General features: G+C 35.0%; 17 protein-coding genes, 1 non-coding gene and 1 pseudogene across 22 annotated transcripts; 10 read left to right on the forward strand and 9 right to left on the reverse strand.

Annotated features, from left to right (window-relative positions):
* Positions 1-22259: 22259 nt before the first annotated feature.
* LOC110738423 (jasmonate-induced protein homolog) lies at positions 22260-24735 on the forward strand. The gene is made up of 3 exons (XM_021918832.1): positions 22260-22326; positions 22691-23137; positions 24042-24735. The coding sequence occupies exons 2-3, from the start codon at positions 22697-22699 to the stop codon at positions 24234-24236; spliced, it is 636 nt and encodes a 211-aa protein (XP_021774524.1). The 5' UTR covers positions 22260-22326; positions 22691-22696; the 3' UTR covers positions 24237-24735.
* A 439-nt stretch (positions 24736-25174) lies between these two features.
* LOC110738432 (jasmonate-induced protein homolog) lies at positions 25175-27122 on the forward strand. Its single transcript, XM_021918844.1, has 3 exons — positions 25175-25238; positions 25960-26367; positions 26652-27122. Exons 2-3 carry the CDS (start codon positions 25978-25980, stop codon positions 26847-26849), a joined length of 588 nt encoding a protein of 195 aa, XP_021774536.1. The 5' UTR covers positions 25175-25238; positions 25960-25977; the 3' UTR covers positions 26850-27122.
* A 5949-nt stretch (positions 27123-33071) lies between these two features.
* Positions 33072-37424, forward strand: LOC110738441 (SEC1 family transport protein SLY1-like). 2 transcript variants are annotated; one of them, XR_002514618.1, is made up of 3 exons: positions 33072-33302; positions 33433-36692; positions 36808-37424. XR_002514618.1 is itself a non-coding variant. In XM_021918853.1 (2 exons), exons 1-2 carry the CDS (start codon positions 33272-33274, stop codon positions 35238-35240), a joined length of 1839 nt encoding a protein of 612 aa, XP_021774545.1. In that variant the 5' UTR covers positions 33072-33271; the 3' UTR covers positions 35241-37424. The 2 variants fall into 2 exon arrangements, 1 of the variants encoding a protein (XP_021774545.1); XM_021918853.1 differs by having other exon boundaries at positions 33433-37424.
* Positions 37425-37940: 516 nt separating this feature from the next.
* LOC110738453 (isocitrate dehydrogenase [NAD] regulatory subunit 1, mitochondrial-like) lies at positions 37941-42591 on the forward strand. Its single transcript, XM_021918864.1, has 4 exons — positions 37941-38687; positions 41006-41245; positions 41418-41496; positions 41993-42591. The coding sequence occupies exons 1-4, from the start codon at positions 38193-38195 to the stop codon at positions 42265-42267; spliced, it is 1089 nt and encodes a 362-aa protein (XP_021774556.1). The 5' UTR covers positions 37941-38192; the 3' UTR covers positions 42268-42591.
* A 383-nt stretch (positions 42592-42974) lies between these two features.
* Positions 42975-43047, reverse strand: TRNAV-UAC. The gene has a single exon. It is a non-coding gene; the product is annotated as a tRNA-Val (tRNA).
* Positions 43048-43510: 463 nt separating this feature from the next.
* Positions 43511-44173, forward strand: LOC110737602 (cytochrome P450 87A3-like). Its single transcript, XM_021917939.1, has one exon. It carries the CDS (start codon positions 43569-43571, stop codon positions 44163-44165), a length of 597 nt encoding a protein of 198 aa, XP_021773631.1. The 5' UTR covers positions 43511-43568; the 3' UTR covers positions 44166-44173.
* A 31-nt stretch (positions 44174-44204) lies between these two features.
* Positions 44205-46145, forward strand: LOC110737593 (cytochrome P450 87A3-like). Its single transcript, XM_021917932.1, has 7 exons — positions 44205-44366; positions 44479-44727; positions 44810-44899; positions 45009-45087; positions 45281-45387; positions 45498-45625; positions 45704-46145. Exons 1-7 carry the CDS (start codon positions 44205-44207, stop codon positions 45792-45794), a joined length of 906 nt encoding a protein of 301 aa, XP_021773624.1. The 3' UTR covers positions 45795-46145.
* A 220-nt stretch (positions 46146-46365) lies between these two features.
* LOC110736878 (probable flavin-containing monooxygenase 1) lies at positions 46366-47032 on the forward strand. Its single transcript, XM_021917211.1, has 3 exons — positions 46366-46374; positions 46419-46615; positions 46696-47032. Exons 1-3 carry the CDS (start codon positions 46366-46368, stop codon positions 47030-47032), a joined length of 543 nt encoding a protein of 180 aa, XP_021772903.1.
* A 3372-nt stretch (positions 47033-50404) lies between these two features.
* LOC110738473 (probable flavin-containing monooxygenase 1) lies at positions 50405-53862 on the forward strand. The gene is made up of 5 exons (XM_021918884.1): positions 50405-50950; positions 51926-52163; positions 52371-52546; positions 52812-53179; positions 53334-53862. Exons 1-5 carry the CDS (start codon positions 50513-50515, stop codon positions 53668-53670), a joined length of 1557 nt encoding a protein of 518 aa, XP_021774576.1. The 5' UTR covers positions 50405-50512; the 3' UTR covers positions 53671-53862.
* A 132-nt stretch (positions 53863-53994) lies between these two features.
* On the reverse strand, positions 53995-57505 carry LOC110738464 (probable cation transporter HKT6). Its single transcript, XM_021918874.1, has 3 exons — positions 56319-57505; positions 55024-55272; positions 53995-54360 (listed from the first exon to the last, which is right to left on the reverse strand). Exons 1-3 carry the CDS (start codon positions 57431-57433, stop codon positions 54159-54161), a joined length of 1566 nt encoding a protein of 521 aa, XP_021774566.1. The 5' UTR covers positions 57434-57505; the 3' UTR covers positions 53995-54158.
* A 6647-nt stretch (positions 57506-64152) lies between these two features.
* Positions 64153-67432, reverse strand: LOC110738481 (sodium transporter HKT1-like). Its single transcript, XM_021918897.1, has 3 exons — positions 66036-67432; positions 65377-65616; positions 64153-64392 (listed from the first exon to the last, which is right to left on the reverse strand). The coding sequence occupies exons 1-3, from the start codon at positions 67187-67189 to the stop codon at positions 64194-64196; spliced, it is 1593 nt and encodes a 530-aa protein (XP_021774589.1). The 5' UTR covers positions 67190-67432; the 3' UTR covers positions 64153-64193.
* A 10951-nt stretch (positions 67433-78383) lies between these two features.
* LOC110738491 (protein DETOXIFICATION 45, chloroplastic-like) lies at positions 78384-84540 on the reverse strand. The gene is made up of 15 exons (XM_021918905.1): positions 84162-84540; positions 82803-83212; positions 81949-82091; positions 81684-81812; positions 81450-81589; positions 81156-81291; positions 80868-80964; positions 80671-80771; positions 80308-80471; positions 79858-79929; positions 79619-79735; positions 79432-79527; positions 79242-79363; positions 78909-78966; positions 78384-78697 (listed from the first exon to the last, which is right to left on the reverse strand). The coding sequence occupies exons 2-15, from the start codon at positions 83168-83170 to the stop codon at positions 78686-78688; spliced, it is 1755 nt and encodes a 584-aa protein (XP_021774597.1). The 5' UTR covers positions 83171-83212; positions 84162-84540; the 3' UTR covers positions 78384-78685.
* A 509-nt stretch (positions 84541-85049) lies between these two features.
* On the reverse strand, positions 85050-90189 carry LOC110738514 (annotated as a pseudogene).
* A 364-nt stretch (positions 90190-90553) lies between these two features.
* Positions 90554-99453, reverse strand: LOC110738499 (glycerol-3-phosphate acyltransferase 3-like). 3 transcript variants are annotated; one of them, XM_021918917.1, is made up of 14 exons: positions 99134-99453; positions 98312-98491; positions 98140-98197; positions 97648-97766; positions 96823-96922; positions 95613-95708; positions 95429-95525; positions 94938-95025; positions 94769-94865; positions 94547-94632; positions 93906-94025; positions 93721-93819; positions 92837-92919; positions 90554-90999 (listed from the first exon to the last, which is right to left on the reverse strand). In XM_021918917.1, the coding sequence occupies exons 2-13, from the start codon at positions 98437-98439 to the stop codon at positions 92871-92873; spliced, it is 1137 nt and encodes a 378-aa protein (XP_021774609.1). In that variant the 5' UTR covers positions 98440-98491; positions 99134-99453; the 3' UTR covers positions 90554-90999; positions 92837-92870. The 3 variants fall into 3 exon arrangements, with proteins under 3 accessions (XP_021774609.1, XP_021774613.1, XP_021774605.1); XM_021918921.1 differs by having other exon boundaries at positions 90557-90973; XM_021918913.1 differs by lacking the exon at positions 90554-90999 and having other exon boundaries at positions 92571-92919; positions 99134-99452.
* Positions 99454-104770: 5317 nt separating this feature from the next.
* On the forward strand, positions 104771-110303 carry LOC110738524 (uncharacterized protein At1g04910-like). The gene is made up of 10 exons (XM_021918933.1): positions 104771-105537; positions 105614-105643; positions 105743-105833; positions 106042-106118; positions 107372-107460; positions 107583-107766; positions 108084-108265; positions 108717-108819; positions 108904-109235; positions 109352-110303. Exons 1-10 carry the CDS (start codon positions 105226-105228, stop codon positions 109818-109820), a joined length of 1869 nt encoding a protein of 622 aa, XP_021774625.1. The 5' UTR covers positions 104771-105225; the 3' UTR covers positions 109821-110303.
* Positions 110304-110945: 642 nt separating this feature from the next.
* LOC110738533 (uncharacterized protein ycf39-like) lies at positions 110946-115083 on the forward strand. The gene is made up of 8 exons (XM_021918940.1): positions 110946-111223; positions 112011-112246; positions 112485-112583; positions 113011-113205; positions 113651-113743; positions 113844-113939; positions 114248-114388; positions 114717-115083. Exons 1-8 carry the CDS (start codon positions 111079-111081, stop codon positions 114891-114893), a joined length of 1182 nt encoding a protein of 393 aa, XP_021774632.1. The 5' UTR covers positions 110946-111078; the 3' UTR covers positions 114894-115083.
* Positions 115084-115380: 297 nt separating this feature from the next.
* LOC110738556 (proline--tRNA ligase, cytoplasmic-like) lies at positions 115381-117062 on the reverse strand. The gene is made up of 2 exons (XM_021918959.1): positions 116297-117062; positions 115381-115992 (listed from the first exon to the last, which is right to left on the reverse strand). The coding sequence occupies exons 1-2, from the start codon at positions 116468-116470 to the stop codon at positions 115666-115668; spliced, it is 501 nt and encodes a 166-aa protein (XP_021774651.1). The 5' UTR covers positions 116471-117062; the 3' UTR covers positions 115381-115665.
* Positions 117063-127254: 10192 nt separating this feature from the next.
* On the reverse strand, positions 127255-132437 carry LOC110738546 (proline--tRNA ligase, cytoplasmic-like). Of its 2 annotated transcripts, XR_002514633.1 has the most exons (7): positions 132237-132437; positions 131983-132050; positions 131807-131895; positions 131617-131709; positions 130531-130647; positions 129530-129596; positions 128302-128424 (listed from the first exon to the last, which is right to left on the reverse strand). XR_002514633.1 is itself a non-coding variant. In XM_021918949.1 (5 exons), exons 1-5 carry the CDS (start codon positions 130478-130480, stop codon positions 127334-127336), a joined length of 903 nt encoding a protein of 300 aa, XP_021774641.1. In that variant the 5' UTR covers positions 130481-130629; the 3' UTR covers positions 127255-127333. The 2 variants fall into 2 exon arrangements, 1 of the variants encoding a protein (XP_021774641.1); XM_021918949.1 differs by lacking the exons at positions 131617-131709; positions 131807-131895; positions 131983-132050; positions 132237-132437 and adding exons at positions 127255-127651; positions 128003-128155 and having other exon boundaries at positions 130239-130629.
* An 8317-nt stretch (positions 132438-140754) lies between these two features.
* On the reverse strand, positions 140755-141585 carry LOC110736886 (protein ALP1-like). The gene has a single exon (XM_021917224.1). The coding sequence runs from the start codon at positions 141583-141585 to the stop codon at positions 140755-140757; it is 831 nt and encodes a 276-aa protein (XP_021772916.1).
* Between the last annotated feature and the right edge of the window lie 222 nt (positions 141586-141807).

A 141807-nucleotide genomic window follows, 5' to 3' on the forward strand; every position in this document is an offset into this window, starting at 1 on the left:
ATCATAAAATGAACTTACGATTTTATGTAACGACGAGCACTTATATTCCACTATTAGAAAAATAAGAGAGTACAAGTATCATTTAAGGTTTATAATACAATATGACTCTCTCTATATTACTCTCTAAACAGTATTACAATGTACAAGGAGTTGTAGTATGTAGGAAGTCTTATGTACGGTATGGCTTCTTGTGTTGTTTGTTTTCAATTATTGAATCCCTATTTATAAGTGTAGATAGAGTTTGAAAGAAATGGCCGGAATATTCTAGAAATTCCTCCATCATCATTCTTGTATTATTCTAGAAAATTTACGAACCATGTATTATATTCTAGCTAATAGTTTCCAATATCAATAATGAACTACAACATTCAAGTAGGATATTATTCTAGAGATTCCGAAAGCATATAGAATATGCCAATATTCCACCAAATTAATGGGCTTATAAAATTTGGGCCATACCCAACAAAGAAGAAAAACTTTACAAATTAATAGAGTAATAAACTCCGCAATCCACGATCATGCATTTTACAAATACTTATAACAAATTAACAATTGTTATGAAATATTTGTGGATATCCATTATCCTCCTTTGTATCATTGCGGAACAATCTAGATCTAGGGTTTATATTCTTATCCATTCAAACCCTAATATATTGTATTTATATATACCCCATTATATAGAATAGAAATGCACTGATATATTCTCTATCAATCTCTCTTATATTTCTCTCTATTTTATAATACGTTATCAGCACCATACCTCTAATTTAAGCGAGTTTGAATAAACCTAACCACAAAAAGGTACGCATATACTATTTTTAATCAATAATGTATATACCTGTTTTATCAATTTGATTTAACATCATATTCATAGGGCAATAGATTTGACCATTCTTTATTTTAAGATTTAATTTGATATCGGTTTCATTAATATGATGGTTTTACTCTCTTATTTTGATACTGTAATTCATCATTTAAATTTTTACATCATATAATTAAGTTGTAAGGGTGCCGGAATATGCAAACCTTTTGTTTGTTCTATTTAGTTCTATTACTTTGAGTTGTTTTACGTAAAATTAATCTTTGGTTTGTTTGAATTCACATTCATCTTAGAATTACAGGATACTTTAATTTAATATAATGGGTTTTATGGTAAATTATTAGTGTTGCTTAAATTGTATTATTTGGTATGCATTTGCTTCTCGACGTCAATTCACATATATATGAAGTTTGTATTTGATTAACATGTTTAATTATTTAATCAACTCTAAAGATACGAAAAGATAGGCAGTAGAAGGTTTTTTTTTTTTTTTATTATTATTATTATTTAATGTGCATAGCAATATTTATACAAGCTAAAGGCAAAACAAGATCCCTAACCCTACGGCAAGTAGGATAGGAAATATGCCTATCTTAATATAGATATCATATATATCATAAAATCAAATATATACTCCCATTATTTATCCTAATATCAACTGTTTATTAGATATGAGGATGAGCATGTACACGGATTCTAGTAGGCGTAGCTATTATGTTGTGTGACTTGTAGATTGTTGTAATTATCAATTGGTAATGAGTAGCTTGGAATTTTATAATAGAATAATAGTGTCATTAGACATATGAATAATAATCCATGATTGGTTGTTTCAACAATTTATCTCTACTGTACTCTTAATTATAATTGCATTACTCTTTGTGAACAAGAAATTGAGGTAATATATATTCGGTTACCTTATAATTGATTTTTTTTTTTATCACCGTTAGGCTTATACTTCGTATATATTAGATTATAAGCTATCAAGCCCCTTGATCTATTTTAGTGTTGAACATACATTAGTAGTATGTGACCTATGTGTTTAGCTTCTCTATTATTTGGTTGATTGGAAAATTGATTCTGGCTATATTGGTTATTATTTTTCCTAATGTTTTGTGGCTTATAGTGATTAAATGTAATTCGAGTGCAATGTTACATATTAAAGTTTATATCTGCATGATTGTTTTATAATATATAAATATATGGGGAAGTCGGATCTTAATTGATGATTTCAATCGTATGTTTTATTGATTTAAATTTATAATATCACACATATTTTAGCTACAGTATTTTGAGGAGTGTAGACATTAATTAATTATATCAAGTTATTATATTATATTAATCTTTTTGGTAGTATATACTAAAGAAATAAAAGGTATTATCAAATTATATCTTTATAAGAGTCATAATTACATATGGCTTACACATATGGAGCTGTTTTTGAAGTGATCAATTTGCAAATTATATCTTCTGCACTAGTAAAGGTATGTCCAATATAATTACGGATTTAATAGTAATGCCAAATAATTATTTCCTATAATTTATAATAAATTTGAGTTTGATAAATGATAACATATATTGCTTTAAAGTGCTAAATGGTACGACTCTCAATTTATTGTACCTTATTGTATTAATACATTATTTGTATTGTGTATGGTATGCATACATACATTTTTTTTAATGTGTCAAATCTCGATTAACTTGACATTGAAAGCGAATTTAGAATTATGAATCAATGTTAATTTTGTTTACTTATGTTTCCAAAGATTAGTGTTAATTTGGCTAGTATAGTTGAGTGGATCGAATAAGGTATGTTTTGATTAAAGCTCGAACTGATTATGTCATGTCTTATTTTTACCTTCTCTTTCTGAAAAATGTAGATGGGTTGGTATATATTCTCGTACATATGACTTGAAGTTCCTTAATTAATTAAATATATAGCAAAAAGTGTGTTATGAGTTCAAGTAATTAAACATGACATTGTGAGAAACTATACATAATCTACGTTTTATTATGCCCATAAATATAAGAGGTTTTGTTTTTTTTTTTAAGATGAATGTAATTGGGCATGAGAAACATGATAAGTGTTCTATAAGTATAATTTTATATAAGCATGTTTTTGCTAAAAGGAACATGTTACTTGATACATGACATTGCCAAAAGAATTTATGGCTTAAAAGTTGCAAGGATTTTAAAAGGTTGTTGGATTGATTCATTCCATACCCCCCATATGCAAGGATTAGGGGGAGATTGTATGTAACCCTTGCATATAAATAATAAAATATATTGATGGTCAGTTTGATACATACAATAACTTAAATATCAACGATTTATTTAATAAAAGTGACCACATGTTCATTAAATATTTTGAAATGATACCATCTTGAAGATGGATATAAACAAATGACATTTATCATATACTTTTTGTAAATGCTCTAATTTAAAATTGATGTCCTAAGAGTACAACATCAGCATGATAAATCAATAGGTTCTAAAGATAATTAAGTATCTTTGAAAAGGAAAGGAGTCACTATTGACAATGACAAATTTGAGGAAGTGGTAAATATCATTACATTTCTAGAAGAAATCACTTTTAGTAAAATTAATATGTTTCATGATTATATAAAAGACTCCAGAAGAGTATGAAATATCTAACAAGATTAACATGTATCAAGTTTATAGTTTAAACTCCAGTAGAGTATGAGTAATTATTGGATAAAATATTAATTGATTGTCTTGCCAATTGTATAAAGAAACACATGTTTGTGTTCTAAAATCACATCACATTCATGGCCATGCATATAGTAAGTTTAATAAAGTGATCACTAGTGTTGAAAACTGACTAGAGTTCAAATTTAGAGAAGTAATTGGATGTGATAATTAAATTAGGTCATCCGGGTTTAATAATAATTACCCGTAATGGAAACCTGAAGTTTCTTTTGATAATGTGCTGACGCTTTCTCAATGTTAAATATATAAAATGAATTGAATGGCAAGACGTAATATTGAGATTGAGTTATATTTGGATTGTAAGTTATAATAATTTGTATTGATGAAAATTTTAAGATTTAATATGATTTGATTCTTTTTATATATAATGGCTGATAAAGGAGTAATGGCTGACCAGAAGTTCACCAAAATAACTTATATATTATTGTCAACTATCAAGTGTTCAGAAGCTCACCAAATACACTATTTAAGTCTTTAACGATCCAGAAGATCATCACCTACTAGAATTACGAGCAAGTGATTTATGCTTGTATAACAATTCTTTTGATTGGGGCTATTATATGTCAGCACATATTAAATTGGAGAAGAAAGAAAAACGTACAACTGTACAACATATGTCTCCCCATTGACATTGATCTCCAGAAGAGAAAATATTATTGAAAATTTAATAATAAATACACATGAAATATAAAGATAATGAATAAATGATTCTTCATCGAAATTGTTCTCCAGAAGAGATAAATTTTGATTGTGATCCTCCCAATGAAATGAATTTTAATGCAAATTTATATACTAAGTTGGTATAAAATTAGACGCCCCTATAAAAGAGATATATTACCAACTTAGGGGGAGAAGAAATAGCAAAAGTTGGGAAAATCAAAATAAATAAATAAATAAATAAAGAATATATATGATCCCTATAATGGTAGTTTGAAAAGTTATATATATGCCAACTTTTGTACATATATTATCAAGATATATTGCACATTTATGATTTGATTTGTATTCAGTTATGACTCATGTTGCATAGCGTTGAAGATACATTTTGGTCATTTTAATTATGTGTATACATTGAGATAAAATTTTGCCAATTGTACTTGAATCACTACACCTAAAGTGTAGGTTGTATATGATCGGTTCCAAAATAAAGATATGTTTAATATATATGATATTTGGCAAGATAGTGCAGTTGACACTAATAGTGTAATAGTATATAAATACCATAGTGTATGAAATACCCTAAAAGTGGTATAGATATCTGAATTATTATAATAGATGGCCTATGATGTAAGAAAAATTATGATGGTACCAATGAGAAATGTATTCAGATATCATAGTAAAATAGCATGCAGAATGTAAGTTAAAGGAATTTTATGATACCGGTACATAATGGAACCGATGAATAATATGCATATGCATAATGGAATGGACTAATAAGTAAGGGATCTGAAATATATGTACATTTTGATGTCGACATAATGATAATGATCATAAGTTTATCATGGACCCAACGTCCAATGAAATATGGATTTTTAAATCCACATTGTACAGTATCTTGCATCATTTTGGGTATTATATTCATGTGCATGTGAGTCATAGGTTAATTGTTTATTGCATATGTAGGAAGTTAGATGCATTAGTCATTGTATAATTTGTTTAATATGTTATCATGTTTTATATATCTCATATTGCATGGATTAATTTCTTACAATGGTTGTGGTGTATGTGAATGTTCATTCAAAGTATAGTAAGACATATTTACAAATTTGATGAAAAATTAAAAAGAGATATTTATATTCCAATGGGCTTATAATTGTAATGAAATTATTGATGACACTTATTTAATAACATGTTATGAATCATGTAAAAGGAGTTCCTGAAGAACTTACATACGACGTATTAAATGCCCAACCCTACAATTTTTATGTCTTAAATATTGCGATTGTTATCAAACTCTTGAAAAGTCTATGTGATTACATTATTGACATCTCAACCTGAAATTTGAGCATATAAGAGTTAGTAAGATTTACTATTTGTATTTACAAGAGAGCTATCATGTCAATCATGAAAAATCTAAATAATATCAATGGAATACTTATGCGCCAGAAGGTTTCTCATGGTCCAGAATCATGATTAGCGTACATAATTACATATGTTATATTATAATTCATATGAGATTGAAGAATGACATTTATAATATCAAGTTTTGTCATCAAATTATTATTAATGAATGTTAAATCAAATAATGATCACCAATATTTATTATTAACGACTTCCAGAAGAATTCATAACCGCATGAGTTTAACCTTTTTAATCAACTATTAAATAGAGATTTGGAATGGTGATATTAGAGATAAACACATATATGGTGAAATGAAGACACTTCACATGTTCACGTGAAGACTTGAAGAATTGAAGATGCAACTTCAGCTTAGGAGAGTCGAAGATCAACAAGTGATATTTTACCAACTTATTAGAAGATATCCAACATATTGGATTCATTGTTGCGACACTAGAAGATCTCAAGTTATGTATTCATAAGGGGGAGAAAATACGCGCTGCACTCTTTTTCCCTTGACCATGGTTTTGTCCCAAATTGGGTTTTCCTGGTAAGGTTTTTAATGAGGCAGCATCTCGAGCGTATTACGAAGAATGATGTACTCTTTTTCCTTCACTATGATTTTATCCCACAGGGTTTTTCGTAGTAAGGTTTTAATGAGACACAATTTTCGATAATGGACATCCAAGGGGAGTGTTATGAAATATTTGTGGATATCCATTATCCTCCTTTGTATCATTGCGGAACAATCTAGATCTAGGGTTTATATTCTTATCCATTCAAACCCTAATATATTGTATTTATATATACCCCATTATATAGAATAGAAATGCACTGATATATTCTCTATCAATCTCTCTTATATTTCTCTCTATTTTATAATAACAATTACATATCAGTTTTTGTTTAAGATAATTATCTTACTCAGCCCAATTGCAATGGATAATGACTTTAACAATTTATTATATTGACTTGCAATAATGTAATACTTTTTGATAAGTTGTCTACTCGTCTATACTATAGACTGTAGACCTTCACCAAATACGTACGCACGCAAAATTCTATATGACAAATTAAATTTGAGAAGCAACATATACTATCTATTATGAATCTGTTTTTCAATTCTCTTTTCTAATCTAATGTTTTAAATTAAAAGAGCCAAATACCCTTTTTGTGAAGTCTATAAAACACCCGCATACTCCGTTTATAATTGTCCATCAACAAATTAAAAAAAAATCACATTGATAAATCAAGTTCAATTCAAGTATTTTGCGTTGTCAAGGTAATTTTTTTATACGAGTATAATTTTTTTCATTTTGTTCATCCTTTGTTTTTTTTTGTTGTTGTTGTACTTTATATTGTTTCATCCATTCTTTTCCTAAGGAAAAATGTTAGAGTCAAGTGATAATTTACATGAGATGAACGAGGAGTCATCAAAAGCGATTTTAAACGAGTTGAAGGTGCTAGGAGAGAAGTGGTGTGTTTCTCAGGATATCGCGAATCAATCCATTGCCAAAGATAATGATGGCCAAAACATTATTGCAACTACGCTTTTAATAGGTGTTTCGGGTGAAAACAATGGGACCTTGCCGAAGGTCCGATGATGTGGTGAAGACTAGATTCGATCCAAGAAATGTTGGGCCGAAGGTTTCCTGCACAGTAAACACACGTAAACTAGCCTCGGGGGTGTTGCCGAGGAAGACCCCTCCGATGCTAAAGTCAGTACAGTGTGTAGAAAGAGAACACTATGCAAGAGAATTAATTGCTTGAGGCTTTGCTTGAATGAATGTACTAATGTAATATTGATGGCTTTTATACCTCTTCATACATGGAGAAGTTGGGCTTTAGCCCAATTGGCTTGCCTTGAGGACTGATCTTTGACTTTAGCACAATTGGAGAGATGAACCTTGACCTTGGGCTTTTAATTGGATCATTTAATGCCTAAGCCCAATTGGACTAAATTGGACCCAAACAACTTTCCCCCCAGACCCGATTTGGAAGGATGACGGGTCGGGTTTGATTTAATCAGAAAAGGAGGGAAGTGAATGATTTAATTAATCCAAAAATTTGAATTTAAACCGTAATTAATGAGATAACAACGGTTAAGGCGGATGATTGTGGAAGTTGGACGGATAATGGGCAGTTTAATCGCAAGGTCGTGTGTTTAACGGCTACTTAGTGGGGTATTTAAGAGAAATTGAAACGCGGACTCCCCGTATTCCCATTTTTGGAGATATAATCAGAGGCGCGTCATCTCTCCTCACTTATTCACCAACACAAACCCAGAATTCTCGAGAGAACCCAAGAACCCGCATCAAAACTTCGCAAATTCCCCGAGCATTAAGCTTAGAAAATGAGACTTGCCACTACCAATTCGTAAATCGGCAACTTTCGCTTCAGATTAAGGTAAATTCCTTTGATTTTAGTTTATTTTTCTTCGAATTCGAACTCCTTCCCTTTTTTTTCGACTTTTTTCTTCGAAATTATCAATGGCAAGAGGAGTTAGGGGTAGAGCCCGTGCTCCAAGAAGAGCAAGGCCAATTCCCGATCCCAGGAACAGGATTGGGACCTGGAATGGACGAAGAGCAGAGTCTGACCCTGCTGAAGGGATCAGGGCGACTCCAATTTCCTCGGCTCCTCCTCAGAGAGCGGAGGGGCCGAGCGCTTCTGGGCGGGACGATGAAGTTCCCGCTGTCCTTTGGGATATCCTCCCCGGGTTTTCAGAGTGGGAGGATGCCGAAGTAGCTTCGGCCATGATAAAGAACCGCCCCTACTCATGGTGGGTGGAGAATGCCGAACAGTATCGGTTTGCCGAACAAATTGAGTTGCATTACGGCATCCTTGAAGCTGATGGGTATTGGTGCCGAATGCCCGTGGCATCCGATAGAATCCACCGTCCACCCCCGGGGTATGTGGGGGTGTACACAAGACAACTTCAGTATGGGCTGAGGTTCCCTTTGGACGTATTCGTCCGAGACTTGCTGATCCATTACAATATTTCCCTATGTCAGCTAACTCCCACTAGCATCCGAAGGGTGATGACATACTTATGGGTCTGCAAGTTCTTCAGGTATGTGCCGAACCTGCACTGCTTCAAAAAGCTTCATCGGCTAGTGCCAAATATTCAAAGTGGGCACGGAAGTCATGGTTCTGGGTGGTACCGAATTGAGTCTCGGCCCCAGTATCTAACCATGTGGCCGAACGACTCTTCAGACAAGGACTGGAGAGGTCAATGGATTTGGGTTAGGGCACCCACGGACCCGGGCCACCCTTGCGTCTTCAGCGCTCCCCGGTACCTTGCTGAGCCTGATCCCGACATGGGAAGTTTAGGTCCCCCCGCAGATAACGGCTCAGATCCAAACCTTAATCAACAAAATATCTTCGGCAAGCTGCCGAACCGGGGGGGGGGGCAGCGGCCGAATGCAGCATATCCCGGAGACTTGGCTCCCCGATACGCATTATGTTTTCCAAGAGAACATGCTAGCAGCTGTCGGCCTCAGCCGAAAGTTTAAGGATGGTAAGCTTCTTCGGATGGGGCCGAGGCTTTTAAATTATCTCTTTTTCTCCTCTCACTTCGCTTTTTTATGCTGTGCCAACCTAACTGAACTGACCTTTCCCCTTTTCTTTTTCAGAGCGGGACGAGACCAACGTCGGCATTAACTACGCTCGTCTTGGCGTCAACCGAGAACGAGTTGTAACTGATCGGGCCCCCTCTATCACTGAACCGAGGCATAGGGAAGTTCATCTAAACTCTTCCCACTTCCAAATTGAGGTTGTTGCTCTGTATCAGAGGCAGAAGCCTTGGTGGAAGAAGAGAGATCCCTGGTTTCAGCTGCTGGACGTAGAAGCTGAAGCTGCCCGTACGGCCGAAGAGGTTGCACGGGTTATTGAAGCTTGTGAAGGAGGAGAAGGGTCCTCCAGGGCTGCTGAAGAAGAAGCTGCAGCTAGGGCAGCTGAAGAAGACGAGGCTTTGCTGAAGACCTCGGTGAGCTTTCAGACTTAACTTTGTCTGTTTCTGTGTTTTTTTTTTTTTTTTGTACTCACATTCTTCCTCTCCCCTGTCTTTTACAGTCTGAAGAGAGTAACAGACACAGAGAAGGGAAAGCCCCTGTTCGTCCCGAAGACCAGATACAAGAAGAGTCTTCAGACTCAGACATGGACGAGCAGCCGCTTCAGAAAAGGCGTCGAAGAATGGCCATCATCGGCCCGCATGACTTTCAGCGGAGGCCGATGACCATCGGCGTTGAAATAAGGGAACCCGAGGAAGGCAATGGATCGCCGAGGGTTCCCCGGCCACCACCTCAATCACCTCCAAAGACCCCTCCGCCAACTCCTGAGATGGAGGTGGATCAGAAAACTCCCAAATCTAAGGGAGGGGTCCAAGAAGAAGTTCAGGAGAGTGCTGCTGAGCAAAAGAATGAGGATGCCGTGATGCCCAGTGCTGAGGGTTTCACGGCAGACATTGCAAGAGAGGTTGAGGCTTTCGTCCTCACCCCTGAAGAAGAGGAGGTCATAATAATTGACTCTTCTGAGAAGGAGGATGCTGAGCCATCCAAAGTTAAAGAAGCTTCGTCGTCATTCTTTCCTTCCTTCCAGACTCTGCAATCTGGAGAAATGGGTTTCTCGGCCCCCCGAATTCCAATCCCAGATCACATCTGGGACCTCATATGGGGTCAGAACCGAGAAGGTGCTGCAGCCTACTTCGGCGATTTTGCTGGCACGTCCGAAGTAGATAGGGCAAGAATCTGGTCGCTGAAGGCCACTGCTGGGATGGGCGAATCCAGCAGATCAGTTCCTGACCCAGCCAGGTCTAACCAACTGCTGATGATGCAGGTGATTTTCCTTGCCTTTATCTCTAAAATTCAGCTCTATTTTTTATTTTAACTTGTACTCCTGTTTTTAGTTCGTGCACAATCAGACTCTCACTGTAGAGCTGATAGATACCTTACAAGATAGGGTAGACGCTCCTGAGCACGACAAAAAGGTAGCCGAAGAGGAGTTAAAGCTTGCTAAGCTGAAGCAAGCAACAGCTGAAGAGAAGCAGCAGAAGGGTGAGGAATACGAGAAAAAAGCTGCTGAAGCCTTCAAAACCTTCTGCGACGCTATGGAGAAGGAAGTTTTTCCCCCACTGATGGAAGGGGAAAAATTCCTCCAAGAGCACATGGGAGTGGACATCTCCAAATTCAAGGCTACCATTGAGAGCCGAATCCAGGAAGGAGCTGCTGCACAAGCTGAAGTGCAGCAACGGCTAGAAGCTCTTGAAGCCAGCCGAATGGCTGCTGAAGAGATGCTCCAAGCCAGGGATGTCCAACTCTCAGAGGCTGCTGCTGCTGCTGAAGCTCAGAGAGCTAAGCTCCAAGAAGCTGAGGATCAGCTGATGGCCAAAAAGGAAGAAGTGGCCCAGGCCCATACAGAGGTTTCCCAAGTTCAGCAGCAGCTGAATGAGCTAAAAGGTTCCTCCTTCAAGCTCGCCGATGAGCTGAAGAAATCCAAGGGAGACTTGGAGGAGACCCAGAAGAAGTTGGCTGATGCTGAGGCTCTACTCAAAGTCCGTGTCTATACCCAGGAAGAATATGAAATGGGTTTCAGAAACGGGTTCAGACTGGTCCAAATGTGCTGAATGGGTCCAGAATCCCGAAGACCCTCATATGAAGTATGCAACTCCAGTCGAAGCTGAAATCCTTAAGGCTGAGGAAGCCGAAGAAGAAGCTGAGAGAATGGAGTTGGAGGCTGAACAGAGGGAAAGGGAGGCTCGGCAGAGTGCAAAGCCTGCTTCTTCTGCTGCTGGGGCTGAGACCACCATGGGGCTCAACGATGCTGACCAGTCTGATCCTCGGGCTGAAGCATAGGAACTCGGGCAGTCGTCTTTAGAATCTTGCGGTTCATCATGCGCTCAACTTTAGACTTGCCGCTTTCTGAATTTTTTTGCCTTGTTTGTTTTTTGCTTCAGCTTGCCTTGTCGTACAAAACAGTTTATTTTTTTGCTTCTGTACGTATTTCGGCAGCTGTTATTTTCCGCTTGTGGGCGGCTACCGATACAGTTTATTTGAACTTGTAGCTCAATTTCTGAGCATAAATTATTAATTTGATGTTCTTTTCTTCAGCTGCTTTGCTTTTGAGTGCTTTACTGTTTCTTCAATTCTGGTGAACATAAACTTGCACTGGTAGTGCTTCTTGCCCCCTCAGAAATTGAAGTATGGCTTCAGCTGAATAAACAATTTCTTTATTTCTTAAAAATGGGTATTCGAAACACAGGGCCAACTGAAGGCAATGCTTCGGATAATGGCTTTCTGGGATACAAGGCTCAGTTAAGGCAATATCCCAGAATTGTCCACAGACTCATGTCTTTGGAGAACAAGTCTTACTAAAGTTTGACTTCAGCTGAAAGACCAGTGTTCTTTAAAAAGACGAGTTTTGTCAGCAATCTGAAACCCAGTTACCCGAAGGCGAAGGTTTCAGACGAGGCTGAATAAACAAATTCCAACTGTCGCTGTTATCCTTGATTTTCTGTCTATCATTGAAAAATGGATATCCGAAACACAGGGCCAAATGAAGGCAATGTTTCGGATAATGGCTTTCTGGGATACAAGGCTCAGTTAAGGCAATATCCCAGAATTGTCCATGGACTCATGTCTTTGGAGAACAAATCTTACTAAAGCTTGACTTCAGCTGAAAGACTAGTGTTCTTTAAAAAGACGAGTTTTGTCAGCAATCTGAAATCCAGTTACCCGAAGGCGAAGGTTTCTGACGAGGCTGAATAAAAAACCCTTAAAGAGTAGATAGAACCAAGAAAACTTTGAAAGGATAAAAAGTTGCAAACATTTATATAAATGGTGGCTCCAAGGCCTTTCATTAGTTCAAAATGTACTTACAAAGAATGTCCTGCCCCGAAGGGTTTACACATGATATTTTTTCAGTACATCAGCGTTCCAGTGATTTTTCAACTCAGTTCCATCCAACTGCCGAAGTCGGTATGTCCCTGGCTGAAGCTCATCACAGATTTCATAAGGCCCTTCCCATGCAGCTGAGAGTTTCCCATGGATTCGGCCTTTCTGAACTGCAGCAGCATTCCGAAGGACAAGGTCTCCAATTTTAAGAGGCCTTGCATGGACCCTTCGGTTATAAAATTTGCTGATTCTCTGCTTATAAGCGGTCATTCTGTCTCGGGCTGAGTTTCTTACTTAGTCGAGGAAATCGAGAGATTCCCTCATCAGTCGCTCATTCTCAGCCGAGAAGTGGTGCACTCGTAGGCTCTCAGAGCCAATTTCCACTGGAAGAACGGCTTCGGCACCATACACCAGTTCAAAAGGTGAATAGCCCGTTGCCTCTTTTTCAGTTGTCCGAAGGGACCAAAGGGTTCCAGGGAGCTCCTCCAGCCACTTGGACTTTTGATCTTCCACCCTCTTCTTGAGGGCATTTAGGATCTGTTTATTTGCGGCTTCGGCTTGTCCGTTACTTTGCGGGTGGCATACCGCTGAATATGCCAGTTTGATGCCGAACTGATCTGTATACCGCTTCAACGGTAAGTTATCAAATTGCCTCCCATGATCGAAGGCAAATACTCTCGGGATGCCAAAACGAGTAATGATATTCTGCCAGATAAATTTTCTGACAGTTTGCTCTGTAATGTTCGAAGCTGCTTCGGCCTCGATCCATTTACTGAAGTAGTCAACACCAACTATCAACCATTTTTTCTGGTACACAGCCTCTGGAAATGGTCCTAGTATATCCAGTCCCCATTGGGCAAACGGGAGTGGATTAAGGATCGGCTAAAGATCCCTTGCTGGCTGGTGGATAACTGGAGCGTATTTTTGACATTTTTCGCATTTCCGGACCAGCTCCTTAGCATCTGCGATCATGGTGGGCCAATAATATCCAACCCTTAATGCCTTGTGGGCTAAGGTCCTTCCCCCAATGTGGTTCCCACAGATGCCGAGGTGAATCTCCCGTAGGATATAATCTGCATCTGTTGGTCCCACGCATTTCAGCAATGGGGCTGAGAAGGACTTTTTCAGAAGTTCCCCCCTGAAGACAATGAACCTTGAGCTGGTTCTCTTCATCTTGGAGGCCAAAGCTTTATCTTCGGGAGTTTCTCCCCGAAGCTTGAAAGCTAGGATGGGGTCCATCCAACTAGGCTCTGGGTCAGCGCAGCACACTTCAGGTGCTTCGTCGACACTTCTCTCTCGACGCACTTCTACATATACAGATCTGTTCAGCTCGGTAAGAGTTGAACTGGCAAGTTTGGAGAGTGCATCGGCTTGAGTATTCTGACCCCTTGGGATCAGCTGAACCTCAAAAGTTTTCAGCTCTGCAATGACTGACTTGGTCTTGGCAAGATAAGCTATCATGGAGGGCTCTTTGGCCTCATAGCTGCCGCTAATCTGATATGCAACTAGCTGAGAGTCTGTTTTCAGGCAGACATGATCGGCTTCCAGGGAGATGCACAATTCTAGGCCGGCGATTGCTGCCTCATATTCGGCTTCGTTGTTCGAGGCCTTAAAAGAAAATTTTAGTGCATACTCAAAGGATTTGCCTTCGGGAGAAGTTATCACTACTCCTGCCCCCGAACCGTTTTCGGTGGAAGATCCATCCGTAAACACGGTCCAAACTTTCTTTTCATTGTCTAGCGCTTCTTGGTATGAGCATTCGGCCAAGAAATCCGCTAGAGCTTGAGCCTTAATGGCAGCCCTCGGACGGTAGCTGATGCTGAATTCGGTGAGCTCAAAAGCCCACTTGGCTAGCCTACCAGATTTTTCAACCTTGCCGAGAACTTTTTCCAACGGCTGATCAGTTAAGACCACTATCTGATGGCAATCAAAATAGGGCCTCAGCTTCCGAGCAGCTACTACTACCGCGAAAGCGACTTTCTCGAGTAGAGGGTAGCGAGTCTCGGCATCCGTCAGTGTATGACTGACAAAGTAGATCGGTTGCTGACTTTTACTTTCTTCCTTCAGCAGTACTGCACTGATGGTGGCTGGGCTAACGGCCACATACAGGTATAAATTTTCTCCTTCTGCTGGGCTAGCCAGCGTTGGGAGTTAAGCCAGATGCTCCCGAAGCTGCTTAAAGGCGTCTTTTTGCTCTTCCTCCCAAACGAGCTCTTTTGTTTTCGGGAGTTTCAGGACTTTGAAGAAAGGTAACACCTTATCCGAAGCTCTGGAAATGAACCTCGAGAGGGCTGCCATTCTTCCGGTGAGCCGCTGAACATCCCGCTTTGTTTTCGGCTCAGGAAGGTCGAGCGCTGCTTTGACTTTGGAGGGATTGGCATCAATCCCCCTTTTGCTGACTATGAACCCAAGGAATTTCCCTGACTTCACGCCGAAGACACACTTCTTTGGATTCAGCTTCATTTGATGCTTTCTTAAGGTGGCGAAAGTTTCAGCCAGGTCCTTAACATGGTCCTCAGGTTTTTTTGCTTTTGACGATCGAATCGTCGACATAGACTTCCATGTTTCGGCCCTTTTGATCGGCAAAAACTTGATCCACCAGCCTTTGATAGGTTGCCCCCGCATTTTTCAATCCGAAGGGCATCATTTTGTAATTGTACACCCCAGCGTTCATGACGAATGCTGTCTTTGCTCGATCGTCGGGGTGCATGAAGATCTGATGATACCCCGAGAATGCGTCCATGAAACTAAGCAAGGCATGTCCACTTGTCAAATCGACTAGCTGATCGATCCTCGGCAAGGGATAGAAATCCTTCGGACAAGCCTTATTTAGGTCCGTGAAGTCAACGCACATCCTCCAGGTACCATTGGCCTTCTGAACCATCACCACATTTGCCAGCCATTCTGGATATTGGCAAGGTTCGATGAAGCCTGCCTCCAGCAATTTTTTGACCTCGGCTGCGATGTCTCGGTTCTTATTAGCGGAGTAATTCCGCTTCTTTTGCTTAATTGGTCGACATGTTGGGTCAACATTAAGCTTATGGGAGATGAGGTATGGACTTATCCCGGGCATATCAGCTGCCGAGAAAGCAAACACATCTCTGTTGTCCCGAAGGAGCTGAATAAGTTCACAACGGGTGTTCGGATCAAGGCCTATCCCGATTGTTACACATTTCTCAACGTCTCCTTCGGCCAACTCAACTGTTTCAGTCTGTTGGTCCATGTCCATTGCTGATGGACTGGACTCTTCATAATCTGGCCTGCTGCCTATGTCAGCAGGTGTCCCAGTCTTTTTGTTCTTCGGCTGGCTCTCTGAGTCTTGCTGTTCAGCTGAAGAGCTAACCTTTTCCCTTTCGGGCCCTTTACCTCTGGGTTCAGATCCTTGGGCCGAAGCACTTAGGCCTTTCGGCTTTTTTGTGCTTGGCTCTCTTTCTTTTTCTTTCTCCTCCTCATCCTTGTCATCTGGGCGACTACTGGATGACTTGAGGTAGTTGCACCTTCGGGCGTCCTTTTGGTTGCCCTGTATCCTTTCGGGGAAGCCGGCGTCTGAGACGTAAATCATCAGCTGATGATAAGTTGAGACGACCCCTTGGATCTCATGAATTATGGGTCTCCCCAAAATCACGTTGTACACTGAAGGAGCGTCAATGACCAAAAATTCAATCATGACGTTCCTGGCTGCCTCATCGCAGCCGATGGTGATAGGAAGTGTCACCTTCCCATCTGGATAAGTTGAAGCCCCGTTGAACCCGGATACCGGGTAGGGTACCGGCGTAAGGTGCTTGGGCTTCAGCTTGATTTGATTGTAGGCCTTTCAGAACAAAATGTTTGCTCCGTTGCCACCGTCAACAAGGACCTTACTGACGTCGTGGTTGGCCACCGTGGCGATGATCACCAACGGATCCTCGTGAGGGAACGTTATCCCCCGGCAGTCGGCGGCTGTGAACGTCATGTTCGGCACCGGCGATTGGGGAGACTGAATGTCAGCGTTGTTCACATGGTGAGTCAAATCCCTAAGGTGTCGCTTGTGCTCCCTCCGAGAGCATATTCCTCTCGAGATAACATTGATCGGAGAGAATTTCCCCTCCGGCTTTTTACTGTTCTTCCGGGGGAAATCGAGGTCTTGCCGAGGGTCCTTTGCTGACTTCTCGGACTGTTTTTTCTCGCGGTGATCCGCAATGTATTTTTTCAAGTATCCCTTCCGGACCATGTCCTCTATCTGGTCCTTCAGTTGGATACACTCCTCAGTGTTGTGTCCCAGAGACTCGTGGAACTCGCACCACTGATTTTTATTTTTTCGCTGGTACCACTCTGGGAGTGGTCTCGGCTTTCGGTAACTCTGCTCCTCCTTCGTCACGCTGTAAATTTTGGCGCGTGGAAGAGAGAGCGGAGTGTAGGACTCGTATCTGCCTGTGTATGAGGCAGATTTTTCCTTCTTTGGGTCGTTGGCCGAAGATTGCTCCGAGGCCTTTGACTTTCCCTTTGCCTTATGGCCTTGGCCTTCAGACAAGGGTATTTGTCTTTGTTTCCCTCCCCCGAATTGAGGTTGGGTTTTCGCTTTGTTCCATTCTTCGGCTCGGATGAACTTATCCGAGGCATTCAGAGCTTCCTCCAAGGTCTGCGGGGTATGCATGACCATGAAGTCTAGGAACTTCCCGGGCTGAAGGCCATTCTGTATTGCAAAAACGGCTAGCCCTTGGTCCAGCTGAGAGACGCTGGATGACTCGTTACTGAAACGGGTCAGATAGTCTCGGAGGCCTTCGGTTTCCCCCTGTTGCAGACTCATGAGTTCTGCAGTAGTCTTCTCTCGGCGGTTTGCTGTGGAAAACTTGCTCCTAAACTTGGAGGACAGATCATCCCACCCTGTTATGGAGCCTTGCTTTACTCCCTTGGAGATCCACGCTTGCGCGACCCCTTTGAGAGTGGTTGGGAAATATTTGCACCAAGTCGCTTCGGATCTGGGGCAAAGATGCATATGAGTCTCATACGAGGCCACGTGGTCCTTCGGATCCGAGGTCCCGTCATATGTGATGTGCGACGGTATTTTAACCGTGGGCACGTGCTCTTCCAGTATCCATTGCTCGAATGGCGAACTGGCGGGTAGCATAACGGCCTTGCCCTTGTTCCGGGCCGAAGGGACCGCGCTCCGCCCTCTTAGAGAGGTAGGAGTGGTTTTCGTCCCTGGCTGGGAAGTCTGGGCCTCGGCCGCAGGGAACGAGAGGCGACTGCGCACGCTCGGTTCCTAGCCGCCGAGTCGGTCGAGGACGCTTCGGCGAACAATCTCAGGTCGTTCTCGGTGAGTAGATTCTGGCCGAGAAGCTGAGCTGCTGCTCTTATGCGTTTCTGGTCGGGAGGATGAGGATCCTTTTAAAAATTTAGGGTCCTTTTTCCTCTCTTTTTCATTTTTCCAGATATCCTCTTCCCACTCTTCCAGTTCCCGGAAGGAAGGAAGCTTCCCACCATCATGGTCTAGCTTCCTCCGGTGATGCCGGGTATGCGGAGGAGTTCGATCACGAGGTGGTGGCATATTTTGTGCCCTCATCGCCTCCATGAGCACTGCCAGCGCTCTTGCCACCTCCTCCGAGCTGGGCCCCGTCAAAGGGGTCCTCGGCCGAGTATGGGAATGAGGGCGCACAGTCGATGGTTGGCTTTGGGGCACTGAATGTGTCCTATGATCGGACTCACCCCTGCTAGACCGAGAGTGACTCGGCCTATGATGAGAGTTATGAATTACAGGAGAAAGGGAATCCTCCCTGTATGATCCTCCCCCCGAGCTGGCACCCTTGGGAGAGTTCCGGTCCGGCGAGGGTGATGGTGTAGGGGTTTTAGGCTTTTCGCCCGCTCCTTGACGGAGGCCTTTGCTCTTGCGGTTCTTAGCCATTGCTACTAAGATAATTGCAAGATGATCTTGGTTAGAAATTTGGCTTAAAGATTTTTGAAAGTCTTCCCCACAGACGGCGCCAAATTGTTTCGGGTGAAAACAATGGGACCTTGCCGAAGGTCCGATGATGTGGTGAAGACTAGATTCGATCCAAGAAATGTTGGGCCGAAGGTTTCCTGCACAGTAAACACACGTAAACTAGCCTCGGGGGTGTTGCCGAGGAAGGCCCCTCCGATGCTAAAGTCAGTACAGTGTGTAGAAAGAGAACACTATGCAAGAGAATTAATTGCTTGAGGCTTTGCTTGAATGAATGTACTAATGTAATATTGATGGCTTTTATACCTCTTCATACATGGAGAAGTTGGGCTTTAGCCTAATTGGCTTGCCTTGAGGACTGATCTTTGACTTTAGCACAATTGGAGAGATGAACCTTGACCTTGGGCTTTTAATTGGATCATTTAATGCCTAAGCCCAATTGGACTAAATTGGACCCAAACAATAGGTACCTTGAAAAATCTGACACAGGAACCCTTGCAATTATTTGATCACAAATTATGGGCAGGACACATTATCAGACTCTATCCAAATCCTCTTACGCATAGTGTTGTTGGTCATTTTGCACACTCAAACGCCATATTAAAAGAAATCGAAGCAGCAGTGGTGTATACGGGCAAGAATTGCCACGGTGATCTTTGCGGCCGGCTCCTTGCTTGGTCAGATTGCAACGGTAAATTGAAGGTATGTAGGATTTTTTTTTTGGTGAAGTGGTAGGTAGATTTTGAAGTACTTTTTTTTTTTTTGTTTTGGAAACCATATATCTAAGTGCATTGATGATTATAAGCTTCCTTTCAATAAAAAAAAAACATTGATTATAAGCTAATAGGATGTTTCTACAGTGGTCATATGAAATATGACTACCTTATTATTTTAATGATAAACAATATGAGCGATTCATTTTTTCACACTACGAATTGGACACAATTAATATTCTAATTTCAACAATGCAAATATAATTTTTGAAAATTTTAATCCAACATAAAATAAATATTTTTCTAAAAACTATAAAATAAGTGTAAAAATTACATAAATAAAACTAAAAATTTGATAAATTAAAAAAATACTGATAATAATAATTTATAGCAAAAATAGATTAATATATATAATTACTTGGATAAAAATACGTTAATTATGAACTATATAATCATCAAAATATTATAGTAGTCATATTTCAAACGACCACTATAGAATTTTTATAAGCTAATATATATACTTCATTTCTTTTTTGCCTTGTTGCAATGCTTTGACTTTTAATAGATGATTCCTTTTTTTTGGTAACTAAAGCTATATTTAGTTCACCTTATTGTATTTAGGAATTGGAAATTTTGATAATTACCACCATTTATTGTTGCCAAAATTGAAAATACCACCTTAAGGTTTTTTTTTTTTTTTTTTTGAATTTTACCACCTACTTTTTTCCAAAAGTTTTGAAAATCCCACCACTTTGTGAGATGAGTCATTGTAGGACCCACAATTTCGTTTTCCCTCGATTTCCCCTGTTCTTCTACTCTCCTCTTTCAATTTCATCTATGAAATTTGATATTACAAAAATTTTGGAAATTAGGTTATAATTTCTACAATCTAACCTAAAACGAAGTGAGTTGATAAGATTAATTAGGGTTTAGGTAATTAATTCGGGATTTTTGCTAAATTGGACAAATTTGGGAGTTATAATTTCTACAATCTTAGTTTTTTTTTTTTTTTTTAATTCTTGTTTTTTATTTCTCGAGGCCTAGCCTCTTGTTGGCACCCAAAAAAAAAAAAAAAAAAACTACGAAGTATTTTACTCCGTATATTAAATCTTATTGTATTAATGTTATAACTTTTTTTAATGGTAATAAGTTATAACCCGGGGCAGGTTTATGCGGAATGTGGGCGTGAAACCAAATTCAAGAACATCGACTGGGAACAGATCAAAATGAAGTTGCATGACAGTGACTCGAAGACAGCCAATATCCATGATAAGGAGACTGGAACCACACTGGTTGCTAAATTAAATGGCTTCGGTGGCACCGATTATCTTTCTGCTTTCTTTTTCTTTCATTATTAAACTTGTATAATAAATGGAGTTCTGTTTAAAATGTCTTGTATCATTTATATGTGAGTGTTCTTGATATATATTTCAATATTTTATGGGAGGGTTACTCAATGGTATACTATTGTTTTTTTTTTTTTTTTTTTTTTTTTCATTTCAAATCTTCATTTGAGCAAATTTGTCAAATCAATAAAAAGTTTACCTTTGGGTGCTTGTGCTTACCCTTTTGTGCACTTGAATACATGTAAGAATATTTACACTTCTTTCGTTTTTTGTTACTTATTACAATATGTATTTATTAGACTTGAAATATTTAGTGAGAATATTTACACTGGTTTGTTGAGAAAAACCACCTTTTTAGGTTTTTTTTATTTATTAAATCACCTTTTAAGTACCTAAATTTTTTATTGCATCACCCCTATTTCAAATCTAACAGATTGCATCTCAATTATCCATTTCCAAATCATTAACCATAGCAAAACCTTCCCTTCCATCTCAGCCATCACTTCAATTACCTCAATTTAGGGTTTGAGAATAAACAAATATTACAATTTAATATTTTTTAGCAAAATTAGGTTTGGTTTTTATAGAGCTTTACTCAATTTAGTCATGCATTTATATAGAGGGAAGGGTCAAATGTTTTTTGTAGTGAAAAAAAAAATTACATGATTTAGGAGCAAAAGACACAAGTTGTGGGCCCCTTTGACATCTCAGTTAAATTTTTCGTCAAAATTTGAAATAGGGGTGGTGCAATCAAGAATTTTGGTACTTAAAAGGCGGTTTAGTAAATAAAAAAACATAAAAGGTGTTTTTTTTTTTTTAAAAAAAGGTGGTTTGTACCAATTTATATATATATATATATATATATATATATATATATATATATATATATATATATAAAGATTTTTTTGTCTTTTAAGTCTCATCTACTAGTACTCTGTAATACTTATTGACTTTGTATTTTTGAAGTCATAAACATTACACAACAAACAATGACGTGAAATATAGGTAGTTTTACTTAGAAAGCAAATACTTGAATGATTTGTTTCGACTTAAAAACGTTGAAATCGTTTTAAATTACTACGGCGTAGAATTTTCATTAGCCTAGTGGGACTTATTATTCATTTTAAAATCCTCTTATATAGTTATTTGTGGTTCGGATTGATTAGGATCTAAATGGCTATGTTTGACCTTGTATTCATTTGAAAATCCACTAAAAAGTCAAAATGGCATCGTCTTATTTTATATGAACGGATGAACGTACTTTGGATAATAAATACGGAGTATACATTAATATAAGACATGTTCACATTTACTTAATTTCAGTTTAGTTCAGTTCAGCTCTAATTAGTTCAGCTTAATTCAGTTCAGCTCCAATCAGTTCAGTTCAGCTTCTAATTTTCCTCTCTCATAAAATTTCATTTCAGCTCAGTTTAGTTCGGTACAGCTCCAATCAGTTCAGTTGAGTTCAGTTAATATGAACAGACTCATAGTATATTGCAATTTGATGTTACAAAAAGAAAAATACTACTCCGTATGAGATACATTTATAATCATTTTAAAGTAATCAAACCACCCCCACCCCTCTTTTTTATTGTAAGATAATGATATTGAATTGACTATTGTCATAACAATGACTATTATTTAATTAGCTGCAATGTATACGTTAGTTGTAATAAAAAAAAATTCAAATTAATAAACTAATACGTCTGTAAAACCTTCGCGAAATACGTATGCAAATGTTATGAACAAAGTCTATAAAACCTACATAATAGGGTATTGTAAATGTACATCAACATCATTTTATTACTTTAGCTTGCAATAATCCTTGAGGAGCATACACGATTACACTCTATCAAGGTGCTTTCTTCCTTTTGTCTTTCTATGGTTTGTTATTTTATACGTAGTACAAGATTTATATTTCTTCATTTAGTTATCGTATAATATAATTATGTACTACATCGTAGTAACTACAATTTGGGTATACGTATATTAAATCCATAATAGCTTTTACATGTAAATTATATACTTCAATTCATCAACGAAATATATTGCTTCTCCAAATTCTTCTTACAATGTACTACGTGTTTAATTTTTCACGATTTATTATATAGAATTGTACATTGATTACAATTGTTGTCCTAATGGTTATTGAATGTTTTTCGATAAAAAGATGTATGTTTACCTCTATAACTAACTTGGTAAATATGAACGTATGCATAAGAAAAAAATGGCATCAACAACAACCCAATCTGAGGAGGAAGTGAGTGTCGAATTGAGCAGCCAAGAGAACGCGGTTATAGATGAGATGATCAAGGACGCGAAGAACTCGTGTCTCTCGGAGGAAATAGTAAACAAGTGTCGTGCCATGATTGTTGAAAATGGAGAACAAAACACGACCGTGGTTGGTGGCATATCTCCAGTGATCGCGTTAGGAGGCACCTTAAAGAATCAGACAAGAGGAACCTTAACCGTTCTTGATTCGAAGCTATGGGCAGGGATCATTGTGAAAAAATATCCAGATCCTCTAGATAGAATTGGCCTATTTGCGCAAGGTTGCGCATGGTTTAAGGGAATTAAGGCGGCAGTGGTGTATACCGGCGAAAATAGTGCTGGTGTTGAATGTGGTTGGCTTCTTGCTTGGGCTGACTCTAAGACCAAGGGAAGGAGGGTAAGTTCACAATAATTATCATTATTACAAAATTTCAAATGATCAATTCTTGTTTTATTAATGTATGAAGGAAATTTTGATAATTACCACCTTCTGTTATGTCCATTTTAACAATTACCACCTTCTATTTTTCTTTTTGAAAATTACCACCTTCTATTTTCAAAAACATGAAAGTTATCACCTTCTTGCCTCCCAACTACAACGTGACATCATTTTGGGCTCATTCTTTCCCTTTCCTCCCTATTTCTCTCCCATTTCTCTTCCATAACCCGATTCTTACCTTCTCATTCACTTATTTTCCCCCAAAAATTAAGAAACTCTTCAATTCACTCCTCCAAATCAAAATTGACGGAAAATTATTGGTGGTTTGGGGGAAAAAAAGTGAAAGGGGAGATGAGAATCCAAATAGGAATAAGAAATGTGAGGGAAATAGGGAGGGAATGGAAAGAATTTGCCCAAAATGACGTCACGTGCTAATTGGGGGGCAAGAAGGTGGTAACTTTTGATGTTTTTGAAAATAGAAGGTGGTAATTTTCAAAAAAAAAAATTGAAGGTGGTAATTGCTAAAATAGACATAACAGAAGGTGGTAATTGTCAAAATTTTCATGTATGAATGACAGAAACCAAAACCGGCTTTGATTTTCTAAAGTTACTGATAACCAATCTTTGAAGCTGCAAACATCAGCTTAATCTTTTGATTGAGATGGTCACCATTTAACAATTACCACCATTGTTTTTTTTTTCGTCGAGATTAGTGTACTGTACAAATTAAATAAAGTAAAAGTTTAGTTAAATCAATAAATTAGACTGATGACCAAATTGCAAAAATTTAAATCAAAATTGATGAGGTGAATTGAACATAGCCTAACATGTACGTATGTATCTGTTTGTATAAATGGGACAGATTTACGCCAAGTGTGGCCGTAAAAGCGAATTCGAGTGTATCGATTGGGAACATATTAAAGAAAAATTGAAGAAAGCTTTTCCAGTAGTTAGGGCTCATGACAGCTCCACTGGAACCTCAGTGTATGGTACAATAATTGGCGTGGAGTCAGCAGTATCAACTGAAGATGCAGTTCTTGGAGTTTTCACTGGTTAAATTCACAAGTTCTTTGCTATGAACAACATAATATGCCGTTGATCCGGACAATACTGCTTATTACCCTGTTATTTCACTGTTTATGTTATTATTTATTTTATGTGTCAGAGTTATGAGGGGTATTCTTATGTTACGTTCCTTGTAAAAAAATGTAAGCGTCGTCTATCGTATCTACCTTGTATTTGTTGGTTTCTATACTCTTAATCAAATAAAAAATGCCCCCCTTGAGTTTTTCCTACATGATGCTCTTTGTAGTGTTTACTCATAATTATGAGTTACTCGATCTAATCTGTATGTTGCTAAAATAAGGTTATAAATAGATAAAAATTTGATTTGATCTGATTTTCAAAATAAAGCTTCTTATTTCATAATTATACCAATTATATTATCCCAAAAAAAAGATGATCTATAGACAAATTATGGAACAAAAAATAATAATTGAACACTAAGTGGAGTCGGGTTTCAAAAAAAAAAAAAGTGGAGTCGAACCTACAGGAGCTATTGTAAGCCCAATTACCACTAAGCCACCAAAATTATAACAACAAATATATGAAATTATTTAGATATATATACATACTAAAATTAGAATGATTTGTTAAGGTTGAAGTCTTTTAAAATTAATTGTTCTTAATCTGTATAGAAAAATGAATAGTCTAATGGATCCGGCTGGCACAAATACAATCGTGAACATATGATCAAATATTTCATGGGTATATTAATCATATAAGACTCAGCAAAATGGCCATTCTAGGGTTTTATTTATATTTGGTCGGTCATTTTTTCAAGTCATTTCTGTCCAATTAAATCTGTTTCGATTATAAGCTAATAACTATTAAAAATCATCTTAATGAGACTTGTTTTATTTTATTTGTTTGTCAACTTTTTTTTAATGTTTCATGAGGCCTATAAATACCATTAGTTAGGGTCTTGGTATGTGCATCAACAACAATTACAACATCTTGTTAGTTTGCAATCTTTTACGCATTATAATACTCTTTTGAGGTAATTTCTTCCTCTAATCTTTTTATTGTGTTCTTTTATACGAAGTATATTGGTTAGTAGTCTAGCTAAGTAGCTAGTAGATTGAATTCACTGGAATGATTGCCATATCAAAAGGGTGTATTAAAGCCGTAGTTTAGCTTTTACCATAACTTCAACAAATTATTTTTTTTCTCCAAATTCTCCCTCATCCTTTTTTTTTCTTTTCATTTTGTCGATAAGTTTTTGACAAAGATTTTTATGATTGAATACGATACAAATTAAACACTAGAAGTCTAGAATTAAACTAAGAATGAAGATTGATCTACAATCTACATGTCTTAATATTCTTAATTGTATTTTAATGTTTTAGGGATCGTTATTTATTATATTGGCATATTGATCATAGTTACAAGTCTTTATTGTTTCAAAGTCTAGCTTAAAATGTTAGTGTGAGTATTGAACATTTCATATAAGTTTTTGAAGATTTTGACTTTTGAAATTAATTAAAAAAAATAGTTTTTGGCCTAGACATTTCATACAAGTTTTTGTAAAAATAATCATAGAAATACAAGTTTTTGGATATGTATATCAAATTTTGGGTTGATGGTTTCACGGTGAAACAGATCGACTCTCCTAATTCTGTGTGCAATGGAAGTATATATGTTAATTAAAAGTTTATCCTTGCTTGCTGTGATTGATATTAACTTCCGGACTATATAAATGCATGATATACACATTCAAGGTACATAAGAAAAAATAAATGGCATCAAGCACGACCCATGTCGAGTTGAGCAGCCTACAGAAAGCGGAGTTGGATGAGATGATCAAGGAAGCCGAGCCCATATTAGCTGAGTATAAAGTTCAACATGTGACCGAGGTTGGTGGCGCAGTATTGCCTCTGATCGTGTTAGAAGGCTACTTAAGGGCCGTAACACTAAGACCCTTGACCCTTTTTGATTCCAAGCTATGGGCTGGAAAAATTGTCAAAGACTATCCAAATCCTCTTGATGGTTCAATTAGTACCTTTGCACAAATTTCCGTAAAGGATGATGGGATTATGTCAGCGGTTGTTTATACCGGCAAGAACATTGCTGGCGTTGAATGTGGATGGCTTCTAGCTTGGGCCGACTCTAAGGCTAATGGAAAGAGGGTAAGTACACAAACATTCAGTTTTTGATTTAGACTATATATCTATTTCAATTTATAACTTATTTCAAATCAGATCACATCATATAAGAAAATAAACTAAAGAAAAATTTGTCTAGAATTACCCTAAAGATAGAGTCATTTGTAAACAACTACCCATTTTTTTTTTATTTGTTTAGAACTATCCACAAGTTAAAAAAACATTTGGGTAGCACTACCCATTAACATTTTGCGTCCAATTAAATGGAGATAAATCAAATGTTTTTTTTTGGTATGTAAATGGGGCAGCTTTACGCGGAGTGTGGTGTCATAAGCAAATTCAATTGCATCGACTGGGAACGTATTGAAGAAAAACTGATTAACTCAGGGCTATTGGCAATTATTGTTATTGACGGCGAAACTGGAACTTCGGTGTATGCTAAACTGACTGGCGTGGACTTTCCGATGCAGACTCAAGACCAGCTTGCTGCAATCTTCAGTGGCTAAACAAGTTCCCTACAATGATCATCATAATATGCAGTTGATCCGGACTGTGGATCACTCTACTTGTTACTTTGTTACATTCTAATGTATTTATTCGTATGATTTTATTCACTAATGTGCTACTGTCTAGTTACGAGGGGCATTTTTATTGTTCTTATCTCATGTCCTTCTTGTAAGAAAATGCAAGCGTCTGCCGTCTATCTACATTGTGTCATTCCTTGGTTTCTATAACCTTGCTAAAATGCTAAATAAAAAAGCCCCCTCTCTTTGTTTCTTTGTTTTTTGGTTATGTAGTGTGGTGTGGTGTGGTGTGTTGTTTTGTTTTGTTTTTCCTTCTCTTTTCTCTTTGTTCTTGGCTTTGCCTCATATTCTCCTCGTTTTAGAATACTTGCTCTATTTCTTCATGCGTTGAGTTTTAGGATAAATTGGAGAAACAAATAAAATAGGGAGGTAGTGGGGTAAGTTGTCAAAACTTTCGGTCTGAGGTATAAAGCTGTTTACTGAAACAGTTTCAACCTTAACCGAGGAAAGTTCGAAAAGCTAAGGAACATTGATATTTGATATTGTAGCAATTGCAAAACTATCCTAGATAATGTATGGAGTATTTTATATTTATTGACTTAGAAAGTTTGAAGTCATATTATTTTGTGGAACATTTCATCATATCGAACGTGACGTTGTGTGACGTTACAAGATAATGGGTGGCTGACACAATCGTGCAACGTTATGCTCCGTAGTAAGCTTCTAAAATACACCTACACCATTAGAAAGTCTACAAGTATAACCTACGAACAAGTTGAATAAAGTGTTATGATGATGTGTCAAGTTATAATTGGTTAATTTTTTATTTATTTTTAAAAGGCTAAATGTACTATACATGTATATGTGCTTGTAAATACATGTATTTTTATAAAGAATACATCATTATAATTTTTTTTTTAAGAAAATCATTTCAAAAAATTAAAATATAATTAAAATTTTGAAATCAAACTTAAAAAAAAAAAATAAAAAAAAAATAAAAAAACAGTTTGCAGACCAAATATTCAGTGTTCTTCATCATCGTTAATGGCCTAATGGGCATTTTTTTTTTATCATTCTGCTGGGCAATTAGGGTGCATCAATTAGGTTGCAGGTTCTGGCGACTCTTCCATCGCACGTAGATCCGGCGAAGGTTCAAGGCGGCGGCTCAAGGTTCTGACGAATTTGCAAGCGGTTTTAGGCGTATGTGGGTGCCTTTTTGGTGCTTTTTTAAGGGTCTTTCTGGGTGGATTTCTTGAATAGTTTTGGGGTGTGTTTCTGGTGCGATTTTCAGGCGACAAACATAGGCATTCTGGCATGGCAGTTCTTGGACTTTTTGGCACCGATTTTAAGATAGGTTTTGGTCAATTTCAAGGAGGTTTCAGGCGACTTTCTTGGGAAGGAAATGGTCAGTTTTCCGGCGATATTCAGGCAATACTTCTGACAGTCATTCTTATTCTCCGGCAGCATATCCATGATCCTGATTTTTAATTATAAGTATATTTTCGAAAATTTATTAATGTTATGATATAGAATCTCATAATTTATGAAATGATTGATGAACGATGATGAATGATGATGATGAATGATGAACGATGAACGATATTAGAACAATGATGAACGATGATGAATAATTTTGACGTATATGAAGGAATTTAATTTTATGATTTCTAAATTATAATTATAATTTCGAATATTAATTTTTATTATAAAAACTAGATTTTCAAAATTTATAATTATGTAATTCTAAAAAAAATTACAAGTATTAAAAAGAATACAAAAAAAAAATACAATTTTAATACATTATAGACATTAAAAATAATTCAAAATGAAAATAAAAATACAAAATATAGGCCAATCAGATTTTTCCACATCATCAAGTTGTGGTGTCATTTTTAAAGAATGACATTGTAGAATTTTTACATTATATATGAGAGACTTATCCTTGATTTTCTTTTTTTTTTTCAAATCTTGGAAATTGTTTCTTTATTTGAAGTCTTTTAAAAATAGTCTTTCTTAATCTGCATAGAAATATTAATAGCCTAATAGATCCGGCTGGCACCAATACAATCGTGAACGTTTGTTTGTTTTTTTTTTTTTTTTTGAAGAAGAAATACAATCGTGAACGTACGTAGTGACTTAGTGATCTTATTGATCTAAAGATACATTTACATGAAATAGACAATTTTACATACTACCTCCGTTAATTGTTATCTGCAACTTTGGGGGTATTATTTGAGAGATGTAAAATATTCCAAAGTTGCAGATAACAATTAACAGAGGTATTCTTCTGTATGTAGGAAATTTGAGGATACCAAATACGGGTGTTTTCAAATACTGGAGATAGTAATTCTATTCTCACAATTAATTGTAAGGTAATTTATGCTCTCAATTCTTTAACTACCCTTAACTACGAGGTTGTAGCTAGGATCATTCTTCACTAGACTAGTAGGAGTAACTTAGCTTGGCGGTGGGGGATCCCCATACCCTTATACCAACTTTCAACAGATATTACTCGGTAACCCAAATCGAGTTGACATGTGAGAGGTTCTAATCTAATATACTACCTTCTCATTAACTTTACAAGCTAAGAAACACTAATAATGCTTCTGTTTTTTGGAAACTCTATTGGATAGACACTTTTCATCTCATTGTTTTTAGGAAACTCTACTGGATAGAAAATTGTGAAGGAATCTATAATTGGTGAATGGTCATGAATATTATAGATTTATGTAGTAATTTAAAGAGCATTCTACCTCCATACATCACCTATATAAATAGTGGTGTTGGACATCAATTGAGAACATGTATCCACTTACATATCTCTATGAGTGTCTTCCATTCATATGATGATCGAAGTTTCTATATGAGGGTTTCTATAATGAGAGTTTCCTTGTACAACTTGTGTGTCCATTTTTTTACTACTTATTTTTCCCGTATCTTTCTCCTAATAATTTTCATAATTCACTACATCTTTATAATTTGCTATCGCGGTGCGAACTCGCATGTTGCTTTTCTATTAAATTTTTTCCCGCTTAAAAGTTTTGATGATGTCAATTTTTTTTGTGATTTTTCATAAGAATCTAAGTATAATCTTTCAACACTTTTATTCTACAAATTTGGAATACAACTCTTCAATTTGATTTTCAACTATCTATTTTTAATTTTCTAATTTGTCTTTGCATTAGCTCTATTTTGAGTTTGGGATTATGCATTGCGATATTGAATGATAATGTTCAAATATAATTTATTTTTAGTGATACGTAATTTATTACGTTACTTTAGCTTCGTATTAATTGAGTTTCTTTGACCAAATTTGTACAATTTCCAGTAGGTGTTGATATTAATTATTCCTTCAAAATAAAAGTTAGGAATTAATGGATATTAGGTTGTTAGTACTTTAGTGCCTTATTAATCTCTTTTTTAGGAGTATTATTAGAAATCAATTTATTTGGTGGAGTAAATCATGGCTCATGTTTATCCACTAAGTACTAGCATTATTTATTTTTTTAGTTTAAATTTGTTATTGTAGGGCAAGAGGCATCTATGTATCTCATGATTGAATGAAGTATGCAAGTATCAGTATTATATTTACTTTTTATTCCAACAATAGGATGATTGATAGTTATGAAATTTTGACTTAGTATTTTGATTTTGCATAGTCTTTACGGCTCCTGCATCAAAGGGTTTTGGTTATTCATCAATTTGGATGTTGTGTTAATTAATTTAAAGTTGGCTACATAGAAAGCATTATTGAATGTATTATTAGGATACCATTAACTACATAGACTTATGATTTTATCTATCAATTTATTATAGATGTTTAATCATTTAACAAGAAATTAAAGCTATTTATTTATACATACTTATGAAATATGAGTATAAAAATATTGTGTTAGGATTTTCACCTTCATGAACTTATACAGTAACAAATTTGAAAAGATTATTTGTATTTGTAGTTCTATACTGAATTTTTTTTTGTTAAAACCGTGCATCGCACGGGCGCACGGGACTAATCTAGTAATATAGTATGATTAAGTTTTTACGTTTGAGTTATATTTGTAACATATTTGAATCTATAGGTTTTCAATTTCTTCTTGAACTGTTTGGTCGAAACAATAAAAATAAAGTGAAATCCCTAATCTTTAAATAAATTAAATTGATAAAACCCCTCTGTTCAATTATAATCATAAACAATTCGATATTAAAAAATCAACAAATTGATTAATTGATACTAATAAAATCTAAGGTAAACTTTAATTAGACATGCGAACAAACATAATGTTCTTCTGGCATGGTGTCTCTTCCTATATACTGCCATTCTCCTTATCTTTTCCGTCGGGAGACTTGCGATTCGAGACCGGGAGACCATCATCCAAAGCATTGCCAACACCATAATGTCCATCACCAATCAATTCTTATTGTTTATTAATCTTCCTTAACATGAATTCACTATCTTGGAAAAATCCATAATCGCCCTTCGGAAACCTCTCAGAAAATTACAGTTCTTGCATTAATTTTTCATCAATGGATAGCGTTACTCTCTCTCTTTCTCTCACGGGTTGAAATTCATCATTCAAGATTCTCAGAAAGTCGAAGTATGGCTTGATTTTGTCTCTATTATTGTATAATTTGTTTATAAAACGGTTGACCCTCCCCAGTATTTGAAGAAGATATAAGAAACTTAGAAATGGATGACAAAGTAGAAACTCCTATTACAGAGGAGAGATTTCGACAATGATTCTTGTAAAGATGGAAATAAATGATCGTATTAGAGTATAAGGGAGAGAATTGATTTTATATGAAATACAAATGAGAGAATTGATTTGTATTGGAATTAAAGGGTGTCTGAAAGAGAGAAATTTTGAAAGATGCTATGTTTTTGAAAGATGATCTGTTTTTGAAAGAGTTTATAAACCTATTTGTTTTTTTTATTTGTAATTTTTGTCATTTCATGCTTGTCCACACAACAATAATAATCATAATTATAAAATTTTTAGGAAACCTAGCTAGTAAGATTAATATAACAACATACAAGAAAATATTGATTAATACATAGTATAAGTATAAAACGAAAGATTTCTCAAGACATTTTAGAGCACCACATAAGAAAATGGTAGATTGTAGTCAATGGAAAAAGAGATTTGAGAATTTTTTTAGAATTAAAAATCAGCGAAATAAAGAATTAAATTTCACAATTTATTCTATTCAATTTGTTATATTGTGCAGCAGGGGTTATTCGAGTTTCTTGGTTTGGGGTTACTCGAATTGCCGGAGTTGTTTGAGTTCCTCGGTCAGGGGTTACTCGAGTTGTCAGGGTTACTTTAGTTTTTCAGTCAGGGGTCACTCGAGTTGTCGGGGTTACTAAGAGATAATGTTACTAAAAAAAAGATAAAGGATCCGACTAGATCTCAACCATTGAGAAAAGTTACGAAGTATAAGGGTATGAGACTAAGAGCATGTTCATATTTATTGAACTGAGATGAACTAAACTGAGTGGAGATGAACTGAACTGAATTGAGCTGAAATGAATATTTTATGAGAGAAGAAAATTAAGAACTGAACTGAACTGATTGGAGCTGAATTAAACTGAACTGAATTGAAAATTAAGCTGAAATGAATAGGCCCTAAGAGATCCATCCTTAAATTATTGTATATAACCATCTTAAAGTTAGAACTTGGAAATTTTGTATAGAACTACCCTAGAGATAGGGTCATTTGTAAACAACTACCAATTTCTTTTTTAAAATTTGTTCAGAACTACACGCAAGTTTGGAAACGTTTTGTTAGCACTACCCACTAACGTTTTTCGTCCAATTAAAATGTTATTTTGGCCAAAATTTTCACTTTTATCAATTACAATGGTCAATTAATGCTAAAATTAGCAAAAACCCCTAAATAATACTAAACTCATGGATTCTAATTAAAAATGCTAATTAGGTTAATTAAGGTAAATTAAAACCTTTATACAAATTGAGAGAGTTAATTGGATGACAAAGATGAAAAAGTGGGCTCCGATAATGTCTTAATTGGACGGAAAATGTTAATGGGTAATGCTATCCAAATGTTTTCAAACTTATGGATAGTTCTAAACAAATAAAAAAAAAATAGATAGTTGTTCACAAATAATCCTATATTTAGAGTAATTCTACACAAAATTTCCTTAAAACTTAAAAAGGTTTTTTTAACTAGAAAATGAACACTAATTTGGTCGATAATTCATTTCCATGGTTGAATCAAACGCCTTGCAAGTATAGGGGTATAAGGAGTTTTGGCGGTGACATTCCTGTATCTGAAATAAAATCCTCTTTACCTCTCTAATCTCATCAACCAACCAAACACACCTTCATCATCTTAATCCGCCATTTCTACAACCTTCAAATCTCCATCTTCCCCAAATCGCAACAATGTCTCTCAATCTTCGCCAGAAACAAACAGGTCTATAAATCCCCCTTCTTACAAATCAAAACCCTAAAAACTCATTTTCCAACTTCAATTTCATTTCAATTCAATCTGATTTCTACTAACCATCTTCAAATCTTAATCGAATTTTGTGTTTATTTTGCAGAATGTATAATCAGAATGTTGAATCTGAATCAACCAGTGAATTCATCAACAGGAATGGCAAACGAAGAAGTATACAAGATCTTGATCTACGACAAATCTTCTCAAGATATTCTCTCTCCTCTAATCCATGTCAAAGACTTACGTAAGCATGGCGTCACTCTCTTCTTCCTCATCGACAAACCTCGGAAACCTATCCCCGATGTTCCCGCCGTTTACTTCATCCGCCCAACTCCGGCCAACATTCAACGCGTCGTTTCGGATGCTGCTGTACCTCTATACGATACGTTTCATCTCAACTTCTCGTCTTCGATTCCTCGGCCTTTGTTGGAGGATCTAGCTTCTGGGCTTCTCAAATCAAACGACGCCGTTTCTAGGGTTTCTAAGGTACATGATCAGTATTTGGATTTTGTTACTTTAGAGGATAACCTGTTTTCGCTTGCTTATAGTAATTGTTATGTGCAATTGAATGATCCTAAAGCTGAACAAAGAGAAATTGAGGAAATTATTGAGAAAGTTGTTGATGGGTTGTTCTGTGTTTTGGCTACATTGTCTGTGGTGCCGATTATTCGGTGTCCGCAAGGCGGGGCTGCTGAAATGGTGGCGTCTGCCTTAGATCAGAGGCTTAGGGACCATTTGTTGGCTAAGAATAATTTGTTTAGTGAAGGTGGGAACTTTGCCTCGTCGTTTCAGAGGCCGGTTTTGTGTTTATTTGATAGGAATTTTGAGTTGGCTATGGGGATTCAGCATGATTTTAGGTATAAACCGCTTGTTCATGATGTGCTTGGATTGAGGCTTAATAGGGTGAGTGTGCAAGGAGAGAAGGGAGGGAATAAGTCGTTTGAGCTAGATGGGTCGGATCCGTTTTGGGTGGCAAATGGAGGGTTGGAGTTTCCGGAGGTGGCAGTTGAGATTGAGACTCAGTTGACAAAGTATAAGAAGGATGTGGATGATGTGAATAGGAGGACTGGTGGCACTAGTGGGGCGGAGTTTGATGGGACGGATTTGATTGGGAACACAAAGCATTTGATGAGTGCTGTTAACTCGCTGCCTGAGTTGACAGAGAGGAAGCAAGTGATTGATAAGCACACTAATATTGCAACCGTGTTGTTGGGTGAGATTAAGGAGAGGTCCCTCGATTCTTATGCCAAAAAAGAGTATGATATGATGGTTAGGGGTAGTATTGATATGAATGAGTTGATGGGTGTGTTTAAAGGGAAGGGTTCCAAGATGGATAAGCTCCGTTTTGCTATCATGTATCTTATTTCTTTGGAGACTGTTCCACAATCTGAAGCAGAAATGGTGGAAACGGCACTCAGAGAAGCTGAGGTTGATACTAGTGCATTTCAGTATGTAAAAAAGATAAAGTCATTGAATGTTCCTTTGACTTCTGCTAGTGCGGCAAGCAGAGGTAACATAGTAGACTGGGCTGGAAATCTTTTGGCTGCTGGTATGAAGAATCTTTTGGCAGGTGATCGGCAGCTGGCATTGGCAAGGATAGTTGAAGCTTTGATGGAAGGGCGACCTAACCCAGAGGTTGACTCCTATGTGATGTTTGATCCTCGAGCTCCTAAGTCTAGTTCTGGTAGCCATCTTAGAGGACCATTTAAGGAGGCTATTGTGTTTATGATTGGGGGAGGGAATTACGTGGAACATGCAAGCCTACAAGAGCTTGTGTCCCGTCAGCAGCCAGCCAAGCATATTATATACGGAACTACAGAAATTCTCACTGGGGCAGAGTTTGTTGATCAACTTGCCTTACTTGGAAAGAAGATGGGATTGGGAGTTAATCCTGTGCCTTCAGCTCATTGATAAGTGTGAGGAGTTCATTTGCTCTTCTGGAAATTGGCGGACTTGTTTGGCATCTATTATATATAGAACAACAGAAATTCTCACTGGGGCAGAGTTTGTTGATCAACTTGCCTTACTTGGAAAGAAGATGGGATTGGGAGCTAATCCTGTGCCTTCAGCTCATTGATAAGTGTGAGGAATACATTTGCTCTTCTGAAAATTGGCGGACTTGGTTGGCATCTATTCCCATCCTTTGTGCAGGGAAGTCAAACTAAGCTAGAATACTTTTGATTTCTGAAGCATCAGTCATAATTGAATACAGTGATATTTTGAAGATGTATCGAAATAGTTATATAGTTTGCAAAAGTGAGTAAATTTTTGCTCCTGAATACTTTTCAAGTTTTCATATTTAATCTCTTTTGATGTATATGTGTGCTGAACATGTCATTGTTTTTTCTTCTAGCATCTTTTTATAATATTCATGTATTCTTTACATTTGGAATTCGTCTTGATTCAAGTAATCTTCAGTAAACGACTTCTAGCTTTTAAGGTGATTGTTATTTTATTTTTGAACTTGTTAATATTTGCAACTTTATGAAGTTCTGTTGGGATATTCTGCATGTTTTTGTTTTCATGTTATATCTTATATGGTGTTACAGCTGCATTCTTGCAACCTTTGTTGTGATGTTTTTGTGTGTACATCTACAAAAGAGTGTTTTCGTGGTCTTGCTGCCAGTAATGTTGCATCTGTTATTTTTCTTTTTAGATTGTAGATCTGAATGTACATCAGTCCATGCTTCTTTGACCGAGCATCTTACTTAGTAGAGGCTTCTTATGACTTTGGACCCCTTTTGGCTGTAATTTTGGTGACAGCTTCGATTCAGGTTTTAGAGTTCTATGATAATTGTTGAAGGCTTTACTTAGGTTAGTATCCATCATTTCTGCTGTCAATACTTTGAGTGTTGCAGCAGAAACAAATTAGCAGGAAAATGTGAGTTTGAGGCTTAATTGAAAGGTAAAGCCTTTTCATATAGGTATGTAGTAGTTTGATTTTCTGCAGGAGACGTAGTTTTCTCATCTCTGTATGTTCTGTTATAATGCTGATGCTTAGTTAAATGTATGCACTTGCAAAGTTGCAAGCATGTTATTACTGTTGATCAGGGTTATGCTGTTGTTTACCTGTTGGCGAGGGTAGTCAGGGCTTTCTCCTATCTAATAAGCTCCGAAAGATTAAGGCGGTTTTCCTCCCAAAATATACAACTGCTTCTAGGTGGTAACAGGTAGATAGGCAGAGCTACTATCTGCTTAACATCTCTCTGCAGTGAAGTGATAGTATAGATGCCTCTAAAACTGGTACTGCACAAGAAGCTATGTAGATAACAGTTCGTGAAGCAAGCCGGGCTCTCACAGAGCAAGAAGTAAGACAAATTCTTGCAGTCCTTGAAAATGCTGCTAGGGAAGAAATTGTGAAAAGTCAGTGTTCTTTCACTTTTTAAACAATGTATTTATAGAAAGGCAGACGTGATTTTTAAGTTTTAGTTTTTCTGTTGCATAGATCTCCTTGTCATGATATCTTTGATTTGTGCAGAAATACGATATTTTATTTGAGGGGAATGCTAAGCAAGCTAAGGGAGCTTTTACCTTTAATCAAAGGTTCATAGAGCAAAGGAACAGCTGGAGATTCTACGTTTATATTTTCAGTTTTAGCTTGAGCTTGAATCAAGTTACAGAGTATGAATTAATGGTTTGAGTCAAGCTTTCATTTCCAACTAGAACAAGGCTCGAGGTCGAGTTTTAATTGGAATTGAAGTGAACTTAGCTTAGAATTTAAATCATTGCTTATATTAATCCCTTTTGGAAATTGTTATGTGAATATGAAAGTTAAATCTTGTTCCTTATACATGAATTATTGATATTGTAGATTTTACACTTGGAGTAAGTACCATTTTCCCTTCTTGTAAAAAAAAAAGGGTACCATTTTCCTTTTGTTATGAAGTATCTATTGTACTATGCAATTTCTTGAGATACCTAGCTGGCATGGAAAGTTTTGATATTGAATTGGATGAGGAACAATGATGATTCTTCGATTAGCCCATCATCGAAGGATTGGTTGCTAATTAAGACTCTACAAAGAACTGGAAAAACAAGGGATCAGCTTACCCAGAAGGAAATAGGAAGTACAAAGAAAGGAAGGAAAAAAAAAAACGCAAAGGAAAAGGGGAAGGACTGGTAAAGATTGTTATAGAATGTACGAGCTCAACTTTGTGAAGGATCGGATTACGATTGATAATCAATTTATTTATGATTTGGAAGAGATGTATGATGTATGACGTATGACGTTTGAGAATAATTGCTGAATTGTTAATCCTCTAAATTTAGTTTCATTATTTTCAAATTAAAAGAAATTTTGATTTAAAGACACCGAAAATTCCCCCAAATGCTAGAAAACCTTCTCCTCCTTTGGCCCTCTCTTTACTTTGGTACACTTTGTTTCCTTTGAACAAAATTAAACACAAACCTTTGTCCCTTTAATTTGTTAAACATTTTTTCCTTCAAACAAAATAAAACATAAAATCTTTGAATAAAAATGACGCAAAATATAAAAACCTAAGTTTTGCCAACTCTTATTTCATCAACAAATAATCTATAGACTATAATTCCCAACCAAAAGAATACAGTTTTACCAATCATATTTTTAATTGAGTCAAGTTACACTTTTGGTCAGCTCTTTAAAAACAAACTGAATATGAATTGGACCGGGCCGGGTTTGGTAAGACCCAACCCTTAACCAACATGAAGAGCCCTCATTTCATTTGAATGTGACCTCATTTCATTTCAGAATAAATAAAATTCTGTGACCTCTATCTCTCTCCTTTTTCCAGCTCTTCACACATACATATTCTCCTTTTTCTCTGTAATTCTCCGACAAAAACTCCATTAAAATTCAATCAAAAAAACTCAAACCCAGAAAAAATGTCTCGAAGACAATCCCTCCAAATCCTTAAAAAATTCATACCCTCCAGTACCCGATCCGTAACCTACATGCCCCGACCCGGCGACGGTTCAACCCGAAAAGTGACCCTAATTCCGGGCGACGGAATCGGACCTTTGGTTACGGGCGCAGTCGAACAAGTTATGGATGCAATGCACGCGCCAATCGTGTTCGACAAGTACGAGGTTCATGGTGATATGAAGAAGATTCCAGAAGGTGTTCTTGAATCAATTCGAGAGAATAAGGTTTGTATCAAAGGTGGGTTGATGACACCTGTCGGTGGTGGGGTTAGTTCGTTGAATGTTCATCTGAGAAAGGAGCTTGATCTTTACGCTTCATTGGTTCATTGTTTTAATGTCAAAGGTATTCAAACTAGACATGATAATGTTGATATTGTTGTTATTAGAGAGAATTCTGAAGGGGAGTATGCTGGTTTAGAGCATGAGGTTGTTCCTGGTGTTGTTGAGAGTCTCAAGGTAAAATTGGATTATTTTTGTTTAATTACTGCTATTATTATTATTTTAATTTAATGTGTGGAATTATTGTTAGTTTGTCAGATTAATATTCTTTTATGCATAATTTTATGATAAGTGTATTATAAATTTATAATGCTTTGTACTTTCACATAGATTGATAGTTTACAATTATCATGCTTAATGAATTACTGTATTATTTATGATTAATGTATTATAATGGTTTGTACTTGTACATAGATTGAGGATTTATAATTGTTATGCTTTATGCATTATTTATAATTGTATTGATAAAGTATAAAACTCTTGCTACTACATTGCCCTTGTAAATCTATGTTCATTTTTTGTTTGGTGATTTACTTTCATATATCTCATTTTCATTGTAACAATTCATGTATTAGTAACAGCAATTAATGATTTGTTGTGTTTGTAAAAATAGTGTCTCTTAAGGTTGTTAATTAAGAATTACAGAGAAGGTAATTGAGGGAGATTTATGATCAGGGATGATGAGATTAAACCTATTGTGGAGGATTGATTATACTGGATTCATCATACCATTAATTTTACTAATACGGTTACACAAGTGCCACTTGGCTCGAGGAATGCCTTTAGTTGGGAAAGTGGGGGTGGGTTAGGGGGTTAAGAGTTTAGCGTAACTTCTGTATATGCATTAAGCCATTGGGAATTTGGAATGACATGATAATATTTTAAGAAAGAAGGATGAGTTGGAAGCGAGACTATTGATTTTCCCCTGTGAATTTTGGAGAATGACATGATGGTTATGTGCCTGATTCGAGGTGTGCAAGACTGGAATTCAGTTACTGTTAAAAGATATGTTGGTTTCTGTAGTGACTAATGGTATCTTGGAAATGATATGTATGCCCATCAGTGACTTATGGTCTGACTTTTGACTATTTTTGAAGGTATGCTATGGATATATAGATGCTAATATGTCTATTAGGAGGAAGAAGGATCATATTCTTTTTATTACTCCTTTTTTAGGGATGTTAGACCAAATTTCTTTTGTTTTCTTTATTTTCTTTGTAACATTTCTATGTCCTACTGTGGCTTTGAGGTTTTGAAACTAGTTTCTGTTTTGTTGGTAAACCAACAACATGGTGCAATGATAACCATCTTGTGTTGTCAGTGTAAGTTAGCTAGTATGTACTATCAACCATAAACCCCCCCTGCCCCCAATTCATACTGTATTTTTTGAAAGAAACCGTCCAACTGAAAGCACTTGAAATCTAATAGGTGTTGACTGTTAAATGAGGGGAGTGCCGGACGGTTAATGTGGTTTTCTTCTGGTATTCTTTGCAAATCTCCTTGTTCTGTTCCATCATTGGAGCTATACTACACTCAAGTGTACCTTAATACTTCTACAGTGTCATTACTTGAGCCATTCGTTATGTTACGAGTACAGCATGGCTCTTATTCGACCCATTACTGACAATGCAATGAGTATGCTACTGTTGTTTAATTTTGCCTTGATGCTAACTAGGGCTTGTATATATGTCTAGATTTAATGATTATGAGATTTCTGTGTGGTTTTTAATGACATAAAAGCTAAAGCCAAAAGCTTTACCCGAATGAATGTATTCACCTATCTAAGTCTGGAGTATGTGGCCATTGTGGTAGCTAAGGAGCAATGCTCTTATAACTGGTAAAGATGGTCTCCAATACCAGTCGACATATTTCTTTGCTAGGCCATGGGGGTAGTAATGCGTGTTTTGGGTATATCTGGGGCTTAGTTTGGGACTTTGGGTCCTTTGGATGTGGATTCTAGTAATGCCTAGCGAAGAGAGAGGATAGTTCCAAGAGAGACTTTGGAGCTTGAGGTGGGCTCTTGAGTTTGCTGAGATCAAGTTTAGAGTTGGTTGATGTGGTGTGGGAAAGGTTGGTATTTGAAGAATTCTTTTTCAAATTTTGGGTCATTAGTTGTCTCTCTGTAGCCTTTACAATACAGTTGTTGAAAGAATTCAAAAGGCCTTAAAGTAAAACTTCAAAGGAAACACAAAGGAACATACATGAATGCTCGGTGTCTTGTATCTGTACATCAAACTATTCTTCTAGAGCTCTATATCAATTTGGTTTATGTTGGCCTCTTTTTATATTATCTCTTGCTATCTTTGTATGTGCTTCTAAATGTCTGCAGATCTATCTCATCTTTGCAATGTGAAGTCATTTGTATTGCCCTGTAAGGGCTGTCAGGAAAAAAAAAAAAAAAGAACTCATTTCTTTTGCAATTGACATTATGCTACTAGTTCTGTTTGAAACGCATAGTCATTGTGTTGCTGATAGTTGGCTTTCTATTGTACTAGGTGATAACAAAGTTCTGCTCTGAACGCATTGCAAAGTATGCATTTGAATATGCTTACTTGAACAACAGAAAGAAAGTGACTGCTGTGCATAAAGCCAACATCATGAAACTTGCAGACGGGCTTTTCTTAGAATCTTGCCGGGAGATTGCAGCACAGTACCCTACCATTGAGTATAATGAGATCATTGTGGACAACTGCTGCATGCAGCTTGTGTCGAGGCCTGAGCAATTTGATGTGATGGTATATATCCTAATTCCTATTTCTTCTCTTCCTCGTGACTATATCCTTTAATATCATGTAATATACCCTGACTACTCATATAGTCACATTTTCATATGCTTTTGTGAAAATAGACAGTGGCAATCTGATAATACATTTTCTGATGAGGTCTGTTGTGTTTTACATTTGACAGGTTACGCCAAACTTATATGGTAATCTCGTGTCTAATGTTGCTGCTGGTATTGCTGGAGGAACTGGGGTCATGCCAGGAGGTATTGTCCTTTAACCTTTGCAACCTCACTATTTTTCAGTTTCCTTTTGTTCATTAAATTTGCGTGTCATAAGAACTCTTAACTTTATATTGGTCTGTGCCATATCCGAAGTATATGCTTTTGGTCCTGTTTTCTTTAACTTAAAAACACCTCACTAAAAATAAGTTTGAATCTTAATTATATTGAAATCAGCTTTAACGAGTGAAGCTAATTGCTCATGACAAAACATGAATGGATCAGCCCCAAAAATAAAAATAAAAATAAAAATGTAGAAACCAGTATAATAGAGGGCAGGGCTTTTGTTACGGTTGCTGCATATGATCATATCCCACATTGGGTATCTATCCTTTGTATGTTGGAACTTTGAACATTTAACATAGTTACTGTAGTGTAAACCTTTATTTGAGTGGAATTATTGATCTTAGATTAAAGCATACTCATTGATATAGAAGCCTTTCCAAAATTTTGAGCATCTAATAAGCTGGATGAACTTTAGGTAACGTCGGTCCTGAGCATGCTGTATTCGAGCAAGGTGCTTCAGCTGGAAATGTAGGGAAGATAGAATTGGTGGAGCAAAAGAAGGCAAATCCTGTTGCTCTGCTTCTCTCTTCAGCCATGATGTTGAGGCACCTTCAGTTCCCTTCATTTGCAGATCGATTAGAGACTGCCGTGCAGCATGTAATTGAAGAGGGAAAGTACAGAACCAAGGATCTTGGTGGTAATAGTACTACTCAACAAGTTGTTGATGCCGTTTTAGCCAATCTGGATTGATGATATCTACTGACATGTCCTTACCATACTGCACATTGTTTCGGTCGTTTCTTTGCAACATAACAAGTGATTATTTTGGGGGAGATAATTCTCTCCTTGGCAGAGTTTCCCTTTTTGAAACTTTTTTGGGTATGGGAAATTTTTTTTTCAACTTTCCTTTATCAGCTACTAGTTTTGCATTCTTTTAGAATTGAGGATTCATTATACCAAATCTTTGTTATGATTACACTGAAACTACTTCAGTAATAAATTTTAATTCAGTGTTTATTTTAAAGATCAACAGCAAAAACTAAAGGGTATCAGGCTAGAACTCTTTTTCCTCAATAGATATGACATTGGTTATGAATCTTATGTTGAATTAATTAATATGTTGTCATCATATATCATCAATATTTTGGGATTGTAACGTGATGAATCGACCTTTTAAATGATATACAGTATTATCAACCCGTTATCGTAAACCTTAACAAACCAGGCAATATTACAAATTTACAATGTGGCATGCTACGAGTACAAAATACAAATTAAGAATAACAACTAAGAACGTTTAATGACCAGAATAATTTGAGAGTAAAAAGGAGTCTACTACTTCTGGTCCAAATTACTCGTAACTTTGGGGTATTATTTGTTCAAAGTTATAAGTAATTTGGACTGGGGATAGTAAAAGAAATGATGTTAAAAAAAAAAAAAAAAATTGTGTAAAATAGTGTTGCTGCCCAGGATCGAACTGGGGACCTTTAGTGTGTAAGACTAACGTGATAACCACTACACCACAGCAACCCTTTTGTTAAATTTGTGCAAACAATTTTCATGACCTCAAAATGTTAATATGCATTTAATTTATAATTAGAATCTCCAAGTCAATAATCTACCGTCAACTCCTTGATTTTATTTTATTTTGTGTTGTATATTTTATAATTGGAAACCTTTCTGCTATACTTGAGCATGACAATCCAAGCTAGCACAATGTTGACTATTCTTGATCACATAATAAATCTGATCTTATTACATAATGTCATAAAATCTATAGCTCTTACATTAACCAAGATCTGTCTGATCATCTTAATCTGTTTCATATTCATGTGTCATTTGATTTTGATAAATCGTATTTTGCTACAAATCTTCCAAGAATCCACTAATTTATCTTGGGTAATGATCATGTTCTTGTTCAAATCTCTAAAAACTATATAAGGGGGGGTTCTCTTATGATCATATAATTCATCAAAAAAACTAATTACATACATTAAGCTGCTAATAGCCTAATAATTCAAGCATTTTCTAGGAAAAGTGTTACAATAAAAATGTGGCCAACTATGAGTTTATATGTTGCAACAATAGTAGCAATATGTTTTATTTTCTTGGTATTAAAAAGGAGGAATTCAAGAGAAAAACAATTTGTTCTACCTCCAGGGTCTAAAGGCTTCCCTCTTATAGGAGAAACCCTTCAACTCCTTGTCCCTACTTACTCCCTAGACCTTCCCTCGTTCATTCGAACCAGAATTCTAAGGTATGGGCCTATATTCCAAACGCGACTTGTTGGAAGGCCGGTTGTGATGTCTGCTGATCCAGGCTTCAACCGGTACATTGTGCAACAAGAAGGGAAGTCAGTTGAAATGTGGTACTTAGACACATTCTCTAAGTTATTTGCACAAGATGGCGAAGCTAGGACTACTGCTGCTGGCCTAGTGCATAAATACCTTAGAAACCTTACTTTGAGCCATTTTGGCTCTGAAAGCCTTAGGGTAAATTTGCTCCCTCACCTTGAAAGTTTGGTTCGAAACACTTTACTTGGATGGTCGTCTAAGGATACCATTGATGTCAAAGAATCCGCGTTAACTGTACAATTCTTCCCTTTTTTTTTTAATCTTTTGTGTGCTAACTTACATAAGCATATATGATTTACTTTGGACTGATTAAATTGTTTTGGTTTATCTTTTATGCGAATGAAGATGAGTATAGAGTTTGTAGCAAAACAATTATTTGGGTATGTTTCTGACAAGAGCAAGGAGAAAATAGGGGAGAAATTTGGTAATATTTCACAAGGCCTTTTCTCTTTACCATTGAACATTCCTGGCACTACTTACCATAGCTGCTTAAAGGTATCCCAATCACGCGATTTTGCTACTTAGGCCATGTTCTCTTCACCTAATTTTTACTGAACTAACATTTTTACTGTTGTTCTGAAATGTTGTATGTACATACTCTGATCAGAGCCAAAGAGAAGTAATGGATATGATGAGGACCGCTCTAAAGGAGAGGCTCGCTGCACCTGAGTCATATCGAGGGGATTTCCTAGATCATGCTCTGAAAGACCTCAGCACCGAGAAGTTCTTGAGCGAGGAATTTATACTACAGATTATGTTTGGGCTCCTCTTTGCTAGCTCTGAATCTACCTCCATGACATTAACTTTAGTCCTCAAATTCTTGTCAGAAAATCCTCATGTCCTGAAAGAAATAGAGGTTTGTTTAGTTCAGATGTCATCTATAAAGTTCGAATTCTTTTCTTATGCTTTCCTAATTACGAGTAATTTTCCTTAAACAGGCTGAGCATGAGAAAATCATCATGAACAGAGAAAGCCCTGATTCTCCCCTGACTTGGGCTGAAGTGAAATCAATGACTTTCACTCTTCAAGTAAATTATACTATACTCTTATATATGCATAATTAGTCCTCTTAAAAGACCATAAAATAAAGGGTGTTATAAAATGTCATGTTTAATTTATTGTATACTTCGGATGCAGGTGATTAATGAATCTTTGAGACTTGGAAATGTTTCTCTTGGAGTACTCAGGAGAACATTGAAAGATATCGAAATAAATGGTACACATATTAGCATTTCATATTATATATTTGCGCTACTTCCTTCACAATTTTAGAGTTGATCATGAGTCAAGTCGCGGGGATCATAAAGTGGCAGCTCAAATGCTCAATTCATTATAAACTTATGATCACAATATGTAAAACCTTCCAAATTAGTGCAATAAACTCAACATGTACATTAATTACTTTGCAGGATATACTATTCCAGCAGGATGGACTGTTATGTTGGTGACTTCTGCATGTCAATATAATTCTGACATATACAAAGATCCACTTACCTTTAATCCTTGGCGCTGGAAGGTTAGTTGCCTATAAATTTACTAATTTTATTTCTAAGTACATAATAATTATCATAAGCTGATCAAACATTAATTACTCGAGTTTATCTTGTAATCATGTGTTAATAACAGGAAATGCAGCCTGATGTTATAGCAAAAAATTTTATGCCATTCGGAGGAGGAACAAGGCAATGTGCAGGAGCAGAATTTGCTAAAGTCTTAATGACTATTTTTCTTCATAACCTTGTCACTAATTACAGGTAATTTGATCTTTAATAGATTGTTTTTTCTTCTTTTCGTTTTTGGTGGACTTATCTTCGGGGGCTTTGTATGAACAGATGGGAGAGGATCAAAGGTGGAGAAATCGTTCGAACTCCCATTTTAGGATTCCAAAATTCTCTTCATGTTAAGTTAACTAAGAAGAATTAAGCTTAAGAAGATCAAAGCCTTAGTTATTTTGTTCCGAATACTCTGTAACTGATACAAGAAATGTTGTTTTCTTTGTTGGAGATTGTTTTGATATAGTTGTTAATTTGTACTTCTACTTCAATGCAAAAATTGTTTTCCTCCTATTCATCTTACTCTCAACAAAGTACTCTTGTTGACTATTAAATGAGGGCTGCCCAGTTTATCTCTTTTGATTGACGGAGTTTGTAAATCTTGTGTGACAAGTCAGCATTTGAGATTAGTCAGCTCAGGAAAAGTACACATAGGCCAACGGAAACGACCACGTTGGCTAGCAACATGTAGGATAATTTTATAATTTGACCAATGTATCAAATCAGCTCGTGTTCAGGTAGAAATCGTATATTATATTATGTTACTTTGTATATTAGAGATGGTTAACTCTATCCTTATTGACAAATAAATATGATGTAAAAGTAACTAATCAATGTGTTTTTATCACATACAAGAAAATGATAATTGATTGGTTTAATTTGATATATAAAAATCTATAATAAGAAGTGATGTTACAAATTGTATGGTTTAATTTATATTAATGACGCAGGTGATTGAAGTAGATTTTGTGATATTGTGTGTGGGACGATTCAGCGATCCCCTGCCTTTAGCTTCTTTGAAAAGGGTGTTGAACTCGACGATAGTATTAAATCGACGGAGCCTATTACGAGTGACTTGGTTATTTTTGCTACGGGATACAAGGGTGATCAAAAGCTCAAAGACATTTTTGCTTCTTCCGAATTTAAGGATTACATGTTTGGCTCCTCCAATAAAACGCTTTCATTATACAGGTTCGTTATCTTAAGCTACATACATTAGTTTATTGAAGCTTATAATGTACTTGGTACTTATTTACGTTGTGAACTTGTAGGGAATGTATCCATCCACGGATTCCACAACTTGGAGTGATTGGATTTTCTGAGAGCTTAGCAAACTTGTACACTTCAGAAATAAGATGTCGTTGGTTATTCGAGCTACTCGATGGCAAATTCAAATTGCCAAGTATTGAAGAAATGGAGAAAGATGTTATAGAATGGGAGAAATTTATGAAGAGGTACTCAGGCAAGTATTATAGAGGATCTTGCCTTGGAGCTTTGCATATTTATTACAATGATCAGCTTTGCATTGACATGGGCTTCAACCCAAAGAGAAAGGACGGATATTGGGCTGAGTTGTTCGAGCCATACGGCCCAATGGACTATGCTTAAATTATTTTACCGTGTTAATTAGAAGGCATATATATGTTGTATTCTATGTATTATGGTAAGCTAATGTAATGTATTTGCTTATTTAAAGCCTATTTAAAGTCCATCCATATTATGCATGTACGTATTTTATTCTTATATACGTAATTATGATGATTGTGAACAAGAAGGCGTGTTTCTTCCTTGCTCTTATTTCAAGGGAGATACATATATATGGTATGGAGGAGAATACAAAGGGGAAAATTATGATATGATGGACATAAGGAACTTATGATGAATTGAAGAGATTCTTACACATAAATTAAACAGGATCTTAATAAATAGTGTAATAAGAACTACTTCGTATAAATATTTTGTTGCAACCTCATTAGAAGTGTTTTTTTTTTTAAATATAAAAAATAAAATAAAAGGTACTGGAGTAGTAATGAATTTTTATTGAACAAAGAATAATATAAAGTACAAATGTACAAAACAAACACCCTAGGGAGGGATTTACCTTCTAGGAATGCCTTCCCAATACCTGGGGTTTAGAAAAAGCATTTCATGTTTAACAAAACATAACAATTAGTTTAAAGCTAATAAAATCAAATTGCATTCTACTGAATATATCTTCTAAACCTAATTTTAGGAATTCTTGAATCAAATTATGGAATTAGGTCTTCGCATCAAAATTATTCATCCTTTTGAAACTTAAAAGTGAAAAAGATGTTGAAATAACGTGATAACTGATTCTAGTTGTAGTGAGTACTGATTATTTGAATGTGACTTTTATTTGTACGTACAAACAGAGATGGGGAATAAGCAAATTCGTGGAGAATGATATAAAGAAAAAGCAACCTATCAAGAAATATGACATGGTACCCGATCATAGCTTCTTACAAGCGATGAATTCTTGTTCAGTTGTTACAACCCCAGAAGGATTTTATGACAATGTTGAGAAAGGAAGCATTATTTTGAAAAGATCTCCAACTTTTACATTTCACAAAGAAGGTGTTTTACTTTGTGATGGTAGTGTTAAACCTACCAAATCTATTAAAAGTGACTTGGTTATTTTTGCTACTGGATTTAAAGGGGATCAAAAGCTTAGAGATATCTTTGCATCTATCAAATTTCAGAAATACTTTACCAACCCTATTAATGAGACAGTTGTTCCATTATAGCGGTTAGTAATCATTTTACTAGTTTCTTAAATTTATTTGTAATGAGTCAAACTTCTTCCGTTTCTTTTTAAGAATCAGATGTGACATATTGGTTTATGTTGTCATGCTCGTGTAGGGAATGCATCCATCCCCAAATTCCACAACTTGCGGTGCTAGGATTTTCGGAGAGCTTTGCAAACTTGTACACTTCAGAAATAAGCTGTCGTTGGTTATTTGAACTACTTGATGGAAAATTTAAATTGCCAAATATTCAAGAAATGGAGAAAGAACTTTCAATATTTAACAAGTCCATGAAATTGTACTCTTCCAAGTACTACGGAAGGCCATGCATTGGAGCGTTACATATTTGGTACAATGATCTGCTTTGCAAGGACATGGGCTTAAACCCAAACCGAAAGAAAGGGTTTTGGGCCGAGTTATTTGAGCCATATGGCCCAATGGACTATGCTTAACTTTTATGACGTTTTCCAATGATTCATAAGATGTATGCCTTACTTTTATAAGTTTTCTTCTTATGAATTTTTCCCCTTTCTTGCGTTGAAGTGAGAATAATGTAATGGTTGATATCCTAATTGCAATTTTTATGTGAATTTTAACGATGTAGCCACCACGTGTATAACACGCACTGATAAGTATGGTACATGTAAACATATTAGTCCATTCACACCTTCATACATGGACAACATGGTGCATATGCCAATTGTTGGTTGCTTGTGCACTATAATGTAGGGTGCAAAAGGCCTAACGTAGGTACAATCATGTATACTTGCACCTTCCATGAATGCTGTACCCAACATACAAAATCAACAATGAGAATCCGCACACATCGCATGCTTCTTATTATAACTTTAAATGTCCCCTTTTGGAAATTCATCATATCATATTCTCTAGCTAAAGACGCGGATTGTTGATTGGCTCCAAATTATAAAATAAATAGATAAGACAATCTACATATAATATAATCAATAAATCATCTTCTATATTCTATATAGCCGACTAATTACTATAAATCGTAATATATAAAAATATGAGACAATCTTTAAATAATAAAGGGAGTAACGATTTAGAGATTAGAGAAAGACGTGCATTTGTGTTCTTTATAAACAATTGTATAATTAAAATTAATGGAAGCATGTGAGACGTGGACTTTCTTATTTTATCGGCATCGTTGTGCGGCAGTACTGGCAACAGCTTCCAATTTTGTTTTATTATATCAATCAAAGCTTCCAATTTCCAATAACTAACTTAACAATGATATCATAATTGGGATCAGAATTATGTGCCTCATCATAACATAACAGATCATATATATAATTCAACTTTAAGGCATGGAAAAAGGAGACTAGTAATAATACAATAAATATATGTATTTGTCAAACATACCTGAAAAATAGGTACCAGTAATACAATGAAAGCTTTGATGATAAACTATTAAAGTAGTCTTGCTCAATTTGATCATACATTATCTTAATTACATACGAAGAAGTACATATAAGTAAGCAAGGAGTAATTAATTATGTTTGGTTGTGTAAATCTTCTTAGTTTGGAGACATCTCAGCCACTCATTCATATTTGTGAGAATGAAATCATGATGAGAAAAAGAAAAAATGTTAAAACTTGACGTATAAATCCTGTAACAAAGGGAATACGCACACCTAAAAAACTTAGGTAGCAAAAGTACAATTCAGTTATCACTGCATTTGAAAATTATTTTCATTTCATAAGATAAAACTAAGGGTAGTTATATGTACTATACTACTATGTAGACAATTAGTTAAAGGGATGTATGTATATAAACATTCTATTCCATAATAATACACTTTCTATTAAATTCATAGCGAACATAATTACATGTCGATCTGTGTAATCAGTAATTAATTAAACTCCATAATTTCAATGTAACTTCTTATACATAGCATTGAACTGAGACCTACTATGTCCGGTCATTTAATTTGCTCATTCAATTAACAAATGAGTAAAATTATTAATACTCATTTGTTGATTAAGTAAACAAATGACTTTGGATGTATGATACATTCGGGTGTATACAACAATTTCTACATGAACAAGGTTGCACATCCACAAGTCGACAAGTGCATAATCAGGTAGACATATACGGATAAGAAACAACCCGGTCCGCAATATATTAATTCTGGTAATAGAGGATATAGGTAATACTAATTAATACAGAGTAGTACGTATCAATTTCCTTTTTAAAAAAACACAAATCTGTTTTGGACTTTTGGAGATATTTCGCGCAACATTTGAAGAGAATCCCTATAAATAAGGGGTAAGAAATTGAGAAAAAATAAACTACTAAACAATGGAAAGGAAAGTAGGCATAATTGGAGCAGGCATAAGTGGGCTTTTAGCATGCAAATATGCACTTGCTAAAGGTTACCACCCCTTAGTTTTTGAGTCAAGAAACACAATTGGTGGTGTTTGGACTCAAACTGTAGAAACTACTAAACTTCAAACTCCTAAACCACTTTATCAGTTCACTGATTTTGCTTGGCCTTCTTCAGTTGAAACTGTGTTTCCTGATCAAAATCAAGTTTTTGATTATCTTCAATCTTATGCTAATCACTTTGATTTGCTTAAGCACATCAAATTTAATACAAAAGTTGTGAGTATTAAGTATGAAGGTCCATCTGATGAAGAGATCCAATCTTGGGCTCTTTGGGGTGGTAATAATGATCCATTTGGTAATTTGGGTAAATGGGTTGTCACCACCCAACATCTTCTCAATCAAACTATTGAGGTATTATTTACTTTCTTCTTTTAGGTTTTTTTTTTAATTTTTTTTTATTTATACTTGTATATATATATATATATATATATATATTTTTTTTCTATTTTCAAAGTAATGGCACTTTTTTCTCCTTTTTATCATATTTTTTGTCTCCCACTTTCAACATTAGTAGCATTTTTTTTTATTTAGGCAATCAACATTGAGACAATACAAGTTCATCTACTTTATAAACAAAATATATTTATCAAATAGCAAAATTGTAAATAAATTAACTTTTTTTTTGTTATATATAGGTCCACAACTGTTAATTTATCTACAAAAATATTATGCTGACTGGACAAAATTATAGATTTAGTTACGATTTTGACAACTGAATAGGTATACATATATAGAGAAATGATGATAATAGAAGGAATTTTCTTTGTCACAAAAAAAATGAATGAGATAACAAGTAATAATTGATAAGAAGTTTAAGGATGAACATAAAGGGTAGGGTGGAAGACTAAGGACAAACGAGAAAGTATGTTACACTATACACAAATTAAAAGAAAGGACACAAGGACAAGACAATTACGGAGTGTTTTTTCTTTTCGGTGCAACAAAATGATGTTATTAATTAGTCGGTATCTTTTATAAGTTTTTGATAATGTTGTTGCTGAATGCATCAACAACATAATGGTATTGCCGTATAGGTATGGTAAGTAATAAACGAGTCAAGAGTGTGGATATAATTGATAACCTAATGAAGGATTTCCAATGTCGTTGTCTCATTACGATCTAGCGGTGTTAAATCAATTATCAAATTTGGAACTATCTTCGCATTTCATTACTATTGAAGTATTGAGTACCAAAGCAACATAATTTTATCAACAACCAAAAGAATTTAATTACCTCTTTGTCAAAAATAAAGTAAAAATCTATGTGAATGACAATTGAAAATTTATGTGCTAATGTTCACTAATTAGAATTAATGATATGGCACAGGTTATGCAAGTAGATTTTGTGATATTGTGTTTAGGACGATTTAGTGATTTACCAAACATACCAGAGTTCCCTTCAGACAAAGGTCCTGAGGTATTTGATGGCAAGGTTATGCATTCTATGGATTACTCTGCTTTGGATTACCAATCTGCTAGAAATTTGATCAAAGGAAAGCAAGTTACTGTGGTTGGCTTCCAAAAATCAGCACTTGACATTGCTATGGAATGTTCTGTTGCCAATGGTAAGAGCTACACCACATATAATGATATAATTAGCATTATTGGTTGTTATAGGGTGGCAAAAATTATGTAACGCTTTGTACGTTTCATATTTGTACCAATCTTTCGAGCACACTAGCTACTTAGCTAGTTGGATCATTCATCTTACCTAGTAATTAATTTAATCAAGGGATGTACATTTTTATATGTTTGTATGATGTTGAATGCAGGAGTGGAGAAACCGTGTACGGTGATTTGTAGAACTCCGCATTGGAATGTACCGGACTACTTCCCATGGGGATTTCCTCTTGCGTATTTGTATTTGAATCGCTTTTCTGAACTCTTGGTTCATAAGCCTGGTGAAGGCCTTCTACTTAGCCTCCTAGCCTCTCTACTTCTACCATTGGTACTATATTTCCCCTTTTATATCGACTATTGGTCAAGTTTATTGCACGTTCAGCATCTATTCTCTTCATCTTATTTTAACAAAATTATGTACTTTTTGTCAAGCATTTTCTGTTTTTTAGGGATTGAAATTGATTATACGTAAGTTTATTATATGTTATAGAGAACATAGCTTAAGAGGGCATGATTAAGCTACTTTGAAAATTAATTTATGAATTATTACTCCATACTTCATACTAACATTTATAATTGTTCAAAAATAACAGAGATGGTCTATTAGCAAATTTGTGGAGAGTGACATAAAAAAGAAGCATCGACTAAAGAAATTCGACATGGTACCAGATCATAGCTTCTTACAAGAGATGAACTCGTGTTTGATTTCGACTGTCCCAGAAGGATTTTATGATAATGCTGAGAAAGGAAGCATTGTATTGAAAAGATCTCAAACTTTTAGCTTTTGCAAAGATGGTGTTTTACTTGATAATCATGCTAAAACAAAGGAACCTATTAAATGTGACTTGGTTATTCTTGCTACTGGATACAAGGGTGATCAAAAACTCAAAGACATTTTTTCGTCTCCCAAATTTCAGGATTACATTATTGGCTCTTCCAATAAAACTGTTCCATTATACAGGTTCGCATCTTATTATTTTTTGGCTCCTAATGACATTCCATATTACGTCGCTAACCTGTATAAACGTGTTATTTTATGTTTTTTTTTTTTTTTAAAAGTAAATCTATTTAAATATCATTAACTTATACATGTTTATTATACGATTTATATGTAGGGAATGTATCCATCCACGGATTCCACAACTTGCAGTGATTGGCTTTTCGGAGAGCATTGCAAACTTGTACACTTCAGAGTTGAGATGTAAATGGCTATTTGAACTACTTGATAGCAAATTCAAACTACCAAACATTCAAAAGATGGAAAAAGATGTGTTGGAATGGGACAAGTTCAAGAAGAGGTCCTCAGGCAAATACTATAGAAGATCATGCATTGGAGCATTGCATATTTGGTACAATGATCAACTTTGCAAGGATATGGGCTTGAACCCGAAGAGGAAGAAGGGGGCTTGGGCCGAAATGTTTGAGCCTTATGGCCCAAATGACTATGCTTAATTGCTTAACATCTTTGCTTCTTCTTTTTCTGCTTTCTTTCTCTTGTGTGACAACAATAATGTAATACGGAGTAATGTAATTTCATTTGCGTTCACATATTCCATTAAGTTCATTTCTGTAATATTTATCGCATATGTATACTTAAATGTACTTGTGAAAACATAAACTCAAGAAATTTTGTATTATAGGGCATATACGTTTGCAAATAACGACTAACTAATTTTTCGAATTGATTCTCACGCATTAAGAAACTTTACAAAATTTAACTCGTATTATTGTTCACATGCTCTGGTTTAATCGAATTGATTTGCATGGTAAGTACGATTTTTTTTTTTTTTTTTCTTATTCTTTCATTCATATATACAAATATACAATTCCATGTTATACCAAAGTCTTTCAAAGTGCCAAATAACAACACTCACAACACTACTATAATTTTTTTTAACACTTACGGAATTTTGAAAAATGAAGGAAACGGAATTAGAAATTTAGAAGGTAAGTTTCCATGCATTTCCTGAATTGAAGTGAAATCTCTTAAGCCTTCCAAAAAGCATGACAAAAATTAGAAGAAACTTTCCCTTCCAACTCCAACGCCCTACAAAACCATAATAACTGTCCTTGCAATTGCTAAAATTATCAAGTCTTCGTTTACAACTGTAGCCCATTGAGAATCCCACGTTTCCATATGCACTGCAAAATAAATATCAATCATTAATATTTTACCAAGTATACATTTTTTTTTGGTGTTAGAGCCATGAGAACCGATCCTAAGATCTTAATATGATTATATGTTGGATACAAAAACAAATACGGAGTACAAGATCTTCTTCTTTTTTTTTTTTTTTTTTTTTGTTGGTGTTTAGAGAGCCACAAAGGCGGGTGATGAGAATCAATCCTAGGATCACTTGGGACCGGGAGGGGAGCTCTAACCACTTGAGCAGTTGAGCTATCCCTCACTCTCGGAGTACAAGATCTTTGTCGTTTAACCACAATGGTAAATTATTACTACTTCGTACTAAACACTTCATCAACTACTCATATATTAATTGACACAAACAAATGGTCAAAAAAATAGCTAACTACTGATTTTATCAAACATCCTAGCTTAGTAAACAATTGGCGATGACAATCATAACTTACTTAAACTATCATTGTATATACAATAGAAACAACTAATAAAACAATAGATGAGAATAAAAATAATGTAAATATGAAGTACTCGTATTATATTCATGTTCGATGATGGGTGATGGAAGAATATTTGATGCTACTTGGTAGATTAAATTAGAAGAGAAAAGAATAATAAAATGATAAAATTAAAATAAGAATAAGAACAAAATGAAATTGTAATACCTTACAACTTCGACAATAATGTTGAAGACGGTGAAATTAAGAGGATCTTGCTTCAAACTTGATTGTTCAGTGATGCAAATAAGCATGACAAAGATAGCAAGATAAGAGAGTGGTGAGAATGTGAGATTCTTAAGGATGTTACTCTCTTGCTTTTGCTTTTTGCTACTCTTGGACTGCCTATTCTCAGCCAATAATGTTGATTCTTTGTCGTAGCCAATCGGTACGAATATGGTGGTCGATGGAAGGTACCTACGAATTTATGCATCATGTAACCTTGTCATAAATTAACTCGCGCATATATAATTTCGTATTACTTTCATTTCTAATCGTGGTACATATACACATAATGTAAAAAAATTACAATAATAAATTATATGGAGTATGTAGATATCACACGGTCACGTGTTCTCAAGTTTTACGTACACAACTTTACTTATTAGTATCTCATACTCATAGCCCGTGAAATAAACAAGGCCATGCCTAGATTACTTCTTTTAGCGCACGTTAAACTTTACAGATTTACTACATGTATGTATGTTACGTACTATATTAGCTTAGCCAAATTTATCCGGTTTTGTTTTCCCTAAGATGCATGAATGATTGGCATTTTGGCAAGGCATATATGCAATAATTGGTCGGTAAACAGTACACTATCTTTGAAGAAGATACGATATGAATGGTCCTCCTAATTGACAGATAGTGTGAAAGATTGAAAGTGTATATATATGTATAGTATGTTGGTTCATTATAGGTTATTGAGTGGCTGTTTCTAATCAATCCATGAACTAACTTGTCTTGTATAACCACTTATTCCACTAGAACATGCAATCATGTGCCAATCAACATCCAATATATATAACATACGGAGTACATGTACTTATACCCTATACTTTATTTTGATTTACACCAACAATAACATAACAATCCTTTCTCACAATCATAGTAACATAACAAATCGTATACAAGCATATATAATTTTTTTACGAGTTACTGTATTATTTTTGTTTTTAAAAGAGAAAATTGAATTTCAAATTCCTTTTATGTACAATCTTAGTAACATAACAATCCTTTCTTAACGAGGAAGGAGTCCCTCCATCTCCCCGGCTCCCCCCACCCCATGTGATGGGAATTCGATTCCTCATAGCCCCTCCATTTCTGTAATAGGGTGAGCGACCCTCCCCGTAGTTTACCATTTAAAAAAAAAAAAAAAAAATATCTTCCTTAGCATAGCAATCACAAGATTGGACCACAGTACAAACAAAGATACATGAGAAAGAAATAAAGAAAGAACTTACATCATAACCACAAAGAGAGCCAGAGTAGCTGGTTGAAGAAGAGATACATCAACAATTGACTCTCCACTATGTCTTGAATTAACAGTTTGAAAGAGTGAACCAACAATTTTTGTATACCAATTTTGCCCTTGAAAAACCAAAGAATTCCACTCCAATGTTGTAAACACCAAAAATTGGATCATAACAAGCCCAATTGCTGTAAAACTCAAAAGAAAAGCTTTGAAGCTTGAAATCAAATTCCCATAACCTAAATCATCATGATTTCTTAACATGTAATTGTATTCTTCTTTTCCTGTAAATTTCTCAAGAACCCAAATTACTACCCTTAAACAAGAAGGGTACAATTTATTCCCCATCAAAATTTGTGGTATTAGGATTAGAAGTAAACCCGAGTTTTTGTTAAAGGGCATCATGTTTTCGTTTATAGGGATGAATCCACAATTTGCAAATGTGGATACTATAACGAATATAGAAAATAGGTGAGAATCGATTTTTTTTATTACATGGACATTATTTGCACTTGAGATAATGTTCATATACAAGGATACAGAAATGTACCCTAGTATATGTGACACTAAAATGTACCCTAAAACTACATGATTAAGTACCCTTAGAGTTTTGGACTTGATACCTTCACCTTCAGAGGTAGGGTTAGGGTTTAAGGCATGGTTTCGCGCTCTTCTCTTATGCTTTAGCCTTCGTATTTGAAGGCCAAGGAGGGATAGGAAGACCTCACCCCCGGAAAACATTAATATTACTAGTACTATTAGTTGTGTACTCGTAAAATCTTCCATTTCAACCGTAGACATACTAGAAATCGTCGTTGCCGACACCGAGGTGAAGATGAGGTCGAGGTCGAGGTCATGGTGAGGGTTTGAAGCTAATGAAGAGCTCTGTTTCGTGCCCTTTAAGGAAATATAGCCAAGAAAAGAGATGGTGATGTAGTAAAATAAATGGTGCCAATATGGGTTTATTTGAAAGAGTAAGTACTCAAAACCATGACTTATATAAGGTTTAATGTTTTTGTGGAAAAAACTAATTATTTGATCCAGTATTTCATGCTGGATAACTAAATATTTTTCCATCATTTCTTGGAGATGGTGATGAAGTTGCATACTTAATTGGATTATTTTAATTTGTGAGATATATGATATGATTATTTAATGAAGTATGTATATATGAGCTAATAGGTTGAAATATACAAAATCCACATACTTTATATTGTAGTATGTTGTAGTCAAGGAATTATTCATGTCCACATAATTAAATTAAGAAGCATAAAGCTAAATAACTTGTAAAAGGGTGCTGGGACAGGATATATATGTATTATTTGGTGTATATTAGCGCGTGGGAAATATATGATCGCATGATCGAATCTATATATATCTATAGATGGATATCAAGTAGTAATTGGGATACTTTGACTTTGAGTAAAAAATGTGTCACATATAGAGCTGTTAAAAGTTGACCCGATTCGAAATACCGACTTAAATCCAATTATTAACCGACTCATCTCAACCCGGAAAAATGGAGACCTGACCCGACCTGAAACCAACCCTAAACCTGAGTTGACCCGAGTATGTGAGACCCGAACCCGAACATGAACTGACTTGGAGATGACCTGACCCGAATGTAACCCGTAAATTATTGACCTAAACCGAACCCAACTTGAACCGAAATTAACCCAAACCCGTTTTAACCCGTCAAAACCCGAATTTAACTCGACTTGTTAGGAACCCGTTCCTATCTCAACCCGAATTTAACCCAAATTGTTACAAACCCGACCTGAAATCAACCCGACTTGTTATTGACCTGACCCAAATTCAACCCAACTTGTTATTAACCCAACCCGAATTTTACCAGACCTATTACTAACCCGACCCAAAAATTCAACCCGATCTGTTACTAACTCGACTCAAAATCAACACGACTTGTTATTGACTCCACCCAAAAATTCAACCCGATCTATTACTAACTCGAATCAAAATCAACATGACTTGTTATTGACTCCACCCAAAAAATCAACCCGATCTGTTATTAACTCGACTCAAAATCAACATGACTTGTTATTGACTCCACCCAAAAATTCAACCCGATCTGTTACTAACTCGACTCGAAATCAACACGACTTGTTATTGACCCGACCTAAATTCAACCCAAATTGTTCCTGACCCGATTTCAAATCACCTTAAATGTAATTTAGACCACCTTATTATTGTTGATCAAAGCATTTTGTCTAGGGAGACCAAGTCGGTCTTGGCCAGCAAAAGAAAGGAGCATCATCGTCAAATTTAAGAGTTAAATATAATATGTATTTGTCGTATGGTCAAAGAAGATAATTATCTTCCTAAATTATAAACTATAATTTCCTAGTATATTGACATATATATTGAAAAAATTAACTTGATAAAAATGATAATTATCTATTTAAAGTTAGTTGAACCCGAATATGACCTGACTTGAAAATTACCCGACCTGATTGTAACCTGCAAATTATTGACTTGAACATAACCTGACTTAACTCCGAGAATGACCCGACTTAGAAATGACTCAACTTGATTATAACCCGCAAATTATTGAATTAAACCGAACCCGACTTGAAAATGACCCGACCTGATTATAACCCACAAATTATTGACTTGAACCGAATTGAACTTGACTCAAACCTGAGAATGACCCGACCTAATTCTAACCCGCAAAATATTGACTTGAACAGAACCCGAATCAAACCCGAGAATTACTGTAGACACCCATTTGTGTCTCCCCAAAATCAAACCTAGTGATGAGTACCTTTCACGTCGAATCATAATCGAATGAAACGAAAGTGTGAAAAGGTCTAGTGTTGCGGAAAGTTTTTGTTTCTTTTCTCTTCTTTCTGTTTTTGAAAACTTTATTTTAAGAAAACAGCCAATCCAATTTGGTTGGTCCATGATATGGGTCCAATAGTAGTGTGGTTGGATGGGGCTTGCAAAGACCTTTCCAACGATATATTATAAGCCCAATTCCGATGAATATTGAGGAAGTTATGACCAATTTACCAAACTGGGCCCGGTTTGAGCTTTATGTACGGCCCAATGATCTAGGGGAGGGCCTAATATGATTTATCATTCCTAATGTAATTAGGAATGGTTTTAGTCTTCTAGAATCTTCTAGAAGATTCTTTTCATTCCTAATTCAATTAGCATTGATAAGTTGACTTTGTTGACTTTTCAGAGTTTTAATCAAAATCAAATAGCATTTTCGAAGAAATTATATTATTTTATCCTCCAATACGGTAAACTTATCGGATTTTCGAAAACGCGTTAAAATCAAGACTGTCGTCCAACCTCAGGCCTTGGCGCCAGGAACCAGGCTTGGCGCCAGACGCTAGCCATTAGCGCCTAGCGCTAGCCATTGGTGCCTGGCGCCAGCTAGCCAGGGTTGGCGCCAACCTCGTTTTGCGTGCGTCAGACTCTGTTTTGTTAAATTATCTTTTTTGGCTGATTTTCTCTATAAATATCGTATCAAAAATTCCGTTTTGATTCACCTACAATCATTCATCATCTACATCTATCATTCACCAATTCTCCTCATTCACAAGTATTAGCATTCTTTAAAACATTCATCAATTCTTTCTTACTTTGTTTTCATACAAAATTCCGCATTCACAAGATCAGGAAACACCTAGCCATATTCGAAGTTGCCTTCGCTCTAGACGTGAAAGGTTTAGTTTCTGAGGGTTTGGTCCCAAATCTCTCTTTCAATTATTTAATTTAATTGTTTGTTTATTGTTTTCCTTGAAGTTACTAACGTGTGTATTTTGTTATTAGAAAAAGGTACGAAGCATCAAAGTAAGTACTTTAATGGTTTTAATTGATGTTATGATGTAGAAATCATGTTTACATTGTTATCATGATATTCCTAGTATCATGTCTAGGGTATTTTTAATATTAAATATGATTGTTATGATGCTTCCTATGTTCTTCCTAATATTTATTCATGTTAGTATCATGTTAGGGTTAAAGATTTGATTTTTAATGTTTAGTGACATGCTAGGGTTTGTTATTAATCTTGTTACTATCATGCCTAGGATCTTGCTATTATTATGTTTTAACATTAACATGAACATGATTATGATTATAATTGTTATAATTTATGATGATTATGAATATTATTATTATTATTTTTATGATGATTATGATTTTTATTATCATGATATTATTATTATGTTGCTTGATTATATTTATATTTATTGCTTGATCACGCCTTTTATTGCATGTTTAAAGGGAATTGGTACTTGTAATCACGCTTAATAAGATATTTAATAATCTTGTTAGGGTTAATTTGATTATAATTCAAGTGATCGCCAATAATAGATTTATTTGTGCATTAAATTCAACCAACATAGATAAACAGGTTTAGGGTTAATCCTACTGATTGTATGTTAATCAGAAAGCGCACATGAATACGATCAGAATAAAGTAGAGGCCTATTATTAGGGCAGGTTCAATCTCTTTTAGGTTGGATTTGTACCTTCATCCCCGGACCCTTATTTGGTTCAAGACCTTATGGAGTTGACGATCTCTTGGATCGTTAAGGGGTGTAACCTCACCTCGTGAACGGTTTATAAGTTCCTTAAAAACTTATTGGCGACTCTTTTGCTCTATCTTCTTCCCTTTTGGACGCCACCGTACTTTAGTGTATGATCACAGTGGGGTTCAAGCTAGTGGGATTAAGGCTTGAAATTATTCCCTACAATTACCCTAGCCCGTTTTAACCCATGAAAACCCGAATTAAACCCGACTTATTGTCCACCCAACCCGAATCTAACCCGACTTAAACCTGACCCAAACCCGATAAGAAGGATGACCCGACTTAAGCATAACCCAACCCAAACCCAACCTGCATAGGTTATGGAATTAATCCGAATTGACCCGATTCGAGTTGAACCGACCCACTATTATCGATCCAAACCCGACCCGTTTATCCGAATTAACAACTCTACTCGAAACCTCCAAAATTTCTCAAAAAGCGTAGTTAATAGCCTTCAATTTTGGATTTTTTTGACTTTTTTTCACCTGGAAATTAAAATTGCCGAAATGTTTACCATGACCCCTAATACCCTCCGAGAGTCCAATTAGCTGGGTGGAACCATCCAATTTGCCTATAAATGACCAATTCACCGGTTTACAACTTGCACCGATTTCATTAACTCAAGCTTACCACGAACATTTATGACAATATATAATGATAATATATGGATCCAAACTGCATTATATGACCCGGAGATGTATCCCCTAAAATCTCAATGCTTTTCGATACCGAACCCTGAAACATTCAAAAAAATTTAAAAAGTGTAGATATTAGCCTTCAATTTTGAAATTTTTGACTTTTTTTTCGCCCAAAAATAAAAATTGCCGAAATGTTTACCATGATCCCTAATACCCTTTGGGAGTCCCATTGGGTGGGTGGAAGCATCCAATTTGCCTTTAAACAACCAGTTTACCATTTTACAACTTGCATCGATTTCATTTACAAACCTACCACGAACAATTCTGACAACAAATAATGATCATATATGGTTCCAAACAGCATTATATGACCTCGAGATGTATCCCCTAAATTTTCCAAACTTTTTGACGTCGGGCCACGAAACCTCCAAAATTTCTCAAAAAGCGTGGATATTAGTCTTCAATTTTGGAATTTTTTGACTTTTTTTCGCCCGGAAATAAAAATTGCCGAAATGTTTACCATGGTTCCTAATACCCTCCGGAAGTCCAATTGGGTTGGTGGAACCATCCAGTTTGCCTTTAAACAACCAATTTATAACTACCGGTTTACAACTTGCACGGATTTCATTAACTCAAGCCTACTACGAACATTTATGACAACATATAATGACAATATATGGTTCAAAACGGCATTATATGACCCCGAGATGTATCTCCTAATATATTAATACTTTTCTACACCGGGTCCCAAAACTTCCAAAATTTCTCAAAAAGCGTGGATATTAGCCTTCAATTTTGAAGTTTTTTGATTTTTTTTCGCCCGAAAATAAAAATTGCCGAAATGTTTACCATGGTCCCTAATACCCTCTGGGAGTCCAGTTGGGTGGGTGGAACCATCCAATTTGCCTTTAAATGACCGATTTACCGGTTTACAACTTGCACCGATTTCATTAATTCAAGCCTACCACGAACTTTTATGACAACAAATAATAATCATATATGGTTCTAAACGGCATTATATGACCCCGAGATGTATCCCATAGAATTTCAAGACTTTTCGACAACGAACCCCGAAACCTCCAAAATTTCTCTAAAGCGTGGATATTAGTCTTCAATTTTGGAATTTTTGACCTTTTTTTGCCCAGAAATAAAAGTTGCCAAAATTTTTATCATGGTCCCTAATACCCTCCGGGAATCCAATTGGGTGTGTGGAACCATTCAATTTGCATATAAACGACCAATTTACCGGTTTACAACTTGCACTGATTTACCGGTTTACAATGGCCACTTTAATTAACTTGACAGAACCCGACTTGAATCGAAATTGACCCAAACCTGTTTTAACCCGTCAAAACCCAAATTTAACCCGACTTGTTACTAACCCGACCTGAATTCAACCCGACCTGTTCTTAACTCGACCCGAATTTAACCCAACCTGTTATAAACCCGACCCGAAATCAACACAACTTGTTATGGACCTGACCTAAATTCAACCCCACTTGTTATTGACCCGACCCAAATTTCACCATACCTATTACTTATCCAACACTGCACAAAAATTCAACCCGATCTGTTACTAACCCAACTCGAAATTAACACGACTTGTTATTGACCCGACCTAAATTCAACTCAAATTGTTCCTGACCCGATTTCAAGTCACCTTAAATGCAATTTAGACCACTTTATTATCGTTGATCAAAGCATTTTGTCTTGATAGACCAAATCGGTCCACGCCAACAAAAGAAAGGAGCATCATCCTCAAATTTAAGAGTTAAATATAGTATATATTTGTTGTATGGTCAAAGGAGATAATTATCTTCTTAAATTATAGACTATAGTTCCCTAGTATATTGCCATATATATTATAGTCAAAGGAAATAATTAGCTTGATAAAAATGATAATTATCTATTTATAGTTAGTTGAACCCAAATATGACCTGTCTTGGAAATGACCCGACCTGATTGTAACCTGTAAAATGTTGGCTTGACATAACCCGAATTGAATCCGAGAATGACCCGACTTGGAAATGTCACAACCTGATTATAACTCGCAAATTATTGACTTGAACTGAACCCAACTTGAACCCGAGAATGACCCGACCTGATTATAATCCGCAAATTATTGACTTGAACTGAATCCAAATCAAACCCGAGAATGACCCGACCTGATTCTAAACCGCAAATTATTGACTTGAACCGAACCCGAGAATTACCCTAACCCGTTTTAACCCGTGAAAACCCGAATAAAACCCAACCTATTGTTCACATGACCCGAATGTAACCCGACCTGTTATTAACCCGACCTAAACCCGACTCAAACCCGATAAGAAATATGACCCGACGTGACCCGACTCAAGCATGACAACCCAAATCGACCCGCATAGGTTATGGAATTAAGCTGAATTGACCTGACCCGTTTACCTGATGAATTGACAGCTATAGTCACATATTTAGAAACAGGAGTATTTTTCTTATACTATGCAACTAATGCAAGACATGCATTTTTTATTGTTAAGTTGTTTAGTGTAATTTTCCATGGTCATAAAGCCTATAGACGACTATAGTCTATTGAAGTCCAATTTGATAATTAAGCAATACGTGGTACTCCATATACTAGTTATATATATTTGTATATAGATAATTTATTATGAGTCGTATATGAAAATCAAAGCATTTTCCAAGCTTTTCCACCATGCATGTTAAATTTCTTGAGTCGTCCAAAAAACATGACAATGATAAGAACACATTTTCCAGCATTACTCCATCGCCCTGAAAATCCATACAATTTGTCCTCGCAAGTTTGGTCAGTGGTTAACCGCCGTTTACAACTGTAGCCCATTGAGAAACCCACATTTCCATAGGCACTGCAATAAATAAATATTTAGCATGTTTTAGAAGTATAAAATAGAAGTATGTGTTACATATATACTTGTATACATTTCACTTGGATTTTATTAAACTGAAACTATTTACTATTTTAAAGTTTAAACTACATATCACAAACATCCTTTGATTTACTAATTGAAACATATTACTATAGATATGTAATTTTATACAGTAATTTAAATAATAGTGAATTGGTGCAAGAAGGATAATGTCAAGTGTACATATTAAAAGATGGGTACGCTTAAGAAAAAAAAATGATTTTTTTTTTAAAAAAAAACTTTTGGTGCAACAAAAATTGAATAAAATATAGCAAGAGATAATGTTTGGAAAAGGAGTAATTATCTAGGGCAAAAGATGTGTCTAAAGTAAGATAAACAAAATTAATTAAAAGGGTTTTAAATAAATTAAAAAAAAAAAAGAATTACGCAGTACATACGTCAAAGTGATGCACTAATTGAAAAACTAGGAAAAACTATATATATGTACTCTTACTTTGTAAACCGTACTTCTTGTATTTGAAGTTGGGTAATTGATTTAGCCACACCAAAAATTAATTTTGACACACTTATTGGTCATTATGATATCACGATTTTCAGTGATATTTTTACATAGGGGTTGTCAAAATTAATATTTAATGTGCTTAAATCATTTTCCTTAAAGATATTGTCCTTATTGCAATTAAAAGAAAGTTTAGAATAAACAATAGAAGTACGGAATAATATATTTGGTCTCCAAGCTTCCATGACCCCATTTAGATTTATGTGGCCATATTTGGATCAAAAAGCTTCATCATAATGCATGGCTACTAAAGTAAGATTGATGTAGAGTGTTCCTTCGAATATTATATTCCGTACTTGAAATGTTTTGCTTAGGAACATTTTATATCTTAAGATTTAAACAAATTATTGTAATGAAAATTATAGAAAATGAAAATGAAACAATATAATAATCTGATTAATTACCTTATGATTTCGAAGACAATGTTAAGAACACTGAAGTTGAGAGGGTCTTCCTTCATACTTTTCCTTTCAGTTATGCATACTAACATTATAAAGATGGACAAATACGATAGTTGGGATAATAGCATATTCTCTATTATCCTCTTCTTTTCATTCTGTTTTTTCATAATTATATTATTTTCTGGTACTTCTTCTTGATGCTCATTGCTGATTGGAAGAAATGATGTGTATGCTGGAAGATACCTTTAAATTTCAAGCAAAACATTGGACATGCACGCGTTATATAAACATAAAATTAAACTTTATATAAATAAGCAATTAAAGAGTTTATTATAAGAACAAATCTCTAATTATTTTTTTGATTTTACTCTTTAACATACATGAAAGTAAAACTAATAGTAAAATTAATAGCTAGACAACAACTTAGTACGTACTCAAATACTCAATTACTTAATTTAAACCTAAATTTTGTAGGCAAACCATGATCAAATGAATCAACGTGAAAATTATGAGGCTAATATTTATTAAGTTAATGAGTTAACAAACTTTAATTGGTTCGAAGATGATTAGTTCATTCCTAATATAAGCAAATTCCAACCATAATTAATTAATTAACATGATTCATTAAAAGAAAGTGTAACAAGAAGAGAGAAAGGACTCACATCATGATGATGAATAAAACCAAGACAGCAGAAGAAATTAGGGAGAGATCAACAATAAATTCTCCACTATGTCTTGAATTGGCCGTTTGAAATATAGTTCCTACAAACTTCTCGTACGAGTTCATTCCCTCCATAACTCCCGAGTTCCATTCCATACCAGAAAATACCGCGATTTGTAACACCCAAAACCCTATAGTAGTGGCACCAAGAAACCATGTCTTTTTACTAGACATTAGATGGTCATAACCCATCTCTTGATAATTGTGTAACATGTAATAAAACTCTTTTCTCTTAGTAAACCTCTCTAAAACCCATATTACAAGCCTTAAGAACACGGGGTACAACGAGTTTCCTAGGAAAAGATAAGGGATGATAATCCAAAGGAGGCCGGGATTTTGCCTAAAGATCATCATATTCTCATTTGTAGGAACAAAACCACAACTCGAAAAAGTTGAAACAATGACAAAGAAGGAGAAAGTATGTAGGATAAGTCCTTTATTCTTAAGAACATCATTTGCACTAGGAGTTAGGATCATGTACATGGTAACTAAAGTTGATCCAATTGTAAGTAAACTACTCATGTATCCTAAGACAACATACCCTAATAACTTAATAGAGTAGTAATAATTAAAGCTTGAATAGCTCTTATTATTATTATTACTAGTACTCGAAAATTGGTTGATTATGCCTAATTCTATAGATTGATCTATTCCTTTTGAATTATCTATCTTTGTGCTTTCGTAGGAAGAAAATTTGAACCTTTTTAATTGGAGACTAAGCATAGAGGTGAATACTTCACCTCCTAGGAGCATTAAAATTGTCATGACTATGAGCTGATAGTTAGAGAATACTTCCATCTCAACTGCTGACATACTAGAAACTGTTGATGCTGAAACCGCGGTGTAAAATAGATCAAGGCTAGTAAGCTGATCAACATCAGTCCTCGGCTTTGAGACCTTCAAAGCCATGAAACCGATCAATGAAACAACGAGGAAATAACAAAGATGAAGCCAAAATGGTTTGGCATGAGAGACGATGTAGTTAAACATGAAAATTTTCATGGTAGATAGTAGGGAAATGAAGGATATTTTTTTATGATAATATTCTATACAAAGTTGCTTAAATTTGTTGCCTAAGGAAGAAAAGTAATTCATTAAGAAACGACTACTCTTAATTTTTTTTTTTCACTCTTTTGCTCTCTAAATGAAGCACAAGAAGATGGTACGTACGTGATAAGAGGGGCAAATGCACGTCTATATAGCGCGCACGAAAAAAGTGCTAAGCTCAAGCAATAGCACAGAATTGAAATTTATTCCATTAATTACAAGTGCAATTGGCTGACAATCAAATACTTGTGATTGCTAACATTTGGTTACGTAAAAAGTAAAGATTGAGACTTCCATTATTTCCAAGCTACTTGCATTTCCTAGGGTACACTCGGACTAGTAATGGCCTAGCTAACTAAGCACTAAACTAACCAACAACATAAAGCAATACATGAACTTTAATTTAACTTAACAAGACACACCGGCCAGTAGGCCATGCTACGTATCTACCTGTTGAAGTGTAACATCCTCAAACAACACATGTAGTAGTGAACTAAACACTTTATACAGTTTTGAAGCTGCTACTCCTACTACCATATGATTTTAATGGATCGAAGTCTCTTTAGTCTTGTAAAGTGAATCTCTCTCGATATGTATGTGGCTCAAATTTGTATTTAACATGGTATTAAAGTCAATTGATTTTGGAGTGGAGCTCTCTTTGACCTGTGAAGTGGACTCCCTTTTAATGTGTTCGGCCAAGGCATGTATTTAACACTACAGTCTACGGGTGGTCAGCTATATGGATATTTAACCAATATCATTTTATATAATCGGTAATGACTTAAATAACCAGCGAAAGCATTTCAAGACAACCATACAACCAAATACAAAGTAATTAACACCAAGTAAAACTTCACATTTTTACACGCATCATTACATTTCACAAAACAAGAAACAAGAAAAAATAACCTAAAATACAGAGAAAACGATAACATAAAAAAAAATAAAAAATAAAAACTCACCTAATTAATTAGCAGTCAACTTACCCAATAGAGTAGAATCTACTCCATATTAAGAGTACTGTATTTTTGTAGGAAGGAAGAATGGAACATTAATAAATAATTAAATAGCCCAATAAATATAAGTAGATATTACATTAATATAATACAGATTAATTAATTAATATCTATTTAAGGTAAGGTGCATAATATTGTCCTCATTTCACAGTGCGTGGATGTCCATGTTGATCCCTAAGGCTACCACCTACCAATTCAATTAGAACTACCCTAGCCACTAAAAGAGAGAGATTACATGTAATTACATTAATTAAGTCCTAACTTTAATATCAACTTATAAAAGAAAGCAATATTATGTAATTATGCGCAAATTAAACAACTTAAATCTTGGTTTAGTTGGTTACAAATAAAGAACCCTAGCCACTAAGTTGTGCATACTAGTACATTTGCCACTTATTTATTGGTCATGTTCTTGTGTAAGTGTTAGTTGTTGAAATGGGACAGTGAAGGGTCTGCTGAATGTGGGAAATGGCGTTCAACTTTTAGTACCACTCATCTCGTTGTGTTTCGATATTTTTATTAATTTTTTCCATACTCTTAAGATGAAGTTTATTTTCTTTAAATGACACGTATTGTAAGAAGTATCGAGAGGATGTTAAAAATGAAATGAGGATTGCGACGTCTATACTAAATTAGCTTTATATGCGCACGGTTAGGGGACCAACTCAACCAAAAGCTTAAGCTGATACCCAGGAATATGTTTTATTCAAACCCGTGACCTTTATGTCACGCTGGCTCCATGTTAAAGGACCAACTTAACCAAAAGCTTAAGCTGATGGTTGATGCCTAAGAATATGTTTTATACTCCATCACACAACAACACACATGGGTGATTATATATCTATAGAATTTTATTACGTAATGATGTCAAATACTAAAATAAAAGGAACAATGAACAATAAGTGATATTAATAAAGAGAGACTAATGTGTATGTTACTCCATATAAATCAAATTTACATAATGATTTTAAAGAGATAACTAGTGATATGTAAGTTTTCATGTCTTATAATCTTATCATCACAAACTAGTCATAGAAGCTATTATTACTATTTTAAGGTTTGAAGGGATAAGCACATGAAATATCATATCAAAAATGGCATCCTATATCACTCAATTAGGAATAATCATCAAAATTATTCAAACTTCTACTGATTTTAGATATTGGTGTCCCACTGTCACGTGAATTTGACAAATAATTGCAGGAAAATAGAAATAGTTCTCGCACCAATTTAATTGTAGTTTTATCTATCTAATTAATGTTAATCAATCCTCTATTCTATTCAAAAATAATGATATATTGTTAGTCAATCCTTTATTTATAATATTTTATATAAAGAAAAGTGTGTACTCATTGTTAAAGTTGTAACAAAGTAGACCCGACCCGAAATACCGACTCAAACCCGATTATTAACCGACCCATCATCTGAACCTGAAAAAATGGTGACCAAAACCTGACCTGATCCGACCTGAAATCAACCCTAGAACCGAGTTAACCCAAGTATGTGAGACTCGAACCCAAATATGATATGACCTGGAGATGACCCGACCCTAATTTAAACCGTAAATTATTGACCTGAACCAAATCCTACTTGAACCGAAATTAACCCAAACCCATTTTAACACGTCAAAACTCGAATTTAATACGACTTGTTGCTAACCTGACCTGAATTCAACCTGACCCGTTCCTAACCCGACCCGAATTTAACCCAACCAGTTACAAACCCGACTTGAAATCAACCCGAATTGTTATTGACCTGACACAAATACAACCCGACTTGTTATAGACCCGACCCGAATTTTACCATACTTATTACTTACCCAACCCAAAAATTCAACCCGATCTGTTACTAACTCGAATCAAAATTAACACGACTTGTTATTGACCCAACCTAAATTCAACCCAAATTGTTCCTGACCTGATTTCAAATCACCTTAAATGCAATTTAGACCACCTTATTATTGTTGATCAAAACATTTTGTCTAGGGAGACCAATTCAAGTCAGTCCAGGCCAGCAAAAGAAAGGGGCATCATCCTCAAATTTAAGAGTTAAATATAATATATATCTGTTGTATGGTCAAAGGAAATACTTATCTTCCTAAATTATAGACTATAGTTCCCTAGTATATTGTCATATATATTATAGTCAAAGGAAATAATTAGCTTGATAAAAATGATAATTATCTATTTATAATTAATTGAACCCAAATATGACCTAAATTGAAAATGACCCGACTTGATTGTAACCTGCAAATAATAGACTTGAACATAACCCGACTTGAATCCGAGAATGACCCGACTTGGAAATGACCTAACCTGATTATAACCCGTAAATTATTGACTTGAAACCGAACCCGACTTGAACACGAGATGACCCGACTTGAAAATGACCTGACCTGATTATAACTTGCAAATTATTGACTTGAACCGAACCCAACTCAAACTCGATAATGACCCGACCTGATTCTAACCCGCAAATTATTGACTTGAACCGAACCCGACTCGAACCCGAGAATTACCCTAACCCGTTTTAACCCGTGAAAACCCGAATTGAACCCAACCTATTGTTCACCCGATCCAAATGTAACCCGACCTGTAATTAACCCGACCTAAACCCGACCCAAACCCGATAAGAAGTATGACCCAACTCAAGCATGACAAAACCCAAACCCACCCACATAGGTTATGGAATAAATCCGAATTGACCCGACCCGAGTTGACCCGACCCACTCTTACCGACCCAAACCCGATTCGTTTACCCGAATTGTTAGCTCTACCCGAAACCTACAAAGTTTCTCAAAAAGCGTGTATATTAGCCTTCAATTTTGGAATATTTCGACTTTTTTTCACCCGAAAATAAAAATTGTCGAAAAGTTTACCATGGTCCCAAATAACCTTCGGGAGTCCAATTGGCTAGGTGGAACAATCCAATTTGTCTTTAAACGACCAATTTACCGGTTTACAACTTGCACTGATTTCATTAACTCAAATCTACCACGAACATTTATGACAACATATAAGGATCATATATGGTTCTAAACGACATTATATGACCCCGGGATGTATCCCTTAAAATCTCAATATTTTTCGATACCGGGCTCTGAAACATTCGAAATTTCTCAAAAAGCGTGGATATTAGCCTTCAATTTTGGAATTTTTTAACTTATTTTCGCCCGGATTTAAAAATTGCCGAAATGTTTATCATGGTCCCTAATACCCACCGGGAGTCCAATTGGCTAGGTGGAACTATCCAATTTGCCTTTAAACGACCAATTTACAAGTTTACAACTTGCGTCGATTTCATTAACTCGAGACTACCACGAACATTTATGACAACATATAATGATCATATATGGCTCCAAACGGCATAATTTGACCCTGAGATATATACCCTAAAATCTCAATGCTTTTCGACACTGGGCCCTGAAACATTCGAAATTTCTCAAAAATGCGTGGATAATAGCCTTCATTTTTGGAATTTTTTGACTTTTTTTGCCCGGAAATAAAAATTGCCGAATTTTTTACCATGGTCCCTAATACCCTCTGGAAGGCCGATTGGGTGGGTGTATCCATCAAATTTTCCTTTAAACGACCAATTTACCGGTTCAAACCTTTCAATGATTTCATTAAATCAAGCCTACCACGAACATTTATGTCAACATATAATAATTATAAATGGTCCAAACGACATTATATGTCCCCAAGATGTATTCCTTAAAATTTCAAAGGTTTTCAAAATCGGCCTTGAAACCTCCAAAATTTCTTAAAAAGCATGGATTGCAGAAATATTTACATGGTCCTTAATACCCTTCGTTAGTCCAATTGGGTGGGTGGAACAATCCAATTTGCCTTTAAACGGCTAATTTAATTTTCCAGTTTACAACTTGCACCGATTTCAAAAAATCATTCCTTAAAATCTTAGGACTTTGTGACACCAGGCCCCGAAACTTCCAAAATTTCTCAAAAAACGTGAATATTAGCCTTCAATTTTGGAAATTTTTGACTTTTTTTTTTGCTCAAAACCAAAAATTGCAGAATGTTTACAAGGTCTGGTAGTCCAATTAAGTGGGTGGAACCATCCGATTTGCCTTTAAATAGTCGATTCACCGGAAACTTGCACCGATTTTATTTACTCAAGCCTACCACGAACATTTATGACAACAAATAATGATCATATATGGTTCCAAACGACGTTATATGACCCTGAGATGTATTCCCTAGAATCTCAAGACTTTTCAATACCGGGCCCCGAAACCTCCAAAATTTATCAAAAAGCGTGGATATTAGCCTTTATTTTTGGAATTTTTAGACTATTTTCGCCCGGAATAATAATTTCCGATATGTTTACTATGGTTTTTAATTCCCTTCGAGAGTCCAATTGGGTGGGTGAAACCATCCAATTTGCCTTAAAACGGCCTATTTCCTAATTCATAACTTGCACCGATTTCATCAAATCAAGCCTACCATGAACATTTATGACAACAAATAATGATCATATATGATTCCAAACGGAATTATATGACTCCAAGATGTACCCCAAAGAATTTCAAGACTTTTCAGCAACAGGCCGCGAAACCTCCACAATTTCTCAAAAAGCGTGGACATTAGCCTTTAATTTTTGAATTTTTCGACTTTTTTTTTTGCCCGGAAATAAAAATTGTTGAAGTGTTTACCATGGTCCATAATACCCTTTGGGAGTCCAATTGGTTGGATGGAACCATTCAATTTGTCTTTAAACGACCAATTTGTCGATTTACAACTTGCACCGATTTCAATAATTCAACTCTACCAATAACATTTATGACAACATATATTGATCAGATATGGTTCCAAACAGCATTATATGACCCCCGAGATGTATCTCCTAAAATCTAAAGCTTTTTCGACACCGGGTTCCGAAACCTCAAAAATTTCTCAAAAAGCGTAGATATTAGCCTTCAATTTTAAGATTTTTTGACTTTTTTCGCATGGAAATAAAAATTGCCGAAATGTTATACATGGTCCCTAATACCCTCTGGGAGTCCAATTGGAAGGGTGAAACCATCCAATTCGCTTTTAAACGACCAATTTACCAGTTTATAACTTGCATCGATTTCATTAATTCAAGCCTATGACGAACATCTATGACAACAAATAATGATCATATATGGTTCCAAACGGAATTATATGACTCCGAGATGTATCCCAAATAATTTCAAGACTTTTCGACAACGGGCCGCGAAACCTTCAAAATTTCTCAAAAAGCGTGGATAATTAGCCTTTAATTTTTGAATTTTGTGACTTTTTTTTCGCCTGGAAATAAAAATTGTTGAAATGTTTACCATGGTCCGTAATACCCACTGGGAGTCCAATTGGTTGGATGTAACAATTCAATTTGTCTTTAAACGACCAATTAGTCGATTTACAACTTGCACCGATTTCAATAATTCAAGCCTGCCAATAACATTTATGGCAATATATAATGATCAGATATGTTTCCAAACGGCATTATATGACCCCCGAGATATATCTCCTAAAATCTCAAGCTTTTTCGACACCGGGTCCCGAAACCTCCAAAATTTCTCAAAAAGCGTGGATATTAGCCTTCAATTTTGGGATTTTTTGACTTTTTTTCGCACGGAATAAAAATTGCCGAAATGTTTAACATGGTCCCTAATACCCTCTGAGAGTCCAATTGGAAGGGTGAAACCATCCAATTCGCTTTTAAACGACCAATTTACCAGTTTATAACTTGCATCGGTTTCATTAATTCAAGCCTATAACGAACATCTATGACAACAACTAATGATCATATATGGTTCCAAACGGAATTATATGACTCCGAGATGTATCCCAAATAATTTCAAGACTTTTCGGCAACGGGCCGCGAAACCTTCAAAATTTCTCAAAAAGCGTGGATATTAGCCTTTAATTTTTGAATTTTGTGACTTTATTTCGCCCGGAAATAAAAATTGTTGAAATGTTTACCATGGTCCGTAATACCCACTGGGAGTCCAATTGGTTGGATGTAATAATTCAATTTGTCTTTAAACGACCAATTTGTCGATTTACAACTTGCACCGATTTCAATAATTCAAGCCTGCCAATAACATTTATGACAATATATAATGATCAGATATGTTTCCAAACGGCATTATATGACCCCCGAGATGTATCTCCTAAAATCTCATACTTTTTCGACACCGGGTCCCGAAACCTCCAAAATTTCTCAAAAAGCGTGGATATTAGCCTTCAATTTTGGGATTTTTTGACTTTTGTTCGCACGGAATAAAAATTGCCGAAATGTTTAACATGGTCCCTAATACCCTCTGGGGGTCCAATTGGAAGGGTGAAACTATCCAATTCGCTTTTAAACGACCAATTTACCAGTTTATAACTTGCATTGATTTCATTAATTCATGCCTATGACGAACATTTATGACAACAATAAATGATCATATATGGTTCCAAACGGAATTATATGACTCCGAGATGTATCCTAAAGAATTACAAGACTTTTCGGCAACGGGCCGCGAAACCTCTAAAATTTCTCAAAAAGCATGGATATTAGCCTTTAATTTTTGAATTTTTTTACTTTATTTTCGCCCGGAAATAAAAAGTGTTGAAATGTTTACCATGGTCCGTAATACCCTCTGGGAGTCCAATTGGTTGGATGGAACCATTCAATTTGCCTTTAAACGACCAATTTGTCGATTTACAACTTGCACCGATTTCAATAATTCAAGCCTACCAATAACATTTATGACAACATATAATGATCAGATATGGTTCCAAACGGCATTATATAACCCCCGAGATGTATCTCCTAAAATCTCAAGCTTTTTCGACATCGGGTCCCGAAACCTCCAAAATTTCTCAAAAAGCGTGGATATTAGCCTTCAATTTTGGGATTTTTTGACTTTTGTTCGCACGGAATAAAAATTGCCGAAATGTTTAACATGGTCCCTAATACCCTCTGGGGGTCCAATTGGAAGGGTGAAACTATCCAATTCGCTTTTAAACGACCAATTTACCAGTTTATAACTTGCATCGATTTCATTAATTCAAGCCTATGACAACAAATAATGATCATATATGGTTCCAAACGGAATTATATGACTCCGAGATGTATCCCAAACAATGTCAAGACTTTTTTGCAACGGGCCGCGAAACCTTCAAAATTTCTCAAAAAGCGTGGATAATTAGCCTTTAATTTTTGAATTTTGTGACTTTTTTTTCGCCTGGAAATAAAAATTGTTGAAATGTTTACCATGGTCCGTAATACCCACTGGGAGTCCAATTGGTTGGATGTAACAATTCAATTTGTCTTTAAACGACCAATTAGTCGATTTACAACTTGCACCGATTTCAATAATTCAAGCCTACCAATAACATTTATGACAACATATAATGATCAGATATGGTTTCAAACGGCATTATATGACCCCTGAGATGTATCTCCTAAAATCTCAAGCTTTTTCGACAGCGGGTCCCGAAACCTCCAAAATTTCTCAAAAAGCGTGGATATTAGCCTTCAATTTTGGGATTTTTTGACTTTTTTTCGCACGGAAATAAAAATTGCTGAAATGTTTAACATGGTCCCTAATATCCTCTGGGAGTCCAATTGGAAGGGTGAAACCATCCAATTTGCTTTTTAAACGACCAATTTACCAGTTTATAATTTGCATCGATTTCATTAATTCAAGCCTATGACGAAGATTTATGACAACAAATAATGATCATATATGGTTCCAAACGGAATTATATGACTCCGAGATGTATCCCAAAGAATTTCAAGACTTTTCTGAAACGTGCCGCGAAACCTCCAAAATTTCTCAAAAACGTGGATATTAGCCTTTAATTTTTGAATTTTTTGACTTTTTTTTCGTCCGGAAACAAAAATTGTTGAAATGTTTACCATGGTCCGTAATACACTCCGAGAGTCCAATTGGGTGTGTGGAACCATCCAATTTGCTTTTAAACGGCCAATTTACCGGTTTACAACTTGCACCGATTTATCGTTTTACAACGACCAATTTAATTAACTTGCACCGAACCCGACTTGAATTGAAATTGATCCAAACCCTTGTTAACCCGTCAAAACCCGAATTTAACCCGACTTGTTAATAATTTGACCTGATTTCAACCCGACCCGTTCCTAACCTGGCCCGAATTTAACCTAACCTGTTAGAAACCCGACCCGAAATCAATCCGACTTGTTATTGACCTGACCCAAATTCAACCCGACTTGTTATTGACCCGACCCGAATTTTACCAGACCTATTACTTACCCGACCCAAAAATTCAACATAATCTGTTACTAACCGACTCGAAATTAACACGATTTTTTATTGACCCGACCTAAATTCAACCCAAATTGTTCCTGACTTGGTTTCAAATCACCTTAAATGCAATTTAGACCACCTTATTATTGATGATCAAAGCATTGTGTCTAGGGAGACGAAGTCGGTCCATGCCAGCAAAAGATAGGAGTATCATCCTCACATTTAAGAGTTAAATATAGTATATATTTGTTGTATGGTCAAAGAAGTTAATTATTTTCCTAAATATAGACTATACTTCCGTATTACATTGTCATATATATTATAGTTAAAGGAAATAATTAGCTTGATAAAAATGATAATTATTTATTTATAATTAGTTGAACCCGAACATGACCTGTCTTGGAAAATACCCGACCTGATTATAACCTACAAATTATTGGCTTGAACATAACCCAACTTGAATCCGAGAATGACCCGACTTGGAAATAACCCAACCTGATTATAACCCGCAAATTATTGACTTGAATCGAACTTGACTTGAACTCGAAAATGACCCGACTTGAAAGTGACCCGACCTAATTATAATCCGAAAATTATTGCCTTGAACCAAACCCGACTCAAACCTGAGAATGACCCGACCTGATTCTAACCTGTAGATTATTGACTTGAACCGAACCCGACTCGAACCCGAGAATTACCTTAACCCGTGAAAACTTGAATTAAACCCGACCTATTGTTCACCCGACCCAAATGTAACCCGACCTGTTATTAACCCGACCCAAACCTCGATAAGAGGTATGACCGGACGTGACCCGACCCAAGTATGACCCACCCCTAACCCGACCCGCATAGTTTATGAAATTAATCGAATTGACCTTACCCGAGTTGAACCGACCCACTTATACCCGACCTAAACCCGACCCGTTTAGCTGAATGGACGGCTGTATTAATTGTAATTAACATTCATTTTTACAAGTGTGTTGGACTTCTAAATATGCAATTACCAATTATGTGTAAAACATGTGAATTGGTAGGCTAGGTGGCTTTTAGGAGTGTTGCAGCTCAAGTTGCATGATGCATTTAGTCCCTGTTTTGCATTTTAACTATTGTGTGTTTAATTGTCGTATTCTTAATCTCAATTATAATTGCCGTTCTAAGAACCCTATTGCAAGTATGGATTAATCTATATGAAAGATCAATTTTACGCGGTATTATTATCAATCTTATCAAAATATGAAAGATCATCCTAAAATCACATGGACATCAAATTCAACCAAATACTCCGCACTTTCAAAAATAACCCTAACCAACCACAAGTACTTGTGTAAGATAACGACCCAATGTAGTACAATACGCGGAGCACTTAATTAAACAATTAGTTACTCCGACTTGATTAATTCTTAATCCCACAAAAACATAAAAACAAAATTCAAACTGTAGAAGAAAAACAATGGTGTACAGTCAAGCTGAACCAAGTTTTTTTTTAAAAAAAAATGCTCAAATAAGATCAATTATATTACCAACTGACAAAATTTAAAATACAAAGTAAATGACAATTAGTGGACTAGGATATGTATACATGTATTAGAATAGATATCAAGATATGCAAATGTCTTCCTCCTTTGTCTGTTAGTTTAGTGGAACTTTTTTTATCAATATTAAGTGGGAAAACATAGGCTAATCAAAATCACAACATATAATGCTATTCCAAAGATAATTTATACAAGTATCATCATTCCATAACTTGAGCTAAAAAGGAACACTTAGCTTTTGAAAAAAAAAAAAAAACAACAACAACAACAACAATGGCCCATAATTGACCCAAATTTTTAAGCACAATGTAGTACTGAATCTTAAAAATAGGCATTATGCAAGAAAAGAGCTTGACGCATAACTGAATGACTTACAAATGCCATTATGCTCGCTGTCAAGCTTACCGAAAACAAAGGATAACAGGCGCAGGGAAAAAAAACGCATAGATTAGACATTTGTAGATGTCTGGAGCAACAATCTACTGAGAACATGAAACTAACTAATCCTTTCTGAATGTAACAAAAATTCAAGTTTGTTATTACAGTGTAGCACATTATCAAAACTTTGCACTGCTATAATTGCCTGTAAGTTTACTAATTTGTAATGCCTTTTATCTATCCACGTACTAAAACCAATTTACGGAAAGGACTGTACAGTAATTACCTAAGGAAAATTTTGAAGAGTCGAATGTTTGTATCACTCGGGTCATTTTTGCCAACTGTTTCAGTCAAGTTAATTAATGCCCTGAAATAATGCAGGCAACAATTAGGTAAATTGGTATCTAAATACGGATTAATGGGAAGTAATAAGAGTTGCTGTCAAAATTACAGCAATACACAACACACCTAATATTGTTTATCAAAAAAGCAGAAAACACGGCTACCAACTTGGGCCCGTGTGAGCAAAATTAAGACTATAAGATCAAAAGATAATATGACAGTGATCAACCACGTACCGGAATTTGCTGCGAGTTTCTGTGCAAGAACCACCATGGACCATTCCTTGAGAGTATTCTGGGGATTTGTAGCAAAAACAATATTATCAAAACATAGAAATAACATCAACATATACAAACATAGAGATTGAGACCAGGCATCTGCCATGAAAGATGAGCTTGCTAAAACTGAAGCAAGAATTGATAAAATATTGTATTTGTGTCTATATACAAGCTTAACAAACTGATATTGTTAATCAATCATTTTTGCAGATTATGGTAACCAAAGCTCTCAAACTTAAGGTCATCAGAGATCACTTCAGATCATGAGAAAGCAATTCATAATAAACGTACCTTAAGTATCCGGCAGCCATGCGCAAGCCCATGAAGAGGGTCAATCCAAGCCAGACACCAGGAAGTTTCATCACTGAGGGAGCATAGAGAAGGACAGACGACGAAATTGCCCCTACCAACATCTAAAATTCAGAAATGTAAGTAGACTAAGAGACAAATGCTTCTAAACCAAAAAGTCCTATCACCTTACCATGGAATAAGCAGCATATGAGAAGTCTGACGCTCCATAATGCAGACCATCAAAGATAAAAGCTAAAGAGTTGAGTGGCTGGCTTGCACTGACAAACTGTTGAAAATTGGCCGATTATGAGAGGCTACATTGCTGCTACCTATTATTTAGGCAAATAAACTCGGGTAATATGAAAATTGGTGCTTACCCAAGTGCCAGATTTTACAATCTGTAGTACTGCAGGATCCTTTGTGAACAAATTCGCTAAAGAACCAAAAGAAGATCCCAAAATTACAGCTAAAGCACCACCAGTAACTATCCCAATCTGGAAGGAGTTAGAACAAGCGCGGAAGCACCATTAATGGTAACATCCACATGACAAATATACAGACATGAGAATTAGATGTCAAACATGCAATATAAAAAAAGTAAAAGATGAAATTCTACCTTCAAAATAAAATTAGTTAGCTCTTTCACCGTATCGTAGTCACCGCTTGACAAGGAAGTAGCAACCAAGGCCTGAAATGAAAAGTGATGTGAGTGAACTCGATCTTACAGCATAAATGCTAATAGTTAACAAACTGTTTAAAGATCATATATTAATTGTTTTAAATCCATTTGAATCACTCCAACCATCCAAAAGGCGACATTCCTTTCTAATGTCCCATCCTTATTACATATTACTATTTACTGCATATTCATCGATGCAGATTTCCATATTTGGCTAAATACCCCACACGGTAGTCACATTTTCAATATTTGTGAGTCATCATATATAAACACTTTAGGATGGAGGTAGAACATCTTTTTCTTTTCTCTAAGTCAAAGTAGATGATTAATGAGCATATAGCCTGGACATGGAACCTCCCAGATGGATGAAGCTATTAAAGCCCATACCTGACCAGATGCCGCTAATGCATCAGTTAAAAGAGAGACAGCCAGCCACACTTGCATACAGATTTGATGAGCAGCCATTGCAAGAGGACCTTGACGAGCAGCCATTGAGGTCCCAATCGTCATAGTTATCAGAACAGCTAGAGTTCTTCCAATAAGAAATCCACCTGTAAAAAAAGATAATGTAAGGGAGCAGACAATACTCCAAGCATGCAACACTTAAAACTTTAAAAGTAGCATGGCCAACTAAGCAGACTAATTTGAGAAGTTTGTAATGGTGGTTATTGAATAAAAGGTTATTACAAATTAAGAACTAGACAACGAATCATAAATAGTAATAAAATATGAAATTTTTCTGACACTCACCAGACTTTAAATAGACCCCAAACTTCAGGTCTCCAAATTTTGGAGGTAATAATACTACTCTCTTGCTAAGATACCAAATCATCAAGAAGCTACCAATGTATCTGGAGCACAAAAAAACAGCATGATCACCAATTTTTATTTTTATATTTGTTTTTTTAAAAAAAGGGACTAACAGACTTCAGGAATAATATACATACTGAGACACAACAGTGGCAGTGGCTGCTCCAGTGACACCCATCTGAAAATAATTTATAAAAAGTGGGAACAGAAAAACAGCTGCAAGATTAGCGACACCTGCATAAGGATCACCAAAAATTCAACACACACATAAGAAGTCAAAAGAGGAAAGTAGGAAAAAAAATAAATTTAAAAGAGTAAAAAGAATAAAATTAGGAGATAAGAATGACACCAATTAAAAACAAAAAAAGCAACCAGGGGATAAAACAATAAGAATACATAAGCAATACTGAAGTTTGAAAACATGCCTAAGCAGTATACAGGGGTTTTTGTGTCCTTAAAGCCCCTTAGGACACCCTGAAGAGCCAAAGAAAGTACAACTGCGGGGGCACCAAGAGCTCTAAGTGACAAAAATCTTTCTGCTTGTAGTCGCATGGGGGAAACCTGCAGGGAGATTGCAACAGAACAATAAATTATGCCAGTAAGCAATACTTCTGCAGTTTAGTGCCAAGGATATACCAGATAATGGCCAGCAAAGATAACAAAGGGCTCATACGTTATATTTGTAAGTTTAAACCAAACCACAAGTATCTAAAACTTACTGGTGAGACACCCATTAAACTGAGGAATGATCCACTTCCAAAAAGTAAAGCTAGAGCCTCAATGATGCCAATGCTTAAAGCAAGGAATAATGCTGTAGAAACTGATGATAACTGCTTTCTTTCAAATTCTTCATGACCATCTAGTAGGTGCAAACATAATACATCATAATCAAGCATTACAAAACAATTCAATAGCTACAATAATGATCAGAATGACTATTCAGAATACTATACCTAAAGAAGACTTTGCTATATCTTCGGCTACAAATGAAGTTGCAACACTAAGAAGTGGTATGTTGAATAGCTTTGAAATGATGTTAAAGATCGACATAGAAACACCAGCAGATGCAAGTTCTACAGGACCTGCACACATAATGCTCTACTAATTTAGATCACAATTCACCACGAATATTAAGTTTTACTCCGTAATATAAAGTTGAAAATTATTAAACTCACAAAAAGAACATAGATAATTCAACATGAGAAATTGGATATTAACCTAAACTGCCAATATAAGCTGTCTCCATCAGCTGCGCCAAAGGATCAATGGCCTGGCTAGCTAATGCCGGCAAAGAAAGCATTATAAGCTCTCGTTTCACATTCGGTGGAGGCAATTGTTTAGAGGGCTGAATTAAAGGCTCACTGCAAAGTCATTAAATAACCCAGCAGTCAAACCAACATATAAAAAGAAATATACTACATACTTTGTATGATTTTATTGTACTTTTTCCTAGAAAAATGCACTGGAATCAGGAAGATTGAATTCAACAACAGTTTCTAAATAATCATAATCGTAAAGAAGTGGTTTTATAACACATAAAATTTATTAGATGCAGGGCTCAAATAGTGGTAATGTGGTATTAACAACAAATACATAGAAAAAAGAACTAATTGCACTTATAATACTCTTGAGACGAAAGGAATTATCCCAGGGGGTTTATACACCAAAAAACTTAAAACAGAAGAATTATTCGAAAGCATGAAATGTTTCAGCAGCTAATAATGGTAATTAAAACATGTAATGGAATCATGAAGATTAAAGCAAGGGTTGACTTTTGACAGCCATATAGACCTTACATTGCTGAACAGAAAAAATTGCTAAAGCAAGGGTTTTGAGAGCCATAAAAAGAACCAAACATATATCAACATGACAAGCCTTACAAGGTTTTGATAAACAAAATATCTATAATAGAACAGTGAGATAGCATAGATAAAAAGAAACAGAGGTATATAAAAGGAAATTGGTTTTTTTTTTACATAGGTCTACATAGAATAAAAAGTCATGCCGTTAAATATATACACACACACTGACGTAAATCAATCAAAAATTCGAAGCTTAATAATATTTCAAACCTTAAACCATTAACACCATCATAATTTTCCAAAGTAATCGCTTCTGCAGCACTCTCCACTAAATCATGAGGCTCCTCCTCCACATCAAAAGGCTCAACACTGCAATCTGAACCCAACAGACTATATGTCACATTCTGAAAAGGCTTTCTACGACGAATAATAGTTTCCTGAGACAGCTTTCTTCTGTCAGCAGACATATAGCAGAGTCCGGACACATCTTCAGGACTCTTTCGATTAGCCAATGAAACTGAAGTACGAAATCCACATGATCGGCCCATAGAACTTGACCCGGCTGCCTTGCTCCATCTTCTCCTAGTGCTAGAAAATGCTGTTGAGATTTTACCACCACAAAGTTGTGCAGCTGTCATCCTTGAAGCTGTTTATAATCAATCTTCTCAACCCATATAATTCTACACAATTCATTAAATAAAAATCAAAATCAATATAATGTACAGAAATTTGTGCACCTACACCATTATGTGTTTCGAAAAACTCTTGATACATCTTTTCACAAATCACTGAAGAAGGAAGATCACTACTCATATCAAGCAATGCCCACTTGAAGCATATAGCTAACTACAATGTAATTATAGTGTTAAACAACACGGGCATGATATCGAATTCAAGTCCAAATTCGAAACTCGTTAGCATCTACATTAGTAGTTTTAGTACATTACTAACACTAGCTGTGGCATTAATGTATAGCTACACCCCATGTATGGACCACCTAAGGACATAATTTTGCCTTACTGCCACTTGCAAAAACAACACACAAACAAAAACCCACATTTACAAGAAACCCCCACCCACAAATATATTTAAATTGAATAATGATGATAGCAGAATTAAGGAATCAATGAAACAATCCAAATTAAGAAAAAGGACATAAATATACCCCAAGATAAGAAAAAACAAGATGAATTGAACAAGTGAAACTCCGTAATTAGTAAAAATTAAGGGTTAATCAGTATTATTATCATAATAAAAATTAAAATTCAGCCTTAATCATAATTAATCAGTGCAAAACAGTTTTAATCAGTTAAAAATTAAGTAGAGTAAACATTAAACATCAACAAATTACAACGAAAATTATGAAAGACGAAATAGAAGAGGAAAAATAATGCATACGAACTAAATCAAACAAAAGCAACAAATTACGTTCTTTAATCTTTACAAGAAATTAAATTGCTTTCAAATTCCTGCACCTAGAATGGCAAATTCTCATAACAATAACATTGATGAAAGAGATACAGTAATACCCATCAACGAAAATATTACGAGCAAAATTCTCCGAGCATAAAAATTAAAAATTGAAGGAAAAAGAAGCAGTAAAATAAACAAACAGAGAGAGAAAAATACTTGGGTTGGAATTTTTAGGGTGGATGAGAGTGAAGAATGAAGAAATTGCAGGGGAAGCGGTTATTTTCGCTTAAAGATTGAATTTTTATTTTTTTACTCGATTTGTGTTCCAGCAACACGTAGGCGGTAGGAGTTCTTTTCGATGGGCTGCTTGTGGGTCTGTATTTTGATGTCCTTGTTCTCAAAATAGCATGGCTGCACGGTCCACGGGGTATGGGCGTATTAGAGGTGTTAATTTGGATGTCTGGGTGAAGTCGAATTCGGTCGAGTTAAATTTCAGACTTGAGTCATGTTAAATAATTGTGTTCATGTGAAACGAAATTTAAATTGGTTTTTTTTAGGTTGGGTCAAGTTTTAAGTTTTGACACCAATCGATATAGCAGTATAGGTTTGGAATCGGAAATCAAAGTACTCAATAGGATGGTACTGTGTGTCAAGCTTGAAAACTTGACAATTTTGGGTGCGTTCTATCTGAACTTATTTTAGTTATAAATTGAACTTGTGTAACTCTGATTAACCCTTATCTAAACTTATTTTTCTTGAAGTAAGTGAAAATAAGGTGAACAGATTAGGGTCTTAGCTCTAACTACACCTTTAGTTTCTAAACTTGATATCATACATCTTGTAATTTGAGGAATGAGTTTGAATTGAAATTAGCAACTTATCAAACACAAGATACGTGTTTTGCCCATTCCATATTCATATGCCTTAAGCCTAATTTTATTTGATGTCTAAATGTATGGTACAGTATGAGTTATGCACATCTGTATGGGTTTCTAAATTTGATACTTGATAAAACAAGCAGTGTTATACGTAGTATATAGAGTAATTTTACACCAAGTCACAGCAGAAGTTGACTACCGTCATAGTTAAACTAAATAATCGTAATTAAGAAAACAATTGGATTCCAAAGCATTATTATTGATTCAGATATTAATGCCAGACAATTCATCAACTACAACACTTACAAATTACATCCAATTTCTTCAACCAACACCCCATTACCCTCAAACAAACCAAAAACAAAAAGGAAGGAAAAAAATTTACCAAGTAAACAAAAACAAAATCTAACTTCTAATGTACTAAGCCACACAAAATACTCCCCAAGTATAAACGAATCACAGAAATGTCTGCAGCATGATCATCTGAAGACTGAGCAAAACAATAGCCAAACTCCAACCTCTCAAACGAGATCCGTTGCTGTCCTCACTTGATCCCGGGGCTGCATTACAACGTTGAGGCAAAGACAGAGCTAAACATCAGCAACTTTATCAAGTACAAAATCACTGCAAATATACATTAAGCTATACAATATTTGTATTATTAAGGCCTGAAGTATAGCAGGTTGAATTGATTAAATCAGTTTATATACGCTCCTTAATTCAATAATCAAAGAAATTGGTTGTTTTCCATCAAGAGCGCGTATGAATGTGTATGATAAAATCGTACAGAAATTTGAAGATTACCAGGACAAGTGTTTTCAACAGCAAGGGTAGTGAGAACGGTTTGTTTGTTGTAACCAGCATAGGCACAAGTTGTACGGCTGCAGCTTGAAGTAGTCGAGTTACTAAGTAAAAAATTCGAATCAGGACACTTCATAGCAGGACATGTAGGCCAATTCACTGCTTTAAGTCCTGATGGTTGACAATTCAGCCTAAAACAAGCCATACAAGCATCATAGAAAATGTAAGTACACAGCTAGATTAGTTGAAGTTTATGCAAGCAGGGTAAATAGTTGATTAAATTGAACCAATATGATACAATGAATGAACTTACGTGTAGTTATTTGTCTTGTCACAGCTGCACCTTACACAGTTGTTGGCAGTAAAAACGTAAGTGCCATTGGCGACTAGCAACGAGGAATCAGAGGAGCTGTTGTTTATACTTGAGCTGCAAGCTGCATCAGATATTTTTATTAAAAAAAGTAAACTGATCAAGGAGCTGAGGAAAATATGAAGCAAAAAGAATGCAACATATGAAGCCCTCTTTGATCAAAATGTTGGTACTACATATATAATTTGAGTATTGAGATTTTGGAGGATTGTAATGAAAGGTTGTGAAAATGACACTAGAATTACGGAGAGTATAACTTTAACAAACCATTTTCTATTCAGAACATTTCATTGCTTTATTCAATTAGAAACTTAGCGTGTGAACTAAAGTACATAAGTTATTAATACTCCGATCACTTAGAATAACAAGTTCTCGCTTGCTTAGTGCTTTAGCTCTATCAAATTTGATCAAATTGTATAATCATAAATTATTATTAATGAAAGTTCACATGATCACATCCACTTTCACAGTCATATATGCACGTACATAAACTTGAGTGCTAGGCATTAGGGTACGACTGTACGAGTACATCTTATCATCTAGTCAGCTAGAGATGTCCCAAAAAAACAGTTTTCATTTTGGCAGTTTCAACAATATGGCATTATAAATGCTGCAATAATATTTCCTATAATCCACTATTTGATTTATGTTCTATACTCGTTCTCTTTATATTTTTCCAAACATTATTTTTCTTGTGAAAATATACTACTCTCTCGGCCTCTCAATCTTATTTACATGTTATGGAGTACAATTCTATCCACCTAAAAGGCGAAAACAACGCCTCTCTTATATCTTACATGGTGCAATCTAGGGGTGAGCATAACAGGGTACCCTGTAAAAACTCCAGGAACCAGAACCGGAACCGGAACTTGCTTCAACAGGTTCCTCAAAATGAGAACCGGAACCTGTTGAACAGGTTCCTAGAAATTGAGAACCGGAACTAGAACTTGTAGGTTCCGGTTCCGATTCAGGGTACCCTGTATTATAATATACTCACTAACTTTTTCGCGGAATTTTTAATAATAAACTGGTTGGTCACTAATTTATAATGTTTGCAACTTGCAAATAAGACAAACTAATAGTAGTTGTCTAACAAATTTAATATATATATTTTTATAATTGTAATTTTGATATTTATTATTTAAAAATTGAGTAAGAATTAGTGTATAATTTGAAATTAAGTGATACTTTTATCAGGTACAGGGTACCCTACAGGTTCCGATTCCAAAAAATTGAGAACCGGAACCTATTACAACAGGTTCTCCAGTTTGCTACTCGGAACCGGAACCTCTTATACAGGTTCTGGTTCCGGAACCTGCGGTTCCTAACAGGTTCCGATTCCGATTCCGATTCAGGGTACCCTGATTTTTTGCTCACCCCTAGTGCAATCAATTACTTATAATAAAATGCATGAACTTCATAAGTTTGAAAGAGTCATTAGCCGCAGCACACAAGTGTGAAACCATGGGAACAAGAGAAAGTAAACTGTGGGCCCATTGCCCATGTAAAGCTAAAGATAAGTGGGTTGAATAATAGTGGGCCTATACCCCAACTTGCCCACTAATTTTCTGAACATTATACTATAGCCCGTCAGTAAAAATTCAAACATACTCTCATTATACACCCTCCTATTATATAGATAATTGAAATTTTCAAACATTACACATCCACCTATATATGTAGTAACAGACAAAAACTACTACAAGTAGTAATTTTTTAATTAGGGTTACTCCTTATTACTTAATTAATGTTGTTTAACTTATTATAGATACATTGAAATTTTCTAACATTAGATATCCACCTATGTTAACAGACAATTTTAGTAGTTTTTTTTTTATTACTTTGTAAATAATGCCGTTGTTAAACCTTGGAGTAATTAAATAAATATAATTCAAATGTAAGTATAATTGTTTATTACGGCCCAATTTTGTTGTTTTATGGTAGAATTAATTCGAAATTAGGCAGAACTCAATACCAAAGCACGTGCACATGCAAAATGCAAGCCGTGGGTAGACATAGCAGCCTTTTTCTGACTACAAAATCCAATTTCGGAACTATTTCTTTACTTTGTCACTTCTTCTCGTATTCGAATCTATCCCTTTGCTATGTTTTAGATTAAACAGTCCTTAAACACCAACTTAAAATACATAATTACCAATGTTTTATTTTTTATTTTTTTTTTTCTATTTCCTGTTTTTCTTGTGTTATGTGTCAATACACTTATATATTAAAATACATCCCGCCTTCTATTATACACCTGAATGTATTAGATAAACATAATGTATGTAAGTAGTGTTTATATGACTGAGAACTTTTATATGTACCCAAGTGTACAAAAAGGAAGCCAAACCCAGACCATAACATAAATTTTGCACATTTGATGATATTAATTATTGGTTGATTAGAAAATTAAAATGAAACTAAAATATCAATTGAGTAGTCTGTTTTGAATTTAATTATCACGTTACTAAGTCAAATTACATTATTAATAGACGAATTTAATAAAATCGAGAGAGAAGAGAAAAAGAACCTTTAATAGGGACATCAAGGACTTGACCAGCAATGAGACTCTTAGGATCAGAAATACTGTTCACTTTCATCAAACTTTCCGAAGTCATCCCAAACTCGGCCGCAATTTGACTGACACTACTATCAGGAGCCACCACGTGTGCATAATGAACCACCTCCTGACCCTCCACGTCATCACAGCTACACGGAAGTGGGATCCACAACTTCTGACCAATAATAATGAGATTAGGATCCTTAATCCCATTAGCAGTCACAATTTGAGGGTAATCAACGAGTCCGGAAAACACTTGACAACAGTGTATTTAGGAACACGGTTAGAGATCCCTGTCCCGTTGCGACAATGGCAAGGGAAAGGGATTTTGATGGTTGAGTTCGCAGTCACTGTATGACTTGGAGGAGTGTTTGAAGGGAGGTTGTTGACTCCAGGATAGAACGGAGTGTTTTGACTTGGAAGAGTGATTGGATGTGACCGATGGTGGTTGTGTTCGGGGAGATGTAGCCGGCTAGTGCACGACAAGTGGACTTTGTCGTGCACTTGAACACCGGTGGCGGTGCTTGCGCAGAGATGATTGGTGGTGAGAGGAGGAGGAGGAGGAAGGAGAGTGGGATGAGGAGGATAGTCATTGTTGTTGTTATTGTAGGTGGGAGTGTTGGTTTTGTGTTTTTTGTTATAAAGAGGGAGAAAGAATGAAAGATAGGAGGTTTCAAGTTGGAACTTTGATTAAAAGGTGGGATGAATTTAATGTGGTTTTTGGGTTTGTTTGTCTAGTTGGTTGAAGGGCGAAAGAAAAGAGTGGACTTTGACTAATCATGTTGTTTAAGTCTATGATAGTGATAAAATAGTGTTTTGGTGGGTATTAGAGTATATTACACCTTGTTCTAATAATAGCATCCCTTATCAGAGTTATCACATGTCTACATATACACTAGCCTAATATTTGAATTTTCTTATTTATCACTGCTTAAGTTTGGGATACATTCAAAGCCATATATATATATGTTCAAACACAAATTCTTATACATAGGTTGGCCACGCGTATAGACTATAATATTGAGTTGGTCACACTGTCTGGCCTGTCAATATGGGATTACTTCGTTAGTGTTATATTATAGGGGTTATTTTGTCTAGATTATAGGAGTTACTCACTTAGTGTTATAAAAATTACTTTATTTTTTTATAAACGGGCTATATTTATAGCCAGCCATACACAAGACGTGCTAGACTGCTGGTACTCCAATAATTATACTGAAAAAATAAATAAATATTGTAAATATAGCTAAAATAATGTAAGTATACAACTATTGATATTGAACTATGGAGTAATATATTTTATGCTACTCCATATAACACTCTATAAATCTTAATTTAGCTCCCCGTTTTTGATGCCTTGATGGCCATAGTTATTCACAATCATTTTAGAAGAAAGCTTACACAATTACACATAAATCGGTGTAATTAATATTATGCTATTCACAATCATTCGTTTTCTTAGTTTCTTATAGAAGTTGCATATAACATTTTCCGTTTTTCCTTACATAAAAACAAGGACAAAGACAGTCACGAGGGCACAAAAATTGGAAGGTTGAAAGAAGAGTCGAACTTCTTTTTGAAAACAAGTTGGGTCATTGACAAATTCCATTATACTACCTCCATTACATATTAGTTGCAACTTTGGAATATTTTATGTCTCACAAATAATACCCCAAATTTGCAACTAATATGTAACGGAGGTAGTATAACTCTTTCATATTCTATTCATACTTACAACAGCGTGTTGGAACGAAGTAGCGTTAGTGGAAAAGTTGGCACTTTCACATGAATTTTTTTTTATCTTATGAAGGGCATACTAATCATTTCATCATAGATTAATTAGTTTAGTCGCCGTTTATTAATCTTACATAAATGATAATCCATCCTATAACTTCATACAAATAATGACTTGCAGCAAAGCTTCTAATAATTTCACTACATTTAACTTATTAAATTAATTTAGTCAAGGCGAATTGCTTCAGCAGTCTCAAGAGATTAATAATATTATTTACAATTATACTATTGATAATTATGCATTTATATAATATTTTCTGTATTAAACTATAATTAAATGAAGATTATGATAATGATGTGACACCCCAACAACAAGGGTCGTATGATAGAACAGAGAAAATTTAGGAATTAGAAATTTCATAATTTGGACAATAATGGCGTCCTGGCGTTGACCAAATAGAAGTCAAACCCAGAGTTTTCGGCATAGCGTATGCCACTTGAACACATTCTCCTTCATTCTGGTTTCCGAAAGTCAAATGCTCAGGTTGTTCACACTTTAAATAAAGCATAGGTACACTTTTAATACTTCGTATCAATTAGTTACTTATCCAAAAGACAAGCTTTTGATCTTAGTACACAGCATTTACCGGAGATTTAGAACTTTAGAGTTAATCATAGATCAGACCTGTCAGAATTAACGATAGATAGGACCTGTAAAGATTGTATCAGCCTAAATTACCAGAAAGATTAGAGTAAAAAAACTACGAGTACAAGGTAGATTAAAGTAAAACGTTACCAGAAAGATTTTTAAATTAATCTTCTGGCACAAAACTAAATAGAGAGTATCCAAGGATGGCCATATTTAGTTTTTTACGACTTCTTAATTAATGTAAGGAGTTTCACAAATTGACTAGTCAGAATTCAAATGAAAAAACTACAGATAAGTTAACGATCAGTTGGTTTTGGTGGTATAAAATAGGAAGTATTATATATGTACTTATCTAGCAACTCATATTAATTATTGAGCTATTTATGCAAAAAAAAACTGTAGGTCATTGATAGTCAAGGTTGTGGCTGCAGGGAGAATATTTTCTTTCCTTTGAAAAACCTATCAAAACCGAAGATTTGTCTTGTAAAACGAAATTAACCAGGTACAAATGGGTACTGTTAACTCTAACATCTCCTCCGTACATTAGTGTCAACTGTCAAGTGTACAAAATTTGATATTGAATATGGAGTATAGATAACAAATTAACAAGTCAGGAAATATGACAGATACAGAGGAAAGGGATCTCCACAACCTTGACTATCAATGACCTACAGTTTTACACGATTTTCCACCTAGAAAATTACTCCATAAATCTTAAACTATCCTCAAATCAGATTTTCAAGAATTTACTCCGTACTATGGGTAAATACTTAATCATATACTAAATGGCAAGTTGCAACTCTCTATCTGACATTCTGACACTGCAATACCTCGAGCTTATAATCAACAGATGACAACAGCACAATTTAAGAGAAATAAACTGGAAACAATCTCACCTATCTAAGTACCCACAGATCAAGAGCCCAGAAAAAACAATTTCCAAATGTTTCAGCAGTGCATGTTATTGCGTGCTTTGCTTGGAGATTCGTTTGCTAATAAGGAATCACAGATTTGACAAGAGAAGAATCATAAAGCCTCGCAGCTTATTCCTAAGAAAAACCCAAAAAACATGCCATATTTAATGGCCACCCATAAATAATATTTTCTGGCTTCTTGCAGATGGGTTTGTGCCCTACCTAGTAGCCACAGAAATCTTAGTATATAGCACATAATAATTGGGAAGGAACTAATTCAGAGTTCATTATGCTAGGATTGTCCAAGCTTCTACTGCGACTTCACATCAACACTCATTCATTCAAGATGTCTAGAGTTTTCTTTCAAGTCAAGCTGCTCAGTCAGGTCATGGCTTATTACGCTGTCATTTTGAGACCAATTCATTCATGTTTGGATCAAGTCCATTTTGGTTTGGATCGAATCAGTGAATAACAAAATTATGCATATCTAATGCATAACTAGACAAATTTATCTGCAAACTACACTTGTTATCATTTACTACCAAAAAAGTGTAGCAATACATATATATATATATATATATATATATATATATTGAAACAATTTATATTAACTGCATTTACATAACTAAATTAAGAAAGAATTATTTATAGACAACACCAATAGTAAAAACCAAGACAAATTAAAAAGAAAAAGTATCAAAATATAAATAATGAAAACATGGCACAAGCATCGATTTGGTTTATTTTTTCATCTTGGTGTTGTAAACAAGTACCAGCATTTGCGAATCAAAGTTTATAAGTTTAATTAGAAAATTATAATCAATCATTTCTGTCAAATCAAAAACTTCCTACCAAGTGTATCAAAGAAAAGATAGCTACATGCAACATCACATCTAAAAAACTCTATGTTCTATAATAAGGATCAAGAGGAACAAATCAGTTGATGGCTAAATACAGTAACAAGTTGTTGAAAGGAGGAGCTAACCGAAAGGCAGAGCTAGAGCTTGAATAAGAGCTTTTCAATTCTCATGAAATCGTCGCAATATTGATTCAGCAAAGCTTTTTTGCCTGTGCATACGAAACATTCAACATCAATATTTTGTACTTGGTAATTAGAGATTGATATATATTAAGTTTGTTATGAATAACTATCCAACCACCAAAACCCAAGAGAAACTTAGTAATTAGTAGAATTTTTTTTTTTTTTTTTTTTTTTTTTTTTTTTTGTGTGTGTGTGTGTTGGGGGGGGGGGGGTTGGAGCATTGATGATAGGCGACGGTAGAAGGGTCAGGTAGCATCGTAGAGATGATGCCTTCACAACCTCCAAGATTACCCTCAATTCTCCATCCTGATAACAGGCACTACCTCATCCCGTAACTTCCATCCACCTTCATTCTCTTTTTTTCTTTTACTGCCCCCCTTGATAAATGAGGATGTCTTTGCCCAGAATGCCCAGCAACCCCTATATAATGGTACCGATTAAGAAGTATATATGTACTTAACCGGGTACCAACAAAGCACTACTTAAGTACCAAAGAGAGATTGCACTAGTCCAATATGGACACAAGCCATTTTTTAACTAAGCAAGCCTCTTTGTAAGTTTATAGATTACAACACCCCCCCCCCCCTTCTCTCCCCTCCACCCACAACACCACACAAAAAAATTATAATAAAAAGACCCTCGTGCCCTTAAAATAAGAAAGACGGGAACATAAAGGAGAGGGTGGCCAAGAGGAAGCAATGTTAAAGTAGTTGAATCCCTGTGTATGGAGAGGGCAAATAGTATAAAATTCTTTGCTTTACTAATATTGGCCTTACTGAAGAGAGAGAGAGAGAGAGAGAGAGAGAGAGGGGGGGGGGGGGACTTACTTGCTCTCTGTGAACCTAGGGCTGGGGCGTAGATACTTCAGGTAACCATCCCAAGGAACCTTTTTCAAGCCTGCTCTATGAGAGATCATGTCTCTAACCCTGCAAAAAGAGAAATACATTACACAAAAAATGAATCCAACATCTCATGCTTATACAAAATGAAGGAGATAGAAATATTCATTCACCTCTCAGCAAATTCAATGGGAGTCTCTCCCGATTTTATTGTTTGGGGCTCTAGATACCAAACATCACAAACAACGGCCCAAGATGTCATTAGCTGAAGCAGATGTGTTGTAAATGATTGCCTGCATATACATAGAATCCTCTTAAGATAACCACACATTAACTGGCATTTACTTGCACACTAAAATCAGACTTATTTTTTTAAACTATGTCTATTAGCAGGCATATTACAAATGGACATTTAGGGGATTAGGGCTCAGCATAGAGATCAAGTATCTGCCAATTTTCTTTCTTTCTTCTTTAATCTGATCCTTTTTCCTGGCCTCTACCCCACCAAGGTCATGGGAATAGGTTGGACACTAGAAATTATGGATGTTTCTAATGGAGTCACAGGTTGCAGTCACAAGAAACACTCACAAAGAAGCAACCAACCAACCACCTATAAACATCGTGACTAGCTGGTTTAGAATAAGAACAATTCTAATTTCTAAGGTGGCAGAGATACTTAAATGATGCCTGAAGAATTTGAGAGGACAGATAATTTAAACAAAAAGGAAAGAATGAAAGACACAATCAATGCAGCAATAGAAAATATCCTTATGTGACATCCAGAATCAAGAAAGAAGCTCACAGCAGCTCTTACTTCTTACTGTTCCAGAAGGCATCAACAAAAATCTTGTTGTACTTGATAGCTACAGGACAAACAGGGCAGTCAAGCTCAAATGCACCCTAAATGAAAAAAAAAAAAAAAAAACAGGAAAAAAATAGTTAAGCATCAAAGAACAAGTTGCTGCCAACAAATTTCATCCAAAAGTTAACAACAGAGACATCCAAAACTTATACGGAGTACTAAAGTATTCTTTACCTTCTTGAACATAACTGTATACTCGTTATTAACACAAGTTCCTTCAGGAAATATCAGAAGTGGGTTATTGTCAGCCCCATGCACATGGTCCCTCAACCTGCAAATGTAAACTTGAAATTTAGAAAAGCCTAGGTAAGATATAAAAACATGGATGTTTCCAGACACGCACTTTCTTTGTACAACAGCACGGTCGTTTACTTCTGCACGATTGAACCAAATACATCCAAGACTTTCTAAAATAGTACTCTGCAGCAATCCTGCACGAAAAGGACAACAGTAAAATGTCACTACATAGATTTACTCATTTACCCTTTTTAAATATGACAATACAATGAAAACACACTATATTTTAATTCATCTGTGTTAGACTCAGCTTATTCAATATCTGATTGAAGCTTTTCCATATATTATGATATTATTAAATCTTAAGCTGTAAACGTGAAATGCTCCAGTTCTGAAACTCTTCAAGTTGCAGCATATCAACAAAATTACCTTAGTTTCTAATCATACATCATTCATTAACATGTATCCTTTTGAGCATCAAGTTTCTAATAAATATAGAAAAGCAGAATCTGTGAGAGCATACCAAAAAAATCAAATTCTAAAAGGTGGAACACGCAAAGAGAATTGTTAGCATATCCATTGCTTTGAAATCCTTACCAACCCAGCCAGGATGCTTTTGCATAATGACAGCAAATGCAGTCATTTGTTCTAAAACAATGAAATCAATCATGGATGTGTGATTGGCCACGAAAATCTGTTTGAAACAAAAGCAAAAGATCAATTTTGAGTGTATAATACGGGAAAAACGTTGATGAAAACAAAACTGCACAGAATTTATCACCTGCTTAGATCTCACACTCGGTCGTGGCCCATGATACTTAATAACCCCAGTCCATGATGCAACAAAGAAACTGCAAATAAGCTCCACAAGAGATCTCTGATAGGAAATCAAATGAAACATAAATTGTCATAGCAGGTATTTTCAGAACTACCAATTCAAAAATATAGAGAACCTTTTAAACACATTTCATTTACAGCCACAAACATTTTCACTTCCCCAAACACTAATAATTGAAACAACTAGAGTGCCCACTTTTTAACTTTATACACAAACCTTTTTTTCTCTCCTCTCAACTTTAACAAAATTACTTTTTTACTTCGTGTTAAAATTAGAGGATTTTAGAGTAGAAGATTGTTGAAAAAGAGAAGTGGCCATTGCTACTCAAGTTTAGCTCAGGCTAGAGAGAAAAAAGTTTCTTATCTCTACATTGTAATATGCTGAATACAAGCTATTTGTGGATATTCTAACTAACAACTAAAAAATCCTAAATTTAAGGAAAACATAACAAAGACAATGACTTGACCCTGGTATTAACTCGGCCACATTGCAAAGCATTTTAAGGATTTTGGAGCTTATTGCAAATGCAGTATCAGACCACAAACCGTCTGCATTGCCCACGAAAGTGGTTCAGCGGCCATTACTGTGATTGCAACAATTTCCGTGACTCAAAACCATGGGGCTGACAACTAAGCAATCTCCAACACTTTACTCTTTCTCTTTCAATAAACACATATTATAAACAATCCAATTCCAAACAAAATCCTAAAATCAATATATTTGAGCGGAAAAAATCATACACGTAATTATAAAGTTATGGCGGTTTACTATTTTGCAAGTATTAAATCTGTAAGTGGGGATGCGTTACAAACTTCCAGTTGTGTAAATAGAGCACTAGTTTACTATTTGGTACAGCCATTTTATTCTGTTAGCAAAAGTTAATCTTAGGTCCTATATCAGGTATCATGCCATTACAATATTACATGCACCTAAAATGACTGTTGCTGTTGTTTGAAATATGCACTATAAGCAGCACTGCTATCACGACATGCAAGTATGCAACATTGTTCTTTTTCTAGGGCAACTAAGTTTCAAAGCACAAAAGAATATATATTAAGTCCCAAGATATAGTCACATACTTTTGGAACAAACATATATTAGTGCTTAAACTTCACCCCCAATAAAAAAAATATAAACATATAAATAAATGTACCTCTAATTTCTTCCTCAGCTTATTTTGCCCTTTCAATAAGAAATGAACAGGCATGTAGAGAGAAAGGAATATTATCCATCCGAGTGTCAAAACTAGAACCCTGCGGAAATACATTTAACAAGCGTCAGCTAGAGAGTAGCACAATGTAGAGTAGTCACAAGGCTTAATAGCTCTATTACAACTACATAACTCTTATTAACCTATCAGCAACAAACTTAGAGTGCAAAGAGTCTCAAAGCAATACAGCATCTAACGACAGTTTGGATGATCATAAAATACTGGACTTTCCTTTCTATAAATCTATTCACTTCCTCTTGACATATTTAGAATTATTTATAAGTAAATAAAAACAGTACAATAGATGATTGATAGAAAGATAATTTCTTTGCACCAAAAGAATGCCCAAAATTCGAAGTGTCACAGCATGCCTTCCGTTTATCTTTACAATAATCTCATGAATCACAAGTCACCAACACCGAATTCACCATCAAATTGTGTCACTTTCCACTCAAATTTTCATATATCTCACTTCAGTATGGCCACCTACACAAACTGACACTCAAAGCATAATTAACATGTTTATCTAGACAAATTTAGGAGCACATTGTTTTACATGCTCATGATCTACCCGCCTTAATTGCATATTCTACATGTTCGTCTAGACAAATATTGTAATCTAACCTTTAACGGTAATTCCTCAAGACTTGCGTAACCACCTCTTAAGTGGGACTCGGATCAAAGAAACAAATTCCAAACTTACTTGAAACATTTATTGACACATAGTTTAAGAAACAGTGGTTCCAACTAATTGATTTGAAAGCTAACCTTATTGGGAAAATAATCAAGTATCTCATAACAACTCCACAACACCACAGCGGAAATAGATAGATATTCCAGTTCCAGGGCTCTGGAGGATTTGACTTGAAGCAACGCGTAAAAGAGTCCTGAGTACATATTAAACAAAAATGATAGTCAAAAGAAGCCATAACCCAAGCATATGATACTTAGAAGATGACATTGAAAGTCAAAGGTTTGCTTCTCATTAATTTTTATCCCAAAGAATCTAACTTATGTGTAACGTGTTATAAATAATATTACGATCGAAACAGCCTTCCTGCAACAAACAAGATTTACTAAATCACAGCAGCACAGTCAAAGTTTTACTAGAAAGAAAATCACAAGAAAACAAGATAAGGGGGGGAAAAAAGGCAAAGTAATACCGAAGGAGACAAAGCAAGCAACCATTGTACAAGATATAAAAAGGGTTCAAATATGTTTGTTCATACAATATGTTCAATATAAAACTAAATCACTCACATCAACAATGGCGCCAGCAGCCTCGGTAAGAGCAGGAGAAAGATCAATCAAGTCCCTCCTAAAATTGAGTCAATTCAACCCACAAACAAATAAATACATACTACGTATATCCATTTTTTTAAAAAAAAGTTGATCAGAAGGAAAAATAAAGAGGACAGAGAGAGATAAGTACAAACGAAGCTTGCCATGAGGCTCAGGGAGGGATTCAGAAAGATAATCTTCAATGTTGGGTCGGTCCGAATCCAATTCAGCGCTTACAGATGGATATAGCTTCCCATCTTCACTCTTACTCTCACTCATTTCTTTCCACACTTTTTCTCCTATAAGTTATTTGATGTTCCCTTTTCTTTGGCTGATTGAAAGAGAGGGAAACAACATTATTTAGCTTATCGATTTGGCAAACACTAATACAGACATGGGAAGACAGTAACAAAGATTAAGAGGCCACCAATTCGGCAAAGTAAAATAAGAAGATCACATACAAATGGAAGTATAGAACCATATCTAATAAGAATTAAATTTTTCAATATATTAAACAGAATGTATCATTCAAACCTTAGAATAAAGGAATTTTTCAATGTGCAAAATCTGTCAAAGATAAATGAAACTAAATTGCCATTACTAATCAAAATCAAAAGCATATCATAATATAGACACTGGAATTGAAAATATAAAATCATCAATTTCATGAAATAATACATTGATACTTTACACTAATCTAATCAACAACTAAAACTAGAGATTAAAGAAGAAAAAGACATCAGATAATAAGCGATTTTTTTATCAACACCAAATAATTTCAATTTTAACCATAAGTTTGTATCGTCATCTGCCAATTTATCAGATAATTATTAACAAAAAAAAAAAATACAATTCAGGTTGTAATTTAAGTTACAAGACATTAATTCGAGCTTTGAAACAAAAAATCATGAATATGACAGCAATTTAATGACTCAGGTAGGTGGAAAAATGCGATTTAAGCGAGAGGAAATACCTGGAGAATATGCGATCGATGAATCGGCAAAAACCTAAATCGAATTAGTGAAAAAAAAAAAACCTTGAATTTGCAGGTGTAACGATTCAATCCAAGGAAAACGGAGAAGTTGCGACGATTTCAATGGAGGAATTATATAAAAATGAAGTTTAGTGACTAGTGTGATTGAGTTTGTGATCCAAACCTTCAACTGAATAATGGAAATTGGAAATGTGGACAGGGACCAAAGTTCATGTTATACAAACTTGGGCCTCATCACGGCCTCGTTTGTTTTGTAACAGGGGTTTATGATGAGATGAATAGATGATGTACCCTTTTTTTTTTTGAGCAAAAGATGATGTTTATTATGCTTAAGTTGTTTTTTATGGAAAACCATTTTATTATCTATACTAGTTTACTTCCTGTGCAAGTGTGCAATAATACAGAGAAATAAAATTTTCTACTCTATAATTTTTTTTATATGAAGTACATGATAATTAATTTCTACTGTAAGTATATTAATATTAACAATTTTTGGTGTATCAGGTCACACCATGCAGTAGGGGTTGCCCGAATTTTTTTGTTAGGGGGTTACATGTGCTTTTCAGACATGGGTTACTTAACTTTTTCAATCAGGGGTTACTTGATTTACTAGGTCATGGATTACTTAAGTTACTTGGTCAAGGGTCACTTGAGTTTTCAGTCAGGGGTTACTTGAGTTACTCTGTCAGGGGTTGCTTGAGTTTTTCGATCGTGAGGTTACTTGAGTTTTTCAGTCATGGGTTACTTGAGTTTCTCGGTCATGGGTTACTTGAGACGTTCGGACAGGGATTCCTCGAGAGGTTCACTCGGTTAAGGTTTACTCAGTAAGGGGTTACTCGAGTTTCTCAGCCAGGCCGCATTCAAAAAATTGTGACTCGAGTAACCCTTGACCGAGCAACTCGAGTCACCCTTTGTCGAAAAACTCGAGTAACCCCTAACCGAGAAACACAAGTAACCCCGAAAACTCAAGTAATCCCTGACTGAGAAACTCAATTAACCCCGAAAACTCGAGTAACCTAGACCGAGAAACTCAAATAACCCCTGACCGAGAAACTCAAGTAACCCCGAAAACTCAAGTAACGCCTGACCGAGAAACTCAAGTAACCTCTGACTGAGAAACTCGAGTAACCCATGTCGCACGGTATAACAGACCGCATATAAAAATTTGTGATAAATATACCTGTAAAAAAAGGACTCGGTAAGGATAAAGCATATGAAAGGTTTATTAGATAAAAATAAAAAATAAAACTAATGACATCATCATAGAAAATTGGCGGGAAAAAAATTTATGTTAGAGTGACATGTGTACGATTTGAAGAAAGGATCATGTCAGCAACGTTTTGTTTTACTATTAATTTGTTGTTTGATTGATTTTTACTTCCTTCATCACTTTTTGTTTTTTTTTTTAAAAAAAAACGTATTATCCTTCCTAACACTTTTACGACAAAGTGTTAGACCCTATTTCCTTCACTTTAAAATAATAATATTTAGTAATATAATACATAGAGAGGGATAACTCAAGTGGTTAGAGCTTCCCTTCCGATTCTAGAAGGTCCTGGGATCGTTTCTCACCTCCGCTCTTGTGGCTCTCTAAAAAAATAAGAAATATAATACAAAATCTGTAAATTAAAGTGAAATTAAGTTGAAGTGAATAGGTCAGAGAGGTAGAGAAAAAAAAGTCTCATGGCTCTCACCAATTTAAAAGTCAACAAACAAGTAATGTGTTGCATCTATGATTCTATGGTCAACTTATATATCAAGTACCCAAGTACGGATCATTAATTAAAGGATTAGTTTGTCATTACCATCTTGATTAGCTAACGAATTTGCCGGCCTGGCCTACTAATCAAACTTCATGCATGGAATGTAACCATTAGTGGGCACCACTTTTTCATGTTTTTTGAGATTTTGAAGACTTTTAAATTTTTAACCAACTACCACCAAAATCATCATTTTTTCCACTTATTAAAGTGCCAAGTTTTATTGTTTTAACCATCTTTTTCTTCTACCACCTGTTTTTCTGACTTATTTTCTTGATTAGTAAGATGAATAAAATTTTCAGATTTTTATTTTTATTTTTATTTTGCAAAGTGCAGGCAACAATCTATGAGCAATTAAAAGGTGATACATGAAAATTTTGGTAGAATCTAGATGACATTTTTATATATACTACCTGTGATACTCTGAATTATACTCGTATTACCAAATTAAGGATTTTGCTAGTTGCGTCTAATGATAACAAAAGATGATGATTTTGTTAAATTCCAACTTTATTGAATATCATTTTGGGACCTTAATTAAAAAAAGGTATAGTTTTGAAAAATGTATTAATTAATTGCTTATTCAATTCATAATCATTAGTAGATTGCCGATATTGACTGGAAATAACTTAGGGCATGTTCTCTTACGTTGAAATTCAGTTCAATTCAATTCAGCTCAGTTCAGCTCCTAATTTCCTTCTCTTATAAAATATTCATTTCAATTCAGCTCAATTCAATTCAGTTCAGTTCAGTCAATGAGAACATGCCCTTAATCTATCCATTATGTATAGTTTATTCATTTGATGGGGCTAACATTGTTAGATGATCCTTATAATTGAACACAGGACAGATTTAATTCAAGTAGTATACCAAGTTTTTATGTCTAAACAATGTTTCGGGTTATTGTTTGATGAGGGTAAATCTTCAAAAAGAACAAATGCATGTAAGAAGTAATAAACCATAGTACTAAGAAACTAAAGTCATCTAATATGTCCTATCCAAGCTCATAAGTTAGAAAACAATATCCCTAAAAGATACACCAGTCTAACTGTAAATTTTAAGATATATATTTTCAAATAATATCTTAAATATATATCTTATGATTAAGTAAATATAAATATATTATTCTCCTAATAAGATCAATACGGAAAATATATCATACATATTTTTTTTCCAATACTAATGATATGATATCCTATCTCTCATAAATTATAAATACATCGCATTAAAAAGCATATAAAAGATTAAATATACTTGTATCACTTAAAATCAGAAGTATGAAGTATGTCAGTTTGATACAATCTCTATACATACATTATATTTTCAAATGTTGAAAATTTAAAATTCTTAGCATTACTCGTTATTGAAGTGATGACCAAAGCACCAAACCTTGTTAAATAATTGATCGAAACCAAATTGCAAAATAAGATTCACAAGTTGCACAAAAATATTAATAGATTAATTAACAACCAAGATAACATAGAATTATTCAAACACAAAAGCTAGAATAAAATCCAAAAAAAACAAAACAAAAAAAAGGAGAAGAAGAAGAAAGATTCTACCTAACGCGCCCAGGTAGTGCATGTGTATTGCTCTGCGACTCTGTTAGCAGTAAAATAGGAGGGTATTTTGGTCTTTGAGTTGTCAATGACGTGGAAAAAATCCAACAATTTGCAATTAATTGTGGGAAAAAAATGTTAAAGGCTAAAAGCTTGAAGGCACGTTTAAAGCACGTGACGTGAAGGGAGCAAAGGACAGTTACAAAATTACAAAGATATTGCTGGATTGCCGGGAAACTTAAACAAAAATCTGTTGAAAAGTTAAGGGGTGTAGTAATTACAAAGAAATCAAAACGTACTTAATTAGTGCTTTAGATTTTAGACCCCACCTCAAAGGAGACCATAAACGTTACCAGTACATTTTATGGATTACCATTTGATAATTTGAATAATTAACATTTTGAATTTGTATAATTGGAGTAATTATGACTTATAATTTTCAATGTCTCACATAAAAGGGAATTTGTAACATTGGTGTGATTATGTTTTGTAATCCACATTATCTCACATAAACGGATCCATGATTAGCGTAGTTTATTTTTGTTGTAAAGGTAGATATTTTTAAACTTGGATTAAGGGTCTGTTCATATTTACTTATTTTCAATTCAGTTCAGCTCCAATCAGTTCAGCTCTTAATTTCCCTCTCTCATAAAATATTCATTTCAGCTTAGTTCAGTTCAGTTCAGCTCCAATCAGTTTAATTCAGTTCAGTTCAGTTCAGCTCAGTAAATATGAACAGGCCCTAAGATGAGATGCATGTTGAAATTGTATACTCCATAATAGTGAAAAATTCGTATGAACCATATTGTTGGAACATATCATAACTTAATAACTTATTGTTTGAATGGGAATGGGTGACTAGTTAGATGTATTATGATAATCATTATTAATAGTTAATCAAGTTAACACAATTTTTTAATACAAATTACTAATCTTAAACTGTTTCCTTCAAAAAAAAAAATGATTTGAACTTGTTTATACTTAATGAAATGAAATAAGGTGGGGATCGGAATATATTAGTCATACAGGTCTAATAAATGAACAAAAATTTGTTACTGCATATGATATTAACCTACTTTATCTTTTGATTAACATAATGCATGGTTAGAAACTCTACATATAATTATTTTTAGATTGTGCAGTAATTAATTATCTATTAAGATAATGCATGGTTAGAAACTCTACATAAAATTTGAATTCTGGTCGAGGAGTACAGGCTTCTAAGTCAATGAAGGTTCACGTCAGAAACTACAACTTATTGACAGACCCCTTGCAAGAGGCAGCATAGGACAGCGTTATATGAGACAAGGGTATTTCAAGAAGTCAATTTACGCGTGCAATTGTACTTTATTTTATTTTGAACTTGTAATTAGTTCAATTGTCTTTGTATTGTTCGATTACGTTTTCTTATGTAAGTGCCGTATGACTTATTATTAATGAATTTTAATCCCCCCTCAAAAAAAAAATTATCTATTAAGATTACGAGTAAGACTTTTTTTTTTATTAGTTACAAATGGTAAGTCAATTTCTTCAATTGATCTTATACCTCTCTCAAGGAACTTATAAATTGACAAATTTAGAGAATGAAAGATTGAAAGGCTTGATTATCAAATAGGTAGAGTATTTATACAAAATCTAGGATCATAAAGATAAACAAAAATATATTCTCTAAATAATATTTTAAATAATACTAAATACATAGTATATCATTCTCATAACAATATCTATACGGAAAATATATTACACATATATTGATATATCATATCTCTAACATTAATATATCATTGATAATTGGTTTTTGAATTTAATGTTTTATGAATAGGCAATTAAGTTATTAGTAGCTAATTTTTTAATAAATCATTGACATTAGCCAATTGGCATAAGTGATGATAGAAATAACACACATAGAGCGAGGGATATGGAAGGTGATTGCTTAACATACGTCTTTATTAATTTTTTGTAGAGCAATATATTCGTAAAGCGATAATTAAAATTATCACTAAAAGGGATTATATGATAGTGACGAATAATTAGTTGTTATTGCATAAGATTGATGAGTAGTAACAACTTAAGACACAAATACACATATTATTATAAGGTATAGAGAGAAGATTAACAAGCATGCTAACACTAAACACGGTAGTGACATTCATTAATAATTGCGATGACATTTTCGCTTTGATTATGAGATTGTAACCTACAAAAATTTGGTATATTACTAATCATGAAGTATGAGCATATTAGTTCTCCTCATAACCACTACAATCACTTTAAAATTTCATCAGTCCAAACTTAGGTATCCATAATAACAATATAAATCAGATGAGGCAGGTGATTAGGCAATATAATTATGAATAAATTCATTCAAAAAACACAAAAATGAGGTTAGTATAGCAGCCGAAGCCAGCACACATTAAGCAAAGAATCCTCAACAAACAATTATATTATCTCACCACAACATTACACTGTAATAGAGAACTCATTTATTTATTAAATTAAATAAATAAATAAAAAGATAATGTTAATCTAAATTTGTCATTTTATGATTAGACTCACTCTAATATCTGCAAAACCCCTGTAGCACGGAAAGACATACTCAGAGAGTCGCTACTATATATAAATTCCAACCCTCCCAAAATTACAACTTTCTCAACTTTAAAAAATAAATTTAAAAAACCCAAAACCCAACGGAAAAAAACTCCGGCGTTATTTTCCGTCGGAAAAATTGAAAGAAGAGAGAGAAACAACGAAAATGGTGTTACAGAGGAATATTGGTAACAATAATAATAACAAACATCAATTTCAACAACCATTGCTCTGCTTTCTCTCGTTAATCCGTCATTCTCTCTCTTCTTCTTCGCCGAAGAAATCTGGCATCTCCGCCGCCGCCGCCGGTGGTAGTGTCTTCATCATTCGCCGGAATAGTTACCGTTATCGTTATCATCATCATCGTCATCGCCGGATTTTTTTGCCTGTTTTGTTTGGTTTGCTCTTTGTTTTTGTTGTCTCTTTCTCTCTCCTCTCTCTTCCTTTTTCCGACCGCCGCCATAACCACCACCACCTTGTACTCATTCTCTCTCTTTTTTTACTTTTTTTTTATAAATTGTTTTTTTTTGTCTGATGAATTAATTTTATTTCAGGATGATGATTTGATTGATGACTATACGAAGGTAAGTTGATTGCAACACGTTTCATAGTTTTAATATAATTGTAGTTTTTTATTTTTATTTTTGAAATTTTGAAATTTGTTTGTGAAAAATGGATTACAGAGTGGCGTTGTAAGTCTACGACGTGATCTTTGGAGCACGAATTCGTCGGGATTGTACTATGGTTGCAGCAATGTCAGCAATAAATTTCTCTGTAAAATCTCACTTTCTCTCTCCTCCTCTTAATATGGAAAATTTTTAGTTGTTACATTTTTTATTTGGTAATAAAATCAATAGACAATAGCTCTACTTGATTAATTTCGTGATTATTAACTAGTTTCATAATTTTAAACTCAAATTTTAATTAAATTTTCACTGTTTATTGATTTTGATTTTAAGTTTTTAATTTCTGTTTAATTTAGCGGCGGATGAGAAGACTGAACCTGATAGATACTTGTTAATTTCGACAAGCGGAGGATTAAATCAACAAAGAACAGGGGTGAGTTTTTTTATTTTATTTTTGCAATTTATTTAATTACTGATAATCGCCGCATGTCTAGAAGTGTCCAAACAGGAAGAACTTTTAGGGACGATGAATAATTTTACATGTACGTAAAGATGATCATGTTGTTAATCTATTGTAACCAGTAATAATTAGTAATATTCGGTAAGTAGTTAGGTTGATGTGAGAGTGAGACGAATGCCATATTAATATTAGTGGTTAATTGGTTATCAAAAGTCAATTATAAATACCTAAAGTTTTACGTGTGCAATGTACAAAAAAAGGTTTTTGTATGCAATCATAGTCTGAAATTAGTATGGAGTACCTCTTTTGGTTGGTATAAGAGGATAGCGTGTAAGGAGCTTCAATTTTGCTTAAGGAATTGGTTATTCTAGCTGCTTTTCAATAAAAGGAGTTTAAAGTTTTGTATGATATCACATATTTGGAAGTTAAGTACTTCCTCAGTCCGTAATCGGCTTCTTAGTTACAATATCAATGTAACTAAGGGAAAATGGGGCCATTGGAATGTGACGGAAAATGAAAGTTGTAATGGTAATAGAGGATTTTTTCTTGCCAAAGCGGAATAAAATAGATTAGGATGATCTCAAACAACGGACTTAAACGAAAAGTAAAAGGTCTTTGAAGAGCGGAGAATGTGCTACAGTTTGCATCAGTCATTTTTGTTGTTTATTTGAGCTTGTCTTATTTTTAGATTCGTTCATGTTTACAGTTGTTTTCGAGTCTTAAGCCATCAAAGACTAAGGTTAAACGAATAAGATTAGAATTGTTGGGACCATCCCATTTTGGATACTTCTTCAATTTTTGAATTTCTAGAACACATGGGTAGGGCATGCTATTTTCGCGCTATTGACAATCCTGTACAATAATTGTCACATTAGAGGAAGGGATCAACTTTTGGCTAGTCTTCTAATCAGATAACCTAACCTAAAATTTCTATTAAAACCTGTTGTTAATCATAGTCCCCACCAAACCTTGTCTTGACTAGCTCATTGGATGCTTATGCTTCTTAAGGAAGTACAGCCCGATGATATTATAGGATAATAAACCATGTAGCTTACTATGACACTATTTACTCAATTTGCTCCAGTTTTAAGAAAAGAATTGTCATCAGAATCTTTCTTATCAAATCCATTGTGCTCTTTTCATTAATCATGCTTTGGATATGCTTTAGCACTTGAACTGCAATTTTGCTAACAAATATGAACTGTTTCATGCTCATAATGGAACAGATTACAGATGCCGTTGTTGCTGCCTATATCTTAAATGCCACACTTATCGTTCCCAATCTGGACCAGAAATCTTACTGGAAGGATGCAAGGTTTGTTTTGACTCTTTCCTAGCATTTACCAATCAACTGATTAGTTCATTGGCCTAGAAAGGAAAACAAACATCAGCACTGTCTTCTTATGTCTTACTCTATCCGCTTTATTGTGCATGCAGTGATTTTGGCGACATATTTGATGTTGATTGGTTTATATCATTTCTTTCGAATGATGTCAAAATTCTAAAGCAGCTTCCAATGGTCGGAGGAAAGGTTCTTACTCCAGTCCGCACTCGAGTTCCTAGGAAGTCCAGTCCTAAATACTACCTGAATCGAATCTTACCCCTTCTCAAAAAGAAGCATGTGAGTATTGTTTTCTGCAAAGTGTATTTCTCTTTGGAGGAAATATGTCAACTTCTCTGATGTAAAGTTCCCCTTCCCATTTCAATTATGTGATTTGACAACATGGAACATACTTAATTGATCACTCAAGTAGTGTGTGTGTGTGTGTGCGCGCGCATAAACTATTTTATGAAGGAGCATTTTCATAATCAATATAGTTTGTGCGTTGTTACTTCTATATTGAAGTGATTGGGTTATGTTATAACTTAAAAGTTTGTAGCCTTTCGTGTGTGCTGTTGAGTTAATGGATTTTGATGACTGACTTCTTTGCTGTGCAGGCTGTACAGCTGACAAAATTTGATTACAGGCTATCAAATGTCCTGGAGACAGATTTACAAAAGCTAAGATGTAGGGTTAATTACCATGCTTTAAAGTTCACTGATCCCATTGTTGAGATGGGAAGAAAGCTAGTTGAAAGAATGAGGATGAGAAGTGAACATTTTATTGCCCTGCACTTGAGGTAAGATTGTAGCAAATCTTTAGAATTCTGTTATAGTGCTATATCTGATTCTATTTTCAAATTCATAAATACGTTTATTGTGACCGTCAGTTATATTATGAAAAGGATGTTGCTCCTAAAGTCATAATTGCCAACCAGATTGCACATTTCTATGTTAATGTTAAAAAAATTTCCCCCTTTTTAGTGAATCTGCCCCTTCTAATTCTATATCTGTTTTATTATATACTTTGTATTAAAATATGTGTTTGTATTTGTTCTGTCCTACTGCATAACTGCTAGACATTGTTTGTTGATAGAGTCATTAGTGGTCCTTGAACAAATTCCGAACTTCACTGTAAGAATAGTTTAGGTCATACAATTACTCATTAGTGGCCCTTGACCAAATTCTGAATCTCACTATAAAAATAATGTAGGTCAATCCGTTGATATATATATATATCTTATGCCACAGGTTTGAGCCTGACATGCTTGCATTCTCGGGTTGTGATTATGGTGGTGGAGAGAAAGAAAAGGCAGAACTTGGTGCGATACGAAAACGGTGGAAAACATTACATGTGAGTTTCAATGTGCATATATCTGTTTGTACATGCAGAAATTAGCTAAACCATTTCTAAGAAAACCATTGAAAATGTGGACAGAAAAGTAACCCTGACAAGCAGAGAAGGCAGGGAAAATGCCCACTCACTCCAGAGGAAGTTGGTCTCATGCTGAGAGCACTTGGCTACAACAGTGATGTACATATATACGTGGCATCTGGAGAGGTCTATGGTGGAGAAGATACTTTGGCACCTCTTAGGGCGCTCTTCCCTAATTTCCATTCTAAAGACACTCTAGCCAGTCAGGAGGAGCTGGCACCATTTGCACCATATTCTGCTCGGATGGCTGCTTTAGATTTCATCGTTTCTGATGAGAGTGATGTATTTGTTACCAATAACAATGGTAACATGGCCAGGATTTTAGCAGGAAGAAGGTATGTATTCTACCTCAAATCAACTTTGCTAACAACAGTGTAATCATGCTAGTCACTATGGAGATAATTAAGTTGTTGAAAAGCATGCAACTAAAACATGTATTTCTCTGGTTCAGGAGATACTATGGTCACAAGCCTACTATACGCCCAAATGCTAAAAAGATATCCCGTCTGTTCTTGAACCTGAACAATATGACGTGGGAAGGGTTTGCTTTGGGAATTAGAACTCATCAGGTCGGCTTTATGGGTGAACCAAAAGAGGTAAAACCAGGAAAAGGCGAGTTCCATGAAAATCCTTCGTCTTGCATTTGTGAAAGCTCCTTGCCCAACATTCCAGTCTATGATCTTCAGGATAATCCAGCCACCATGTATCAGAAAGGGAAAGAATATAGCACAGGAGGTTTCGATACAGGTGAAATAAATGATTACCAGAATATTGAGGATGAACAAGAATTGGCTGATCAAGAAGATTTAGATAATGAAAATAACCTCCCAGAAAGAGAACTGCCTCGCGGCATTAATAGGGATCCAAATACTATCCTGACATCGGATCAACCAGAACTAGAGGAGTTCCTTTCAGATTAAATGGCTCAGAAAAATTACCTTTCTTAGCAGCTTCTCTGTTCTTCACCTGGTCCTATCGTAACTGAATTTGTCTTGCATTGATTTGAGCAGCAGACAGCAGCGACGTGTGAATACAACTTGTACAGAATGGCCTTTCCTGGCTAGCACAGAAGAAAGTTCCAGTTTCGACTTCCCGGTTTCTGTAAATGACAAAGTGTTTGAGCCTCAAGATAAGCTTGTACATTAGAGGCAACTGAATATACAAAGTGAAAATTTTCTCAGGGCAGTTTTTTTTTTTTACCAATTTTTTGCTTTTAGTTCTGGTCTAGTGTTAAAAGGGGTTATACTTTTCTCAAGGTAGCATTTGATACAGGATAGACTAGCAAAGAGAAATTATAGGACTTACACAGAATTTTATTATTTTGGAAAACATACATGTAAATCAGTACATGTTTATAATCTTTATATACAAAAATATATCGGTGTGAAAATTACTCCGTACTACATTAAGCTTTTTTTTTTTTTTTTTTTTTTTTTTTTTTCCTCTCTCTCTCTCTTTTGTCTCTAACTTATTTTGATGATTAATACTCCGTATTATTTGAAAGATCACTCTTAACATTATTATGAAGGGCCACTAAACCTTCAATATTATTAGGCTATTTTGTTATTTTAATACTATGTTAATGTTAATATTTGTATTTTCCCTCAAAAAATAAAATGTTAATATTTGTATTTTATTTTATGTCTTCTCTAATGCACAATTTGATTATTTATGCATTCAAAAATAAAAACATACGGAATACTTTGTATGGAGTATGGAGTATAGCACTATATTTAGAAACATTCACATTGAAACCAATTAAACACATCTCACAAAATATACATTTTTAATATTTAAATTACCAACATAAGTTTATTTTTGGATTAGATAATTCGTATAAGACCCGATCAAACCCAAAAATGACCCAATTAAAAAAATCAACCTGAATATTTGAATAGACACAATGATATAACATGATCCAAACCCCAATTAAAATAACTCGACTAGACCCTGTTGAAGCCGACCTAGTGATCCGAATTAACACTTCCAAGAGAGAAAAAAACGTAATCCAGAAAGAATAGAAAGAGAGGGACGTGGCAAGACTAATATCAGTATATGTGATGACCCTTTTTCGTCCACTTGTTTCTTCTTCTCTTCTCTTCTCTTCTCCAAATTCCAACTGTTCAGAACAACTACTCATCTCTGCAGATAACCTGAAGAATCGAAGAGAGAGCAACAATGGCGGGAAGACTTCCTGCACAAGTAGCTACTCCACCGGAGCTCCACCACCATTTAGGGTGCCCCAATTTGTTGTCTTGGAAATCCAATCTTAGCTTTCAAAACTTCAGAATTTCTCCTTCTTTTTCTCTCTCCTCTCTTTCTGGTACTTCTTACTCCATTTCCTTTTAGTTTCCTTGCTATTATTGTTTGAATAATTGAATGTTTCATCTCAATTTCGTTCAATTGTAAATGAATAGCAAAATGTGGTAGTCGGGATTGATTATATGTTTTTGTTTTAGAATTGAGAATGCGAATTTTATATTAATTATTCCCTTTATTCTTATTTACATAGTTGACATTGTCTTAATTTAGTATATTTAAATTTTGTGGATGAGAGTGAGGATAGCTGCTCGGTTGGTTAGAGCTTCCCTCCCGGTTCTAGAAATCCGGGGATTGATTCTCATCACCCGTCCTTATGGCTCTCTAAACACGCAAACCAATTGTCTATTGTGCTGTGTGGGTTGTTATATTTGGCTCATGTGGATTATTGGTTAAGTGTTGATCATTATGTTTTGATTCTCATGGTGTTTTTTTATAGTGGTCGTTTGAAATAGTATTTTTAATGATTAAATAATATGACTATCATAGTCATATTTCGAACGACTACTATAAAGTTTTCAAACTCTCAGTCTCTTGGTAATTTTAAGGTGTGCACTGGAGTGCTGTTAGATACCAAAATTCACTCTAAGTTGTAGTTGGAGAGACGGAATGGGAATCAAAGCTGTTATAATGATGTTATAGACATTGATCGTGGACTCGTGGGTGTTAGCTTATAAGCATTACAGCAGAAGAAGATGAAGTAAAATCATGAATTGTTGGGATTTACTTGAACTTTAAAATGCAAGAGAGTGCTTTAATATCAGGCTCAATACGAGTGACATTTATTTCAGGAAGATCTTATGCCCCGCCCTTAATTAAGTGCACCGCGCAGCCAGCTGCATCGACTAATTATGCTCCTGGTACACCTGTCAGGCCGACTAGTATATTGGTTGTTGGTGCTACTGGGACTCTTGGAAGGCAAGTTGTAAGACGGGCACTGGATGAAGGCTATGATGTACGCTGTCTTGTGAGGCCTCGACCTGCTCCTGCTGATTTCCTTCGTGACTGGGGTGCAATTGTTGTCAATGTAAGACACTCTATTTCATATAATAAATGACGTGCCTATCTTTTGGAAGGACTCACTTTTCTGAGTTTTCCCCAGGGAAGACAAGGTCCTCCCTACCCTCCCCCCAAAAAACAATTTGGTGCTGGAACTTATATTGGAGTTTCTTTCTTATTAAAATACATAATTTAGTCAGCACAACCTAATTTTTAAGTTATGCTCCTATTCTTTGTACACTGATAACAGATTAATGTTTGCACAGGCAGACCTGAGCAAACCAGAGACAATACCAGCAACACTGGTGGGGGTTCATACGATTATCGATTGTGCCACTGGACGTCCTGAAGAGCCTATTAAAACAGTATGTATCCAAGGGTATTACCAACTGTTTATTTGCTCGTGAAACAAGAATTTTGGTGCCTTTGGAGTTGACTGTTGATTTACTCATCCCGTATTAAAATATTTTTCCCAAAATCTGGACTGAATTAGGATTTTCTTGCCAGACGCAACTCCCTTCCTTTCTCTGCTTAGTGGTCTAGTTTGTTGATTTAAATTTTTTTACATGCGTATTGAGTAAAGGGATATTAGGCACTTTTAAAAGCAATACTATCCTGTTCGGCTTTGTGTCTAGTAACAGACAGATAAATAGCCGTGTTTAAGAAATTGGCATCTAATGTACGAAGCTTGTAATTAGCTGTAGAGTCTGATGTTTGACGTCATGAGCTATCATTTACCCCTGCATACCTTTATGGACTTTCAACCTTAACTGAGTTTCTTTGTCAATTTAGGTAGATTGGAAAGGCAAAGTTGCTCTCATACAATGTGCAAAAGCAATGGGAATCCAAAAGTATGTGTTCTTTTCTATTCACAACTGTGACAAGCATCCTGAAGTACCTTTAATGGAGATCAAGTATTGCACTGAGAAATTTCTTCAAGATTCTGGATTGAACCATATTACAATAAGATTATGCGGCTTCATGCAGGTAAAGTCAGGAAAGAGTAAAGCTTAAGTGGATGATTTAATTTTCATATGGCAAGATTATAAATTAACTGGATGGCTTTAATTTTCAAGTAATTGTTTACGTAGAATTAGTTTGGTCTCTGTACCTTTGACACACCAAGTATTATACTATTATTCTTTATCTAAAACTTGGACATAGAAAAGCATTTGGTAGAAATTAGCCCTAGTGACATTTTTGGGACTATTATCTCTTCCCCTTACTATTACGAAATTTGAAATATTGATAGAATATTATTTTTACTTGTGGTTTTTTAAAAATGAGTTATTTTTGGCAAGAATACTGTAAAAATGTATTCCTCTACATCTTTTTAAACCTGGCTTTGGAAGTGCAACTGTGCAAGTGCCCATACCAAGTTGAATTTCGCAGCCATCGGTATTAACTTTGCCACTGTTCTTCCAATTTTCAGGGCCTTATTGGGCAGTATGCTGTGCCAATATTGGAAGAGAAGTCTGTCTGGGGAACTGATGCCCCGACAAGGATAGCTTATATGGACACTCAGGTCTTTTTACAGAGGAGTCGATTACTTGATTCCACATCTCTTGTAGTCTACTAGACAAGATTCTTTTGATCTTTTTAACTTAATTAACCTTATTTCCCAGGATATAGCTCGACTAACATTCATTGCCTTGCGCAATGAGAATCTTAAAGGGAAGCTTCTCACGTTTGCTGGACCTCGTGCATGGACAACACAAGAGGTACTTAAATTATGACTTTGGTTTTAGGACATTAGTTGTCTGTTGAGTTTCTTCATCAATAGTCCTAGTTGGTGATTCTTTATTTGTACTCTCATCCTTGCTTGCGGTAGCATTTCCTTCTTTTTCTCCCCATTCTCTTTTCAAATTACGCATTTTTATACAATATCACCCTAAAGAAAATTGCATAATAAGAAACTCTATTGTTGTTGAATAAATCGGTTGGACTCAAATCCTCAATGATATGAATGAGTTCCTTTTAAAAATTTTATGTGGGATAATATTTACTGAAAAGGTCTTGCTGTTACTAGGTGATAACGCTATGTGAGAGGCTAGCAGGACAAGATGCCAATGTGACAACAGTCCCTGTTTCCGTCTTAAAAACAACTCGCCAGCTGACTCGATTCTTTCAGTGGACTAGTGACGTTGCCGATAGATTGGCCTTTTCAGAGGTAAAAACATTTCTGGGGTAATTTTATTATTGTTTGTCAGTAAGGATGGCAACAATGCAACATGGACCTATCTTGCTCAGTTGCTCTCACTTATTCTGGTGGATTCAAATGCATGGGAACTTGTAGATGATTCTATTTGTCTTTCACTTTCGTTCTTATTTCTTTAATCGTATTATCTGATAAAAGGGTTTAATAGACTCCACAAACATGGAAATACTCACCAAATGGGGAATAAAAAAATACATAAATTAATGGAGATAACTGATAAGATCAGCTATTACTTGAAATCAGTACTGAGGCAATTAACCACCTACTTGGAAACTGTTAGGTACTCTCGAGCGACATGGTGTTCTCAGCTCCAATGGCAGAGACCTATCAACTTCTTGGTGTGGATCCAAAAGACATCGTTACTTTGGAAAAATACTTGCAAGATTATTTCACCAACATTTTGAAGAAATTGAAAGACCTTAAAGCACAATCGAAGCAATCTGATATCTTTTTCTGAAGCAAGCTCTTGCATTTTCATCAATCACACGGACTCAGTTTTCACTTCTTTTGTTGTACAGCAGAGATGTCTCATTTTTAATGGAATCTAAATTCTTTGAATTTTTCACTTCATTTTTCATACATTTTGTACCAATACAAACAGCTCTAATTGTAATTACAATATATAGGATAAGCTTCTCTAAAACCAATATTGTTGCCTTCTTTTATACTGGTAATCTATACATGTTTCTTGTACTCTATTAGAAACATGTCATATACTAGTACTATAGTCTGAACATGTTTCTAAAATAACAAAATGCCTTTGACCAATACTCCGTAGAAAACTTTCATGATTCTGAAGTTTGCCAGAAAGGGTTAAAGGGTAAGGACACTCATATTATGTTTAAATAAAATCAGGTTTAAAGGTTTTCATAAAATCAAAATTTGACGACGAAGTAATGAAATAAGTTATAGCAACCATATCTGGGAGTAAATGAATGGAGAAGATGAATTTAAACAACAAATATGTACAGGTTAATGTGTGTTGATAAGGATGATAGACATGTTTCTAAGAATGCTTGGATCAGTTGGTAACAATTGTTTTAACCTAATCGAACGTCGCAAGTGTAAGCCCTGCAAATGTAGCAACACTTGGGACTTATCCTAACTCGAATTTGGATTAAACAGTCTAGTAGACTTTGAAACACTGGGAGAGATGCCGAACAAAAAGAAAGAAAAAAAAAAGTTGTAAATCTTCAATCCATCCTTCAGTATGTCCAAGATAACAATGATCATAATTTAGTAACTTCTGCCCCAATACGACCACTTCTTAGCTGGCTTTCCAGAAGCGAAGCAAAGGGTACCTGAGAAATGGTATAAATCACTTCCACTATATTAAGACAGCAAAAGAACACTATAATTAAATGAGCACCAATGTAGAAAAAAAAATTATCAGTTCTAAGATCAGACGAGTCACTACAATGCAGGAGCTTAGAATCAGCCATAAAGTTGTCTAAAGAAATGACAAGTTCCAGTGCTGGCTGATCAAATGGTGAGCACAAAGTCTTCGCGGCCCCTATTTCTCCTTTTGTCCGCACTTTGACCTCTTTCTCAACTTCCTGAAGAGACGAAAAAACAATCTAAGTTGCAGCACTTTCAAAATCACATTTGGTGGATCTTGAGCTTTTTTTTTTTTTTTTTTTTTTTTTTGGGGTGGGGGGGGGGGGGGGGGGACACCATGTATTAGATTTTACTTAAGTTGAACCAATTAGATTACATCAAACCATGCAAAGAACATGATCAAGATGATTATTCCAATCATGAGATAGTAACATCTATACTAACTTGAAAAAATCAGAAGATTGAAGATAAAGTGAACTTTCAGAAAATATGAACTCAAATATTAAGTAAAATCCATGTTACCTCTTCATCACACCAAGGAGCTAATATAAGTTTCTTTTGTGCCAATGCTTCAACAAACTCTTCCCACGTCCTAACTTGTTTAACACAGGCATCTCTCTTCTCCTTTGCAACATCAAACAAGTTTTGTTGAATTGTGTCCAATAATTCTCTCACCTGATCGACCAGATTTGTCATTGGCAAATCCTTCTTGGCCGAATTGTCACGTCGAACAGCACGAGCCTAAAAGTTGATAAATTTGTTAGCTTCTAAAATTATGAAACTGACAAGAAAACTGTTGTGGAAATGGCTGTATTAGAACCACAAGTGATGAACCACTACTAAAGTTATCCTGGGAAATCAAGTTGTCAATATTTTTACAAAAATAAAAATGAAAATAAAAAATAAAAAAATAAAAAGAAAGCAGACATTTTAACAAGGCACTCCTTTGCCACCAAGACATGAGTTAAAAAGGCCAAAGGGACTAGTACCAGTACTTTGAACGATTTGATTTCAGTGATGATATAGAAAGGAAAAAGAAAGAAAAAAAAAAGGGAGCAGTGCTAGTATTCATTGCCCCTCAAACAAACATTTTGTCACAGCAGCTATGCAACCATGCTGAAGTTGGTCCAATGGGGCCATTTACCATTCAGAATACCTCACAAGTCACAACCATATCAGAACATTGACCACAAAATCATAATTCTACACAATAAATCAATACAATGTTCTTCTCAAAAACACAAAAATCCATAACTTTCTGTAACAAATAGTCCATTACATTACTGCACCAGCCACCACAAGCTGTCACAAAAACAAATCAAATTGAAGTTTATTCAATTCCATCCCAAGGGAACTTGAAAGATTTTTGTTCATTTACAATGCTATTTCAGATCCTCAGTGACCAAATATCTGTAATGTTTGCACACTATTCCAGCAAAAAAAGGGCAGAGAGACTTGGCACATAGAGCTGTCAATTCGGGTAAACAAGTCGGCTTTGAATCGGGTAAGAGTGAGTCGGGTCAACTCGGGTCAGGTCAAGTCAATTCGGATTAATTCCATAGTCTAAGCGGGTCGGGTTTGGGTTGGGTCATGCTTGAGTCAGGTTATGTCGGGTCATACTTCTAATCGGGTTTGGATCGGGTTAATAATAGGTCGGGTTACATTCGGGTTGAGTGAACAATAGGTAAGGTTTAATTCAGGTTTTCACGGGTTAAAACGGGTTAGGGTAATTCTCGGGTTCGAGTCGGGTTCGGTTCAAGTCAATAATCGGTGCAAGTTCTAAACCGGTAAATTGGTCGTTTAACAACAAATTGGATGGTTCCACACACCCAATTGGACTCCCGAAAGATATTAAGGACCATGATAAACATTTCGCCAATTTCCGTGCAAAAAAAAAGTCCAAAGATTCCAAAACTGAAGGCTAATATCCACGCTTTTTGAGAAATTTTGGAGGTTTCGGACCCCAGTGTAGAAAAGTCTTAATATTTTAGAGGACATATCTCGGGGTCATATAATGCCGTTTGGAACCATATATGATCATTATATGTTGTCATAATTGTTCGTAGTATGCTTAATTAATGAAATCCGTGCAAGTGATAAACCGGTAAATTGGCCGTTTAAAGGCAAATTGGATGGTTCCACCATCCCAATTGGACTCCCGGAGGATATTAGGGACCATGGTAAATATTTCGACAATTTTAATTTCCGGGCGAAAAAGTCAAAAACTCCCTAAATTGAATACTAATATATGAACATTATTTGTTGTCATAAATGTTCGTGGTAGGCATGAGTTAATGAAATTGGTGCAAGTTGTAAACCGGTAAATTGGTCGATTAAAGGTAAATTGGATGGTTCCACCGACCCAATGGGACTTCCGGACGGTATTAGAGATCATGAGAAACATTTCGGCGATTTTTATTTCCGAGCAAAAAATAAAGTCAAAAATTTCAAAATTGAAGGCTAATATCCACGCTTTTTTTAGAAATTTTAGAAGATTCAAGACCCGGTGTCGAAAAGTTTTCAAATTCTAGGAGATACATCTCGGATCATATAATGCCATTTGGAACCATTTATGATCATTATATGTTGTCATAAATGTTCATAGTATACTTTAGTTAATGAAATCCGTACAAGTTGTAAACCGGTAAATTGGCCGTTTAAATACAAATTGGATGGTTCCACCAACCCAATTGGAAGGAGACCACGGTAAACATTTCCTGGCAAAAAAAGTCAAAAAGTTCCAAAATTAAAGACTAATATCCACATTTTTGAGAAATTTTGGAGGTTTCGAGGTCCGGTGTCGAAAAGTCTTAAAATTCTAGAAGATACATCTCAAGGTCATATAATGCCGTTTGGAACCATATATGATCATTATTTGTTGTCATAAATGTTCGTGGTAGGCTTGATTGCTTGAATTAATAAAAATCGATGCAAGTTGTAAGACGGTAAATTGGTTGTTTAAATGCAAATTAAATGGCTCCACTCATCCAATGGGACTCCCGAATAGTATTAGGGATCATAGTAAACATTTCAACAATTTTTATTTCCGGGCGAAAAAAAAGTCAAAAATTTCAAAAATGAAGCCTAATATCCACGATTTTTGAGAAATTTTTGAGGATTCGGGGATCGGTGTTGAAAAGTCTTGAAATTCTAGGAGATACATCTCGGGGTCATATAATGTCGTTTGGAACCATTTATGATCATTACATGTTGTCATAAATGTTCGTGGTAGGCTTGATTTAATGAAATCGGTGCAAGTTATAAACCTGTAAATAGGTTGTTTAAAGGCAAATTGGATGGTTCCACCCACCCAAATTTAACTCACAAAGGGTATTAGGGATCATGGTAAACATTTCGGCAATTATTATTTCTAGGAGAAAAAAGTCTAAAAATTCCGAAAATAAAGGCTAATATCCACGCTTTTTGAAAATTTTTGGAGGTTTCAGGGCCCTGTATCGAAAAGCCTTGAGATTCTAAGGAATACATCTCGGGGTCATATACTGTTGTTTGGAACCATATATGATCATTATTTGTTGTCATAAATGTTCGTGGTAGGCTTGAGTTAATGAAATTCGCGCAAGTTGTAAATCGGTAAATTGGCCGTTTAAAGGCAAATTGGATGGTTCCACCCACCTAATTGGACTACCGAAGGGTATTAAGGACCATGGTAAACATTTCTACAATTTTTATTTTCGAGCCAAAAAAAGTCAAAAATTTCAAAAATTGAAGGCTAATGTCCAAACTTTTTGAAATTTTTTGGAGGTTTAGGGACCTAGTGTCGCAAAGTTTTGAGATTTTGGGGAATACATATGGGGGTCATGTAATGCCGTTTGGAACCATATATAATCATTATATGTTGTCATAGATGTTCGTGGTAGGCATGAGTTAATGAAATCCGTGCAAGTTGTAAACCGGTAAATTGGTCGTTTAAAAGCAAATTGAATGGTTCCACCCACCTAATTGAACTCCCGGAGGATATTAGGGACCATGCTAAACATTTCGACAATTTTTGTTTCCATGCGAAAATAAGTCAAAAAATTCCAAAATTGAAGGCTTATAATCTCGTTTTTTAAAAAATTTGGAAGGTTTCGGAGCCGAGTGTAGAAAAGTCTTGATATTTTAGGGAATACATCTCGTGGTCATATAATGTCGTTTAACACTATATATGATCATTATTTGTTGTCATAAATGTTTGTGTTAGGCTTGAGTTAATGAAATCGGTGCAAGTTGTAAACCGGTAAATTGGTCGTTTAAAGGCAAATCGGATGGTTCCACCCATCCAATCGGACTCCCTAGAGGTAATAGAGACCATAGTAAACATTTTAGCAATTTTTATTTCCGTGCGAAAAAAAAATTCAAAAAATTTCAAAATTGAAGGCTAATATCCATGGTTTTTGAGAAATTTTGAAGGTTTTGGGGCCAGTGTCGAAAAGAAATAAGATTTTAGGAGATACATCTCGAGGTCATATAATGTTTGGAACCATAAATGATCATTATATGTTGTCATAAATGTTCGTGGTAGGCTTGAGTTAATGAAATCAATGCAAGTTGTAAACCGTTAAATTGGCCGTTTAAAGGAAAATTGGATAGTTCTATCTACCCAATTGGTCTCCCGGAGGGTATTAGGGAGCATGATAAACATTTCGGCAATTTTTATTTCAAGTTTAAAAAGTCAAAAAATTCAAAAAATTAAAGGCTAATACCACCTTTTTGAGAAATTTTGGAGTCTTCGGAGCTCAGTTTCTAAAAGTCTTGAAATTATGAGGAATACATCCCGGTGTCACATAATGTCGTTTGGAACCATATGTAATAATTATTTGTTGTCATGAATGTTCGTGGTAGGCTTGAGTTGATGAAATCGATGCAAGTTGTAAACCGGTAAATTGGTTTTTTAAAGGAAAATTAGACGGTTCCACCCAACCAATTGGACTGTTGGAGGGTATTCAGGACCACGGTAAACATTAATGCAATTTTTATTTCCGAGCGAAAAAAAGTTAAAAATTCCAAAATTGAAGGATACTATCCACGCTTTTTGAAAAATTTCGAAGGTTTCGGGGCCCGGTTTAGAAAAGTCTTGATATTTTAGGAGATACATCTCGAGGTAATAAAATGTCGTTTGGAACCATATATGATCATTATATGTTGTCGTAAATGTTTGTAGTAGGCTTAAGTACTTAAGTTAATGAAATCCGTGCAAATTGTAAACCGGTAAATTAGCCTTTTAAAGGCTATTTGGACGGTTCCATCAACCTAATTGGACCCTGGATGGTATTAGGGACAATGGTAAACATTTCTGTAATTTTTACTTCTAGAAGAAAAAAAGTCAAAAAAATCAAAAATTGAAGGCTAATATCCACGCTTTTTGAGAAATTTTTGAGGACCCAGTACCCGGTGTCAAAAAGTCTTGAAATTCTAGGGGATACACCTCGGGGTCATATAATGCCGTTTGGAACCATTTATGATCATTATTTGTTGTCATGAATGTTCGTTGTAGGCTTGAGTTGATGAAATCGGTGCAATTTGTAAACCGGTAAATTGGTCGTTTAAAAGCAATTTGGATGGTTCCACCCACCCAATGGAACTCTAAGACGGTATTAGGGGTCATGGGAAACATTTCGGCAATTTTTATTTCCATGCGAAAAAAAGTCAAAAAATTTCAAAATTGAAGGCTAATATCCACGCTTTTTGAGAAATTTTGGAGGATTCGGAGCCCGGTATCGAAAAGTCTTGAAATTCTAGTGGATATATCTCGGGGTCATATAATGTCATATGGAACCATTTATGATGATAAATTGTTGTCATAAAGGTTCGTATTATGCTTGATTTAATGAAATCCGTGCAAGTTGTAAATCGGCTGTTAAAGGCAAATTGGATAGTTACACTCACCCATTTGGACTCCCGGAGGGTATAAGGGACCATGGTAAACATTTGGAAAAATTTTATTTCTTGGCAAAAATAAATGAAAAAATTCCAAAGTTGAAGTCTAATATCCATGCTTTTTTTAGAAATTTTGGAGGTTTCGGAGCCCGATGTTTAAAAGTCTTATGATTTTAGGGAATACATCTCGGGGTCATATAATGTCGTTTGGAACCATATATTATCATTATTTGTTGGCATAAAGGTTTGTGGTACGCTAGAATTAATGAAATCAGTGCAAGTTGTAAAACAGTAAATTGGTCGTTTAATGGCAAGACGGATCGTTCTACCCACCTAATTGGAATCCCGAAGGGTTTTAGGGATCATGGTAAACATTTCGCCAATTTTTATTTACGGGCGAAAAAAAGTTTCAAAAATTCCAAAAATTGAAGTCTAATATCCACGTTTTTTGAGAAATTAAGAAGGTTTCGGGTCTTGGTGTCGAAAAGCATTGATATTTTAGGGGATACATCTAAGGTTATATAATGTTGTTTGGAACCATATATGATCATTACATGTTGTCATAAATATTCGTGGAAGGCTTAAGTTAATAAAATCAATGAAGTTGTAAACTGGTAAATTGGCCGTTTAAAGGCAAATTGGATATTTCCGCCCACCCCACCCCCAGAGGGTATTAAAGATCATGGTAAACATTTCGGCTATTTTTATTTTCGGGTGGAATAAAGTAAAAAAATTCCAAAATTGAATAATCCACTTATTTTGCGTAATTTTAAAGGTTTTGAGGCTCGGTATTAAAAAGTCTAGAATTTCTAGGAAATAAATCTCGGGGGTTATATAATGCCGTTTGGAACCATATATGATCATTATATGTCATCAAAAATATTCATAGTAGGCTTGAGTTAATGAAATCGGTGCAAAGTGTAAACCGGTATATTGGTCGTTTAAAGGTAAATTGGATAGTTCCACCCACCCAATAGGACTCTCGGAGGGTATTAGGGATCATGGTAAATATTTCGGCAATTTTTATTTCCGGGCGAAAAAAGTGAAAAAATTCCAAAATTAAAGGCATTATCCACGCTTTTTAAGAAATTTTGAAGGTTTTAGGACCCGAAATCGAAAAGCCTTAAGATTATAGGGGATACATCTCGGGGTCATATAATGCCGTTTATAACCATATATGATCATTATATGTTTTCATAAATGTTTGTGGTAGACTTGAGTTAATGAAATCGGCGCAAGTTGTAAACCGTTAAATTGGTCATTTAAAGGCAAATTGGATGGTTCCACTTACCTAATTGGACTCTCGGAGGGTATTAGAGACCATGGTCAATATTTGGGCAATTTTTATTTTCGGGCCAAAAAAGTTGAAAATTTCCAAAATTAAAGGCTAATGTCCACGCTTTTTTGGAGTTTTCGGGGCCCGGTGTCGCAAAGTATTGAGATTTTAGAGAATACATCTGGGGTCATATAATGCCGTTTGGAACCATATATGATCATCATATGTTGTCATAGATGTTCGTGTTAGGCTTGAGTTAATGAAATCCGTGCAAGTTGTAAACCGGTAAATTGTTCGTTTAAAGGAAAATTGAATGCTTCCACCCACCTAATTGGACTCCTGGAGGGTATTAGGGACCTTGGTAAACATTTCGACAATTTTTGTTTCTGGGCGAATATAAGTAAAAAAAATTCAAAAATTGAAGGCTAACATCCTTGTTTTTTGAAAAAATTGGGAGGCTTCGGTCTTGATATTTTAGCAAATACATCTCGTGGTCATATAATGCCGTTTGGACCCATATATGATCATTATTTGTTGTCATAAATGTTTGTGGTAGGCTTGACTTAATAAAATCAGTGCAAGTTGTAAACCGGTAAATTGGCCGTTTAAAGGCAAATTGGATGGTTCCACCCAACCAATCGGAATCCCTTGGGGTATTAGGGATCATATAAGCATTTCGGAAATTTTTATTTATGGGCGAAAAAAAGTCGAAAAATTCCTAAATTAAAGGCTAATATTAGCGCTTTTTGAGAAATTTTTGATGTTTCAAGCCTCAAGTCGAAAAGGCTTGAGAATTTAAGAGATACGTCTTTGGGTCATATAATGCCGTTTGGAACAATATATGATCATCATATGTTGTAATAAATGTTTGTGGTAAGCTTTAATTAATGAAATCTTAGCAAGTTGTAAATCAGTAAATTGACCATTTAAAGGCACATTTAACGGTTCCACCCACCCAATGAGGGTATAAGGGACCATGATAATTATTTCTACAATTTTTATTTCCAGGAGAAAAAAAGTTACAAAATTCCAAAATTGAAAGCTAATATTCACACTTTTTGGGAAATTTTGGAGGTTTTGGGGCCTCGTGAAAAAGTCTTGAAATTTTAAAGGATATATCTTTAGGTCATATAATGTCGTTTAGAAACATATATGACCATTACATGTTGTCATAAATATTCGTGGTAGGCTTGAGTTAATGAAATCAGTGTAAGTTGTAAACCGGTAAATAGGACGTTTAAAGGAAAATTGGATAGTTCCACCCACCCAATTGGACTCCCGAATGATATTAGGGACCATGGTAAACATTTCGGAAATTTTTTTTTCCATGCGAAAAAAGTAAAAAAATCCAAAATTGAGGTCTAATATCCACGCTTTTTAAGAACTTTTGGATGTTACGGGGCCCGTTGACGAAAAACCTTGAGATTTTAGGGGATACATCTCGAGGATATATAATGCCGTTTGGAACCATATATAATCATTATATGTTGTCATAAATGTTCATGGTAGGCTTGAGTTAATGAAATCGGTGCAATTTGTAAATCGGTAAATTGGTCGTTTAAAGGCAAATTAGTTGGCTCCACCTACCCAATTGGATTGTCGGGGGGTATTAGGGACCATGGTAAGCATTTTAGCAATTTTTATTTCCGGACGAAAAAAAGTCAAAAAATTCAAAAAGTGAAGGCTAATATCCACGATTTTTGAGAAATTTTGGAGTTTTTGGGGCCCGGTGTCTAAAAGTCTTGAAATTATAGGGAATACATCTCGTGGTCATATAATGTCGTTTGGACCCATAATTGATCATTATTTGTTGTCATAAATGTTTGTGGTAAGTTTGAGTCAATGAAATCGGTGCAAATGATAAACCAGTAAATTGGTCGTTTAAAGGCAAATTGGATGGTTCTACCCACCTAATTGGACTCCCATGGGGTAATAGAGACCATTGAAAATATTTTGCCAATTTTTATTTCCTTGCAAAAAAAAGTCAAAAAATTCCAAAATTGAAGGCTAATATTCGCGCATATTTAAAAAAATTTGATGTTTCAAGGCCCGGTGTTTAAAAGGCTTGAAATTTTAGGGGATACATCTCGTGGTCATATAATGCCGTTTGGAACCATATATGATCATTATATGTTGTAACAAATTTTCGAGTTAGGCTTGAATTTTTGAAATCGGTGCAAGTTGTAAATCGGGAAGTTGGTCGACTAAAGGCAAATTTGATGGTTCCATCCACCCAATTGGACTCCCGGAGGGTATTTGGCACCATGGTAAACATTTCAGCAATTTTTATTTGCGAGGGACAAAAGTTTAAAAAATCCCAAAATTGAAGGCTAATATTCACACTTTTTGAGAAATTTTAGACGTTTCAGGGCCCGCTGGCGAAAAGTCTTGAAAATCTAGAGGATATATTTCTAGGTCATATAATGCCGTTTGGAACCATATGTGATCATTATTTGTTGTCATAAATGTTCGTGGTAGGCTTGAGTTAATGAAATCGGTGCAAGTTGTAAACCGGTAAATTTGTCGTTTAAAGGCAAATTGGATAGTCTTTAGGGCCTGATTTCAAAAAGTCTTGAAATTCTAGGGAATACATCTCGGGGTCATATAATGTCGTTTGGAACCATATATGATCATTATTTGTTGTCATAAATGTTTGTGGTAGACTTGAATTAATGAAATCGGTGCAAGTTGTAAACCGGTTAATTGGTAAATTAAAGGTAAATTGGATAGTTCCACCCACCCAAATGGACTCAAGGAGGGTATTAGGGACCTTGGTTACATTTCGGCAATTTTTATATCCAGGCGATAAAAAGTCAAAAAATTCCGAAATTGAAGTCTAATATCCTCGCTTTTTGAGAAATTTTAGAGGTTTCGGGTAGAGCTGTCAATTCGGGTAAACGGGTCGGGTTTGGGTCAATAAGAGTGGGTTGGGTCAATTCGGATTAATTCCATAACCTATGTGGGTTGGGTTTGGGTTGGGTCATGCTTGAGTTGGGTCACATTAGGTCATACTTCTTATCTAGTTTGGGTCGGGTTTAGGTCGGGTTAATAAAAAGGTGGGGTTACATTCGGGTCTGGTGGACAATAGGTCGGGTTTAATTCGGGTTTTCACGGGTTAAAATGGGTTAGGGTAATTCTCAAGTTCGAGTCGGGACGATTCAAGTGAATATTTTGCGGGTTATAATCAGGTCGGGTCATTCTAGGGTTTGAGTTGGGTTTGGGTCAAGTCAATAATTTACGGGTTATAATCAGGTCTGGTCATTTTCAAGTCGGGTCATTCTCGAGTTTAAGTCGGGTTCGATTCAAGTCAATAATTTGCGGGTTATAATCAGGTTGGGTCATTTCCAAGTCGGGTTATTCTTGGATTCAAGTTGGGTTATGTTCAAGTTAATAATTTGCTGGTTACAATCAGGTCGGGTCATTTCCAAATCAGGTCATATTCGGGTTCAATTAACTATAAATAGATAATTATCATTTTTATCAAGCTAATTATTTCCTTTGACTATAATATATATGACAATATACTAGGGAACTATAGTCTATAATTTAGGAAGATAATTATCTCCTTTGACCATACAACAAATATATACTATATTTAACTCTTAAATTTGAGGATGATGCTCCTTTCTTTTGCTGGCGTGGACCGACTTGGTCTCCCTAGACAAAATGCTTTGATCAACAATAATAACGTGGTCTAAATTTCATTTAAAGTGATTTGAAATCGGGTCAGGAACAATTTGGGTTGAATTTAGGTCGGGTGAATAACAAGTCGTGTTGATTTCGAGTCGGATTAGTAACAAATCGGGTTGAATTTTAGGGTCGGGTTAGTACCAGGTCTGGTAAAATTCGGGTCGAGTTAATAACAAGCCGGGTTGAATTTGGGTCAGGTCAATAACGAGTGGGGTTGATTTCGGGTCGGGTTTGTAAAAGGTTGGGTTAAATTCGGGTTAGGTTAGGAACGGATCGGGTTGAATTCAGGTCATGTTAGTAACAAGTCGGGTAAAATTCAGGTTTTGACGGTTTAAAACGGGTTTGGGTCAATTTCGTTTCAAGTCGGGTTCGGTTCAGGTTGATAATTTACGGGTTACATTCTGGTCGGGTCATCTCTAGGTCAGTTCATGTTCGGGATCGGGTCTCACATACTCGGGTCAACTCGGGTCTAGGGTTGGTTTCAGGTCGGGTGAGGTCGGGTTTGGGTCACCATTTCTTCGGGTTCAAATGGGTTGGTTAATAATCGGGTTTGAGTCAGTATTTCGAGTCGGGTCAACTTTTGACAGCTCTATCGGCACATATGGTAATGAAACACATAATAAGAGAAAAACACTCTCAACAATTCTCCGTACCATCACATAAACCATTGATCGGATAAACCAAAAATAGTAATTTTTAGATAAGAAATACATAGATCATGAAATATAACAACTTTTTGAAAGAGACATGCATATATTGGCCAAATCCTTTGGTCCAATCTCAAGCCTCAATGGAACACCTTTCATCTCCCAGTGTGAGTACTTCCAACCTGGAGAATAGTTATCCCTAAGATCACACTCAGCCCGAATGCCTGCTTCACTCAAAGTTTTGACAGTAAAAGCACAAGCATCAAAAATTCCTTGTGTATCGGCATCTTTGAAAGGAACAGGCACCACAATGACTTGGACAGCTGCTACTTTAGGTGGCAAAACTAAGCCTTTGTCATCACCATGTGTCATCACCATAACCCCTATCTGCAAATAAAAGGAATATAAATTAAGATTTGAAAAGGCCTTTCGTCAATTAAAGGGATCATATTCAACAAACAAGTGGCATGATCAGCCCATCCTATATAGAAACAATTTCACCGCCTCTTGCCTCTTTAAAAACCCTCGTTGGTATTGTACCACATTGAGAATGTATGTTAAGATCCTCAATGATCAAATTAGTATACATTAGCTGACTAGCTCTCAGCCCTTCCTATCTCTTGGAAACAGTCTACAGTGTTCCAACAGAATAGTACCATGATGCTGTAGATGGGGAAGTTGCACAAAAGCTCCAATCAAACAACTTAAAACAAAAATAGCAAATAGTGGAAAGCAAACCGTTCTGGTACTGTATGCCCATGAGTTCTGCCACACCATTGCCTTCTCTCCTTTCTCATTTTCATAAGTGATTTCAAACATCTTTGCAAAATTTTGACCCAAACAATGTGAGGTTGCACCTTGAACACCACGTCCAGTGTTTGGAATAAATGCCTGGAATAGGAAAATGATATACAATTTAGGATTTTTAATGCAACAAGACAAAAATACGTCCCAAATTACATAATACAACACTCATCGTGATTCCAATAATCAACAAATAAAAACTCAAATAAAAATCAGCTTCAACTCTCACTTACTTCAACACTTGTCGTGTAATATCCACCTGCAAACTTCTCCATTTCACTTTTCTTGCCCTTGACCACCGGAACAGCCAAAAATTCTTCATATATTCGTCGGTAGAGTTCCAATATATCAAGAACCTAAAGCAGCAATCAAAATATGTGGTAACATCAAGTTTTTGTTTTGGAGACTAATGGATGATCAAGACCACTTTAAAACCGTGTGATTTGAAAAGAAAAAAGAAATGTACAAAAGGATGTTACTAGTTACCCTCCAACATCCAACAGAATTTGTATACAGAGAAAACACCAAACTCTATCAGCTTTCACAGGATGTGAAAAACTCTTGAAAAAAGTTGTTCAAAGAACAGCACAAACAGATTTTAGTTGGGACCAGGTTACCTATTAACGTAGTACGCTTTGTTATGTGTAATGAGGACAAGATTGCAATACGCTTGTTGGGAGTTTATCATACATTTGGGGGTTCTGGTCAACATGGTTATTCAGATCATAATATGGTGTCAGATGATATGGCCCAGGCTGAGGTGAGAGAAATTGAGAAAGGATTTTTGTCTAGAAAATTGATAGCTAAATCTCTAATAATAGATAAGATTACTTTTAAAAAATAATAGAATTAAAATATTAAAAAAATAGTACCTTTTTTAAATTTACTTTTTCCTTCCCAACTCAAACTAACCCAACTCCCTGTCTCTCCACCACTCCCTCCTTGCAACGGTACAACATGCCTGAGCACAGGAACGGGTATTGACGGAATCACATCACCAATAACCAATAGCCATAAAACTACATCTTCATTCTGTTTAATATAATGCCTCTATGATCTAGATTATTTGTTCTCTTGATTTTTTGCTACATCCATTATCCCCATGACAAAGCTAACCAGAGACGATAACTTATAGCTGACTAGATCATAGATCCAAAATGACAAAAGCACCAAGTTTTTCAGCAAGCAAACCTAGATGAACTGGATCACATACTACAGTGAATTGGCTTGCAAATGTATTGAGAATTGGAGCATATGACCTAAGTCAGAATTCTAGGGGGTGGGGGGTTAGGGGTTGCTGGAAGTATTAAATTATTAATCCACTCAGGGCAGTAAATTGCAATTCAGGTCTTGATTTCTTATTAATCTTATACATCATTTGCCAATGCCAATAAGCCAATACAATAAAGTATTTAGTTAAACTTGCAATAGTTAGCAAAGTACACTATCATGTGCTCATACCTCAGCATCTGCCTCTTCCTGTGTTGCAAAAGCTGTATGGCCTTCTTGCCAGAGAAATTCACGACTCCTACAAACACAAGAACAAGCATATATAAGCTTTTATATAGAAGATCATTTGCATGTAACAAAGATTATTAAGACCTACATTTCTCTCTCACAAGACCGATTTCTTAGAAAATACTTTTGCTCCTGACTAACAAATTAGCTATTATCCTTTCTATAGTACTTCTACCTTTGTTTTTAACAGATTAAAAATAGCCTTTGACCCTTTGTATATCATTCAAAGATGTATGTCCGAATCAATAATCATTTCTTCCAACTACCTGATAGAATGTCATCTAGACTTGCTCTTGACTATACAAATTATAACAGCTCAAAATGGGAAATCAAATTCTTGACTAAAAGAATACTGCTTTCTATACTTAATTACTTACATACATACACTTTGCAGATATAGTGGCCTTGACCTTACAATCACAAATTAGTAGATAGTAACATTGAAAAATAAATGGTAACTGAAAAGTATAACTCCAACATGCTTCATAATAGTTTCAAACTTTCAATAATTATCAGACCTACAGGATAGCTTCTTTTTTTTTCAACCACTATATGGATCTTTCTATTAGTCTTTAAAAAGACACGAAAAAAAATATATGTATTACTTAATGGAACTAAAAGGCATTTTGTAGAAAAGTATACATTATACTACCTGATAAAAGGAGTAGGATTGCTAAATTCCCAACGAACAACATTACACCACTGATTCAGCCTTAGAGGCAAGTCACGGTGTCCCCTAATCCACTTTGAATAATATGGGTACATAACAATCTCACTAGTGGGACGAATAGCAATAGGCACCTCCAAAAAGTTCAACAATGAGCATAAAAACCCCCAATAAAAATTTAATAACAGCTCTGCCGACCTGGTCCAAACTAGCAACAAAGCCAGCATTCCTTTGAAAGCTATTGCTCAATAAAATAAATGCGCTCATATAAACTTACCTCAGGGGCAAAACCTTCAATGTGATCTTTTTCCTTCTCCAAAACACCAGGAGAGACGAACAGTGGGAAGTAGCAATTTTTAATCTTCATCTTCTTGATTTCCACATCAAAAAATTCCTAAGATTTTTAAAATATAGAATGACATAATAATTAGGGAAGATGTCCGTATCTCTATAATTAAATCAATAGTCCTCAGCAAAGACTTATACAAGTCAGGAGTTGAATTAAACTAATCTAAACTTATCAAAGCTTAATGATCCTTTTTCTAAGTTGATATGAGCTCATTAATCCTGCAATCAACTTTTAAAGGTGACAGTAAAAGCCTAAAATCAGCTTGTTTCATACCCTAACTCTACTGACTCTACTCTCTAGATTGAGAAAAGTAGAAATTTCCCCAATGGTTGTTGGCAGATATTCAGTGAAGCTTCAATCAAGCAGCAATTGTCATTCAAAAACAACATGAGATCAAGGAGGCAATGAGGCATTGAGGCTGGAGTTGCTTTAAGCCTTTAAGGCAATGACCTTTGATTCTTAGTACAACTAAGAATATTTCAAATTGACCCTAAAAATTTGTCCAGCATGATAAAAAAAAAAAACTCCTAGACCATCTAATTGTTCACTTCAACCGAAAACTGAATCCTTCCCTCAATCACTGTGGCAAATTTCAGAAAATAAATATATAACTTTATTTATATCCTTCTCAAATACTTCTAATAACATATCATGTACATAATCCTTAAATTAATACATCACGCTAATACACTAAGTCACCATAGTCCTTCCTTAAAAGAGCTTGCAACATAACTTTGAAATGTATAAACACAAACAGCAGCAAAAATATAATTGAAAAGGCAACCAGGAACCCTACCTCCTATAGTCCTATCCAAATTTGGAGTAGTAATGCTATATTGCAGCCGAACATTCAATAAAAGTTCGTTTTACAAATTGACAAGCTCACGAAACCCTAACTCATTCATCAATAAAATATCCCAACCACTAAAGTAAGTCAATTGCTAAAGGCATTCACAGTTTCTTTCTACAACAAGTTTCGGCATCTTATTGAAATCAAAGATGATAGCTACTCACTTGCATAGCCTCCCAAATCGCCATAGTCCACGGCCTCAGAATGTAACACCCGGAAATATCATAATACTCTATCATTTCCGAATTCACAACAACCTGCATTATCAATCACACATAGCATTTCAACCCAAGAACTCTAATTACCAGATACTAGTATAAATTTACCCAAATATAGAATTATAAATCAAAATACCTCAGAATACCACTCCCCAAAATTCTCATCCTTCTTGTAAGTTAACCCTAATCCAGTTTCTTTCTTCACCTCCTTCTTCTTCTTCCCGGCTACAATTCCAGGTTATTAACAACTACATTAACCCTCCATTAAAAACTAAATACATAGCAATTAGCGTCGAAGAATCACAAACTCACCATTTTTAGACTTTGGGTCCCCAGTTTCAGCCTTCGAATCACCAGACATTATTAAAAATAAAAAATTCCTGCGACAATTAGCAACAAATTTGAATCATTTATCAATTTTTGCCAAAGAATATGAATAGCAAAGTTCTAAAAACTAAAGTTAAAATCTTTCAGTTATAATAGTTCAATAATTCATTTTAGAAGAACCCTAAATTGATTATTCGATGATTTAAAAAAAATTTAAAAAAAAAAAAAAAACATCTAACCTCAGAAACTGCTTCAATGGAGGAAAGAAAGCTCACAAGCCGCTACAATGGAGAAATTAGAGTACGCTATATTCAAGAACACGATGAAGAGGAAACATTCTTCTGTATTTACTGTGTATTTCATCTTAAATTACTCCGTTACTACCATTTTATTTTATTTTTTATAAAGGAATTTTAACCCATTTAATTACCGTACAAACGGCTGTAAAAAAAAAAAAAAAAAAAAAAGGGTTAAAATAGTGGAGTAGTAAAATAAATTTTGAAAACCTTAATTTTAGACAAAAACAAGTAACTCTTTTAGGAAATAAGTTCATTTACAATATTTAACAACCTTATTACAGTAAAAGATTTTGTGCACTTGTGAAACACTAAATTAGTCGTAATACGCAATAGCTCTAGCGGCTTGATAGCCTTCACTACCACAGTATATCTCATAAGCCGGAATAGTTACCTACATAGTCTTATGATTATGCTCTTAATAAGTTAATATAGAGAACATATATATCAAGAATCTTTTTCAACTAATTTGCTTGCTCTTATGAAATGAATTCCTAACACTTGTACATAATTGATCGAAGACTCTTTCAAGTCTGTCCTTCACGAGTTCTCGTATCGCTAAGTTTGAATAATTACATGTTTAATACCTTTTGGAAACTATTCCCTCCTTGCATACCTTTGTGGAATTTCATCCATGTCCAAATTTTATATTGATCTACACTACACGAAAATAACCTTTTCGTAGCGATTATTTTAACCTTTAGTATCGATTGTAATTGCAACAAAAAGCTTTCCCAACGAAAATCGCTATAAATGTTTAACTCATTTTCTTCAAAAAAAAAAACATGCGTATGATCTTTACAAGATTCGAACCTAAAACTCTTATATTAAATGTTTCACCAATAAGTTATGACATATTTTATGTATTCTTTGTCAAACAATATTTATATATCTAATGTTGAAAAGGCTTTTCGTATCGATTTTTAGGATTTAGTGGCGATTGTAAATGATACGATTTCTCAAAATTTTATAAATGTGTAAAAATAGTGTGGATATGTATTATTACGTTTTCCGTATCGATTTTATATGGGAAAACCATGGCGATTGTAAAAATGATACGACATCCTTAATTATTTCACAAACATACTTGCATATTGTAGCAAATGTACAATCGCTACGAAAAGAGATTTTTCTTGTAGTTTTAGTAGATTGGGAAGCCAATGTCCCACTCATAATGTGTGGAAAAGCTAAGGGAGTCTATATGGACTCGATTGTTGTTAAGTTACTTGATTTTATTTTACAACAAAGAAGTCCCTGTTTAGTGAAATTTAAATTCTTTAATTTTGTGTCCTTTTTTTTCTATTTTTGTACTTTCAATTTTCATATAACAATGCAACCAACTTGATCTCTAATTGTAATTAGAATATACATATTGTATAAGATAAGGTACTCTAAAACCAATATTGTTTGCCTCCTTTTTTTTTTTTACTTAGGATTGGGCTCTAGCTTCAAATTGAGGCAACTTGGTGTCCATTGTATCTACTTTTATCAGCTTGTGCTAAGTTCGATGGGCTATACCAACCTATTTTAAGTCATCCATTTTAAGTGACAAAATAAAGTCCAATGTAAATGTGTTTTCAAGCAGTTAAAACTACTTTAATCTCCAAGTTAAATTACATATAGTAAATTCTGTAAGAGAAATAAAGATTATTTTAATTAGGGGATAATTTGTACAGATTTTCATGCAACCATACACAAAGCTTAACACTTTAACTTTTAGGGTGTTGAAGATGAAACAACATTTTGACACAAAAGGGAGTATATTCTTGAAATTTAAGTTGCTCGCAATTAAGACGTACATTGTAGCCAATTAGGGTTGAAGGAATAAAAGGACAAGTTTATATATTATTATGTGTAAAATAAGTTCCTCACATTTATGAAGTTAAACAACTTTTATAAAATGAAATTTTTTGATATTATGAAGAATTATAATACCAAATATGTTATGAAAATTTTTATATACACTCAGGTGTTAAGTGCACCCAATGGTTTTTCTGCTCATCTAATAATATTTTCTCATTTAATATCAAATGAGCAAAAAAATTACCCTTTTATACGCCAAACTCTATGTGTACCCGAGTGTATATAAAAAGGTTTTCCAATGTATCAGAATGTCCATGCATGGAAAAAGATAAAATTAACTAGTACAATGTAATGTGGGTTAGTAAGACGGATGAGACACAAGTGAAGCAGACAATAGGATTTTTTTAAAAAAATAAAATAAATGAATTTCCTTTATAAAAGACAACGTTTAAACCTTATTTATGTCATTTCACTCAATAGTTAATCATATAACGGATAATAAACTTTTCTCAAAAGCTAATTAAGAAGGCAAAAAACTGAGATCAATCTAGTCAAAGTAATTATCAATGAACCTAATGATTTAGAAACTCATATAAAACAACCCTTAAGTTTGATAACTAGAACCCTAAATGCGACTACTAAACACACCTAATGAGTAATGATGGAAGACAGGACTCTTGATAAAACCAATTGCATGTGAGAATTGTCCACCCAAACTCCTCAAGTGTGAAGATAATGTAAAGTTTGTTAGGCCAAAAAGAAATGGTGGGCCAGCCCTAAACAGACTATAAAAATGTGGATTTGTTCAAAAAAGTGTACTGGGTTGGGCCCAAAGTTTCAAGATCATTAATTATTTTGATTTATAATAGTACTATACTAATATTCTCATCAACAAACCAAAAATTAGAGGGATCATGATTCATGAATGTGAATGATTGATCTTTGAATGAATGTAAGAATGATTATCTTACTTTACTTTTCTCAGGTAAAAAAATTTAATCAATCAGTAAGTACTGAACTACTGATGTGATATTCATTTTTTTCCACTCCTTTTTTATTCGTTGGATTTGGATAAATCTAAAATCTAAACTTTACGAGAAGGGGAGATCTTGGGATCGATTCTCACCCCGCCTTCATGGCTATACTCCGTAAAATGTGTAAATCGTGTATAATTTTTCTATTTCGTGTTTATACTATACAGTTACATACCCCGTATTCCCGTAGTCCATATTATTTAAGGTTTTTCATGGGTAAAGAAGACAAATTTAATATACGGAGTATTTACAATTGTAAAGTTAATGCTCTTAGAAATTTAACCGATTTTTTTACTCATTGGAGTAAATCAATTAACAATTTTTATGAGCTCTGACATGTTTATTGCCAATTGACAAATCATCATTAGATTACCACGAATTTATGAAAAGACATTTGTTTTCTTTTAATGATCATGCAACGATAAGATTGACGGATGCCCGAATTCAAAGTTTTAATCTCGTACGATACTACAATTATAGTACCCAGAATTAAAGTTTAAGTTGTTTTTTAGCCATATTTTTTTGAAGGAAAAACAATGCTTGAAAATGACAAGTGAAAGTGTGGAACATGCTAGACTTCAAACTCAATTTTGATCGTTATTTTAAGATATCAGAACAAGGAAATTATCTTATGAATGATAAATCTACATCAGCTTAATTCCTCGTATAACTGTCTAATCATGTTTGAACTTTTCTTTTCTTATTATAATATAATAAATGAGACTACTTATAAAAACGAATTATATTCATAAAAATTACAAATCATAATAAATTGGATTAATTACGGCTCACTTGAAAAACTTCTATACAAAGTATCATCATAGTAGCGAAAGATATGTGGACTAAGTAATTGTCTAGTTAAGAGTCTCAAGACTCTTATAACATTACGGTATATATGAGTAAGAAAGTCATTTTCTTGAAATTTGCAATACGTAGTATAATAACTTACAGGGTTTGGACCACGCACTTCATGGACTTTATAAAACTTGTAAATAAACTTGTCAAATTACTACCCTTTTATCAAAGTACTAAAAATGTCATTTACCTAACACCATTATACAAACACCTAATATAATCAACAAGTCAAACTTGCTATATAACATTAACAACATGTAATAGAAGTAATTTACAAACCGCTAATTGCCAAACACGCTCTTAATGTTCATGCCTAGGTCAAGCAGTCAACATTCCGCAATGCCATTCTAGCATGTTGCCTGCTAGAAATCTCAAGAATGATTTCCTCGATTATTAATGCAATGTACAATTATAAATATCGTAGAAGTGTGTGAGTGATTTGTTAAGCACGTGAAACATAAATTGTCCTAGTGTATAACAAAGCTGATGCTTGGCATTAAATAGGAGTATAAATCATAGTGTAACCGATCGATCACGATATAATAATTCTATTACGTATATTGTTTGATTGTATCATTGCAAAAGACATTGTAATAATAGCTTGTAGTCTTGTAGACCAAATAATGGCATATGAGACACTTAGAAGAGTACAAATTTTGTCGCCTAAGCACAATGCAATACTTGCTCATCTTCACATGTTTTCCCTCCTCAATTCATTTCATGTAACTCAATATAACGTGATTTGATTTGCATGATGCATGCCAACATATATATACCCCTCCGACTACTCCCACGGGTCATTTTAAAACACTACGTATTATTATATGTTATTCTGCTTGTAATTTTTCATGTAATTTGAAATATAATAATTATTTTTGAACAGATAAAGTATTTCGTCGATTTAATATTATAATGATATGAGTTATGAAGATACGATTAAAACTTATATGGAGTACATAATTTTGGATTACCATTCACATGGCAAATGTACGGAATGTAACATGCAATGAGGGAGGGGGTGCTTTTGATGACCTAGAGATGTGCATAATTCAATAATTAAATTTCGTAGTAAAAGGAGCATGAAAAAATTCCAATAAATTGTCCTTTAATTTTGACAAGCACTGTTTACATCATAGACTGCTTTTATTGTTTGGTTGATGGCCTGAGTGGGTCCCATGCATGCAATTTTGGCCTCTACAAGTGGTGACCCATTTTTAATTGTGCCCTTAACTTGTGGGATTAACTTCACCTAGCTACTGTCCTACCGCCTAGCTGTCTCTCCTTTTACATAATCCATCATTTAATAATGACTTTATGGTATAATATTATGTTCACTTTTACTCTTGTGTGATTTGAGATGATTAATCATTTAAGCGTTTACAATCCTCCGTATTACTCTGTAGTATATTTGTATTACACGAGTAATGAGTATGTACTATATATATACGAGTATGTAATATATATGGAGTATATAATTTGAGTTTTAAGTTTTGGCAATATGATCGCCCTGTTCGTCCATACTTCTTAGTTAACTCGACCAAGCTAACAAAAAGGGAAACAAAGTAAAGATAATTAAGTATAACTAAAATCGTCATGTGAAATTGATGAGGTTGTGCCGTTTAGTTTAGTAGATGATAGTTGTTTAAGCTGTTTTCACTTAAATGACATTTTTGATAGATACAAAACTTGTAGCCATGTTTGGCATTTCGTGTGATTAGATTTGGCAATACTATGATGAGAATTGAAATTATAAGTCACGAGTATTAGTTGTCATTCACATACAAAACATAATAACCAAATTCATTTGGGCATTTAGCGCGATTGGGATTCCCTCCTTCAATTCATTCCCTGACCTTTATGATTGTAATTAACTTCCAAGCCAGCTGCAACTAATCAGGTATACTCAATAATACTCATACATGTAACTGTGTAAGTGATAATGTAACTACCAAGGGCCTGTTTGATTGACTGAACTGACCTGAATTGAACTGAACTAAACTAAACTAAACTAAACTACACTTATTGGAGCTGAATTGAATATTTTATAAGAGAAGGAAATTAAGAACCGAACTGAACTGAGCTGAATTCAAAATAATTCGAAAAGAGCAGACCCTAAATCAAGGGCAACAAAAACTTAAGACACATATAGTCAAATACCATGGCGCCTTATATGTTATATTGGTTAGATTATATCCTCCACACACAATTCTTATAAAATACATTGTAACTAATAACAACATAACAAGTGGAATAGATGATAAAATTGTGCTAATCTAACTTCCACCACAAATTGAAAACCATAAAATTGCAATATGCACACAAATTGGAACTTGATCATAGAACAAAGGGCTACATTATTATACAAAGTACTTCGTAACAGTAAAGATTGTTTAAGAACGAACTTCAGGTACGTGTATAAACTACTACTCCTATCAACAAACAATAAGAATTGAATATCTTGATCTGACTCATTTATTCAGAGACAAAACTATAAAGCAAAATTTCCAAGCTTCCAACTTTGAGGAGTACTACACATGCAACTTACACTTGCATGTTGTTTGTTTTCTTGAAAAAGAAAAGAGAGTTGAAAAAAGAAAGTTTATTCAATTATTCAAATTTCCTACCAAAAGTTGAAAGTATAAAAGAGTAGAAATATAATCAATAATAAAGCTGAAACCTTCACTTCTCCAAATCTCCCTCAAATATATCTAAAGTGGTAAAAAGTGAGTATGGGAGAAGCTTTTGTCACATTTCTATATATGATAATTAAATAAATTTTAATAAGACAAATAAATGTAAATGAAGGGTTGTTTTCAATATTTTTGCATTTATTTTAGTAGGTAATTTGCTTTTAGAGTAGTACTTACAAATTACAACTACTAGTATTATATAATAAATTAATAATAATTATTTCTTAGAAATAACTATATAAATACGAAGTAGGTTTTTTTTTAAAAAAAAGAATTTGGTTCTTTAATTTCTTCTTTAAAAGAAAAGGGGGACCAAAGAATTTGATTGCAGAGATAACAGGTAAAGTCTAAAGATTCACCTTAGATGACCACCAGCTTAGACTTACCTACAACATATTGAAGATGATGAAGATAATACAGAATATCTGCCTTTGTTTTTTTTAAACACCAAACTTGGACATCACACTTTTACTTGCCAAACATTGTTTATTTTTTAAATGGGAGTCCCGCCCCATCCCCGCCCAAGTGGGGCGGGGGATGGAGGAGGTTTGGCGGGTGATGGGGCGGGGATGGGTATAAAATGTGTACCCGCCATGGGGATGGGGTGGGTATGGATTTTAGAGTAGACCCGCCCCATATCCGCTCCGTACCCATCTTATACCGGCACCATATTTCTTTTAGAAAAATTTAGAATTTATAAAACTTGAAACCCTCTAAGACCCAATAAGCTTGAATAATGAAAGTCCCAATTTTCTTAACCTAATTTGATATAATTGTCAATAATGTGATACAATAGAGCATCATGGCAATGGGTTTGGGATGATTTTGGGGCGGGTATGAGGTGGGTGATGGGGCGAAGATGGATCCTATCTTGTACCTGGTGGGGCGGGTATGGATGTGGATATTGTACCCGCCACGGGTGGTGGGGCGGGGATGAGTATAAGATTTTTAGACGGATATGGATATGGAGGTACCATCATCCGCATCCGACCTGCCCCATTGCCATCCCTAGTCACATTTCTACCCCTTATACAACATCCATGAGGATAATGTACAATTATGTAACTTCTAGTAAATCAACTACTAGTACTAGTAAATTGTTAGCCTTTTATTGCCACAATTTATGTGTTTTCATAAGGTTGAGTTCGACCCAAGAAAGAAAATAATGATCAAAATTCATATATACTCTATATTATTGAAGATCTAAATTGGATACTAATAAAGTTTAATTTGAATCTGAATTGACATTTGAATGATCCGATATGCAACATTATTAAGGATAGCATTTTGTGATATTTATCAAAGTAAGTTTTTTAGAATGGTACTTCAATTCGCAAAATTGTGAATTTTTTTCCTTTTGCTAACTAGTACTAGTATGAAATAACTAAAAGAAAAGTTTAACTTAAATTTGATGAATATTGTAAATTCAAAGCTTAACTTTCTCACGTGATTGATAGTCTCCCCTCCTTGAAATTAAAATAATAGAATAACAAAAGTGCAGTGATTAAAAAAAAAAAAAGCCTTAAGACCACTCTCAATGGTGAGCAAAAAAAATGCTCACCCACTCTCTCTCTACCCACTTTCTCTCTCAACAAATCAATTTTGCTCATGGGCAAATTTTTTCCACATTTCCTCTCCCAATGGTGAGCAAAAAAAATGCTCACCCACCACTATCTCTCTCTTACTTTTTCAATACCCCACCATAACTTTCTCTCTCCTACACAACACTTCTTTATTTATTTATTTCATTTATATTTTAACAATGTTACTCCAAATAAATAAAAACTAGTTTAAATTTGTGTAACTAATTTTTTTTATTTTTGTCTTTTTTATTGTTAAAATTTGTCGTAAAATTAAGTACGTTATATAAAAAAATTGTAAAAAAAAACTCATAATTTGTTAAATGTTTTTATTTATTTTAAAAGCGGTACAATACTAGAGAACAATTACATTTGCAACGTCATGCGCAATTAAACATAGGAAATAAAATAAACACAACAACTAAAAATTAACTCGGCTGCGTACGTAAAAGTGGCTACGCCATAGTACTTGGCTTTATTTAAGTCGTCTAATTTCTCCCTAATTACGTGGCCCGTATCGTTGCCAAATATGTTCGACTAAATCACGTTTCAGAGATAGATGAATTTCTCTGTCACGGAGGGAAGCTTTTCGCTGTAGAAATGCGTTGAAGTCAAAGTTTGTAGGTCGGCCTACGTTGAATTCAAACGGTGGCGTTGTAGATGTTGATGCTGGTGTTGATTCTTGTTGTTCTTCTTCGTAGAAGGCTCTTAGAACTTCGGCTCGAGTGTAGTTGTGGCGCTCATCTTCAACAATCATGTTGTGCATAATGATACATGCTTTCATTATGTCTCGCAGTATGTCCTCATCGTACGCCAGTGACGGTTTTCGTATTATTGCAAATCGAGCTTGCAAAACACCGAATGCTCTTTCAACGTCCTTTCGAGCAGCAGCCTGGTGGTCAGCGAACAATTTATCTTTTTGAAGTTGAGGGGTTGTGATACCCTGAACAAAAGTTGCCCACTTCGGATAAATACCGTCGGCTAAGTAATATGCCATGTTGTATTCATGGCCGTTAACGGTAAAATTTACCGGAGGAGCTCGACCATGCAGAACCTCATCGAACACTGGGGAACGGTATAAGACATTTAGGTCATTACAAGATCCAGGAATCCCAAAGAAGGAATGCCATATCCATAAATCCTGATCTGCAACGGCTTCCAGTATTAGCGTTGCTTTCTTGTTCCTACCGGCGTACTGCGCTTTCCATGCCGTTGGACAGTTCTTCCATTCCCAATGCATGCAATCAATGCTGCCTATCATGCCTGGAAAACCACGCAGTTCATTTTGATGCAGTATTCTGGCCAATTCATCAGTTGTAGGGTTTCGCATGTACTCGGTTCCGAACTGCGCAATGACACCAGTACAAAAACGTTGAAGGGCAACTCGAGCGGTTGACTCACTGATCCAATTAATCCATATTGAGCGGTTGTACACAGGATTATCGGAAAAGTAATCATTAAACAACCTGGCATGTCCAATTTCCCTATCTCTTCTATTCGTACCCCCTCTAGGTTTTTTTGAAAAGTAATCAACAACTTTATAGCAACAAAA

The sequence above is a fragment of the Chenopodium quinoa genome, unplaced genomic scaffold (genome assembly GCF_001683475.1).
Source record: "Chenopodium quinoa cultivar QQ74 unplaced genomic scaffold, ASM168347v1, whole genome shotgun sequence".
In the NCBI taxonomy this organism is placed as follows: domain Eukaryota; kingdom Viridiplantae; phylum Streptophyta; class Magnoliopsida; order Caryophyllales; family Amaranthaceae; genus Chenopodium; species Chenopodium quinoa.

Excerpts from the sequence above, each read along its gene's own strand:
- LOC110738423 (XM_021918832.1), top strand. The coding sequence starts at position 22,697 with ATGGCATCAACAACAACCCAATCTGAGGAGGAAGTGAGTGTCGAATTG. Across the intron at positions 23,138-24,041 it reads CTAAGACCAAGGGAAGGAGG|ATTTACGCCAAGTGTGGCCG; the intron begins GTAAGTTCACAA and ends TAAATGGGACAG.
- LOC110738432 (XM_021918844.1), top strand. The coding sequence starts at position 25,978 with ATGGCATCAAGCACGACCCATGTCGAGTTGAGCAGCCTACAGAAAGCG. Across the intron at positions 26,368-26,651 it reads CTAAGGCTAATGGAAAGAGG|CTTTACGCGGAGTGTGGTGT; the intron begins GTAAGTACACAA and ends TAAATGGGGCAG.
- LOC110738441 (XM_021918853.1), top strand. The coding sequence starts at position 33,272 with ATGTCTCTCAATCTTCGCCAGAAACAAACAG. Across the intron at positions 33,303-33,432 it reads TCTTCGCCAGAAACAAACAG|AATGTATAATCAGAATGTTG; the intron begins GTCTATAAATCC and ends TTTATTTTGCAG.
- LOC110738453 (XM_021918864.1), top strand. The coding sequence starts at position 38,193 with ATGTCTCGAAGACAATCCCTCCAAATCCTTAAAAAATTCATACCCTCC. Across the intron at positions 38,688-41,005 it reads GTGTTGTTGAGAGTCTCAAG|GTGATAACAAAGTTCTGCTC; the intron begins GTAAAATTGGAT and ends CTATTGTACTAG. Across the intron at positions 41,497-41,992 it reads AACTGGGGTCATGCCAGGAG|GTAACGTCGGTCCTGAGCAT; the intron begins GTATTGTCCTTT and ends GATGAACTTTAG.
- LOC110737602 (XM_021917939.1), top strand. The coding sequence starts at position 43,569 with ATGTGGCCAACTATGAGTTTATATGTTGCAACAATAGTAGCAATATGT.
- LOC110737593 (XM_021917932.1), top strand. The coding sequence starts at position 44,205 with ATGCGAATGAAGATGAGTATAGAGTTTGTAGCAAAACAATTATTTGGG. Across the intron at positions 44,367-44,478 it reads CTTACCATAGCTGCTTAAAG|AGCCAAAGAGAAGTAATGGA; the intron begins GTATCCCAATCA and ends TACTCTGATCAG. Across the intron at positions 45,388-45,497 it reads TTAATCCTTGGCGCTGGAAG|GAAATGCAGCCTGATGTTAT; the intron begins GTTAGTTGCCTA and ends TGTTAATAACAG.
- LOC110736878 (XM_021917211.1), top strand. Across the intron at positions 46,616-46,695 it reads AAAACGCTTTCATTATACAG|GGAATGTATCCATCCACGGA; the intron begins GTTCGTTATCTT and ends GTGAACTTGTAG.
- LOC110738473 (XM_021918884.1), top strand. The coding sequence starts at position 50,513 with ATGGAAAGGAAAGTAGGCATAATTGGAGCAGGCATAAGTGGGCTTTTA. Across the intron at positions 50,951-51,925 it reads TTCTCAATCAAACTATTGAG|GTTATGCAAGTAGATTTTGT; the intron begins GTATTATTTACT and ends GATATGGCACAG. Across the intron at positions 52,164-52,370 it reads GGAATGTTCTGTTGCCAATG|GAGTGGAGAAACCGTGTACG; the intron begins GTAAGAGCTACA and ends TGTTGAATGCAG.
- LOC110738464 (XM_021918874.1), bottom strand. The coding sequence starts at position 57,433 with ATGCAACTTCATCACCATCTCCAAGAAATGATGGAAAAATATTTAGTT. Across the intron at positions 55,273-56,318 it reads GCTCTCTTTGTGGTTATGAT|GTACCTTCCATCGACCACCA; the intron begins GTAAGTTCTTTC and ends ATAAATTCGTAG. Across the intron at positions 54,361-55,023 it reads ATTATTGTCGAAGTTGTAAG|TGCATATGGAAACGTGGGAT; the intron begins GTATTACAATTT and ends TTTATTTTGCAG.
- LOC110738481 (XM_021918897.1), bottom strand. The coding sequence starts at position 67,189 with ATGAATTACTTTTCTTCCTTAGGCAACAAATTTAAGCAACTTTGTATA. Across the intron at positions 65,617-66,035 it reads GTTTTATTCATCATCATGAT|GTATCTTCCAGCATACACAT; the intron begins GTGAGTCCTTTC and ends TGAAATTTAAAG. Across the intron at positions 64,393-65,376 it reads ATTGTCTTCGAAATCATAAG|TGCCTATGGAAATGTGGGTT; the intron begins GTAATTAATCAG and ends TATTTATTGCAG.
- LOC110738491 (XM_021918905.1), bottom strand. The coding sequence starts at position 83,170 with ATGACAGCTGCACAACTTTGTGGTGGTAAAATCTCAACAGCATTTTCT. Across the intron at positions 81,292-81,449 it reads GTTTAATGGGTGTCTCACCA|GTTTCCCCCATGCGACTACA; the intron begins GTAAGTTTTAGA and ends ATCTCCCTGCAG. Across the intron at positions 79,736-79,857 it reads TAACTAATTTTATTTTGAAG|ATTGGGATAGTTACTGGTGG; the intron begins GTAGAATTTCAT and ends AACTCCTTCCAG.
- LOC110738499 (XM_021918917.1), bottom strand. The coding sequence starts at position 98,439 with ATGAGTGAGAGTAAGAGTGAAGATGGGAAGCTATATCCATCTGTAAGC. Across the intron at positions 97,767-98,139 it reads CTGCTGGCGCCATTGTTGAT|GACTCTTTTACGCGTTGCTT; the intron begins GTGAGTGATTTA and ends ATATGTACTCAG. Across the intron at positions 93,820-93,905 it reads CCCATTGAATTTGCTGAGAG|GGTTAGAGACATGATCTCTC; the intron begins GTGAATGAATAT and ends CTCTTTTTGCAG.
- LOC110738524 (XM_021918933.1), top strand. The coding sequence starts at position 105,226 with ATGGTGTTACAGAGGAATATTGGTAACAATAATAATAACAAACATCAA. Across the intron at positions 107,767-108,083 it reads CCCTTCTCAAAAAGAAGCAT|GCTGTACAGCTGACAAAATT; the intron begins GTGAGTATTGTT and ends TTTGCTGTGCAG. Across the intron at positions 108,266-108,716 it reads TTTATTGCCCTGCACTTGAG|GTTTGAGCCTGACATGCTTG; the intron begins GTAAGATTGTAG and ends CTTATGCCACAG.
- LOC110738533 (XM_021918940.1), top strand. The coding sequence starts at position 111,079 with ATGGCGGGAAGACTTCCTGCACAAGTAGCTACTCCACCGGAGCTCCAC. Across the intron at positions 111,224-112,010 it reads TTCTCTCTCCTCTCTTTCTG|GAAGATCTTATGCCCCGCCC; the intron begins GTACTTCTTACT and ends CATTTATTTCAG. Across the intron at positions 114,389-114,716 it reads ATAGATTGGCCTTTTCAGAG|GTACTCTCGAGCGACATGGT; the intron begins GTAAAAACATTT and ends GGAAACTGTTAG.
- LOC110738556 (XM_021918959.1), bottom strand. The coding sequence starts at position 116,470 with ATGACAAATCTGGTCGATCAGGTGAGAGAATTATTGGACACAATTCAA. Across the intron at positions 115,993-116,296 it reads CTCCTTGGTGTGATGAAGAG|GAAGTTGAGAAAGAGGTCAA; the intron begins GTAACATGGATT and ends TCGTCTCTTCAG.
- LOC110738546 (XM_021918949.1), bottom strand. The coding sequence starts at position 130,480 with ATGCTGGCTTTGTTGCTAGTTTGGACCAGGTCGGCAGAGCTGTTATTA. Across the intron at positions 129,597-130,238 it reads AATCCTACTCCTTTTATCAG|GAGTCGTGAATTTCTCTGGC; the intron begins GTAGTATAATGT and ends TTGTGTTTGTAG. Across the intron at positions 128,156-128,301 it reads ATTACACGACAAGTGTTGAA|GCATTTATTCCAAACACTGG; the intron begins GTAAGTGAGAGT and ends TTCCTATTCCAG.
- LOC110736886 (XM_021917224.1), bottom strand. The coding sequence starts at position 141,585 with ATGCGAAACCCTACAACTGATGAATTGGCCAGAATACTGCATCAAAAT.